Source organism: Mesoplodon densirostris, chromosome 3 (assembly GCF_025265405.1).
Source record: "Mesoplodon densirostris isolate mMesDen1 chromosome 3, mMesDen1 primary haplotype, whole genome shotgun sequence".
Lineage (NCBI taxonomy): Eukaryota > Metazoa > Chordata > Mammalia > Artiodactyla > Ziphiidae > Mesoplodon > Mesoplodon densirostris.
In genome coordinates, this window is record NC_082663.1 from 65,068,011 (window position 1) to 65,212,189 (window position 144,179).

General features: G+C 41.3%; 2 protein-coding genes across 3 annotated transcripts; one reads left to right on the forward strand and one right to left on the reverse strand.

Annotated features, from left to right (window-relative positions):
• Positions 1 to 9,060: 9,060 nt before the first annotated feature.
• MTX3 (metaxin 3) lies at positions 9,061 to 22,177 on the reverse strand. Of its 2 annotated transcripts, XM_060093096.1 has the most exons (9): positions 22,083 to 22,177; positions 21,509 to 21,578; positions 21,067 to 21,143; positions 20,033 to 20,125; positions 19,331 to 19,513; positions 19,108 to 19,184; positions 18,437 to 18,594; positions 17,064 to 17,152; positions 9,061 to 14,293 (listed from the first exon to the last, which is right to left on the reverse strand). In XM_060093096.1, the coding sequence occupies exons 1-9, from the start codon at positions 22,161 to 22,163 to the stop codon at positions 14,183 to 14,185; spliced, it is 939 nt and encodes a 312-aa protein (XP_059949079.1). In that variant the 5' UTR covers positions 22,164 to 22,177; the 3' UTR covers positions 9,061 to 14,182. The 2 variants fall into 2 exon arrangements, with proteins under 2 accessions (XP_059949079.1, XP_059949080.1); XM_060093097.1 differs by lacking the exon at positions 17,064 to 17,152 and having other exon boundaries at positions 14,205 to 14,293.
• A 46,736-nt stretch (positions 22,178 to 68,913) lies between these two features.
• On the forward strand, positions 68,914 to 117,885 carry THBS4 (thrombospondin 4). The gene is made up of 22 exons (XM_060091784.1): positions 68,914 to 69,001; positions 74,000 to 74,203; positions 85,226 to 85,473; positions 88,843 to 88,951; positions 89,342 to 89,424; positions 89,761 to 89,812; positions 90,031 to 90,233; positions 91,655 to 91,792; positions 93,422 to 93,490; positions 100,816 to 100,968; positions 104,089 to 104,193; positions 105,103 to 105,210; positions 105,517 to 105,676; positions 106,988 to 107,106; positions 108,183 to 108,235; positions 111,009 to 111,202; positions 112,575 to 112,753; positions 113,389 to 113,437; positions 113,531 to 113,727; positions 114,366 to 114,538; positions 117,004 to 117,143; positions 117,695 to 117,885. Exons 1-22 carry the CDS (start codon positions 68,914 to 68,916, stop codon positions 117,754 to 117,756), a joined length of 2,886 nt encoding a protein of 961 aa, XP_059947767.1. The 3' UTR covers positions 117,757 to 117,885.
• The last annotated feature ends 26,294 nt before the right edge of the window (positions 117,886 to 144,179 follow it).

The window sequence follows — 144,179 nt, forward strand, 5'->3', positions numbered from 1 at the left end:
ATTGACGTCAGGTTGGCTCATTTACCAGGGAAACTGGCAGCTGGGGCACATCCCTCACAGCCCCTCAGGTTAACTACCATCACAAGGGCAGATGTTTCCCTTTGATAAATTAGCAGGTGGAACGGTTCTGGCCTAAGGATTAGAACAATCACTAGCTGGGGCAGAGGGCAAGCACGTTCATGTGCGTAAGTATAGGTGAAGCAGGGACTGGTCAAGCAGGGGCATTACAAAGGGCAAGAACAACCTCCCTTCCATTTCTATTTTAAAGACGCCTAAAAATCGAATTCTCTGTTTAGTCTTGTTAAATTGATTTTGTGGCTTCTCTGTTACTCATTTGAGCCTCTTCATCCAAAGACTTAAAAGAAAGTATGGAGTGATTTGGAGATTTAGGAGGTTTGGTGGCTGGATCTTCAGTGGTGAGGACAGAAGGTGGGGCAAAGTTGAACTTGAACCAGATGATGAAATGTCTTATAGGCTCTCTTAAGAAGCTTAGACTTGATAACAAGACACCATTAAAAGGTATTAAGCAAGGGTGAAGCATGATCTTTATGTATTTTATAAAGATCACTCTTGAACAATGTGGAGAATGGTTTGGAAAGGAGCAAAACCAGAGATAGGAGGCTGATGGTGTATCTGCAGCAGTGACCCAGGATAGAAGAGGCCATGGCAGGAGCACCGTTCAGATCCAAGTGATGACCATAGTGAGGAACAGATGGGACTTGGTGACTGACTAGATAGACAGGGAAAGAGATAAGATGACACCAAGGTTTCTGGTTTGTTTTCAGACTAGTCGGTGCCTTTAAAACATTATATTTTTCCTAAAACATACTTATGCTTCACACAGCATTCTCAATGCTTTCTATAGCGATAACCCTTTAATTTTCAAATATGTTCTTATCCTGTCCCCTGATGAATGCACACAGCTCAAATGGAAAATAAAGATGCAGATTTACTTCATTTGGGCTCAATTCTCTGGGCCCCAGGCCTAGATAAAGGAAACAGATTCTATTACCTAAACCACAGAAGCTGAAATCCTCTAGACAAAGAAGAAAATACTCCAGTGATTGACTTCATCCCTGCATCCTCTGGCTTAACTAAGTATAAATGTATTAATATGCTTATTCACAAAAGAATTTAGCTCATCATTTTGAGAAGAATCCCATGTTTCAAATAGCGATATTTTTGTAATAAATAAGAAGTTCCTTGACAAACTCTATTAAACCCCATTTGAATCTCTGTTAAAGGGAAGGTTTCCTAATGGCCTAGCTCAGCACTGCTGGTTGCATGCTGACTTGATTTGCAGCTATACATAAACATACATAAATAAATAGGTAGCTACGTTCTTGGTGGGAGCTCAAGGACCCACAGGAAGGCATTTTTACCTCTAGATATCTTTCCCAGCTCTGTCATGCTTTTTACAATTATCCCCGTCATCATTTGTTTCTTCTCACTCTTCCCATTTCCTCTCCTCCTAGTCTCTCTTGAACCTATTCCTATCCACCCCTCCATGGAAACTGCTCATCAAGGTCAGTTTGCTAAATCCAATGGTCAAGTCACAGTCCCCATCTTACATAACCCATCAGCTCTAGTCACTGCACTTAATCACTCCCTCTTCCTTCTTCATTTGGCTTCAAGGACATCACCTTCTTTTGATTTTCCTCCAGCCTCATTGGTCTCAGGCCTCCTTTCATGTTCAGAGTGTCCCTGGTCTCAGTTCTAAGTCCTCTTCTCTTCTCTATAACTTAAATCCTTGATGATCTCATTCAGTCTCATGGTTTTAAATAACATCTTTATACTCATGACTCTTCAATTGTATCTCCTGAACTCCAAACTTATGTCTCCTCAAGTGCTTACTCAACATCTCCACTTGGATGCGTAAAAGATATCACAAACTCACCATGTCAGAAATGGAACTCCCAATCTCCCCTCAAAAGCTGTTCTCCTCACAGCCTTTCCCATCTCAGGTGATGGCAACTTGATCCATCCAGTGCTCATGCCAAAAATCTTTAAGTCACTTCTCTTTTCCTCACAACACACATCTAATCGGTCAAAAAATCTTATTGATGGTACCCGAAAATACATCCAGAATCCAACCTCTTCTTACCACTTCCACTGCTACCATCCTAATCCATCTGAGCCACAACCATCTCTTTGCTAGATTACTATAAAATACTCCCAGTTGGTTTTCCTGCTCACACCCTTGTCAATCCTCAGCATCACAGCTCAAGTCGTCCTTTTAAAAAGTAATCAGCGACATCACTTCTGTACTCAAAACCTTGAAATGGCTCAGAGTAAAAGCCAAAGGCTTACAAATGCCCACAGGCTCTTACCTGGTCTGCTCCCACTCCTTAGCTCACCGATCTCATCTCTTTCACTCTCCACCTTGCTCACTCTGCTCCAGAGACACTCGCCTCCTTGCTGATTCTCAGACATGCCAGACAAACCTTCCCTTAGGACCACTGCTCCACTTAGGATGTTCTTAATCAGATATCTGGAAGACCGCCCAACACTTCTTTCAAGTCTTTGCTCATCTTCACAATGAAGCCTATCTTGCCCTATTTAATACTGTCACTTGCCCCCAATCCCAGCCCCTTTATCCTGCTTTACTTTCTTTTTCCATAGCACCTCCACTTTCTACTACATTATATACTCTGCTTATTAGGTTCATTATTAATTGTCCCCCCCCACCGCTAAAATGTAGTACCCCAACAGCCGAGATCTGTGTTTTGTCCACTGATGTATCCTCAGTACTAAGAACAGTGCCTGGAACATAGGGGACACTCAGTAAATACTTGTTGAATACATGAATGAATTTTTTTTAGCCATAAGGACCTTCTGTTACAAGACAAGTATGTCTGGGTATAGGTGACACATTCAGCTTCAAGCTTCCAATTTGAGCCATTAACATACATTACAAGCTACAACTGGAACTACAAGCGATACGTCTTTGACACTTCTCCTTTCCAGCTCACTCCTGCAACATACTCTTTGCACCAATGTTCTGGTCTTCTCCTCGGGATGGGGAATGGATACAGTAAGCATCACCTGCTTAGGGGTTTGTCCTCCCTAGAATAATTTAGTCCTCTTCCTCTTCATCTCCATGAGGTCCTCACTGTGACCCAATTCCTAAAGCCCTTGCAACTGAAAATATGAGAAGTGGTGGCTCTATTAAAAAAAAAAAAAGAGTTGGAGATTCCTAAAGTGGGCCAATATTGCCAATAAATCTGACTTTAGTTTATTGACATCTAGAGAAAATACAAATGATCACTAGACTTTTATAGCAAGAGAGAAGGATAAGGGATAGTAAGAAATGCTGGAAGGAACAGACTGCCTCATGGAGCACCCACTGTGAAACTCACATCTTACTTTTGCTTAAGCTGGACCCTGTACTAACCTACCAAAGGTTTTGTAGGTCCCCCTCATGCTGCTGGCAACTAGGATAGCCTGGAGGGAGCTGCTCCAAGAGTTCTTGGCAACACTCACTGAATGAGAGATGCCAGGTAGGAGTATGGCGAGTGATCTATCCTACTAGAGCTTTTCTGAAGATTCCAGCCACTTCCACAATGCTCTCTATACTGATAACACTAACAATCATTAGGATCAACTAAAAGAGAGGCTGAGCTTTTGTTTCACTAGGTACTGAGTTAATCCTCAAAAACTCTATTTCTTACATAGCACTAAATTGCTTTAACCTCAGTCAAAAAGAAATCAACACGGAAAGTACCAAATCATAGTACTGGGCACATACCATTAGTTCCTGCTTCTTACTTCTCTTGTTTTCCTCTACTCTCTCCCCACACCCACAATCTCCTTTGAGATGACTGTTTTTCATGTTTGTCTCTTTCATGGAATATCTCTATTTCTTCTTATTTGGCCCCAGACGTCAGACTGGCTTACATTACTCCAGGCTGAATCATTTGATTTCCTGTCCATGTTCCTAACCTTTCTGGCTCCTTTTGTATCATTTCTCAGTCATTCCTGCTGTTTACAATACTTCTCAATTTACAGCCATCTGCAACTCTCATTAACGAATCACTGACTCTCTCCCCCATGATCCCAGGGCATGTTGGATAAAACAAGACCTGACACCAATTCTCTTCTTTCCTTTCGAGGCACCACAACTCTGGGTTACTTTAACTTATTACCATTTTAAAATATGATTATATTATTATTGCATGTTTACTCCTAGTCTAGGTAAATCTAATACATGAAAATTAGAATTAATCATTTTTTTAATTATTCACTTTTCAGAAATTTTAATTATTAATTCCTTTAATTAGTCACCTTTCTTAGTGTACTTAAAATATGTACTCATTAGCTTACAAAAAAATAACTCAACTTTTCAAGGCTACTTATGGCCTTGAATACAAATATTTAACGGCCTTTAGCCACTTTATAAGAAATTGTTTCTTGTAGAGCTTTGAGAATAAAACCTAAATTCTTCCATTTGAATAATAAGCTTCTGAGGAACCCACCAGTTGTCTCACTGCTGATTCATTGGATCTCGGCTTCAACTTTTCTCACTCCTTTTCCTGATACACTCAAAATATTTTCGAATCCCAGCTATTCCTCCTTCCTCAAAAACTTTTTGAGCTTCTTCTCTGTTCCAAGCACTGTACTAGGTTCTGGGATAAATAAAGACTCTCCATCCTCTGGGAGCTCTTAATCCAGGAAATAACACGAAGGAAAACAATACTGTTGCATGCCTGCCATACTCTGGATCTGCAATGTGTTATTCCGTTTAACACATGGAAAGCCTATCTTACAGCAGAGAAGACAGGGTTTCAGAGGAGTTAAGTAATTTTCCTTTTATGCAGAATATGAATAGACAAATGACAGAAGAAACACAAATGGACTGTAGACATATGGGGAAAATATTCACCCTTACTAGTTATCAAAGACGTACATATTAAATAAATAAATAAACTATTTTTTACCTTTCAGATTAGTGACGAGATAAAGAACTCAAAGTTCGTGGGGTTGCAGTAAAACAGGCTCTCCTACACAGGGCATCAGAGAATATAAAGTGGTGCATCTCCCTGAGAAACAACTTAATAACATGTAACAAAGACCATTGTAAGAGGAATTTACCCTAATGTCCATTGCAAAGGAATGAAATAAACAATGTAACATCATGCACTGAAATTGCACACAGCCTTTAAAAATCATGTAGAATATGTAGTGACCTACAAGGTTTTCTGAACACTAAGTGAAAAAGCATATTACAGAATAGTACATACTATATAGGATTACAATATATACAGAATTGTGTGTGTGTGTGTGTGTGTGTGTGTGTGTGTGTGTGTAGAAAACAGAAGACTGAAAGACTAGATACCAATAGGTTAACAGAGGTTATTCATGAGGGGTGGGATGGGGCTCTTCCTATTGGTAGCATCTAAATTTTAATTTTTTTTTTTTTTTTTTTTTTGCGGTATGTGGGCCTTTCACTGTTGTGGCCTCTCCCGTTGCGGAGCACAGGCTCCGGACGCGCAGGCTCAGTGGCCATGGCTTATGGTCCCAGCCACTCTGCGGCATGTGGGATCTTCCCGGACCGGGGCACAAACCCGTGTCCTCTGCATCGGCAGGCAGACTCTCAACCACTGTGCCACCAGGGAAGCCCATTTAATAGTTTTTTTTTAAAAAACAAACATAAAAATGTTCATACATCCAGATTCAATTATTCCATTGCATTGCAATGAATAGTAATGCAGACTAAGAATCAAGTAACTTGCTTAAAATCACCAGTTTGGTGTGCTGTGTTAAGCCAGGCTTTCTAACTCTAAAATCCACTGTCTTTCTACATTCCATTCCTCTTCCTTGCCACAGCCCCAATTATATCATATTTAGAGTTCCTTTCTCTTTGGTTCTTTTTCCTTTTAATTTCTACATCTACTATATCCCTTCCCACCTTTTTCTAAACCATTTTAGCAGTAGTCACTCTGTGAACTGCATATTATATGTAATACAAAACGTAAATCATGTTCATTAGATGAAAAAGACAATTCCCCCCTCATAGAGAGAACTGGGACAACACATATCAGAATAGGCACAGTCTGACAGTCTTCAAATAAGTCAGTTTGCTTCTTGCATTTAAAATAAAACTGAAATCTGTTTGGTCTTAACTGTGATATTTGGAAAGCATCATGCTCCCTTCTACACCAAAAGATTTCTTAACTTTTTCAAAATGTGAATTCTTGAGACGACCACCTGCCCAAAACTCGGATCTGAAAAACCAATCCCTAATTTTATTTATAAATGTCAAGATTTCCCTATTTTCACTTACTTACTCAAAAAGCAGGATAAATATAATAGCCCCTCTCTTACTTGGAAAAGTACAACTTTTGGAGCGAGTTGGCTGTGTTAGAAATTAGCAACGTCTTTGACGATGCACAGCTGTCTTCATTTCGTAATCACAGATGTCTAGAGCATTCCAGGAGGCTGACAAATGTACCTGGAGAAATGTGCCATGTTTTCTCATCGTTGCTCCTGAACTTGTCAGATCAAGAAGGGATGAGTATCTCCTTTGCTTTACAACTAGGAACTTAATTACAAGATGGAGTAAGACAAATCCTTACATTCTCCACCACCATTTCCTTCTTGTTCTCATATATCCCTGTCTCAAACATATGCGCAGTCCTCAGTGATCTTAGTGGTTTCCCCTTTATTTCAATCTTTCTCCTATGGAGATTCACTTAGGACAAGATCCCCATACGGAAAACTTAAAAGTTTTCCTACCAATGGCTGCTATTAATGGCAAAAGAAAAACAGAGCACCACTTATGTTGCAGCCTACTGTTCACCAAAGGACATCATACTAAATATTCAGGGGTTTTTGAGCACCCCAGATAGTCCCAGACCAAAGTCAAGCCTCTGAGCTGAGCAATTAAGAACGAAAAATTCTGAAGGTGTTTGTTGAAAGGTTCTCAGCTTTGTGACTCCAAATACCATCTTACGGAAAAACCCGAATGAACTTTTGGGCCAATCCAACAGTTGTCTTTCCCCAAAAGAATTCTATTATCCCACCACCACCAACTCTTCTTTCCTGCTCTCTTGCAAGAAGTAAGTGATCACTACCATCTCAATCCACCCAAGGGCATTTCATCTGAAACCCAAAGTTCATACGCAATTAAGTTTTGTATTCTTTGGGGATAGAAGTATCAACAAAGATGTAGCTGGCTTCTCATGTGAGAGAAATACATACCTGAACAGCTCTACTTGGAAGGTTGATGCATTTTACTATACATAAATTATACCTCAATTAAAAAAAATAAACTCTACTAACAAATACTCATCCCCTCAGGGAACCTGCCCTTACTAGGCTAACAGCCCTAACAGGGTTCTCCATACCCATATATGCTACCCAATTAAAAAAAAAAAAAAAAAAAAAGCAAAAAATATGAATATCTTCCCCACTAACTAAAGTTGCATTATTTTTCTCGGTGTATGCCTTCCATCCAATTACATGGAACATCACTGGACTTTCTAGGTGAGCAAAAAAGAAAATTTTAAAGAAACTTATAAAGCCAAAGGGATAAGCTAACTAGAGTCCTGAAAAGTTGTGTGAACAAAAAAAAAGTTTTAAGAAACTTATACAGCCAAAGGGATAAGCTAACTAGAGTCCTGAAAAGTTGTGTGAGCTGTCTGAGGTTACACACACACCATGGCCTAGGGAGCAGGCCTCTAACCTCCTTTAGCACAGGCTGGAAAGAGCACAAGTGATCTCAATGCATCATAGAAAGAATGGACATTTTAAAAAGAACAACCCTCTATCTAGCTCAGTCCCAGCACAGAACTATCTTGAACAACCCCAAAATTCTTCCCAATGAAATATTCACCTCAAGGAATAAATAACATTAAACCAGGAATTAATAAACATTCAAGCAACTTGAGATTTTATTGTGAAAATAGCTATTTTGACATTATATCCAGTTCCTTATTTATCAGAATAAATTCTTTACAACATTGATCATCACCACCACTTCTGGGTATTTATACACAGTCTCTGAGTAAAATATATTCACACTAGGCAAGGCTAGAATATTGAAATTATGACCAACAACGCTTATTTTAAGACTGTTTACTTCATAACAAAACGACAGTGTTTGTACACTAGAACAGATGTTTCAAATGTACACCATTTGAAGATAAGCTTGGTGGAACAAAACCAATATGAGTATACATAAATTTCTTACTTGTCTTCTTTGCTATCAGTCTTCCAGAAAGCTAAAGTTATATTACAAACACCTCAAATGTCCACTTCGGGATGAACAGAACAATGGAAAGACATTATTTCCTATTTTACAAAATAAAACATCAAGTCAGAAGAAGAATAAAGCTCATCTTTATGCAATTAACATAAAAGCTTGAGTACACCCGTCCTTCTCCAAGAAATAAGACGCCAGCGCTGCAGGAGAGGCAGCCAACAGGTCAAAGAATATATAGCCAACCCAGCCTCCTCTATAGTGCGTGACTTGCTCAGGACTGATGCAAACTCTGGCAAGCCATTGTTTCTAGACATCCAGGGATCCGGGACATGTAAAGTCAATGATTAGAAGGCATTTCTCTGAATTTGCATGAGAAGACCTAAAGAATCAGAACAAAGATCCAACTGCTTTGCACATGGCCACATGTTCACCACACCACAACTCAAACCCAAAGGCAAGCTTTCCAACAAATACACATCCAAAGCATGCAGTTCCAAATATGCAGCCATATACACTGCAGAAAACAAAGAGCATCCTTATGCCTGATGAGTGAACTGGTTTTATACTTTGAAATGAAATCAGATATATTTAGTCCTCTGAAATTAGAAGGTCTAGTGAGGCTTAAACTTGGGGGGATACAGAAACTTGCTGAGAATTTAATAAAAACTGTAAACCCTCATCCTAGAAAATGCATACACAAACATACAATCCTTTTTTAGACCATGTCTTCAGTAGTAGAAGTTGAAAATATTAAACTTTCCTTGCTTTTGTCCCGGAAGCAACTGTACACTTTCTAAGACACTATGTGTGTATGCATGTACATATATATATATATATATATATATATATATATAATAACTAGCTTGTATGTGACTTTAATGCTATAAATACTCACTGCCTTTCTGGTAGTTTTAAAGCACAGCCAAGAACAGTTTGGAATGGAATTCCAAGTTGGTTCCCTCTGTCTCATAGATGCCTAACAAGTGGTTAATTCTCTGAAACCACCAGTTCACACTCCTGTACAGCTGTTCCAAGCCAACTGGGATTCCAGGGAAGCAGCTGGACTGACCAAGGGCCTCACATGTGCCTAAATAACCAACCTATCTAAACCCACAGCCAATCCTCAGTCAACTCCATGGTCCTAGGGAGCCCTAACCTGTCGCTTCCATTTTATCACCACTCAGTAGAAGGGCAGCCAACAACTGGAAACCTCTACAGTGAGTACAAACAAGCAGAAGCACTCTTAGGGCAGCATTTCCCTAAGTACATTTCTCAGAACACAAATCCCACATGACACCTACTTTAAAAAAAAATCCACATAAAAATAAATTAGGAAAATAGTGTATAAAAATACAGGCCCTTCTTGGAGTCTGAAACCACCAAAAGCATATGTAAGGTGCTGAGAAGCCTACAGTAACTCAACTTTGTCTAACCCAGCATTTCCCTGTTTAGCCAAAGAACCCGCTATTCATATAATAACAATATATTCTGCCAAAATATATCTTGAAATGCTTCTCCAAAGAACTGAAATATAGTTTAAGAATATCTTACAATTTCAAATTAATAATAATGAGGATATAAAAAGACTTATTTTTCTGCATTTTTTTAAAGGAACTACTTTGTTTTGCTCTGAATAGTCTTTTATCATAACATTACACTCTCTGTTTACAAACATCCAGCTCAAAGCTACCCTTTCTTATATCATTGTTCAAGAATGTTAATTCTCATCAGTAATCATTGGCCTCCTCATCTGGAACAAATGATTTTTGTATGCTTTTTGATTCCGAGGATACCTCTCCACCTCAATCACAATAATTTTAAGTCTAGGGGAGGTAACCTGGGCTTCTAGCAAACATTATATCCCAACAAGAGTTTGGGGCTAAATAATTTTACAAACCCTTAAAAAAAAAAAAAAAAGCAAAGCACTCCATCTTTACATCTCTATGAAAATCAACATTTTGAAGATCTAATGAAACTTCAGTTAAACCTTTGAGACTAGGATTACTGACCTTTGGTTCATGTAATTACAACAAATTTCTTAAAAATCTAGTAATTTCTTAGGAAATATGAAAACATTGAAAAGTAAATGTTAAGTTCCACAGAGCTGAACAAGAAAAAAGGCAAATGATAATTCTAAATGCCAACAACATACACAAAAGACCGTCATTACAACCCAAATATAATAGGTGGCTCTGCTCAGGATTTCAATTACATAAATAATTAAACCAAGACAAAGTCAATCACTAAATCCCTGTGAACTTAAAAAACAAAAAGCACACAGACACACTGCAGTTTGTTCATCAAAGCATGATCCTAGTGTAGTTAGAGAGAGAACACTTGCAAACAAAGAAGGATTACCACACAGAGACACGGAGGAGTTTTTTTCAAAATATTTTATCCTCATAAAAGGATACCATACCATAGGAAAAAAAGATTCAATTACAAACATAAAATCGTAGAATTTTTAATCTCCTAGGGAAAAGGGGTTCTTGGTTTTAGGGGTTCTTGCTGTTTTTCCTTTGCTGATAAGGCAAAACAGATCTTTAGATTATCATTTGTTATAAACCTGAGTTGTTTTTTTCTTTAAACTCAAGAATGAAATAAATTAAGTTATATTATGCATTTATTCATCTGGAACTGAATACTATGTTTAAAGCATTAAATTTTAAATCATAGTTTATCTAGACAATGATAAACTGACTGAATTTATTTTTAAAACCCTTTTATTTTGAAATAATTATAGACTCACAAAAAGAAGTTGCAAAAATAGTACAGAGAGATCGTATGTAACCATCCCTCAGCTTCTTGTCCTTACATTTAAGCATTTATATTTTGGTTTCAGAGGGATACAATTTTTGACAGTTTATGAAAAAGTAAACAGTTTATGAAAAATCTAATAACATGGTGAATGTCTGTTCCTGGAAGAGGCTCTAAGAAAACATACTACTGACTTCAAATACCGCTTTTATCACATGATACTACCTTTAAAAACTGGTTTTCTGAGATACTGTTACCAATTTCTGCCTCTTTTGATGTCTAGTTTTCTTCCATTTTTGCAGACTTCTGAAAATTGTAACTTAGCTCTGATTGAAATAAGCCTCCCCATTCCTTTAATATATCTAGCCACATTAAATGAACAGAAATTACAAATGGAAATCAAAATGCTTCAGATTTAACATAAAATCTCTAATCCTCGAGCACTCAAAAAATAAAACAAACATGTCTAGGTTGAAATTTAATTCGTTTGTCAGTGCCAACCTTTTAGGAGGAAAAACACTGTGTAGGAATGACTGTCCTTAAAGGTCTTTTACGGTTTCTTTGGTCTTAGGGGAATGGCCAGTCTTATGGATAATTGATGACAGTTTGTTGATGAAAGATCTTTATCTTATGGGAATTATCTGAGCAATTTTCTCATCCTGTACTACCAAGAAACATAAACACAAACATAGTCCCTTTTATCATATTATCCTCCACCATCACTTCCAAAAGAAAGTGGCTCACAGTATTTTTAAGACCGTGGACCATTTATCTCAGCAAACTCAAACTTTATCCAAAGCATATCCTGACAGGTTGCTCAAAAGCTCTCTGCCCAGTCTGGAAAGTTATTCCTTTCCAAGAGCTTCCTATATGTGTGGCTGATCCCTGGAGTGGTTTGTGTTCAGTGATAGCTTCCTAGCATCTCATTAGCTTACACCAAAAACCTCAACTAAGTAACCCAGCATATAAATTCTCACTTATCTAAATCATATTTTGCATCTTAGGAAAGATAGTCTGGAAGCATCATGGCCTATATAGCATACAGCTAAAGGCAGTTCAAAACAGGAATGACCAAAAGGAAATAAATCATATTTACAGTCATCTTTCTACTAAAAAAGGATAGGTACTTGTTATTCTAGAATGATATTTTTTATTAAACTTTCAACACATCAAACATTACAGTATGCTTATTGGCTGCATCTTTGTGTCATAAGAATACGATATTCCACATTCTTATAAAAATATAAACACATTTTGCTTACTCATGGACAGTAGTAACTTTATTGACAGAAAACTTTACATAACCCAGTATTATCCTTTGACTTTGCCCATGGAGAAACCTGGAGTTAAATTTACCATTCAATTTTAGAATCTGTTAGGGTTAATATAGTTCTTTCTCCTACAAATTTTTTATTTGGCCAAAAACTAATTTTAATTGTCCTGTTTTACACGTTTGACAATTGTAAGTCACTTCAAATGCTTTTTGAAAGTTTTAATAGAAATCATAATCGAAAATGACTAACCCTAACTAAAGCATAAGCAGATGATTAATGTGCTAACCACCCATCTCCATCAATCCTAGAGGACAATAAAGTCCTATGGTCATGATTTCCAACACAGAATATTCAAACAGATTTCCGATTGCTGGACTCTAACAGAAGACTAACGCATAACACACACACACACACACTCTCTCTCTCTCTCTCTCTCCCCCACCTGTTGCAGAAGTAATGTGAAACTCATTAGTTTCTTTCTCTCAGTGCATCCAAACAGATGAACAAGACTACCCTGTTTCTCATTAAAACTTTCAAGAAAAAATATTTACAATGACATAAAGACTTCTGTATAAATAGCTACCTAAATACAGAACAAATTGAGAGGATGCAGGTCAAACAGCTGAGTTCCACTCAGCTCAAATTAGACAAGTCTCTTGAGTCCAAAACTGTTTTCCTAACCTGGGGTTTTCTGCAGGATGTGACAAGATTTGCTGAGCACCATAGTAATCTGTTAAGACACTAATCAAAAACATGGTCCTATATTTTAAAAACCCCAGAAGTAGTTTTAGGACAGCAGAAGCACCTCAGCCACTAAAATAAGCAAGATTCTATTATAAGTAAAGTTACCCACACAGCAAATCTTTGAACAGTTCAGCAACCAATAAATAGAAAATGTTCTTTAAAATCTATTTCCAATTACTCCATTGAATCCTTCAACTGTAGTTAACTCTATGGAAAATAATTAGTTGTCATAAAGGTTTTGACTACATGATATGTTTCTTAGGAAAGAACACTGGTCTGAGCCGAGTACGGTGAACCTGGACCAGGTGCACAGCAGGTACTTCTAGTTCTCTGTCAGTGAGCTCCTCCTGAGTTGTGTCTAACAACTGGGCAAGTGTCAGTTAGACTTTACAGCCTGGCATAACAACGATGCTAACACATTCAGCTCTCCCGAAATCAACCCAAGAAAGAGATGACTAGAGTTAAAGATGTCCTACGAATACACAGGTCTAAAGCTCCAATAAATTAAAACAGCCCCTGCTAACCTGTATTGAACACATGAGCAAATACTGTTATATTGAAGTGCATATAGTCAGACAAATATTATATGTAACCACCTTTAATATTTATATATATGGTAGTAACTCCCCCAAAGATTAGACTTATGAGAGCATAATTAAAAAACACATTCCTCATTGCTTTTTAAAGTGAAATACAGGCTTTTCTATTGAAGTAAATAGAATATTAGAATAATATATTTTTCCTAACATCTAAAATAGGCATCAGATTTCTAAACAGAAGAAAAAAAGGCTTCAGCCAAAGAGTCACATATTAGATATTTAGACGGGTCTAAGGATACTAAATTAATAAATTAACTTGAATAAACTAACAGTGCACATTCAGAACAGAAGTGTAGCTTTGGGCCAGCAACATGTGAACCAAAGGCAAAAATCTGCCAAGGTTAAGGCAGGTTTTTTATTTACAGTACAACGTGTTTTCTTGTTTCCCCAAGTTCATTTAGCATTTACGCTGATGTTATTTAAAGTGCATTGCCAAGCTAAAACATGAGCTTCCTAACTAAAAAAAATTGCTGTCATAGAAAGTTTCTTTTGTTTTAGAGTCTTCCTTATACCTATTTATGAATTTTCTTTTTGCCTTCACACACTTAGTAAGTAAGAGATTACTGCAACAATTATATGACTTTGGACACAAAGCATGAAGACTGTCAGGGTGATAGCCGTTGTGAGGAATTACTTTCTTCTGCTGCTGGAGTCAATTTCAGTGTTGGCAGTTTCCGAGGAGGAAGTTGAGGGCTTTGGCGAAGATTGTCATCCATCTGTGGAAAGTACAAAAGGTACATCTGACTAATGGCTATGGCACCACTTATATGGACTGTGGCCTCCCCATCCAAACTATAGTCTAGAAGAGTACCGAACCTTATGTTTCTAGGACTGCTAGAGAAACCGTTTTCTTGCAAATAATCTCTCAAGAATTCTAAACATCATACCTAAATACTGGCTGACTCAGTATATGTATGAAAGCAATATGGCTCATCCTTGACTTCACAAAATTACAGTAATTCCACATAATGAATAGTCTACTGAACTCAACCACAGCACAACTTGGTTTAAGAGATCTTCTAATATTAAGTGTAAAAGCAGTATTTCTGTTACAATACTCTCCACAGTTTACAAAGTATGTTCTCGTTTGATCTTCCCAACACAACTGTAAAGAAAAAAAAAAGGCGGAACACAATCATTCCCTATTTTACAGATTAGCAAAATGAAGCTCAGAAAGGTTACCAGATTTGCAGTAGGTTGCAAAGCTAGCATCAGAGCTGAAATGTGAACACGGGTCTTCTTATTCTAACACTATTGTTCTTTCAACTATATCTCATTGCCTCAATAAAAATGACCTGTACGCCACTCAAAAAGATCACCTCTTTTAGGCTATGACTATTTAGACCAAGAGAAGCTAAGAAGAGACAGAAAGAAGGATAAATTCTTTAGACCTAATCCAGAGGCACTGCAAACACTGGATCAGTTCTAAGTCTGCTCCAGAGAAACAAATCAAGAACATATTTAGAAAATGTCCAAGAGTTTCAGACTTACCCTAAGGAGTACGTTAGCATCCCGGGAAACACTAGGACAGGGGTTACTTAGAACTGAGTCAGACCTTAGACAACTACCTTTAACCAGGGTACCCCAAAACCAGAGTACAAGGTCCTGGTGTTAAGCTGCTTCGTAAAAGACTTGAAAGCAGCTGCCATCGATGACCCAAAACCAACAGAATATAGCATCTTATCACCTACTTGACAGGTAGGCTTTTTTAGAGTTTTGAATATAAGCAGCCCCAAACTCTCTCTTATCTTCTCAAGATGCTTTTATAAAGTATAGGGGAAATGTTTCAGCAGAGGTACATAGGGTTCATAATAAAGGGAAAAGAATAAAAGATTAACTCTTAATTTTCCAAGGGGAAAAGTATTCCCAGTGAACTATCTGAATCAATTGTGATGTCTTTTTTTTCCTTGCAAGAACTAAGTTCCTCAAACATAACTCTTTCTTTTTTTTAAGCTCTAGATTTCCTGTCTAAATGGTGAATGGTGGTAGCCAATAGAATTTGTTCTAATGTCTTGTAACAAACAGTGAACTGTACTGAAGAGCAGATGGGAAGTGGGGTGGAGAGAGGTGCTGATATAGGGTCAGGAAACTCTCATATATTGATGATGCCAAAATGGAACTGTACCAAGTGGTGACAGGGCTTCCTGGCTTCACTTTCTGCATATGTAGGTATTTCATGGTTCCCTTCACATGTCTAATGAATTTGCCACAGATAGAAATGGAAGCTATACTGGATAGCCTTCATCTAGCAGAAAAGTATCTAAAACAGTCTGAGTAATCTTTCCATTATCCACACTTAACTCTCAGTGTATTTCCTCTCTTGAGATTTGCTGGGTTAGGCTATGAATTAAGACAAACTTGGCTTTCATTCAGCTTACCCAAACTTTAATAAGAGGTACATGCAATACCATAAAAAAGAAATAAAATGGTCATTCCAGAGAGTGGCAGTTATAAATCTGGCTATTACCACCAGTAGTAATGGATACATACTTTCATTCATGATTTAGATGACTAACTGCAAAGCTCATGCTGGAATCCAATTTCTAGGGTTAAAATTCCCTCTCTACCTCTGGACAGCTGAATGGCCTCGGGCAGGTGATGTTATAAGCTACTCTCGAAGCTTCAGTATCTCATCTGTAAAATGGGAATGACAAAGTACCTGCACACACAGAGCTGCTGTGAAGATTAAATGAGATAACTCATATAAATCTCATATAACACAGTGCCTGTTACTCAATCCCCCAAATCCTCTAGCCAGTGTTATTAAGCCACAATGACCTATTAGTTTGTGAAAGAATAAAGCATTATCCATTTGTATAAGAAAAAAAAAGCAAGTTTATCAAACACTTGAGGAAAAAATGCATAACTCCCTTGTATTTTTCCAATTAGAATCACCCTTGAAATTTCCATTGTTGGCTCTCTCCCCTACCCAATTCCTCAGTATCTCTCTGAACAAATGCATATTCCCTAAGTGGCTAAATATCCACACTGGCAAAAATTGTAGACAACGTTTAGAACAGAGGATAGGAAGGAGACAAAATAAAACCATTTATGTGGAAGAAAGAAAAGAACGCCATAGTGTTTTTAGCAAGAAAGGATAAGCACAGGTGCTTACAATCTCAAGAAACGTTAACCTTCAGAGACAGAAAGAAGCAGACAAGCAAGCAAGAAGTGTTTTCTTGTTTGTCTCTCTCTTTTTTTGAAGCCAGGCTTTTGGGTCTCCTAACTTGAAAAGTACTACTAATTGGGTGGTAAAAGTAAATCCAATACCATTATCAGATCTTTCCCCATAGCAATCAGGCCATTACTGGCTTCAAAACACTGTATTTTGTACAGCTTTAGTAAATGTATGTTTAAACAGCTTTCTGAAAAAATAAACTTAAAAAAAAACTGAAAAGGTAAAGTTAATGCATAACCCAAAACAATATTACTTGCAGAAAGGAAAATACTAAACTACTATAAAATAACAATTGAAGTAAACTTGACCTTTTCAATCAAGTTGGATTCCTTATTTACAAGTTGTGTGAGTTTCTGCAGATTTGCATCTACCGTTTCTTGTCCAGCAGGAGAGGTGCCTAAGAAGCCAGGACAGAAATCAGAAAGAGGAAATTCTGAAAGCCTTACAAGCTGTTTAGATTCAAAGAATATTGAGTCTATCCACCCTCCTAAGTGCCCCATTGCCCACCACACCCTCCAAAAAAGGCAAAGTGAAAAACCATTCTGGGTTCAAAGGCAAACTTTAGAGGGAGAGTAATGCTCCAAAACCAAACCCTAAGCCAAAGGACTAAATTTGTCCTTAAGGAGACCCTGTTAGCCAAGCATTATGCAGATAGCCAAGGTCATTAGTAAGAGCACAACAGTCCTCATTTCCTTCTCAAATGTGACTTGTACCTGCCCCCCCCCAACCATTTCACATAGGTCTTTAGTTACAACTATTTGAACAGCTTTCTAAGGCCCAAACAGCTATCCACAAAGCATCTGAAGTACTTGGAGGAACTTTAAGAAATACAGATTCCTGGGATCCATCCCTAAGGGATTCTCATTCAGTGAATCTGGTATAGGACCCAAGATTTTGTATGTGTTCTGTAGTCAGGTTTGCTAACCACTGCTCCCAAGTAACAAGGTTGAAAGTTACTCAGTTTCATGACCCGCAAACTAACTAACCCCTCCCTTGTTATATACAAGTGTATTATATATAAAACACATAACCCACTATAAAAAGTAAACTGTCCCTAAACCAACGATCCTTATGACTTCTATTTCTTAAAAGGACAATTCTGGCCAACTCTCCCCATACAAATTTTGTGTCCCAATCACTTAAGCACAAGGCCCAACACGCTCGAAGAATCAGAGCCTAAGTGACAGGTGCCCTCTGTTTACTACACCTCCAGTCTGATGCAATCAGTTTTGAAGTAGTGGAATCATGGGAGTGTACCTGACCAAAATCAATCTGCTGCTCAATTCTGTTCACACAGGAAAATGCTAGAAGCAACATTTAAAGTAATTGCCCATTTGCATTAGGATAAATGCTATCTTTCAGCAGGGACACAATAAATACCTGTGGTTAACTTTTAGAAGAAAATGACCCACTTCAAAGGAGCAATATTTAAAGAGCAAGAAGCAAGAACGGTATAAAATCCAGAACAGACAAACGGCAAATATATATTTCTCTATTTAAAGAAGAACTAACACATGGGAATAAAAGTTGGAAAAATGCAACTTTTTGAAGTTCTATAAACCACCATTTAAAGACAATATACAAACTTCTTTAATAAGTAATAAATTTGGCTTATACATCCTTAGGAGAATATGCAAGTATTCTATGCAAACAAAGATTAGCTGAAGAGGAACCAGCTTACCTCCAAGACTAAGCCTAAAATAACTATTTAGGATGTCATCACAAAAGCGACACAGGTTGGAGAGCTGTTTCAAATGTTCTTGTAACTGAACTTTAGGAAAGCGTACTTTATAAAGAGGTGCGAGAAAACCAAACACATAGGCATCCAAAGTAGAAGGCCTAAAAATAAATTAAGGATTTTTTAAAAGCACATAGAAAATATTAATTTGGGATTATGTTAAAAAAAAACTTTTTCTCAAATACATTTGTCAATTCTGAAGTATACAATACAGTCTTTTAAAAGGTTTACTACCCATTCTGGCTTATAAAAATGATGCAGCTAGGGTTTTACTCATTTGTAGCTTTTAAAAAATACTCTACCCATTTTATTTAGAAGAAAATTAAGTTGTAAATTAAAGATTCATTTTTACTCATAAGTGTTACATACAGACTGGAGACACAGTGGGAATAGTCTTAGAAGTTTCAAATTCACATATGTAGCATATTAAGTCAATGTAAGATTATCCCAACAGAAAAAGTTTCCTATAGTAAAAATCCATTAAAATTTTTTTTAAGTGAAAAACTCATTGGGGATGGGGTGGGAGGACCAGGCAAGGGAACTTGCTTTAAATAACTGCTCACTGAATACATGCAATCAAAACATCAAAATGGTTTTTAAGGGAATGCACTCACGTATCTCCAAAGAAAAACTGAGATGTTCCCAGTCTGTTTGACAGAAGGTTTAGGCACTCCTTGGCATCTCTGTATATCTAATAAGGATGAAATTACATCTCAAAGGTAGGAAAGATACTTGAGAACTCCTTTTCAGACTGGCATCTATAGGTAAGTTCATCCCTGCTCTTTCTCTTGTCCCTCCTCTGGAGGGCCCTTGCTCTGAAGGTAATTCCAACCATACCTGAGCTTCTACATCTCGGAGGTGGTAGAGGGGAGGCTCTCCCCTGGTCAGGAGAATCCTATTCAGTGCTCCCTTAGACATTCTTCCAGGCAGGATCAAACTCAAGGGAAAAGGCATTCGTGAAGCAAACCATGGCTTTGTCACAGTAAAGTAATTGTCACTCTCAACCCAGAATGTGTGAAGCTGCAAAAGGAGGGAAAAAAACACTACAAGCATATTCTTTTACTAAAAGGAAGATCCTCAATCAATGTGAAAGTTTTTCATAAATATCTCTGAATGAAGTAGACTCCATACAAATTTTCCAGTTAGGATGACTCAAGGATAAATCAAGGTTTTTAAATGTGTGAGTTTTATTGATTGCTCTATCCCAAGCACCCAGAATAAGGCCTGGAACACAGTAGGTGCTCAATGAATATTTGTTGAATGAATGAATTACAGCTGGCCCAACTCTATACATGGACAAACTCCAATCTTTCACAGAGAATTCTTATTTCCAAAATGACATTATCTTTCACTTTGTTGTTTCATACACTAGTTGAACATCTAACAGAATCAACCCAGTTCTGCAGTTACATGAAAGAATCAAGACTGATACATAAATGAAATTTCATCTCTTAAGCCTTTTCCATTATTTTTCTTCTAAATCGACTAAGTACATTTTCAGTAAGTCACTAAAATACTGTAATATTCACCAATGCTCACCACTGCAGGAAGAAGCTTCTCTTCGAGGAGAGCAATGTAAGCTAGTGTATCTGCCCCTTGTTTTGCTGACAATTCATAATCGGCATTATATTTCTATTAAAAAATATAAAACCAAAAACCTCGTAAGTCAAGAACATCCCAAAACAGTGAAGCTAAATAAATTAGGACTCCTATTCTTCCTCAAAAATGGCAAACATATTAAAAGGGGAAAAGAGAAATACAAATTCAGTGACAAGTGCTGCTTAATGCAAATAAAGTTCTTAGCACAGCATCACGCACACGTTAGGGTCAATAAATGTTAGTTTTAGGTGTTTATTTATTATTAACTATTATTTCAATGATTGTTAATGACCTAGTTTAGTTTAGTGCATGGCATGTAGTACAAACTTAATAGAGGCTATTATTATTCTTGTTAACAATAAGGAAAAAGTTCTAATTAGTAGCATTTTCCCCTTGAGAAAACCTTCCAATTGAGAAAAGTTCTAAATTTTGTTGATATAGAACTTCTTTTTTTAAACTATAGGCAAAATCAATGATAACTTTTGCATTTATGTAAATTGTTACAGTTTAAACATTTTAGATATATAAGTCTTGGCATGTTCAGATATTTTGGATACATTATTTCATGAAACATTTAACTGCAACTATTAGTTTAAGTGCTTTTAAAAAATAAATAGTTGCTAGTTGATGGGAACTCAGACCTCACACCAAGCACAAAATATATAGCAATTATGGAACTAAATTTACAATCATATCAATAAGTATAATAGTGAAAATGGTTAAATTGAATCTACTTACACCTAAACTCCAATAAAAACCAAGCAAAGTGCATGAAAATATAAATTGACTATAACTCACTATATGGCTTTTGAATCACAGTACAAATCATGATTTAGAGCAGTGACTCTCAAATCTATTCTTATATCAAGCCCTATGTATCTCCAAAAAATAATTCTAAAAAAAATTTTTTTAATGCACTTTCTTTGGAAGCAACATGCAGGGATCAAGAATCTACTTCTCCAGAAGGAACCCACCTGTTTTCTTAAAAAGTTTAGTATTTTTGCCGGCTGAGAAACAATACTGTCTTCAGTTGTCAAAACTGGTACATCTCCTGTAATCAAAACACAGTTTACATATAAGGAAGCATTTCGATTTCCTCTGAAGAGGCTCCAATACCCTAAAAACTATGCCAGTCACATTTGGAGAAGAAAAAAATGAGTAACTTATCTTAGGTTTTTGCAATTTCACACACACAAAGTTTTGGACAGCATTTTCATTTCTCATAATTTCCACTGATTTGGCTTCTCCTTTGAAGTATTACTCAGAATGATCAAAACGTAAGCAACACACAGCCAAGGTCATGGTAAGAACTAAAACCCCAAGGTACTCCATGGCTACAAGCCCCCTAGCTTTAAATAAGAGGGGGGAGGGTGCTTACAGAGGGCAGAAATGGGTGTTTAAAAGTTTACACTGTACCTCTTGAACCTCTCCAGGTGTTATCTATGACATTGACTTTCAGGGGTGCACCAGAAAATTTGGCGTAAGCCTGAAAGAGAGTTTGCAATAAAACATTTTAGACTGAGTACGTAATGCAAATCTGCAGAGCAGCTTTACTTCAAAGCTGGGTCCCCAGAAGGCAGAAACGCCTGACTCGGGGGGTGCGTCCCTCCCGCTACTTCTAGCCGGGGTTGCGCGCTACCAAGATTTCGAGGACTTTTTCCCCCCAAACGTTTGAGGGATTCAGAGCGGGGAGCGCGCGCCTCTTGTTTTGGGCTTTCATTCCACTGCACAGACAGCTTTGCAAGGCTGAGAAAACTCGGAGCCAAGCGGAGAAGCCATGACTTCTCCTCCAGGCTTCGGCGGGGTCACAGGCTAGGCTGTAACTCGTTGGACGGGAGGGAGCCCCGGGCGGTGCAGCGAGCAGCGCCCCGGCCGGCCGGGCCCGAGCGCCGCGGGAACCAACACCAGCCGCCGGGACGCGGACCAGCCAGCCTCGCGTCTCTGGCCCCGCCCCTTCTTTCCCGCGCCCTGGCCTGCGAGGCGGCCTCACCATCACCACCAGGGACTCGCTGTGCACCGACGGGAGACCCCAGCCGCCTCCCCAGCACCTGAGCTCCAAGGGCGCCGCCATCTTGCCGGGGCCGACCTTTGCTATCCCGGAAGTACTTTTGCTGCCTACTTTCCGGCACGTGGAAACGCGGGGGCGGGGCGCGAGGGAAGGAAGGGTACTTTGGGGGATGGGAGAGGTGCAAGGCGGGAAGGGCCACTGAAGGGGTTAACAACGCGCTTAGCATCAGTTTGGCCTGGGGTTTAAGAGTCATGGGCGATGTCAGACAACCCGCCAGTAATTCCTCAAGTACTTATTGGAGGCCATGTGTACCAAGCACTTTGACTATTAACTACCCTGGGCCTAAACTAACCCATTTGTAAACCAGGCATGACGGTTTATTCACATGATTGTTGTGTTTAAAATTATGACATGGAGGTAAAGAACTTGGCATATAGTAGACACTCTGTAATTGTTTGACCCCTTTTCCCCATATATTTGGCTTCTGCTTCTTGCCACTCTCTATCTCAATTAGTCACCTTCATATTTGCTCGTTACACTCTTCCTAAAAGTAACAAGTTTCCTGAAGTTTGTCAAGTGAATTCTGCCGTTCTTCAGCCTGGAATATCATTCTTCCCTGGCACTGCTCCCTCAGAAATGAGCTTAACTGTCACCTCCCTGGGACAATTTTCCAAAGTTAGGAACTTCTGGGTTCCTACAGCATCTTGTACATACTTGAATTGTAGCTTCTATCTGATACAAACCTTTTGCCTTTCATTGTACCAGAAGTTCTTTGAAGACAGAACAGGGCTGGCTTCATAGATGTGAGACCTCTGCAGTCACACAGGGCCCTATACTTAGAAGAGCTCACACTTGTTCTGGTGTCATTGTCTTGAAATTCTTAATAATTTTTGAACAAAGGGCCCTGCATTTGTTATTTCAATTGGGCCCTGCAAATCATGTCACCAGTCGTGTCTGTGGGCCTAGTGGGCATGAACTACATGTTTCTTGAACATCAAGCTGACAATTTCTCAGAAAACTGGAGGGAAAAGAGGAAAGATAGGCCTTGGGAATGCCATGATCGTAACATGCTCTCTGGGTCTTGAAATTAGCACCTGGATGTCAGACTTCTTTCTAGAAGGCAAAGTAAACTTTCTGGGATACCCTCCCAGTCACTCCTCTGAGATCTTTCCTTCCTTGTGCCTCTGAGATGGCTGGGTCCCTTTAAACAACTGAAAACTCAAAAGAAATCTCTGCAAATTTTCATAAAATTACAATTGAACAAGTAATTACTAAGCACTCCCTTACTGTTTACATAGCCATCTAAATTACAGTATGAATCTGCTAAAGTCCATTTTCATGTTTCAAAGGCAAGAGTTCTCAGAAATGGGTAGGGAAGTTATGTCAAAGGTGACATTCCTTTAACAATACTTTAAACTGGGAAATGCGTAACATATGTACCATTAAAATTAAATGTCAAAATATTTATTGAGCAGCTACTATGTCCAAAACACTGTAAGGCTCTGGGAGAATACAGAGATAAATAAGATATGACTTCTATCCTCAGGAGTTTATACTCTACAAAGGAGACAAAGGATTAGGTGTAACAAGTTAGATTATCATAAGTAAAGTTAGAGATAAAAGTAAAATACTATGGAAGCAGAGAGTAGTAATGATACATCCTCTGTGGGATCAATGGAGTCTGTCTGTTCAGTCTTCGGCATAAAGCAGGTAATTCAACTTTCAGATTCAAGTAATTGGACCTCCCTGTTTAGAGGATTAAAATCCCAAGCCATAAAGCTCAGAGTCCATATACTACAATTAGGCACTTAAATAATCATACACAGAGAATGTAGATTACTTGAGTCTTGTTTATAGGAGGGAGGGAGGTGAAAGTGGATGCACATTCTTTGTGGACACACAGCATAATTACTCAGTTTAGCCTTCTCCCTTATTGCTGCTGTTACATACAACACTTTCACTTGCATTAAAGAGAAATTAAATCTCCTAGCATTGAGTTGAGACAGAGAATAGCATGCTAATGCTTCTGATGAGACAATCCTTACACACAGGTTTATTAGTGCCTGTTTAATAGCCATCTTTCATTGTTGCAATTCCTCTTGAGAGTCTGTATTTTCTAGATTGAATTTTAAAACCCTAGGCCAGTTGATTGCACAACCAGGCTGAATATTGTTCCAGAGAACCACAGAGAAAGCTGAAACCTTCAGGGATTATGCCTGGTATGGGTAGTTGTTATGCCCCTGCACCTTTTTTCTGGCTGCTAAAGAGTATTATTCAAAGTTCATCAAAATAACTTCAGATTCCTACCAGGAAGCATGCTATCTGCAAAACATTCATGTATGTGTGGGATGACCTGAATTACAGCTTTATAATGAGTATTCCAGACAGTGTTTTCCCTGAAAAAGAAATCTTACTTTTCAAAATATAGACTTTGAAATGGCTTCATCTAGTGATGGTCATCTGGACTCCAGGGACCTGATCTTGGCATCCATTCCTATCCCTCGTGTGTTTCTTAACTTAGGAGCCATGGTATTAGGATCTTTTGTCTGGATGATTAAGAATCTGTAATATGGTGCTGTCAGCAAATATGAAAGGTTTGTGACAAGTGATTATGCATTATGAACTAGAGAGCCTTGAATGTCGCTTTCAACTCTAAACTTCTGTAATTCAGTTCCATGTTCAGGTAAGGAACCCTTGGGGAGGAAACTAACAAACACTGAATAGAAGTCAGGAGAGCTGGTTTCCTGACTTTGTTTCTAAATAGCCATATGACCTTGAGCCAATCATTTTACCTTTATTCCTCAACTCATTCACTTATAAAGTGAAGGTTGTTTTAGCTCTGAGATACTATCATTTTATGTGTGGTAAGCATTTAATAATAGCTGACATTCAAGGAACAATTTCTACATGCCAGAAATTGTTTTAAGTATCCAACATGACTCATTTGATCTTCATAATGACTCCATGAGGTAAATACTGTTATGTTCCCCTATTTTCAGGGAGGAAAATTAAGGCACAAAGATGTTAATTAACCTTCCCAAGGTCACCTAGCCAATAGGTGATAGAGGCAGGATTTGAACCCAGGCAGTCTGGGCTTATACCCTTAACCACTATGTCATTCTGCCTATAGCCTTCTTTTTCTTTTTTAAAAAAATTTTATTGAAATATAATTGATTTACAATGTTGTGTTAGTTTCAGGTGTACAGCAAAGTGATTCGGTTTTATATATATATATATATATATATATAACTTTTATACATTCTCTTCCATTATAGGTTATTACAAGATATTGAGTATAGTTCTCTTTGCTGTACAGTAGGTCCTTGTTGGTTATCTATGTTATATTTAGTAGTGTGTATACTTTAACCTCAAACTCCTAATTTGTGCCTCCCCCCTTTCTCCTTTGGTAACCATAAGTTTGTTTTCTGTGTCTGTGAGTCTGTTTCTTTTTTTTTTAAGAAGTTCATTTGTATCATTTTTTTTAGATGCCACATATAAGCAATATCATATGATATTTGTCTTTGTCTGACTTACTTCACTTAGTATGATAATCTCTAGGTCCATCCATGCTGCTGAAAATGGCATTATTTCATTCTTTTTTATGGCTAGTATTCCATTGTGTATATATACCACATCTTCTTTATCCCTTCATCTGTTGCTGGACACTTAGGTTGCTTCCATGCCTTGGCTATTGTAAACAGTGCTGCTATGAACATTGGGGTGATGTATCTTTCTGAATTATGTTTTTCTCTGGATATATGCCCAGGAGTGGGACTGCAGGATCATATGGTATCTCTGTTTTTAGTTGTTTAAGGAACCTCCATACTGTTCTCCCTATATAGTGGCTGTACCAATTGACATTCCCACCAACAGTGTAGGAGGGTTCCTTTCTCTCTACACCGTCTCCAGCATTTATTATTTGTAACCTTTTTGATGGCCATTCTGCCTGTAGCCTTGTAAGTAGTCCTATAAAAATCATAGTTTCACTCAGAGTAGAATTATCAGTGCCATGATATTACTATCATTGTTTATTTAATAGTATTTGTTTAGAATTAAGCCATTAAACAAGTTCATGAAGCAACTTCTATATGCCCAGCACCTTGTTGGGCAGTCAGGGAATAAAAACTTGTGTTCATGCTTTCAAGGGGATAGTTGATAAAACAAGGCCTACATATTTGAGGTAACTAGAGATGTTTAGGAGGTACCATTTTGTCAAGCAGACCACAAGTCTACTGTGGCTTTAGACAGTCTTTAATGTACTGCAATGCTTGGCAAAGGCCTGGTAGAAGAAGTAGGACTTTAGCTGACCTTGAAGGATGAGTGCATTGGATTTAAATTGGCACAGAGGAAGGCACTCCATGGGCTATACTACCTGTATAAGTCAAGGCTTAGAGATGGGAATGACAGTGGCAAAGAATCTGAAGACAAGTAAATGGATGCTGGATTTGACAATAAGCTGGAAACTGATCAGGAAGAATGTTGATTGACTAACTTGAGAACCATAATTGGTGATATTGGAAGGCATGGGGATATGTAGTTTTGAGGAAGTAAAAAAAGAGTAAAAGTCTTAATACAATATTAATGGATTCACATAGTCATGGGCGGGAGGTGGAATGCTATTGTTTCATGGACATGATAGGAGGAAGCGTTTTATGAACTCATGCATTGCATTATATGAATTTAAATGTGAAAAAAAATGAAGGGAGGAAATGCTGCAGAATATTATTAGAAGAGAGTCACCTGGCACCCTTGCATTGAGCATTTCTCATTGAATAGGTTGTTAGAAATCAAATTGCAAGAGATTACTAAAGAGAATGGTATTAGGAATAGGGGCAGGTATAATATCACAAGGAATATGTCAGATAAAGGAAGGAAAGGAATAGGACAGGAGCAGAAGACTCAAGATAAAGTTCTTGAAGGAGTTTACAGGGTGGATCTACATACAGACATGGTGAGCAAAAGCCTGAAGATGGCAGAGAGAAGAGTGATGGAGTCCTAGGAATTACCCTAAGAGTTGAGAGGCTGAGATCAGGAGCTTGAGCAGTGGCGCTGGCATTGAAAATGAGAGACATGCTTTCTTTCTGACACTGGAGTAAGTTTCAAGGAGAGCATGGAATGCTGAGTTAGCTCAAATCAGTTACCTTCAAATTTCCCTGTTACATTAGAAAACAAATCAAAAGAGCCTGAGGGAAAAAAATTAGGGTCTCTAAAGAGAGAGAGAAAGCAATTTAGAGGATGTATCAGGGAGTTAGTAAAAAGTGAATGGAAGGGCTTCCCTGGTGGTGCAGTGGTTAATAATCTGCCTGCCAATGCAGGGGACATGGGTTCGAGCCCTGGCCTGGGAAGATCCCACATTGCCACAGAGCAACTAAGCCCATGCACCACAATTACTGAGCCCACATGCCACAACTACTGAAACCCGTGTGCCTAGAACCCGTGCTCTGGAACAAGAGAAGCCACGACAATGAGAAGTCTGCGCACTGCAACAAAGAGTAGCCCCCGCTTGCTGCAACTGGAGAAAGCCCACACACAGCAACAAAGACCCAATGCAGCCAAAAATAAAAACAAATAAATAAATAAATGTATAAAAAAATGTGAATGGAAGCATTGCTGACAATGGCAAAGGTCAAATTTAAATTAGTATGAAGGAGACAAATCAAGTGAGAGCCATGGGCAGGCTAATAATTAGATGCCCTTTCAAAGAGATATTCTTTAAATATTTATTCAACTATTTTTATGGAAATGAAGTTAGCTAGAGAATGTAACAGGATCAATTTACATTTTACCAATTCCAACTATTAGAAGTCCTATGTGGAGACCTGGGTTTTAGTACCCTTTAAAGCTTGGCCCTGAGGATGATAGAAAAGGGAAGGGATCCTAGGAATTGCCATATGAATCGAAAGAAGATGGAATCTAAAGCTTCAGCAGTGGGGCTCAGCCATCTTGAAGCCTAGCTAAGTTAGCACAATTTTGTGACTTCCTCTAATGGTACCTTATTGCCTAGAAATGTAAATGGGGAGCCAGGTTCATTTATTTATTTGGTATCAAGGCTACTAGGCAGTGATATATATTGAAAGAGATTCATTTTGCTCCTCCAGCATAGTGAACCTGTTGTCTGTATTTTGTACAGGCATACCTTGGAGATATTGGTCAGTTCCAGACCACCACAATAAAGCAAATATCACAATAAAGCAAGTCATACAAATATTTTGATTTCCTAGTGCATATAAAAATTATGTTTACACTATACTGTAGTCTGTTTAGTGTAAAATAGCATTATGTCTTAAAATAAAAACCCAATGTACATCCCTTAATTAAAAATACTTTATAGCTAAAAAATGCTAACCATCATCTGAGCCTTCAGCAAGTCATGATCTTTTTAAAATAATAACATTAAAGATCACTGATTACAGATCACTATAACAAATATAATAATGAAAAAGTTTGAAACATTTTGAGAATTACCAAAATGTGACACAGAGACACAAAATAAGCAAATGCTGTTGGAGAAATAGTGCCAGTAGACTTGCTCAATACAGGGTTGCCACAAACCTTCAATTTGTAAAAAACAAAACAAAAAGCAATATCTGTGAAGTGCAATAAACAAGTTATGCCTGTATTAAAAAGAACTAAGTGAAAAAAAATGACATTTGACATACTGATCAATTATGCAGAAACAGAATTATATTTTAAAAGTGGGGGTAGTAAAGGGTCCTAAAAGGAAATAAGGTTTCTATACTTCACTCAAAGTGATAGAACATCATATGCCTGTAGACTGTGTTAAGTTATATATGTATATTGTAATATCTAGAGCAACCAATAAGAAAATAATACAAAGTGATATACTCAAAAACATTAAATAAATCAAAATAGGATTCTAAGAAATGTACAAGTGACCCACAAGAAGAAAAAAGAGAGAGAGAGAGTGAGAGAGAAACAGAGGAATAATTAGCAGGGAACAAATAGAAAACGAATAATAAAATGACAGATTTGAACTCTACAAAATCAGTTATTACTCTAAATGTAAATGGTCTAAATACACCAACTAAAAGACAGAGATTGGCAGGGTGAATGAAAAACCACAACCCATAATAAGGACCCACTGTAAAGCACAGGGAACTCTTCTCAATACTCTGTAATGACCTATATGGGAAAAAAATCTTAAAAAGAGTGGATATATGTATATGTATAACTGATTCACTTTGCTGTACAGCAGAAACTAACACAACATTGTAAGTCAACTATACTCCAATAAAAATTTTAAAAACAAACAAACACAAGCCAGATAAATACTGTCTACAAAGAACTTCAAATATAATGACAGAGGTAGGTTGGACACAAAAGGATGGAGAAAACTATACCAGGCAAATATTGATCAGATAAAAAAGTAAGAGTGGGGCTTCCCTGGTGGTGCAGTGGTTGAGAGTCTGCCTGCCGATGCAGGGGACACGGGTTCGTGCCCCGGTCTGGGAGGATGCCACATGCCGCGGAGTGGCTGGGCCCGTGAGCCATGGCCGCTGAGCCTGCGCGTCCAGAGCCTGTGCTCTGCAACGGGAGAGGCCACAACAGTGAGAGGCCCGCGTACTGCAAAAAAAAAAAAAAAAAAAAAGTAAGAGTGGATATATGAATATCAGATAAAGTAGGCTTCAGAGCAAAGAAAACTACTAGGGACAAGAGGGATATTATATAATAATAAATAGGCCAATCTGCCAAGAAGCCATACCAGTCCTAAATGTGTACACCAAACAGCAGTGCTTCAAAACACATAAAGCAAAAACTGATAGGTATGAAAGAATAAATAGACAAATCCATAATTATAGTTATGGTTACCCCCTCCCTTCTCAGCAAATTGATAGAACTACTGGACAGAAAATAAGCAAACATCTAGATTAATTAAACACAGGATTTAATTGACATTTATACAATGCTCCAATCAACAATAGAACACACATTCTTTCCAAGAGCTCACGGAACATTCACCAAGATAGACCATATCCTGAGTCATAAAGCAAACCTCAACAAAAAATTTTGATGAGATCATACAGAATGTATTTTTTGATCATACTGGAATCAAGCTGTAAATAAGAAACAGAAAGACAACAGTAAAATCTCCACACTCTTGGAAATTAAACAAGACACTCCTAGATAATCAATGAGTCAAAGAGGAAGTCTCAAAGGAAAAATATATATACAATTGAATAATAAAAATATGAAACAGCCTATTAGGAGAATGAAAAGATAAGCCACAGACTGGGAAAAAATATTTGCAAAACACCTATCTGTTAAAGGACTTGTATCCAAAATATACAAAGAACTCTTGAAACTCAACAAGAAAACAAACAACCCAGTTTAAAAATGGGGAAAAGGGCTTCCCTGGTGGCGCAGTGGTTGAGAGTCCGCCTGCCGATGCAGGGGACAAGGGTTCGTGCCCCGGTCCGGGCAGATCCCACATGCCACGGAGCGGCTGGGCCCGTGAGCCATGGCCGCTGAGCCTGTGCGTCCGGAGCCTGTGCTCCGCAATGGGAAAGGCCACAACAGTGAAAGGCCCGTGTACCGCAAAAAAAAAAAAAAATGGGGAAAAGATTTGAACAGACACCTCATCAAAGAGGATATACAGATGGAAATAAGCATATAAAAAGATGCTCAACATCATTTGTCATTAGGGAATTGCAAATTAAAACAACAATGAGATATCACTACACACCTGTTAAAATGGCTAAAATCCAAAAAACTGACAATCCCAACTGCTTTGCAAGGCTGTGGAGCAACAGGAACACTTATTCATTGCTGGTGGGAATGCAAAACTTTGCAAGACAGTTTGGCAATTTCTCCCAAAGCTAAACACTATCTTACTATATTTTGTGGGTTGAATTGTTTCCCCCTCCCCCCAAATTACGTTGAAATCTTAACTCCTAATACCTGTGATGTGACCTTATTTGGAAATAGGGGCTTTGCAGATGTAAACAAGTTCAGATGAGATCATACTGGATTAAGATGGACCCCAAATCCAGTAACTGATGTCCTTATAAGAAGGAGACATAGAGACACAGAGACAGAGAGACACAGACACACAAAAGGGAAGATGGCCATGTGAAGACAAGTGGAAATGGGAGTGATGTATCTACAGGCCAAGGAGTACCAAGGATTTCTGGCAGCCACCAGAAGCTAGGAAGAGGCAAGAAAGGGTTCTTTCCTAGAATCTTCAGAGGGAACATGGCCCTGCTGACACTCAATTTTCACTTCATTTCTAAACTCCAAAACTGAGAGGATAAATTTATATTGTTTTAAGCCGCCCAGCTTTTCATAATTTGTTACAGCACCCTAGGAAATTACTATATCATACAGTCTAGCAATTAAGTATTTATTTATAACACCCCAAACCAGAAGCAACCAAAATGTCCTTTAATAGGTGAGTAGATAAATAAACTGTGGCATATACATACAATGGGATATCATTCAGCTATAAAAATAAATGACCAATCAAGCCCCCCCCAAAGACATGGATGAACCTAAAGTGCATATTGCTAAATGAAAAAGGTGAAACTGAAAAATTATATGATTCTAATTACATGACATTCTGGAATAGGCAAAACTATAGATACAGTAAAAAGACCGATGGTTGCCAGGGGTTTGAAAGGAGGGAGAGAAGGTTGAATGTAAAGCACTGGGGGTTATTTAAGGAAATGAAACAGCTTTGTAAGATACTGTAATGGTGGACACATGACGTGATCCATTAGTCTAAAACCATAGAATTTTACAGCACAAAAAGTGATCCTTAATATATGTAAATTAAAAAATTATTTAGGAGGTCAGGGGATCCCAGCATGGGATATATAGACTGTGACAAAAGAATCTTTCTTACAGATGCATGAAACAACCACACTGAAGGGGATGGATGGTGGTCCTAATCTAAGCAACTTTGGAAATGAGTGTAGTCTGTATGTCTAAAGGCAAAAGGAACTGTACATAATGCTGTACAGTAGTTGATAAAGTCCACAGGTACGGGTATGAGTTAGCAATTCTGGTACTGCTATATGTACTATGTGGAGTTGAACAATTAAGTACATGGATGGCAGACGATAGGCGTCTTCACTGTTGGAGGTGGGAAGTTACAGATTAGATAAAAATCTAAAGAAATCTGAATAAAGTATGGACTTTAATTATAATTTAATATATAATATATATAATTTATATATGTATAGAAATTCATTTATGTTTATTCCAGTGCATGAACTCAAGTTACTAGGTAAGAAACAAATTCACGTGCCTCATTTTTTTATGGTGGTAAAAGTGAAAAATTCTTTTCTCTCTGATCCTTTTAGGTGTAGATGTATTAATTATATATGTGGACCTGTTTAAAAACCAATCTATTTTTACATTTATTCTTCTTCAAGATAATTTCTACTTGTAGATATGGCCAGCAGTTTATAAAAATTAAGAGAGACCAGTTGACTCTCAGTTAAACTGTTCATCTGGTCCATAAGTGTCTTTCTGCTATTTGGATTTCATAAGCCAAATGGTATCTTAAAATTAGCAAATATGCTTACAATTCCGTTGAACATATTTTTCTATGGAAAATGTTATGAGTACAAAAATGACATCTAGAGATGGCTGTTAATATATATTTTCTTTGCATGTATGATATATTTGCTTCTGTGTTTTAGAAATACATTAGAAGGAGGCTGGGTAACAGAATTAGCAGCAGCTTTTTAAACTTCCTCCTCACAGTAATCCTAGGGATGGTATTATACTCATTTCACAGATATATCCCTCCCAATCCAGCAAACATTTATTGAGTTTACTAAATGCTGACACCAGTGTTACCAAGATAAATAAGATGTGGTTCTTGTTTTTGAGTGGCTTATATTGGAGGAAGTAAACATATAACATCCATTCTGTGTGCTTCGTGCTGATGGGGATAAGTTCAGGGTATTATGAAATTATATGGGAGGGATAATTCACCCATCTGCAGAGCGCTTGGAGATGAAGCAGTGTCAGGCAAGCACCCCTCATGACCAGGGAGGAGTTCCTAGCAGAGATAACAACTCCAGTAAAGACAAGGAGTAAAGAAATAGTATGCTGTAGTCTGAGAACGTGTAATTCAACATTTTAGGACAATTAAAGTGAGCCATAGATAATAATGAGAAATAAGACTACAGGTATAGTCAGAGGCCTGTGTAGTCATGCTAAGGAATTTGGACTTGGAGACACCAAGGGTAGATACCTTGTCCTGAAAAGTGGTTACGTGAGGATTCTTACCCAGTTCTGTTTGTCTCCAAAGCCTGAGCTTTTTACACTAAATAATATTTACTTCATAGGCATTCTTGACATTAACTATTTACCAAAGTTATAAATAAATCATATTGTAAGAATGAGAAAAAAACAATTTGGAAAATAGTTAACTAGCATTATTTGGAAAAAACCACTGTTACACAGCCCTACTTCCAACATTCTTTGTACTTCAAGTTTATTGATTAGACATCTTTTACTCTCATATTTTATACCATACCATGCATTCTAGTTTTTGTTAACTATCATCAATATTAAAACAACAAACTGACCAGCACTTAACTCTGGGCTTACTTGGTGGTGCACCACTTGGTGGTGCTCCACAGCAAGCACTCTGCTCTTTGGACATCCAGTCACTGCCTTCAGTAGCTGCCTGACATAGATGTGGATCTGACACCAGACCTTTACATCAAGGGCACCTCTACCAAGGCACATCTGCTGGGCCTGATGGGAGCAGAGGTCTCTCTCAGTCCTGGCATCGGGGAATGACATCCCCTCATTGGATGTCAGGAAGGCCCAGTTGCTAAGGATGACTCTACTGCCCCTAAACAATTAACATTTTCCAAAGAGGAACAGCGGCCCAAGGACCATGCTCTCTGCCATGTTTAATAGTCATCCTGCCTCCGAAGGGCTGGAAGCACTTCTCTCAGTGACCTCATGCTCCATCCTGACGTGAATGGTTTTCATCCTTTTCCACCAAATCACTTAGAAAAGGTGCCGAGAAAGTCAACTATATTCATTTGGTACAGAGCAGAGAGAGAACATTTTATGTTCAAGAATAAATTGTCCAAGCAGTAAATGTCATTGGGGTGAATCCTGTAGTGAGACAGGAGAGAACAATTGGACAGTTGGGGAAACTCCAGGAGAAAAAAAAAAAAAAAAGGAAAGACTGAGAACTAAACAAAAGAGTATTAAAATTACAGAGATTCAGAAAAAGACTTCAGAACACAATTGTATTGATGGTGTTGGGAAACTTTAACTAGTGCACGCCCCTTCAGCAGGAGGTAGCTGGAGGAACAATTATTTCAATGTACATTCACTTGAAAAACTTTGTTTCATCTTTCTCTTCTAAAATTTAATTAAGTGCCCTGATTCTTTTTTTAAATTTATTTTATTGAAGTATAGTTGATTTACAATGTTGTATTAGTTTCTGCTGTACAGCAAAGTGATTCAGATATACATATATATATATATATATATATATATATATATATATATATATATATATACACACACACACACACACACACACATATTCTTTTTCCTATTCTTTTCCATTGCGGTCTATCACAGGATATTGATATTGAATATAGTTCCCTGTGCTATACAGTAGGACTTTGTTGTTTATCTATTGTATATATAATCATTTTAAATGCCTTGATTATTATCATAAGAAGAAAGAATGTAATATTTTTTCAGAGAGAACAAGTTTTCTTTTTAAGTTCCATTTTATAATCTGTTATAGGTGAATGAGTAGCAAGTTAAGCATTGTGTTTAACTCCTGGCATGGAGAATGGAGGGGAGATATATCAGGAGGGTGATATAGAATGGGCTTCAATAATTTGCAGTAACAAACTTAGCTGAGTAGTAGGAATGAATATTTGTTATATTATTCCTTATACTTTTATATATGTCTGAAGCATTTCATAGACTTTTAAGAACCAAATTAGAGATTCAGGAAATACTTAGGGAAAGGAGAGAGGGATCAAGAAAGGGACCAGAGGGGAAGGGGATTAGACAAAGAGGAGGGTTAAGTAGGGAGAGATAGAAAAATAGGTGAAGGCATGGTTTTGAACCTAGAGAACTTTCTTTCTTTTTAAAATATTTATTTATTTACTTACTTACTTATTTACTTACTTACTTACCTACTTATTTATTTAGCTGTGCCGGGTCTTAGTTGCAGCACTCGGGATCTTTGTTGCAGCGTGCGGGATCCTTTAGTTGCAGCATGCGGGCTCCTTCTGAAGGGTTAGATTAGTGGTCACACCATGCTGTTTGCTAATGATTTGTCCTGATTGAGTAAGCTCTCTAACCCCTTCCCACCACACATGAGACTCAAGAACTGCCCATGGCATTCTGATCTCTACAAACCAGACATAAAAGCAGTTCTTCCAAAGGAAAAAGGGCAAAAGAAAGAAGAAAAAAAAAAACTGAGAGCAAACGCAAGAAAAAAAGAAAAGAAAAAACAGTGAACATATATGTATGAATGAACGTACAGCAACTCAAAACTGCTCGCCTTTGGGGACAGAAGCCGATGCCATAGCCAAGTTCAAAATGAAATCCCATATCCCTCCAGACCCCTTTCTTGCCATTACTGTGTAATTTATATGCAAGTTGCCTGCATAGTTAATCTTCCTCTCTAGCATCTGGTATTTATCATCAGAAACAAATTGGTGCGAGATTCTGGAGAAGCTCTTCATATATTGTGGGTTTTAAACATTCCTCTACAAGTCCGTTTCTTTAAAAGTTAAAAGTGCAGCTGAGCACAGGGAAATAGGTGACAGCAAGTGGGGGGATGGGTCATTCATACTTGGGGCTCTCCCAATGCGGCATAAATGAATCAGGGCCAGAGAGGTGAAGATAAAGGGAACTAAAATTTAGAGCTAAAACGACTTTGAAAACCTCCCAGTTCAGCTTCCTGATATTCTACCTGTGGCTCGTCACTTTCCCAAGGAATCCTAGCTGCAACAGCTGAGCTGAAACTGGAGGCTACATTTTCTGAAGTATCATTCAGGGTTGCCTCAAGGGTTTATTTTTTTCCCCACATGGAGAAAATAGAAAAGTTTTAGATTATCCATTTTAGAGTGATAACTAAAATGTGTAAATGATATTGTTCATTCTGTAAGTGGGATCGGCGCTGCATTCGACTGGCCTGGAGAAGTCAGGACTCTGTCTGTGCCTTCCGGGCAGGTGCTTTCAAATGCTGGTGATGCAGCATCTCTCGGTGTTTGTTCCTGAGATGCAGATCTGAGGTCCTGCCAGACACATCCTGCAGGCTGGACCTTTGATGACATTGGGTTGGATCCTTCTTGCTTCTTACCTGCTAGAGTCTTCCCTTCTCTGAGGCTTGTGGATTTGATTTAGAAATTCAGAAAAATTTTAGAAATGGACAAACAGATGAAAGATTAGAGAATTGTTTACCCATTGAGGCAAAGGGGCAACTTTTAGCATTCTGCAACTGGGGTAAATGAAAAAAGTAAAATAAAAACCAATTTCAAACATTAAAATAGGGCCTCCCTGGTGGCGCAAGTGGTTGAGAGTCCGCCTGCCGATGCAGGGGATACGGGTTCGTGCCCCGGTCTGGGAGGATCCCATATGCCGCGGAGCGGCTGGGCCCGTGAGCCATGGCCGCTGAGCCTGCGCATCCGGAGCCTGCGCGTCCGGAGCCTGTGCTCCGCAACGGGGGAGGCCACAACAGTGAGAGGCCCGCATACCGCAAAAAAAAAACATTAAAATAATAACGAGAGCTCAGAAATGACAGTAATTAGACTAAGATCATGTGGAAAATTTGCATTCAATATATTTTGGAACAAGGTGGTTTTTCCTTGTTCTTTTTCTTAGCTCCTTTTGGGACTGTTTTAGTGCTTCAGTGTTACTACACAGAAAATAGTGTAAATGTCTTCATTTTTACTGTAATATTCCCCAGCTCTTCCTATATTGGCAAAAGATAATAGATTATGGATTTCTTAAAGTTTAGCAGCTTGTAATTCCATGTATAATATAAATAAGTATAGTTAAAGTTTAAATTAATTAGTAAATTTGCAGTTATCTGAATTAACCTTTAAAATTTAATTTAGCAGATGTGACAATTTTGTGATAACATTAAGTCATTTCTCATATATTTTAATATACCTAAGTCACAGAGCTTCTTAAACTTGGTAAAGAGAGAGCCGAGTGTAGAGGGATGAGCACTAGATAAGGGATCCAGAGTGAGCCAGTGACAGAACCTCAACCAGAATGCAGGTCTTCTGACCCCAGCCCTGGGTTCATACACATGTCACATATTTTTATGAAAGACAAATATTATTGTTTTGGATCTTACAGTCACTTTTCTTCTGGTGATGTGGATGGTGTATTGGATTTTGTCTGAGATTATCAATATTAATTATTCACATTCTTCTCAAACTATAACCACTTAGTTTTATTTTGAGAGTGAAGAAAGCAATAGATGGTCCTGCAAAAAAAGAAAGTGAAAGACCCTGATTTGTGTATTTGGGGTAAGGTCTTAGAACAAACTGGGCCCAGGTCCAGAATAAACAAGGACCATTCCTAGCAGAGCGTAAGAACATTAGGAAGTCTATTATCACATCACAGCTATTTAACAAAAATCAGATTGATATGATTTTCAGAGAAGAAACAAAAGATACTCTCAAGCCGTGTTCATAATAATACGGTCTTTCTGAAAGTTAATCAGTTTGTTTACGTACCACATTAACATAAAAAATTTTTTTAAACAGTGAGCATCTTCTAACTAAAATCAGTGGTTTAAATTAAAATATGAAAATGGTTCTACCAGTGAAAACTACGGCAAATTTCTCCATCTAAGATAAGGTTGCCAGATAAAATACAAGATACCCAGTGCAATTTGAATTTCATATGAATAATGGATCATTTTTTCATATAAGTAAAAACTTCAAATTTAACTCAACTTCCTGTATTTTTATCTGCTAAATCTGGTAACTATAATCTAAGGGGCAAATTTTGTTTCCAAATACTGCTCCTGAATAAAATCCAAAGTATATGATAGCCAGTTAATTTGGAAAATAAATACAATTTCAAATCTTATTTAGGTAGGGCTTCTCAAAACCAGCACTACTGACACTCTGGGCTGGATAGTTCTTTGTGGCGGGGGCCGTCCTGTGCATGGCAGGATATTTAGCAGCATCCCTGGCCTCTGCTCACTAGAGTCAAGTAGCATCCCCCCAGCTGCGACAGCCAGAAATGTTTCTAGACATTGCCAAATGTCCCCGGGGTGGGGTGAGGGGGAAAATCGTCCCTGGTTGAGGACCATTGTTCTGAGGAAAGAAGCTTGTTTATAAGTAAGTGTGGTACATGTATCTTGGGAGAAAACTAGCCTGTCCTGGTCTTGAAGAAAGAAGGGAAAAACCGTATTTTACGTAGTTTTCATTTTAAAGCGTCTTGGGAGAGATACCAATGGAGGACTGATGGGAAATGGTTGAGGAGTTGAGTGGGTAGACGTGGGATTGTTTTACAACCTGAGGCTTTATTAAAGAAGCTTCTGTTTCCTCTTTGAGAGGAAAAGATGGTAGAAAGTACTCTAGAGAAGCCTCAGGTTCCCAACATGGCCTTCATCCAGGCTCTGAGAGAACAGCTAATACAGAGTCTGCTGATTCCTGGAAAAGGAGTGTTTTATTTGGATAGCAATAACTGAAATTCCAACCTAGACCACCTAGGTGAATAATCATGTATGTGTGTCCAAAACAAACAAATTGCCAAGAGATGTGTTGTGAACCAGAGTGGGGAAACTATTTACTATTTGATTTTCAGAAAACAATTCGACAGGGAATTTTGCTACGAGGCTGTTGCTTTTATTTTCCCCAAGAAAACATATGAATTTACTTTGCTGTCTAAACCAAGAAAGTAATGTGGTTACCATACTATGGAGAAGTTTTTAAAGAATTGACCTTTCAAGTCTTTGTGCCTCTAATTACTATTCTTTAGTCATGTAGAGTCACTAATCATTCCTCCTGCAAGAAACTTTCAGCATAATCCTATTTTCCACTCAAGTTCTACAGGATTGCCAGATTGCAGTGAAAAAAATCAAATCTACTTCCAGTAAAGAGAGACTCAAAAGAACAGTGGTTCAAATAAAATGCCAAAGAGAATAATCAACTTCTTATTCTACTTTTATTAATGTGAAGTCTACAAATTTGTATTTTGTGAGGATAATACAAAATTTTTTTTTCTAGTAGTTGAGTCATTCTAACTAAATTTAGGCAAATAGTCCTACTAATGTTACTTTTTAAAAAACGTATGTCAAGGCAATTCTACTCTAAGAGTGAAGCAACTCAGTTCCAGAGTTTTTTCTTAGACAGACAATATACACAATGCTTAAAGATGCAGCAAAGGTGCACTGTCCTTAAGGTAACTTAACGTCTGGAATCCTTACTGTGGTTTAAAAGGTCTTAAATTATCTGACTAGAATTGATCACAGTTTCTCCAACTCCTATTGCATAGGCTAAGCTGCTCTAACATAGAAATCCAACAATAGAGTGGCTCAGATAAGACCAAGGTTGATTATTCTCTCACATAACAGACTAGAAGGATGCAGGTGGTCAGTGGTCCAGTGTTCATGGGGAGCTTGACCCATGACATCATCCAGTGACCCACCTACCTTCTATCTTGTTGCTCCTCCACCCTGTAAGGCATTTCCTCATTCATATGGTCAAAGCTCGTTCACCACCGCCCTCTCTGTGTTCCAACCAGTAGAAAAGTAGGCAGAAAGGAAGGCAAATAACTTTCTTTTAAAGATGTGCTGAAGGGTGGGTTTCCTAGGAAATCTGAGATGGGGATTAGCGTGTAAGAGGTTCGTTAGGCAGTGCTCTTGGGATCAACCTCTGCAGAGGGAAAGGAAGGAGGCGGAATTGTGCAGAGAGAGAAGTTAGGCTGCAGGACAATCACAGCCAGGCCTCAACTGACCCTGTAGTTAACTGTGAAGGAGAGATGGCCCTTCAGAGTTGGGATGGGGAGTTGGGTCTTTACATCCCTTGACCAGTTATTGGCTGTGAGCTGCTCCAGGAAGAGGGCATGATCTTGGATGAGATGGCTCTTTTCAGCTCTTTTTTCAAAGAGGGCCGTCAGCCAACAACCACACCCCACCCCCATGCCCCAATGGCTAGAGGGCAGCACAGCACAGCACCCATGACGGGATATGACCCGGAAGTTGTACAAACCCCTTGTACTTACATCTCCGTATCTAGAATGTCTAGAATGGCCACCACAGCTGCAAAACAGGCTGGGAAATACAGTCTTTAGCTAAGAGGGCATATGCCTATCCTTGACTAAAAGGAAGAAGGGGTGAATGGATATTGGGGAATAATCACAGGAGGAAAGGAAAATTATTGCTCGAGTTTGTTCAGCTTGTTGACTCTTTTAGATCAAAAACTATTACATCAAGGAAGCTACCCACAAAGCACAGAGGCAGAAAGAGAGGTAAAAGTGGGGCGAGAACAACTGAGAGGTAATCATATCCAGTGATGTCCCTCGAGGAATAATGACAACGCCAAACTTGGCTAAATTTTGGAATGATCCAGGGCTGGCTCCCCAGAGCTCTGCAGGAAGAGGTTCCCAGGGCATACTTCCAATCTGCTCCCCCAAACCCAAGCCACAAGGAGAACTGAATGAAAAGCCTCTCCTTAAAGTGTCCTACTTTGAGCTCTATGCCCACCTCTGGGATTGGATGCTTTTCTAAGACCTGTTACATATCAGAACCGGTCGCTTTATGTAGAGGATAAAAATACTGAAACATGGTTGTTTCTGCCAAAGAACCCCCCCAGTAATTATGTTGACCTAAATCGGACCCAAATCAGACAGCACTAATGTATCACTTTCTTTTAGTGGTAATGGGACTTTCTGCAAAATAACAGTGTGTGAAAAGGAAGGAGGCTAAGAAAAGCTTATGTGCCTGCCCCCCTCTATCTGAACAAAGCAGCTAGACCAGTTCCTGCTACTGACTGGATCAGGGATTGGAACCTGACATAAAAGCCATCTATAGGCTGAACATAAGGAGATCAGCTTCTGAAGAAGCACGGTAATAAAACTCTTACCAAGAGTGGCACTAGATTGGATAGTGTGGGACTAACCAACCAACAGATCCTCTTAGGCATTTGGAGAGAGGCATTTGTTAGGCATCCTCTTAGGCACTTGTTCTCTCCTCTTAGAGAGAGGAGCCAGTATGCACTAACAGTGAAACTAGAGAGAACAAAGCAGAGGGAGGATGAGGAACCATAAACTGTCTGCTTTCTAGAATGGCTGATGGGCTCCTAGAAGTATTCCTCTCTCCTCTCTCCCTGCCCTCATCCCCATCCTTTCCCATACACCCAGTGCTGGAATACAGGGGACTTCTTAGCTGCAAAAAGGCAGGACCATGGGAATCCTCAAAATGGAGCAAGTTTCTACCCTCCCCCACACAAAAAAATAGTGTTTAATTTCTTAACTCAAGAGGTGTCTTGCCAGGATCCTGCATACTGATATTTTATGAATAAAGTGGTAACATGAAGGGCCCTACTTTGAGCCTTGTGTCCACCTCTGGGTTTTAGCCATAGCCAGGCACATGTGACAGGTGGTAATGGTGGGCTGCCCAAAGTGTGTTTGTACCAGTCAGTATAGGATAAAGCTTAAGAAAACAGGTTCCAGAATTCCACAGATCTGGGTTTAAATCTTAGGTCTGCCATATATTAGCTGTGTGGCCTTGGAAAAGTCTTATATCCTTTGTAAGGATCCATCTCCTCTTCTGTAAAATAGGGACATAATAAGCTTCACAGGGCTTTTGTAAAAGTTAAGTGAGGTAAAATTGGCTCTTGGCACAGGGCATAGAATGTAGTAAGCACCCAATAAATCAGCTGTAATAGTAGTTACACAATAAGTAAGCCTCCTTGGAGGAAAATTACCCTAAGATATGAAGAAAGTCAATTTGACCCAGAAACAAAGTCTCAGAAGAGAGATTCTGACTTTAACTTGGTGCCCAGCTCTCAGCTCTGTCTCCTGGTCCAGCTTCCCAGTGATTCATCATCAAATCCCATAGAGGTAGGATTATAGTAAGTTAAGAAAAGAGTTTTTCATTGAAAACTGGTTAACACTTTGGTGTACGAGGCAGCGTTGCTTTGGCATCACCGCAACTTCCTATAATACACGTGTTCCTCCTAACCAGGAAAGAAGTAATTTCTCAAACTTCACTTCAAAATGCTGCACAGCTTTGGAATCTCACAAGATCCAAAGCACCAGAGGTGGTACTCAGCAGATGTGACAGTGATTTCCAGCAGACATGAATGTGTCACTGCCAGATGTGATAATGGTACCCAGCAGACATGACTGTGGTCTCCAGCTGATGTGACAATAGTATCTAGTAGACAAGAATATGGTCCCCAACAGATGTAACAACGATCTCTAGCAGAGATGACAACGCTCCCCAGCAGATGTGGTGGTAGATCCAGAAGCAGAGTGGTGCCCTGTGGATGCAGCAGGACCCTTGGAAGCAGCAACAGACTTAAGCTGATTGATATCAAGAGAGGTGCTGGAGCTCAAGGGTGTGATATTGTCTAAGGTCGGGGGAAGAGATCAAGAAAATGACTGACACCATGAAGTAGCTGCTAGTATTTATTTGTGAACATGTGTGGATAACAGCCCAAGGTACAGAAATTTGGGGTATGAGGGAAGTGGAGAAAAGACTCTGATTTGAACCAGACTGAGGAAAATAGGCAGGGAGCTATGGAGTACAGTTCTATTATCTGGCATTCCCATAAGAGTCAAACAAAGGGCTTTACTTATAGCACCGTATTCCAATGCAGACGTGGAGAGAACACTGTACCAGGAGCCTGGTGTACTGGCTGTTCATTCTGGTCTGCTACTGACTGTCTCTGGGGAAATAAGTTAACCTCCTTGAACCCCGGCTCATCCTCATACAGAAAAGAGAGAAGAGGGTTGTACTCAGTAACTGAGGCCCTTTCTGTGATAGTTTTTTGTCATCACTCCCAGATTCAGATAAAGCCAAGGTCTCCCTAACACTCCTTCCACATTGAAATGTGTTTAACTCCCAAGAACTTGGAGATGTTACCATTCCTGTAAGTAATCTTGTAATGGAAATTTTACTTCCTTTAAAATAATTAACATTCAGTACCCAATCTTAGAACATTATCCAAACTTAGATGAGAAAAGATGAAGCAACGAAAAAGGTGTTACCTTATCATACTGGGGTTTTTTTGGCATTAAAAAAAAAAAAGACAATTAGGGGATGAGGAAAGTTTTCATTTCTTTAGTACTGAGTTGGTGGCAGCAAAAGCCAAGTAGGATTTGACTATCTCAGGGATAGATTTCCCCTAGGTGACCCAGGTACCTAGGGGAAGGTACAGCCAAGGTGAGTGATGTCCTCTGGGACTTGCATGGCCTGGCCACAAGTGAGAGACCTTCTATAAAGGTCTACAAGACCCTGGGAACATAGGAGGGTACATTCTAAAGGGCTGACACCTGCCTCACCTTGGGTGGGTAGGTGGGAGGAGTTAGCCAGGACCTCTATTAAGTTGTACTGGGAGAGGTGAACCCATGTTTTGAAGCTCATCTCTTTGCCTTCTGGCACATTCCTTCTTCTGATAAGGAACCTCTGGTAATCACATGTCTCATTGGAACATTATCCTCATCTACTAATGTAAAATGATGGCTGACTGTCAACATTCAGAAGGTCCCTGGGGAGGCCAGGTGTCACGGGGAAGACTGCCAGGCTGGCTTCCAAGGGGAATGTTCCTTTCCGTGGTAAAAGTACTATAGACCTGGGTTGGGATTCAGTCATAGAGATGCAGAAGCTCTTGTCTTGTCAGTGTGGAGGGAGGCTGAAGAATAATAAGCAGACTGCCCTTATTTTCATTAAAAGGCAAAGTGTCTTTTACAGGGCTGGCATTAGTTTTAGCCTGGCAAGTACATTCTTTTTTTTTTAAATTCAAACAGAAGGTCACAAAAATTATAATCATCCCCATCAGTTCACTCAGTCCCATGTAATTAAAATTTTTTTCATCTTGATCTTTTGTTAGCAGTTTTATGAGTTCATCAGTTTTCCATTAGAGTTCTGAAAATGCTTATTCATTCAGTTCAGCAGTATAGTCAGTTACCAGAAACCTGTACTTGTCAAGTCTTTTCCATGCATTCCTTGAAGATGACACCCTTTTATAGGAACATATTTGCAAAGGCATCAGAGTACACCCAGAACTGTCTGTAAATGACAAAAGACTTAAAAATGACCACAGTTAAAGATTTGATGAAAGTTCATAATAATGCAATTGACAAGGAAATTTAGTTATTTCTGAGATATACATTTTAAAGTAATAACTAGAATTATGACTTATAACACTATACCAGAACATATAAGATTTTTAGAAATTTCATGTAATGTCTGAAACATTTATATTAACATATTTCCATACAAATAACCCAATGAAAGTTTAGTATTAGTTGTTTTGTTTGTTTGTTTTTTTATACTGCAGGTTCTTATTAGTCATCAATTTTATACACATCAGTGTATACCTGGCAAGTACATTCTAAGACAAACTGCCAGGAAGCCAGTTTAACAGAAATTTGCTTGGCAAGCAACAAGGGTGAGGTTTAATGGGGTCAGCCTATAATTACCTGATGCATCCATTTCTACCATGTGGCCTGTCTGCCACTTGGCCCAGAAGCATTGTATCAGCGGCCAGGACAACTCACGTGTCCACTGCCAACTTTTGCCTCACTAACTCTTCCCATACCACCCATTTCTAAAACGTCAATGTCTGACCAGTTTCCTTTCTGACTGCCACAGTCTTTCCTTAAATGTGTTAAAATTTTTCATTGGGACAGGTTAAAGTCAAGTCTCTGTACTCTACAAGATGTGGCTGTATACTGGGTTTACCCATTACCTGTGGTCAGCTGGCAAAAAGCTATTTCTTTGCATAGCCTAATTCTTGGGGTCACCCCATTGTTGGCCTCCTCCCATAAAACAACTACACTGTAGTCTTAAAATGTCATTTTGTTATTTCATTTCATTTTTATTTTCTGTGTTCTTTTGAAGGTCTCCACTGATTTTTTTTTTAGTGGGATTGCTCTGAGAAAGAATGTTATTTTTAGCATAAATTGAATCAAGTGCAATGAACTCTTATAACAAATTCAACTGCCATAATCAGCTTCATTATATCAAAGGAGGGCAGCTTCTTTCTCCATTACTATTTCTACCTGAGAGACAAAACTGTGTTCACAAATGATGAAACATATATACGTATAATATCATGTTTAAAATACTACTAGCTCTAAAAGTTGGTCAGTAATAAGTTCTCATTTCTTTTTTTCATAATAGATTTTCCTTGTCATGTTAGTGTTTTGCACTACTAACTGCTGCTAAAAACCCCAAGCATAGACAAGCTGCTTGGAATTCCAACCCTGGATGAATTGATTCAAACAGGGTAGACTAATTCATACCACTCTTCCTATGCTGCCACTAATGAAGAAGACTAAAGAGCAAGTAAAATAGTTACCACTTTCCAGATTTCAATTTTTTATTTGCTTTAATCATTTCATTTTTACTTATTGATCCATTCAAATATATATTTATTTATTCCTACCTAATTTGTCCTACAGAGCATTTAAGACATGAACACAAGATGAAAATAAGGATCAGAAAAAATAAAAATAAATGTTAGATAATCAAAGTGGGAGGGAAGAGTTAAAAGATTTATAGGATAGTAGCTCCTACGTAATTATTAAAGCGGAGGTCAATGTTTGGGCGGGGCTTCCAGGTGGCAAAAGCAAAACTGAAAATATAATAGATACAAAATTACCTATTAGCCATAAAGAAATCTCCTAAAATAAACAAAGCTTTTTGTTGGCACTTGGATCTGAAGGAAATTTCTTATTTATAGCTTTATATAAGAAAAACTCAGTGATATGGATGGCACAATCCTGCAATATAGTTTGGCAACATGCAAACCAAAAGAATTTTGTGTATTGGGGGGAAGGATTTTTTCTTTGTTAATTTCTTCCTTCTACTAGTTCCTGAGCAATACATTTTCTATTCTCCCAGAGGTAAGCATAAATATTTTAATATTTAATAAAATCTAAACTTATCAATCATTTTACCTGCTCCTGAAAAATACAAGATCATTATAAGACTATATCTAATTGCTTCCCTCCCAACTTTATTTTATTTTTATTTTTATTTTTTTTTGCGGTACACGGGCCTCTCACTGTTGTGGCTTCTCCTGTTGTGGAGCACAGGCTCCGGACGCGCAGGCTCAGCGGCCATGGCTCACAGGCCCAGCTGCTCGGCGGCATGTGGGATCTTCCTGGACCGGGCACAAACCCGTGTCCCCTGCATCGGCAGGTGGACTCTCAACCACTGCGCCACCAGGGAAGCCCCCAACTTTATTGTTTATAGTACTTTAGTTCTATCTTGCTTTTTAATTCTACAAATTAAGCATCATTGTTATTGTTTTATATGACCAATATTTAAGTCTATTTATTTATAAAACCTTTGCTCATCATTTCTTCTTGTATTTCAGACTTCCAATTTGAGTTCATTTTTCTCTGAGTCTGAAGTATATACCTTAGAAATTCACTTTGTGAGGATCTATACTGAGTTTTATTTGTCTTTAAATGTCCTTATTTTACCCTTATTCTTTTCATTAATTATAGAGTTTGGGATTGATAGGGTTTTTTTTTCCTCAGCACATTAAAAATAATATTCCCTGTCTTCTGGCTTCCATTGATTATTATTTATCCTGTTTGGGATTTGTTGGGATTCTGTAGTTTGGTGTCTGTCAACAATTCTGAAAAATTCTCAGCCATTCTCTCTTTAAGTATTGTCTCTTTTCCATCCTTTCTAATATCTCCATCTGGAACTCCAATTAGACATATGGACTTCTTACTCTATCCTCCTTTACTTTTAACTTCTCATATTTCTTTTTAATCTTGTTTCTCTGTCCTATATTTTGTACAAGTTCTTCAGATTTATCTTCTACTTCACTAATTATCTCTTAATTTTGTCCAATCTACCATATAATTCATACATTGTTTTTCATTTCAATTCTATTTTCCTTTCCTAGAAGTTCTATTTCAAATATACTTAAAAATTTTTTTTTGTTTCTTGTCCTTATTTTCAGGCTTCTCTTTTATTTCTTGAAACATATTAAATATACTTATTGTATAGCTTGAAAGCCTGTGGAAGTGTGATTCTGTGTCAGTTGTTTCTGTTGGCTCTCACCTATGGTGCCTTATTTCCTTGAATGTTTTGTAATTTTTTTATTATTATTATTTGGAACATTATCTGTAGGAATTCTTTGAGAACTGGGTTAAAGCTTTTGTCCTCCAGAGAGGATTTTTTTGGACTTGAGTTGCCTGGAGACACTACCAGATTTCTATCTGATATTTTTTCACGCCATACAGTAGCATGAATTTAGCACTACAAAACCACAAGAAGCAACATCAACTATGAAGCATTCTTCCTTTTTAAAAAAATTTTTTTTAATTTACCTATTTATTTATTTTTGGCTGCACTGGGTCTTCGTTGCTGTGTGCAGGCTTTCTCTAGTTGTGGTGAGCGGGGGCTACTCTTCGTTGCAGTGTGTGGGCTTCTCATTGCAGTGGCTTCTCTTGTTGTGGAGCACGGGCTCTAGGAGTGGGGGCTTCAGTAGTTGTGGCTTGCGGGCTCTAGAGCACAGGCTCAGTAGTTGTGGTGCACAGGCTTAATTGCTCTGTGACATGTGGTATCTTCCCGGACCAGGGGTCGAAACTGTGTCCCCTGAATTGGCAGGTGGATTCTTAACCACTGTGTCACCAGGGAAGTCCTTGAAGCATTCTTGACAAAAATATTTAAGCTTGAATCTAATAATGAGAAACAATTGGTAAAATTCAGAATATAGGACATTCTACATGACAGTTGGCTAGAATTCTTCAAAAAAGTCATTGTCATGCTCACACATAAAAGGCAGGATACTTTTCTTAATTAAAAGAAGCTTAAGAAACAGAGCAATCAAATTCAATGCACTTTGGGCAGCTTCTGGTTTTCTTAAGTCATAAAATATATTTGGAAGACAATTAAGAATATTAGAATACAGACCATATAGTAAATGACATTTTATCATTACTTTTCTGAGATGAGATAATATTATGACTCTATAGGAAGATGTCCTTATTCTAGGAAATGAGTGTTGAAGTATTTAAGAATAAAGTGTCCAGTGATTATAAGTTAATTTCAATTGGTTCAAACCAAAAAAAAACAGGTATTTATCTATACGCACACACGCACGCATGCACACACACACATGTGTAGGTATAGATTTTGGCTTACGTATAGAGAAACTGGTGACTCTAGAACTGTTCATTGTACTTTTGACTTCTCTGTAAGTTATAAAACATTAAATTTTTTAACTTTGTGGGAAAAGGCAAAAACAAACAAACAAAAAAACCACATGAAGGATAGCTATAGGTACAACTGCTCAGGGGGAAGATTTTCTCCCCTACACCAGAGCTAAAATCAAGACAGCCAAGATTTCTTGTTCTCCCCTTCTGAACAGAGGGTTTATTTCTAATCCACTCTTGTACTGAGAGTGTGACTCCTTCAGGTCTCAGCTTTACATGGGGGAGGGCGTCCTCCTATTAGTCTCTTCATCCTAGGAGGGCCTAAGGCTTTTTTTTATCCCTTCAACCTGTGAAGCTGATAAAACAAAAGTTTAATTTCTCAAGGTTTATCAGATACTCTCAGTGTAAAAGCTGACTTCGGTGCTCATCTACCTTTTAGGATTCAGGCTCTAACTTTATATTTGGCCTCTATGAATTTCTTGCTTTCTTACAGCTCAGTAATCGATCTAATTTTTAAAATATTTTCTACTCTGAAATGTTTACTGTTTTTACTAGGAGGATCATTCAGGGCATCTTGTTCTAATATACTACCAGAAACAAAAGTCTTCATGCAACAACATTTTAAATAAAAATTCAATCACAATTATTTTTCTTCCAATTTTTGTAGAGATTTAAATAGCAGTTACAACCACAAGCAAGTTTCAAAACAATATTCCTTCCCATATCATTATTAAAAAGCCTCTGGTCTTAATACATAAATCCAAGACATTTACCTTTCAGCTACCCAGGTGAAAATATAGTTGTCTCAATACACAAAAAAGTACGCTATCAAGCCGATCTTTTCTCCTGATTTATGAAGCTCATTTACTCAAATCGTTGTAAAGTCATAATCTACCTTATGTCCCAAAAAGGTACATAAAGAGAGGCTAGATCATGAAGGAACACCTTCTCAGTGTCATAAATTCCTTTCATAACAACAGTGGAAACAGCCCTGTTGACAAGTCTGATACATCCTTTTTTTCATGCTTTATTTATCCGCTTATATAAGGATCAGACTACAAAGCCCACATCTCTCCCATTTTCTTTTTACGGTACTGGACTTGGGATGCTCTGGACCAAACTACTCTATGAGGATGTCACACTTCTCTCAACACAAGACTCCACCTAAGAACAGGGCGAACCTTTCCCCAAGACAGGTGCATAGGTTACCATTGATTTCCTCAGTTGGATGAACACCAGCCTTAATTGAACAGGAATATTTATTAGAGAAACATAGAGAAATAAAGGAAAAGTAAACAAACATCTATTCTGCAACAAGCAAATCTCAGGATCATAACATTCCATGATGTCCCACAGACCCTGATTATAGCAGAATAATTATTCCCCAGAGTCAATTACAGTTGTGGATTGAGGATATTTTTATCCTGGAACTTTCCTTAGCCTTTACCAGCCTCCAAAACTCTCTATTTTTCTGATCTGTATGTTGGCCAACATATCTAACTGTACCTGCACACACATAGAGTTACCCAGGAGTGAGATTACAGAGTTTCTATATATAATAGCACAGCCTCCTCCTTGATTTTGAGCTCAGTTTTTGCCCTAGGCAACCAAGGCAGCAAAAGCATTAATTCTGCTTGTAGTCAGAGTAATTAAAATTTCCTCTAAGTCCTGCTGTCTTTCCCTTCTTTTTACAAGAGGGTTGGGTGTACTTTCTCTAAGAGAATATGTTCTACTTGTTTAAAATTGTCAAGGCAACCTACTCTTTCCCCATTTCCTCTCATTTAAGCTCCGGAGAATAATAGATTAACAAACTCAATTTAAAACGGAAATACCTGAACCTCATCCCCCCCAAATGAAAGTAATAATGAAACCACTTTGTGTCAGGCACTAGGTTAAATGCTTATATTTATTCTCTCACCCAGAAAGTGCTATTGGCATCTCCACTCATCTTACAACCGGTACCATTAGCATCTCCATCTTTTGAATGACACTTCAGTCTAAGGAACAGAGCCATCACAGGCCTTCCTAAGGGCACACAGTATGGAATCAGGATCAAAGCCATTATGGCTGCAGAGCCTACTGCATTCCTAACCAGGACAATACCCCTGCTTATGTTCAGCAGCTCTTCTCAGAAACGTTTCAGATTCACACAACCTGGGAGTCTTCAGGTCCCTGAAGTCAGAGTCTCAACCTAGGAATAAACAACCACTCTTAATTGAAAGTTACAGTATGTCAGACACCATCCTGGAGCTGGTTCTCATACAACTCGCAAGGTAGATATCATTCCCATTTCCCAGTGAGGAAATGGAGACACCACCCTCTCCCCCAGCAAAAGTTTTAAGAGACCATACACCTTCTAAGGCCATACATCTAGAGAGTGATGAGCGGGGTTTCAAACCCAGGTGTGACTCCATGTGCAACCTCTCCAGATCAGACACAGCATTCCTTCACAGGACAGGGCTAGGTCATGATACACTGTGCTGGTGACCACAACCATTATGGCAATGGTCTTTAAAAAGTGTAGAGAAAGAAAAGCTAATACTGGAAAACTGAGTTTTTGGTTTCACATAATATATTAGAAGAAAATAAATTAAATTAACAGTAAGAAATTCATTCTTATGGCTTCCCTTCCCTTAGCCTGCCCAGGAAGCAGGGGTTTTTGCATTGATCATTCATTCTCTAGAAGCCAGTGCAGTAGAGTAGAAAGGCGCTTGGCCTGGGGTCAGAGACTTGAGTTTGAGGCCAAGCTTCAGCATTCCCTTGGGTAGGTTGTTCAACCTCCCTGACCTTTAGTTTTCTAGTTTGTACAGTGGGAATTTTAACCATCTTATCTATCTCACTTCAGTGTTGTGAAGATTAAATGAGATCAAAGATATGACAGGACTCTGTATCTGAATGAGATAAAGTTGATTACTATTATGTGAGTTACTAAGACTCTTCCACAGAAAAGAGATAAGGATGGTGTGTGTGTGTACTTATGCATATCCATGCATATATATGCATGCATGAATATGCATATAAGTACATATGTATAAGTAAGTTGTGTTGTGCAAGTGAAGAAAAAAAATTAGTCATAGGGCTTCCCTGGTGGCGCAGTGGTTGAGAGTCCACCTGCTGATGCAGGGGACATGGGTTCATGCCCCGGTCTGGGAGGATCCTACATGCCATGGAGTGGCTGGGCCCGTGAGCCATGGCTGCTGAGCCTGTGCGTCCGGAGCCTGTGCTCCACAACGGGAGAGGCCACAACAGTGAGAGGCCCGCGTAAGGCAAAAAAAAAAAAAAAAAAAAAAAAAAATTAGTCATAATGTCACAGGAAAAGCCCTGTTCGGGTGTGCTAGGGCAAGCCTGCAGGCCTTGATTTTAGCTGCTTAACTAAGCTGCTTATCAGATATACAGATAGTGTTGAAAGACTGCTGCTGTGACCAAGATAAGAGGGATAGTAATCCTCAAAGTCTGTGCTGCCACTGGTGACTTCCAGGACCCTCACTGAACAGCGTGCTCCAATCAGAGGGCACTGGGAAAGGAGGTCTTACATTCTGGAGAGAGAGAGAGAGAGAGGGAGAGAGGGTATGTGTGTAAGAAAAAAAAAATGAAGGTATCAAATGGAACATGGGACTCTTTGACGGGTCCTTTAAAAAGAACCAGCACTCAACACCCCTGCACACAATGAGCTTGTTCTTGAGGGACTCTTGGCTGCCTCCTCACCTTGCCTTCCCCTTTTTCTCTCCTTCTTCCCCCAATTCCTCTGCTACCTTTGCTCACTTCTGCTTTTTCTGCTGAAACTTTTCCTTTATTGGATTTGTCACGTCTACTTTGCTTTCCCACTGGTCACTTTTTAAATGCGGCAGCCAAAGTCATCAATATCACTGGCAATTACATCCATACTCAGAATTATTTCTGTGAAGGGACATGCCAGAACACGAGAAGGAAATCTCTTTCTGAGAATTATGCAAGGCGGAATCTCATTTTTAACTGACATGTATGATGAAACACATGCTATCTACCAATGAAATTTAACGCTCAAGTGGCAATATAAAAGGTCTGCAGTTCACATTTCCCTAGACCCATAAAGGGAAGCATATTTTCATTAGACAGATTTTTCAAGTCAGTGACCAACTCCCTCCCGTTTCTCCTGAGACTGATGTAAAGCTGGTCCATGTTAATACCACTGGCAGAATACTGTACCTAGAGAGAGGAAGGAGAGGAAGGGTAGATTTAATATTTGTTAGTTTGTGGTACTAGGAGGTAAGATGTGACGCTCATGCCCCGTGCCCCTCAACTCCTAGGTCTTAATAGAAGACAGGAGAGTAAGAAATGGAATCAGCAACAGGAGTCTGCTAATATTTGCTTCCTCTTCCTTCCCTTCCTTTCTTCTGCTTAATAATTAAGTCTAACATAATGGATAGGATTTCAGAAAACGTATGGCCTAGAAGAGGGGCCAGTCATTTTTCCCGTGAAGAGCCAGAGAGTAAAGATTTTAGGGCTTTGTAATCCATGTGGACTTGGTTGCAACTCCCCAGCTTTGTGGTTGTGTCACAAAAGCAGCCGTAGACAAGTGAACATGGCTGTGTTCCAACACAATTTTATTTATAGACCTTGAAATCTGAAATGTACATAATTTTCACGTCATAAATAACACTCTTCTTTATAATTTTTTTTTCTGCAGCCACTTAAAAATGTCAAAACTCCCCTTAACTTGTCGACCCTATGGAAACAGGTGGTAAGCCAGATTTGGCCTGTGGGTCACAGTTTGCCAATCCCTGGTCTAGAACTTCTTACATATTAAGAGTATTCTTCACATTAAACCCATGGAAACTGAAGTTATTTCATCTCTTTTTGCCCATCCTCTTTTCCCTAAGTCCATTATTTTTCCCCACCCCCTCCCCCCTATTCTCATGTACCAGTTCATCACTTGTCTTCTAGCTTCGCCTATTTGAGCTCTGAACCTCAAAAGTGAATAAGGACCATTTGCCAAAGACCCACTTGCAAGCACCCAGCCCTGCAGGGGGCACTAGCAGAGTGAGAGACACAGAGCCTGTGGTGACCATGTTGGCCTGGTCTGTGATCCACCCTCCTCTCCCTCTTCCTTCCTGGTCGAGCCCACTCCCACAATGGAGGCTGAAAACACCAGTCGTCCCTTTCCCACCCTTCCTGACAGAAAAGACACGGATATGTCTGTGACCCATTCCTGGACAATAAGACTTGAGGAGAAAGAAGTCTATTTGGGTGCTGCTGGGAAAGGTCTTCCTCATGGCAAAATGAGCAGTGGTTGGAGATTGAGAGAGATACAAGAGCAGAAGCCTCACTGTCCCCTTGCTTCCTACTCTTGGATGATGTCATGTAAAGATATGACGTTAGGAGCTGCAATAACCACGAGGGAAGTTCAACAGCTGATCCAGAGGCATAAGGTTGTTAATTCACTGAATCACCCCTGCAACCCTCTCCCTCTGGACTTCATGTTATAGGAGGTAATGAACCCCTGGGATGGGAATTCTGTTACTGTCTTAACACAGACAGCCTTCATTCTTGTGAAGCTTCTGTTGTAATACAGAAAATGAAAAACTATTATAAGAAAACATAAAATACCAAATTTAATAGACCACCACATGATACTAGTTATACTTTTAATGCCTCCTGATTAAGAAAAATCACATACCATCAACTCCCTCCCTGGCAGCTCTGTTCCATCTTCGTCAAAATACATTCCTATCTCTCCCAATAATTACTGCCCTATCTCCACCTTCCACATCACAGGCAAGATTCTTGAAAGTTATCTAACTTTTATCATTATCTTTATTCTCCACTTCCTATTCTGTCATCCTCACTCCTCAAATGGCAGTACCCTGTTTTTCTTTCACCCACACTACTCCATTAAATGCTTTCAACAGAGTCACCAATGACCTCCATGTTGATAAGCCGAAGCACAGTTTTCAGTTCTTATCTTGCTTGACCTCTCCAAGGTATTGATACTATTCACCATGCCTCCCTGATACCACACTTTCCCAGTTTTCTTTTACTTCTCTCTATCTTTATCTCTGCCTTCTCCTCTACTGATTCTGAACATTAGTGTTCCTCAGTGTTTTTTCCTCATCTGACGCACGCTTCTTAGGCAGTCTCATCTACACCTACAGCTTTAGCTGCTACCTGTAAAGTAATGAGGCCACACCTATCGACTTCTCTCTTGAGTTACAGACCCTTGTAACTAAGCTCCTAATGGACAGTTCCACTTGAATGTCTTAAAGGTGGCTTAACCTCAACATGGCCAAGGCAAACCATCATCTACCCCTCATATCTCAGGGAATGGCACTACAGTCTGCCACGTGGCCCAGGTCAGGACCCCAGACATCATCTTGACATCTCCCTCCATGGTCTTGCACATAACATGCATTCACTCTGCCTGCAATGTTCTACCCTTACTTTGCCACATGGAGAATACCTCCTCATCCTTCATGACCCCAGTGAAAAGCCAGCTCTTCTAGGAAGATTCTTCCAATTCTCTCTAACTATAAGTTGCTTTCTCCTCAGCATTTCTTAGGACACATATCTGTTATAGCCTTTATCATATTATTTATATCCTCTGTATTTCTGTATTTCTCACAGCAGACTGTGAGCTGAAGAACAAGAACTGTGTTTCATTCATCTTTGTATGGCCATTGTCTAACACAGTGCTGGGCACATTCTTGAAGACTGTTGAGAAATATTTGTTGAGTGAAGTAATGAACAGGCACAAAATAATTATTTGTTGGATAGCTGATTACATTAAAGAGAAGAAACTCTAATTCAGATTTCATGATTGATAGGCAAATATTCTTTCTAACTCAACACTTTTGTCAATGATTGGATAGCAACACCTACAGAATTTTATGATTTAGAGTTGGAAAAAATATTTATATATATGGTCCAGCTTCTTTACAAACTTGTTAGGGCTCATTTGTAATTAGCAGTACCAAGTTTCCTGTTGACAGTTAACTACTAAAATCCTTCATGTATTAGTTATTTTAGTAAAGTTAAACATGCCCCCAGGAATTCGAGTAATACTATTCACTTGCTTACAAACATTTTTTCCCCATAGATGAATGTCAATTCAATTCAAATCAAATCATCCCCAATTCTAAACTTCTCACATCCAAATGAATATAATTTTAGCATATTTTACAAGTTTGCTTTATGTCCTATTATTTCATTGCAGTTTGCATCATATTTTCTTAGCAAATACAGTTAGACATCTGGCACTAAGTTTGGGATTTCCCTGGAACAATAATCATTCTTATCACTAGACTTTGTAGGAACCACCATTTGGATGGATTAATGTATTGTTTAATGAAGCAGTGCAGTTACCTTAAGAAATGCTAGTTGTCAAAACTCTCTCTGGACTTCAAGCTGGGTAGACATAGTTACTGGTAATAAATGTCCTCACAATTGCACTTCTGGCTATTTTTCTAAGGAATTTTTACACAGTATTTAGTAAAGTATATTAAAGAAGCTTAATAAGAATTTTTAAAATAGTCTACTTAGACCCTTAGTGAGATTGAAAATGAGTGATTTTACACACTTCTTTTCTTGCTTCACTAATCTTCAGTGCCTAATTGCTAAGGCAAAGTATCTTTTTCTGAGTTCTGTGAAAAAGTTTTTTACTTTTAATTGTACACTAATCAAAAGCCCCCTGCTTCATTTACTAGGCCCTTATTGGTGTTGACTAGTTTCCAGGGAAGCTATTTTCCTGTCACTTAATCAAGAAACTTCCTTTGTTGAAACTAACTCAACATTGTAAAACAACTATACCTCAATTTAAAAAAAAAAGGAACTTTCTTTGTTATTAACACTAAACTAAATAATAGTCCAAAGTCTACATTTTCCAGTGCTGTGGCATAAATGTCATCACACATTACAGTGTAAACCATACTCCCTTCAAACCATCTTTAAATGTTAGTAATTATCTTCCATTTCTATTCCCTTCAAGAATTCTAGTGGAGAAGGGGGAGACCTTCAAGATGATGGAGGATAAGACATGGAGATCACCTTCCTCCCCACAGATACATCAGAAATACATGTACATGTGGAACAACTCCTACAGAACACCTACTGAACGCTGGCAGAAGACCTCAGACCTCCCAAAAGGCAAGAAACTCACCATGTACCGGGGTAGGGCAAAAGAAAAACAAAAAAGACAGAGACAAAAGAATAGGGACGAGACCTGCACCTCTGGGAGGGAGCTGTGAAGGAGGAAAAGTTTCCACACACTAGGAAGGCCTTTCACGGGTGGAGACTGCGGGTGGCGGAGGGGGAAGCTTTGGATTCACAGAGGAGAGCACAGCAACAGGGGTGCGGAGGGCAAAGTGGAGAGATTCCCGCACAGAGGATCGGTGCCGACCGGCACTCACCAGCCTGAGAGGCTTGTCTGCTCACCCTCTGGGGCGGGTGGGGACTGGGAGCTGAGGCTTGGGCTTCAGAGGCCACATCCCAGGGAGAAGACTGGGGTTGGCTGTGTGAACACAGCCTGAAGGGGGCTAGTGTGCCACAGCTAGCTGGGAGGGAGTCCAGGAAAAAGTCTGGACCTGCCAAAGAGGCAAGAGACCATTGTTTCCTGGTGCACGAGGAGAGGGGATTCAGAGCACCGCCTAAACGAGCTCCAGAGACGGTCGCAAGCCACGGCTATCAGGGCGGACCCCAGAGATGGGCATGAGACTCTAAGGCTGCTGCTGCAGCCACCAAGAAGCCTGTGTGCAAGCACAGCTCACTATCCACACTGCCCCTCCCGGGAACCTGTGCAGCCCACCACTGCCAGGGTCCCGTAATCCAGGGACAACTTCTCCGGGAGAATACACGACCTCAGGCTGGAGCGATGTCACGCTGGCCTCTGCTGCCGCAGGCTCGCCCCGCATCTGTACCCCTCCCTACCCCAGGCCTGAGTGAGCCAGAGCCCCCGAATCAGCTGCTACTTTAACCCTGTCCTGTCTGAGAGAAGAACAGACACCCTCAGGCGACCTTCACACAGAGGCAGAGCCAAATCCAAAGCTGAACCCCAGGAGCTGTGCAAACAAAGAAGAGAAAGAGAAATCTCTCCCAGCATCCTCAGGAGCAGTGGATTAAATCTCCACAATAAACTTAATGTACCCTGCATCTGTGGAATACCTGAATAGCCAATAAATCATCCCAAATTGAGGCAGTGGACTTTGGGAGCACCTGTAGACTTGGGGTTTGCTTTCTGCATCTAATTTGTTTCTGGTTTTATGTTTACCTTAGTTTACTATTTAGAGTTTATTATCATTGGTAGATTTGTTTATTAATTTGCTTGCTCCCGTCCTTTTTTTAATATATAGATTTTTTTTTCCTTTTTCTCTTTTTGTGAGTGTGTATCTGTGTGCCTCTTTCTGTGATTTTGTCTGTATAGCTTTGCTTTTACCATTTGTCCTAGGGTTCTGTCTTTTTTTTTTTAGTATAGTTTTTAGCACTTGTTATCATTGGTGGATTTGTTTTTTGGTTTGGTTGCTCTCTTCTTTCTTTTTTTATTACTTTTTAATTTTTAATAATTTTGTTTAATTTTTTATTTTAATAAATTTATTTCATTTTATTTTACTTTTTCTTCTTTCTTTTTTTTCTTTTTCCTCCCTTTTCTTCTCAGCTGTGTAGCTGACAGGGCCTTGGTGCTCTGGCCACATGTCAGGACTGTGCCTCTTAGGTGGGAGAGCCAAGTTCAGCACATTGGTCCACTAGACACCTCCCAGCTCCATATAATATCAAACAGTGAAAGCTCTCCCAGAGATCTCCATCTCAACACTAAGACCCAGCTCCACTCAATGACCAGCAAGCTACAGTGCTGGACACCCTATGCCAAACAACTAGCAAGACAGGAACACAACCCCACTCATTAGCAGAGAGGCTGCCTAAAATCATAATAAGGTCACAGACACCACAAAACACACCACTGGATGCGGTTGTGGCCACCAGAAAGACAAGATGCAGCCTCATCCACCAGAACACAGGCACCAGTCCCCTCCACTGTGAAGGAAGCCTACACAACCCACTGAACCAACCTTAGCCACTGGGGGTAGACACCAAAAACAACAGGAACTACGAAACTGCAGCCTGCGAAAAGGAGACCCCAAACACAGTAATTTAAGTAAAATGAGAAGACAGAGAAACACACAGCAGATGAAGGAGCAAGGCAAAAACCCACCAGACCAAATAAAAGGAGAGGAAATAGGCAGCCTACCTGAAAAAGAATTCAAAATAATGAGAGTAAAGATGATCCAAAATCTTGGAAATAGAATGGAGAAAATAGAAGAAACGTTTAAAAAGGAACTAGAAGAACTAAAGAGCAAACAAACAATGATGAACAACACAATAAATGAAATTGAAAATTCTCTAGAAGGAATCAATAGCAGAATAACTGAGGCAGAAGAACGGATAAGTGACCTGGAAGATAAAATATGGGAAATAACTACTGCAGAGCAGAATAAAGGAGAAAGAATGAAAAGAAATGAGGACAGTCTCAGAGACCTCTGGGACAACATTAAACGCACTGACATTCGAACTATAGGGGTCCCAGAAGAAGAAGAAGAAGATAAAAAGAAAGGGACTGAGAAAATATTTGAAGAGATTATAGTTGAAAACTTCCCTAATATGGGAAATAGTCAATCAAGTCCAGGAAGTGCAGAGAGTCCCATACAGGATAAATCCAAGGTGAAACATGCCAAGACACATATTAATCAAACTATCAAAAATTAAATACAAAGAAAACATATTAAAAGCAGCAAAGGAAAAACAACAAATAACATACAAGGGATTCCACATAAGGTTAACAGCCGATCTTGCAGCAGAAACTCTGCAAACCAGAAGGGAGTGGCAGGACATATTTAAGTGATGAAAGGGAAAACCCTACAGCCAAGATTACTCTACCCAGCAGGGAAGCAGCCGCAGAGCACAGGGAGATCAGCTCAGTGCTTTGTGACCGCCTGGAGGGGTGGGATGGGGAGGGTCGGAGGGAGGGAGATGCATGAGGGAAGGGATGTGGGAACAGATGTATATGTATGACTGATTCACTTTGTTATAAAGCAGAAACTAAAACAAACAAAAAAAAAACTAAAACAAACAAAAAAAGGATCTCATTCAGATTCAATGGAGAAATTAAAACCTTCACAGACAAGCAAAAGCTAAGAGAATTCAGCACCACCAAACCAGCTTTACAACAAATGCTAAAGGAACTTCTCTAGGAAGGAAACACAAGAGAAGGAAAAGACCTACAATAACAAACCCAAAACAATTAAGAAAATGGTAATAGGAACATACATATCGATAACTACCTTAAATGTAAATGGATTAAATGCTACAACCAAAAAACATAGACTGGCTGAATGGATACAAAAACCATACCTGTATATATGCACTCTACAAGAGACCCACTTCAGACCTAGGGGCACATACAGACTGAAAGTGAGGGCATGGAAAAAGATATTCCATGCAAATGGAAATCAAAAGAGAGCTGGAGTAGCAATTCTCATATCAGACAAAATAAACTTTAAAATAAAGACTATTACAAGAAACAAAGAGGGACACTACATAATGATCAAGGGATCAATCCAAGAAGAAGATATAACAATTGTAAATATTTATGCACCCAACATAGGAGCACCTCAATACATAAGGCAAATGCTAACATCCATAAAAGGGGAAATCGACAGCAACACAATCATAGTAGGGGACTTTAACACCCCACTTTCACCAATGGACAGATCATCCAAAATGAAAATAAATAAGGAAACACAAGCTTTAAATGACACATTAAACAAGATGGACTTAATTGATATTTATAGGACATTCCATCCAAAAACAACAGTACACTTTCTTCTCAAGTGCTCATGGAACATTTTCCAGGATAGATCATATCTTGGGTTCACAAATCAAGCCTTGGTAAATTTAAGAAAGTTGAAATCATATCAAGTATCTTTTCTGACCACAATGCTATGAGACTAGATATCAATTACAGGGAAAAATCTGTAAAAAATACAAACTCATGGCGGCTAAATAATACACTAATAAATAACCAAGAGATCACTGAGGAAATCAAGAGATTTCTGTGCATTAATTTTGTATCCTACTTTACCAAATTCATTGATTAGCTCTAGTAGTTTTCTGGTAGCATATTTAGGAATCTCTCTATATAGGATCATGTCATCTGCAAACAGTGACAGCTTTACTTCTTCTTTTCCAATTTGGATTACTTTAATTTCTTTTTCTTCTCTAATTGCTGTGGCTAAAACTTCAAAAACTATGTTGAATATTAGTGGTGAGAGTGGACAACCTTGTCTTGCTCCAGATCTTAGAGGAAAAGGTTTCAGCTTTTTGTCATTGAGAACAATGTTGGCTGTGGGTTTGTCATATATAGCCTTTACTATGTTGAGGTAAGTTCCCTCTATGCCTACTTTCTGGAGGGTTTTTATCATAAATGGGTGTTGAATTTTGTAAAAAGCTTTTTCTGCATCTATTGAAATGATCATATGGTTTTTCTCCTTCAATTTGTTAATATGGTTTATCACATTGATTGATTTGCATATATTGAAGAATCCTTGCAATCCTGGAATAAACCCCACTTGGTCATGGTGTATGATCCTTTTAATGTGCTGTTGGATTCTGTTTGCTAGTATTCTGTTGAGGATTTTTGCATCTATGTTCATCAGTGATATTGGCCTGTAGTTTTCTTTGTGACATCTTTGTCTGGTTTTGCTCTCAGGGTGATGGTGGCCTCATAGAATAAGTTTGGGAGTGTTCCTTCCTCTGCTATATTTTGGAAGAGTTTAAGAAGGACAGGTGTTCGCGCTTCTCTAAATGTTTGATAGAATTCGCCTGTGAAGCCATCTGGTTCTGGGCTTTTGTTTGCTGGAAGATTTTTAATCACAGTCTCAATTTCAGTGCTTGTGATTGGTCTGTTTATATCTTCTATTTCTTCCTGGTTCAGTCTTGGAAAGTTGTGCTTTTCTAAGGATGTGTTCATTTCTTCCAGGTTGTGTATTTTATTGACATATACTTGCTTGTAGTAATCTCTCATGATCCTTTGTATTTCTGCAGTGTCAGTTGTTACTTCTTTTACATTTCTGTTTCTATTGATTTGAGTCTTCTCCCTTTTTTTATTGATGAATCTGGCTAATGGTTTATCAACTTTGTTTATCTTCTCAAAGAACCAGCTTTTAGTTTTGTCGATCTTTGCTATAGTTTCCTTCATTTCTTTTTCATTTATTTGTGATCTGATTTTTATTATTTCTTTCCTTCTGCTAACTTTGTTGTTTTTTTAATCTTCTTTCTCTAATTGCTTTAGGTGTGAGGTTAGGTTGTTTATTTGAGACATGTCTTGTTTCTTTTTATATATATATAAATTTATTTATTTATTTATTTTTGGCCACGTTGGGTCTTCATTGCTACGCGTAGGCTTTCTCTAGTTGCGGCGAGTGGGGGCTACTCTTCATTGTGGTGCGTGGGCTTCTCATTGTGGTGGCTTTTCTTCTTGCAGAGCACAGGCTCTAGGTCCACAGGCTTCAGTAGTTGTGGCACATGATCTCTGTAGTTGTGGCTCATGGGCTTAGTTGCTCCACGTCATGTGGGATCTTCCCAGACCAGGGCTAGAACCCATGTCCCCTGCAGTGGCAGGCGGATTCCTAACCACTGCACCACCAGGGAAGTCCCATTTCTTGTTTCTTGAAGTAGGATTGTATTGCTATAAACTTCCCTCTTAGAACTGCTTTTGTTGCATCCCATAGGTTTTGGGTCATTGTGTTTTCATTGTCATTTGTTTCTAGGTATTTTTTGATTTCCTTTTTGATTTCTTCAGTGATCTCTTGGTTAATTAATAGTGTATTTTTAGCCTCCATGTGTTTGTATTTTTTACAGATTTATTTTTCTCCTGTAACTGATATCTAGTCTCATAGCATAGTGTTTGGAAAAGACACTTGATAGAATTTCAATTTTCTTAAGTTTACCAAGGCTTGATTTGTGACCCAAGATATGATCTATCCTGGAAAATGTTCTATGAGCACTTGAGAAGAAAGTGTATTCTGTTGTTTTTGGATGGAATGTCCTATAAATATCAATTAAGTCCATCTTGTTTAATGTGTCATTTAAAGCTTGTGTTTCCTTATTTATTTTCATTTTGGATGATCTGTCCATTGGTGAAAGTGGGGTGTTAAAGTCCCCTACTATGATTGTGTTACTATCGATTTCCCCTTTTATGGATGTTAGCATTTGCCTTATGTATTGAGGTGCTCCTATGTTGGGTGCATAAATATTTACAATTGTTATATCTTTTTCTTGGATTGATCCCTTGATCATTATGTAGTGTCCCTCTTTGTTTCTTGTAATAGTCTTTATTTTAAAGTTTATTTGTCTGATATGAGAATTGCTACTCCAGCTCTCTTTTGATTTCCATTTGCATAGAATATTTTTTCCATGCCCTCACTTTCAGTCTGTATGTCTCCCTAGGTCTGAAGTGGGTCTCTTGTAGAGTGCATATATACAGGTATGGTTTTTGTATCCATTCAGCCAGTCTATGTTTTTTGGTTGTAGCATTTAATCCATTTACATTTAAGGTAGTTATCGATATGTGTGTTCCTATTACCATTTTCTTAATTGTTTTGGGTTTGTTATTGTAGGTCTTTACTTTCTCTTGTGTTTCCTGCCTAGAGAAGTTCCTTTAGCATTTGTTGTAAAGCTGGTTTGGTGGTGCTGAATTCTCTTAGCTTTTGCCTGTCTGTGAAGGTTTTAATTTCTCCATTGAATCTGAATGAGATCCTTGTTGGGTAGAGTAATCTTGGTTGTAGGTTTTTACCTTTCATCACTTTAAATATGTCCTGCCACTCCCTTCTGGCTTGCAGAGTTTTAAAGATGATACAAACAGATGGAGAGATATACCATGTTCTTGGATGGGAAGAATCAACATTGTGAAAATGACTATACTACCCAAAGCAATCTACAGATTCAGTGCAATCCCTATCAAGCTACCAATGGCATTTTTCACAGAACCAGACAAAAACTTCACAATTTGCATGGAAACACAAAAGACCCCGAACAGCCAAAGCAATCTTGAGTAAGAAAAATGGAGCTGGAGGAATCAGGCTCCCTGACTTCAGACTATACTACAAAGCTACAGTAATCAAGACAGTATGGTACTGGCACAAAATCAGAAATATAGATCAATGGAACAGGATAGAAAGCCCATAGATAAACCCACCCACCTATGGTCACCTTATCTCTGATAAAGGAGGCAAGAATATACAATGGAGAAAAGACAGTCTCTTCAATAAGTGGTGCTGGGAAAACTGGACAGCTTCATGTAAAAGAAAGAAATTAGAACACTTCCTAACACCGTACAGAAAAATAAACTCAAGATGGATTAAAGACCTAAATAGAAGGCCAGACACTATAAAACTCTTAGAGGAAAACATAGGCAGAACACTCTAGGACAAAAATCACAGAAAAATCCTTTTTGACCCACCTCCTAGAGAAATGGAAATAAAAACAAAACTAAACAAATGGGACCTAATGAAACTTCAAAGCTTTTGCCCAGCAAAGGAAACCATAAACAAGACAAAAAGACAACCCTCAGAATGGGAGAAAATATTTGCAAATGAAGCAACTGTCAAAGAATTAATCTCCAAAATTTACAAGCAGCTCATGCAGCTCAATATCAAAAAAACAAACAACCCAATCCAAACATGGGCAGAAGACCTAAACAGACATTTCTCCAAAGAAGATATACAGATTGCCAACAAACACATGAAAGGATGCTCAACATCACTAATCATTAGAGAAATGCAAATCAAAACTACAATGAGGTATCACCTCACAGCAGTCAGAATGGCCATCATCAAAAAATCTACAAACAATAAATGCTGGAGAGGGTGTGGAGAAAAGGGAACCCTCTTGCACTGTTGGTCAGATGTAAATTGATACAGCCACTATGGAGAACAGTATGGAGGTTCCTTAAAAAACTAAAAATAGAACTACCATATGACCCAGCAATCCCACTACTGGGCATATACCCTGAGAAAAACATAATTCAAAAAGAGTCACGTACCACAAAGTTCATTGCAGCTCTATTTACAATAGCCAGGACATGGAAGCAACCTATGTGTCCATTGACCGATGAATGGATAAAGGAGATGTGGCATATATATACAATGGAATATTACTCAGCCATAAAAAGAAACGAAATTGAATTATTTGTAGTAAGGTGGATGGACCTAGAGTCTGTCATACATAGTGAAGTAAGTCAGAAAGAGAAAAGCAAATACTGTATGCTAACACATATATATGGAATCTGAAAAAAAAAAGAAGTTTCTGAAGAACCTAGGGGCAGGACAGGAATAAAGACACAGATGTAGAGAATGGACTTGAGGACACGGGGTGGGGGAAGGGTAAGCTGGGGTGAAGTGAGAGAGTGGCGTGGACATATATACACTACCAAATGTAAAACAGATAGCTAGTGGGAAGCAGCCACATAGCACAGGGAGATCAGCTCCGTGCTTTGTGATCACCTAGAGGCGTGGGATAGGGAGGGTGGGAGGGAGACACAAGAGGGAGGAGATGTGAGGATATATGTATATGTATAGGTGATTCACTTTGTTATAATTAGAAACTAACACACCACTGTAAAGGAATTATACTCCAATAAAGATGTTAAAAAAGAAATTCAGGGCCTCCCTGGTGGCGCAGTGGTTGAGAGTCCGCCTGCCGATGCAGGGGATACGGGTTCGTGCCCCGATCTGGGAGGATCCCATATGCCGCGGAGCGGCTTGGCCCGTGAGCCATGGCCGCTGGGCCTGCGCATCCGGAGCCTGTGCTCCGCAAAGGGAGAGGCCACAACAGTGAGAGGCCCGCATACCGCAAAAAGAAAAAAAAAAAAAAAAAGAAATTCAAGTGGAAAACTTGACATAAATAATGATAGCTTTTTTCAAATATCAATTAACAAATATGTATAAAGCTTCTACTTAGCTGTGCCAAATAGTAGCGTGTAATACGAGTAACTTCTCCCCCTTCCAAAGAACAGGAGGAGCAGAAGCAGGATGGGTATCCCCACGCCCAGCTGCAAAAGAGTTTGAAAAGGTTTATTTCTCACATAGGGAGGCTTTCTGGTGAGAGCAGGATGGGCTCTGAAGCTGGTCTGCAGATGGCTTGAGAGAGAAGGGAAAGAAGGCTGGCTTTGGGGTGTTCATGATGATTAGGGGGTGGGGCTGGGGAGAGTGTTCCCATGCATGATGTAGGGCTTGCACAGCACCAAAGGAAGGAGCACCCAGGCTTTCTTATCAAGTTGCTCAGATGTGGGACCAAGAGGAAGGGGAGTGCTGAAGCTTGAAATCTGTCAGCAAACATAAAAAATGGGGCATACTCTGTGTTACAATAATTAGAAATGGATCGGAACCTAGTATATAAGTTGCTACAATAAGATCGTAATGTGACAATAATGTTACATAGTAAACAACCCCCAAATCTTAATGGCATACAAAAATAAATGTTTAAAATAAATAGGGACTTCCCTGGTGGCACAGTGGTTAAGAATCCGCCTGCCAATGCAGGGGACGTGAGTTTGATCCCTGGCCCGTGAAGATCCCACATGCCGCGGAGGAACAAGCCTGTGCACCACAACTACTGAGCCTGCACTCTAGAGCCCACGAGCCACAACTACTGAGCCCACACGCCACAACTACTGAAGCCCACGCTCTGCAATGAGAGAAGCCATCGCGATGAGAAGCCCCTGCACCGCAATGAAGAGTAGCCCCCACTCGCTGCAACTAGAGAAAGCCCGCGTGCAGCAGCAAAGACCCGATGCAGCCATAAATAAATAAATACATACATTTATTAAATAAATACATTAAAAAAATAAACGTTTGTTCCTCTCATGGCTGGAGTCAACAAGACAAGCTCTGCTGATCTTGCCTGAACCTATTCAACTGTGTGAGTCATCTGTGAGCAGATCTCAGCTGGCTTTGCTTAAGGTGACTGTGGTGACTCAGCTCTGTGCCATGTCTCGTCCTCCAACAGGCTAGCACAGCCACACTATCACGGCAAAGGCAGAGGTGGAAGAGTAGGCAAATCCAATCACACACGTATGTTTTTTACTTCTGCTTGTAGGAGTTTTGCTAAATTCTTATTGAACAAGAAAACTACATGGCCAAGCCTAGAGTTACAGCTGGAAAGCAAAAGATATATAGACAACAGTGAAGCTTTGGGACCATTTTTGCAATCCACAGCATGAATGGATTACTAACATATCACAACCTCTTATCCTGCTTTACAGTACCAAGAGAAGGAAAGTAAATTCAATGAGCTACTTACTATCAAGTGCCAGCACTGTACGTGGAATTAGGACTATGAAAATAAATGAGATAGTGCTAAAGAGCTCAGTCTGATATTGGGGAAAATTTAAATAAATTAGTACATTATTAAAATAAATTAAAATTCAGTGTAAGTGTTAACAACAGATATTTTAATGAGGTGGCACAGAAAAGACACAGATTAACTCTTTCACCTCCTTTACCATATATTTCACAGCCAATTTAATGAATTTTATTGTAATCAAATTTCCTCTTGATTCTGAGAACATGAAGAAAAAGCTGACTGAGGTTCCCCAAAGAATAGCCTCATAAAAATGCAGTCTCTTTAAAAACAAAACTAAATTGTAAGTTCTATTAGGCTAGCAGAAAGTCATTTGATTCTTTTGTTGCTCAGTTACACTTAGTAGTCATCCAGTTTCAACCAAAATTTATTGTGTGCCTACCTGTGCAAGCTCTTTTGCTGGGAATTTGCTAGGATTTGGGGATGCCTGGCAAAGATGACTTTTAAAAAATGGTATCTGCCTTCCAAATAACTTAGTCCTACTTACTCCGAAGTCCGTTGCATAAAACATATACAAGCAGAGCCATTGTGCTTAAAGTAGAAGTTGGGAGCCTGGAGCTCCCTCCAGCCCAGGCCACTCCTGAGGACACCGTTTGGTGACTTGAAGATTCTCTAGTCTAATCCATGTCACTAGTGTACAGTCACATTGCTGGAACCATGTGCCCTTTGTCTCTTCAGTGCTCTCTTATATGTAGACATATGGTGACCCACTCCATACAGAGACTTAATGTAATGTAGCATTAGATGAAGCCTGGATTAGAGCTATGTTAGACCTCAAATAGAAAGGAGCTCTGAATATAGCTCACAAATTTTCAGGTCATTAGCTGTAAATGGAACCATAATTGGTGAGCGGTTATTCTAGCACAGTTTGGGAATAAGAAGGTGAGTTAATCTTCCAGCTTATGGCAGATAGCTTCTTAAACTTTGAAATGGAATTCTTTGAGACTTAAAGATAGGGATATAAATACTTTGCTGGATTTTCTCCATTAGTCAAGATTGTTTAAGAGGGAAATGTTTGCCATTGTTCTGAAATATTTTTTCCTCTAATTAATCCACATTATTTTTAGGGAACTTTGCCTAGGAGGGAGACTAATTCCTTATGTTCCTTCCCTCTCTTTTAGGTCCTACTCCCATAGCTTTAAACTGTCACTTGGAATCTTTTGGGAGGGCAGAACAGAAGTGGGCAGAGTGTTTGGAAACCGGACTGAAAAATTCTCCATAAAACATTACCATCCTATAAATGGTTCTGTCTGGATGGATTCCTTGAGATGTGTTTTATTTCCATTGAAAACTCAAAAACTTTGAAACATTCACCGTTTACCTCTCAAAACTTGATGGGGAAAATATTCATCATCTGAAGTATTCAAGAAAAGCTTGAAGGAATAAAAGAAACCAGTTGTTCTCCGGACCACCTTAGGAGGCAGAAGTTCCCAGAGAGCCTTCAGGGCTCGTTGGGAAGGGAACCCAAGATGGGTGTTAAGAGCCTGACCAAACGATGTTCTTCTGTTTAGAAAAGAAGAGGTGGGGGATGGACGGTGCCCAAAGCTAGCGGGTCAGTGTCACTTTCTTCCTCCTTTGCCCCGCTCTTCTCCTTCTTCTCTGTCCTGCGTGTCCTCACTTTCTCACCAGCCCCCCGACTGCGCATCCTCGCACTTCGCATCCTCCTAACCCCCTCGTCCGTGCGGGCCCGGCGACTACGCCCACCCACCCAGGACCGGGTCGGCCCAGGGCTCCTTCTCGTCCCCAGTCCCGAAGCTCACGCCTCACCCTCTGCCGCCCACGCTCCCCGCTCCGGCCGCCCCCATACTTCCCGGCCAAAGGGGATCCCAGCCAAGTAGGCCGCCCCGGCCTCGGCCCTCCCCCACCCGGGCCAAGCAGACCATAAAGCGCCCTGCCCAGCCGCCAGCGCACTCAGCTCCGCGGCGCCAGGAAGCGAGCACCGCCCCCGACGGCAGCCCGGACGCCGCGCTCGCCTCACCTGCGCTGCGCACTGGAAGCCCGATCGAGGGGCCGCGCGCTGTCCGCACTCCCAGGCAGGGCCCGCGGAGCCGTGAGTCCCGAGCGCCCGCGGGGAGCAGGAAAAGCCAACATGCTGGCCCCGCGCGGAGCCGCCTTGCTCCTGCTGAACCTGGCCCTGCAGCCGTGGCTGGGGGCCGGCGCCCAGGCCACCCCCCAGGGTAAGTGGGAGCGAGCCGGGGCGGGAGCCACGGGCCAGGGTCCCCCCGGTCACGGAGCCCGCCGTCCCGCGCTCCCCTTGGGCGAACGGAGGGACCAGCTCCCGCGCGGCTTGGCCCCTGGCTCCTGGGGCCTCGCTCGGCACCTCTCTCTTTTTTACTGTGGTTGGAAACGATAATTAAAGATCAGAATTTTCGGAGATTCGATTATCCAGCGATGAGACCAATTCCCTATACAATAGTTTGGAGGATGCAAAACTTATTTGCAGGCTAGGCAAAGACGTGGGGTTTCCAAGCTTATGGCGCGGCCCTAGACCTCGAACACGTTCTGTTTGAAGTAGGGTGAAATCTGAATTCCTTCCCCCGCGGCTCTCTCTGGCCGGCCCTCCACTCAGCCCAGCATCCTAAATCCTTCGACGCGGCAGGAGCGATGTTCCTACCAGGTGGTCTGAGGCTGATATCCCCAAGAAGGGTGCAGTATTGCTGTATTGCCCTGCCACTCGACTTTTTCTGCTCCAACTTTGCTGGGACCCCAAAGCCTCCTTTGGGAGTTGGCTTGGTCTCTTGATTCTTGAGATAAATTGAACTGGAAGGCTGAGAAATGGGTCTTTCTCTACAAAGAGGTTAATAAGTTGACTAATAATTTGAAAAGCCACCTGGATGATCAGTCTTCAAACCCCTTTGTGAGATGGGGTGAAAAGAACTGTTGGGCAGAAAGCACTTAAGCTTAAACAGAATTTTGGAAAGACCAAAAGGAAGAAATTATTTAAGCAAGAAAACATTTTAGGGCTTTAACTAGCTATCCAGTGACGACCTTCATCTGTTTGAATTGATGCCTGGGGTTAATTTTTACTGACTAAGGAAATAAAGCTGGAAGAGACACGCAACTTGAAGTAAAAATTGCTAATTCTAGGAAGGCAGAATGAAGAATGCCTGTGCTGGTGGTCTCCATTCCCTTCCCCTCCCACTGCAGTAATTACCCATTTAAACTTTGCATTTCACCAGGTAACTCATTTTGATTCCAGACCAGGCAACCAGAATTGTGTTTTCAGGGAATACTGAACAGCTTTTAGTTTGGGTTGAAATGTTTAAAATGCTGTACTTTATAGTATTTATTCATTGTGACCTTGCTTCTAGGAAGGTAAGAAAGGAAGCCTTTTTAAAAAATTAATGTATAATTGGCATAAAATGTTAATTAGTTTCAGGTGTACAACATAATGATTTGATAATTGTATACACCGCAAAATGATCACCACAGTAAGTCCAGTTAACATCCATTGCCACACGTGACTACAGATTTTTTTCTTGTGATGAGAAAGTTGTGATGGACGCAGTTTTCATATCTTGGCTATTGTAGATAGTGCTGTGATGAATAACTCCATATATCTTTCGGAGTTAATGGTTTTGTTTTCTTTGGCTAAATACCCAGGAGTGGGATTGCTGGATCATATAAGGTAGTTCTGTTTTTAATTTTTTGAGAAACCTTCATACTGTTTTCCATAGTAGCTGCCCCAACTTACATTTCCCACCAATGGTGTACAAGGTTTCCCTTTTTCCCACCTCCTCACCAACACTTGCTGTTTCCTGTCTTTTTGCTAATAGCCATTCTAACTGGTGTGAGGTGATATCTCACTGTGGTTTTGATTTGCATTTCCCTCATGATTAGTGATGTTGGGCATCTTTTCATGTATATGTTGGCCATCTGTCTGTCTCCTTTGCAAAAATGTTTATTCAGATTTTCTGCCCACTTTTAAATATGTTTGGTTGTGATTTTTTGTTGTTTTGTTTGTTTTTGCTATTGAGTTGTATGAGTTTTTTATATATTTTGGATATTAACCCCTTTTCAGAGATGTGATTTGCAGATGTCTTCTCCCATTCCATAGGTTGCCCTTTCATTTTGTTGGTTTCCTTTGCTGTGCAGAAGCTTTTTAGTTTGATGTAGTTCCACTTGTTTACTTTTGCTTTTGTTGCCTTTGCTTTTGGTGTCAGAAAGGAAGCTTTTGACACAGTTCAAAAGTTTTCTTATTGCAAACATTATTTAACATATTTGAATTCATGGGTATAATATTTTGTGTTATATGAATTCTTGACATTTGAACACACAACTTCATGGTGTGTTGCAGGTATGGATTTTGCTTCTCCTTGGACAGAGCTGCCTGTTTTATGGAGACTTGAAATCAGGCTATACCTAAATTATCTGGTTAATTTAATTGCTGTAGATGATCTGATTAAGTCAAGTTTCTGATAGATTCTTTACTGAGTTGATTGGTTTGCAATTATCAGCTGAGCTGAATAATTTGCTTATCTCCTTTTTCCTCTGAGCTGCCTTGCTAGTCTTATTGGTAAGTATTCGATTTTCATACAGTGATGGTTGGGCTCATTGGTAGCAGTAATTTCACCTGTAACACTAGAAGGTTGTGCTTAGATCCTGGCGCTATTACTAAAGCGTAATAACATTAGTAGAAATTTGTGGTGTCTCATTTCCTTTTCAAAACACTCTCCAAACTCATTACTAACTAATCCCAACTTGGCCTCTTGGGAGTTAAGCCAGTGGATTAGAGGAACCCTACAGATTGAAATGCGGTAAATTTAGTTTCAGCTGAATTATGAAGTAATCATGGTCAAAGCAAAATTCAGGAATACCAAGAGTTTACTTTTGCATGCAGTTCCCATACTTTTAAACACACATCTCTTTCCTGAAGATGTCTTGTCCTGAATGGAACTTTTAAATATATTACCTTATTTCCCTTTGCTCCCACTGGTGGAAATGTAAAGTTTCCAGTTCTCTGGAAATTTAAAAATTCTATGCCCCTTTTGAAGTACAGTGGGCAGCAGTCCTCATGTTTGGGGAATGTGGGATGCTAGAAAGAACATAATAGATATTCTGCTTTCCAGCACTGCTAGTAGTAAAATCATTATTGTATAAGGTTCTTGATACACATGAAAGAAACAATACAGATCCAGTCTGAAGACATATCATCTTTTAAAAGGAGTAGACATTCATTAATAACTAGGCTTTTGCCTGTTTTTTATAATTTTATTTTTTCTTACGAAAGCAACACCTGTTCATTGTAAAAAAAAATTGGATAAGTAAAAGCAAATGAAATTTAAAATGTATAATTATTCAACCCAGAGATAGCTACTATTCTTGTTAGCATTTTGTCAAATTGTTTTTCAAATCTTTTTTCTGGGCAAATACATATCTCAAATGGGGTCATGTTATACATGTAATTTTATTATCTGTCTCCACTTAATATATCATGAGCTTTTTCCCATATCTAAGTATTCAGCTGCATTATCCTTTTTAATATATAGTAATTTAATATATAGTCTTTCTCTTTTTGGGTGGACCAAAATTTATTTATCCAGTGCTCTAATGTAGGACACTTAGTTGTTTCCAGTGTTTTTATACTGTAAATAATTTGTTGAACATTTGCAGTGCCACAGGATGGCTTCGGAGGGCTAAAATCCCTGTAACCTCTGTCAAGCCTTTCTGTCTCTGTTAAGAAGAGACAAAGTGCTGTGCCAGCAAAGATTCAGGTTTCCCACCTCTTCCAATTAGATTTTCACATAACTCCTTCCTAAATAGAAATTCTAGAATTAACACTGGTGGTGACTCTTCTAAATAAATTACCATATCATCCATTATTTTCTTAAGATAAATTCCTTTTGTAGCAACGCTAAATCAAAGAGCATATGTGTCTTAGGCCCTTTGATATTGCTATTTAAACTGGCTTCAGAGTGTTTATACCAGTTTAAATCTTACCCACCAGTATATGAGTACCCATTTTCCTGAATCCTCACCAACAGTTGGGTATTATTGTATTTATTGTTTTTCCAATTTGATGGTGAAAATAATACCTCGTTGTTTAAGTTAGCAATTCCTTCATCATTAGTTAAGCATATAAACACTTATATATATACTTATTTTCCATTGTAACTCTTTTTCTGTAAATTGCCTTTTCATGTTATTTACCCATTTTTCTATTAGGATGCTTATTTTATTGATTTGTAAGAGCTCTTTATAAATTATGGATACTATGACCCTTTTTAGTAACCAGATTATTGTATCCAAGAGACAGCTCTGGAGCCTGAAGTTCCTGCAGGCTATGGAATTGTCCAAACGATATTTGCATAAACCGAGAAAAATACTAAGTAACTTCTAGTGAGTATTACCCAAATTTGGCCTTTGCCTTTTCAATTAACTGGACATACTCTCTCGTAGCTTTCATAAAGTTTGAGAGAAGGTGCTGCTGACTCGATCAAAAGCAACTTACACAAATCTAAATGCAGGTTCTAGTTTTTGTAGACCAACTCTATCAGTGAGGTTACAATCAAGAAATAGAAACCACGTTGTATGGTTTTGTTTTGTTTCCACATCGGGATTTCTTAACAGAGAGACACTGGGGCGCTGTAAATGCACAAAGGGAATACTTAGGTCTCACAAAGGTAGCAAACTGTTTTGTTGACAGTGTATCTCCTACCATACCCCTGCTTTCTGCTGCATATTCCCTGTGTCAATCATCACTGACCAGGAAAAGACAATTGGCTCCGGTCCAAGAGGCACATGAGGGACCCCAAGGCGGAAATTCACTACTAGGGGCCATAAGAAAATCAATGGCTTGGATGCTGTTACCTGCGTCCCCCCCACCTTATACGTTAAGCCTTTAGTATAAAGGCTTTTAGCCTTTATACTAGCCTCTCCCTAGTGGGCATCTTCAGAGCCACTTCTTCAGCCAAAATGCAATTTTGTCTTTGCAAATTTTGTCTTCTCTTGGGGGCTATAACCTTGTGATGAATATTGTGCTCTATTTCTTCTGGTTCAAATGTCCAGCCACTGTAAGAGTGATGAGGAAGAACTGGCGAGTTTGACAATGTGGGAAACTGACTACAATATCAGTTTACTTCATAGCTTACTGTCAAATTGTCTCCCCTCAAAAAACGTGTTTGCCCCAAAGTTAAACCTTTCACTGATTGTTCCTTTTTCCCCATGCTCCGCAGTCTTTGACCTTCTCCCATCCGCCAGCCAGAGGCTGAACCCAGGTGTCCTGCAGCCAGTCCTGACAGACACCACCCTGAACGAGCTCTATGTGATCTCCACCTTCAAGCTGCAGACGAAAAGTTCAGCCACCATCTTCGGACTTTACTCTTCAGCTGACAACAGCAAGTATTTTGAGTTTACTGTGATGGGACGCTTGAACAAAGGTAAGGAGATTTATAGAAATTATTTTCTTAAAAATCCTCTCTGCCTATTCCAGGATCTGGGGTCTCCTTTCCTTCAGATGGTTCCATCCACCATTGATTTCAGTTTTCAATACCAAATTCCTCTGATTGTGCATTTACCTGTATAGGGAGGGTGAGTTGATATCGGGAGAAAGAAGGAAGAATAGCTTGCGGCAAAAATGCCCTTTGACATCTTCCAATCGTCATGTTATTCTGGATCCAGCTCTGAACGGGACAGGACCCAGGACAGTTTGGCCACTCTGTTAGTCAGCTTGAGCTGCTATAACAAATACCATAGACTGGGTGGCTTAAGCAACAGATGTTTCTTTCCCACAGTACTGGAGGCTGGTAAGTCCAAGGTCAAGGTGCCAGCAGATTTGGTTCCTGATGAGGGCCTGGGTCCTGGCTTGTAGACAGCCACCTTCTCACTGTGTCCTCATATGGCCTTTCCTCAGTGTGTGCTGGTGCAGAGAGAGAGAGTGAGCTCTGTCTTCCTTTTCTTGTAAGGACACTAATGCCATCATGGGGGTCCCACCCTCATGACCTAATCTAAAACCTAATTACCTCCCAAAGGCCCACTTCCTAATACCACCATATTGAGGGTTTGGGCTTCAACATATGAATTTGAGGGGAACACACACATTCAGCCTGTAATAGCCACTCACACCATTCTCGTGCTCCCTTAGAAGCATGTGGCTTAGCAGACCTAACTCCTAGCTCTGCAAGCACCTCCCGGACTTGATGGAGAGAATATATCTCAGCGGTAGAACAAAATGAACAACTCTCTTTTCTACCTGTTTTGTGCCAATTTACACAGGTCTGTCACTTGTTTGTTCCCTCTGCTGTCAAATGTTTCACTGTCAAATTGAGTTCCTACATGTACTAAGAAATGCCTTCCAAGGAAAAAGGGCACTATTTTTTCATCTCCTTCTCTTCCACCCGTGCCCTGGGGACACCACCTGTTCCTGCTTATTGAGGAATGTGACAGATATGTGTCCACGCTGCCTCGTGCTTTTAAAAAAGGAGGACTTGTCCTTCCGGCGAGATTTTTTATTTCAGTTTGCTCTACAAAGTAGATATTTCTAATGCTTCAAACTCTCTGAGATTCTAATTGTGATTGAACACTTAAAGCTGCAGGTGTTGGGAGCTGAAAGAAATTCCTAATTCTTAGCATTCACAGGACTATAGAGTTAAAAGCAAGAAGGAATGGGCTTTTAACCCCTCCTTTTATGTCAAGTTCCAATATCCTCTCTTCCTCCTTCCATCTCACTCACACGTCTGCTTTCTCTGTCTGTTCCTCATGGCCTCTCAGGGGCTGAGGTGCAGTTTCAGACAATGAAGGGAGTTGGGGACATGGTTCATGATTTAGCAGATGTTTCAACCATTCCTGCTCCCTTTTCCCCACCTTCAGCCCTGATAGGAGGTAATTTCACCCATCTTGCTGCCTTGATTCTGACAACCCCATTTTGCCTCACATCTCTTGAAGGAACAGCTCATTGCCTAAGAACCCAGCTACTCAGTTTATCATCTCTAAAAGCCACCCTTCTTCATCTAAAGGGCAGTAGCTTCTCACTAAATTATTTTAGATGCACTGGAAGGTTTTTCTTTTAGCTCACTCAGCTTAGTGGCTAAAAGGCCCTCTCTAAAGCCAAAAACTCTGCTTCTAGCTTTTCACTCTCTCTGAATCTCACCCTCTATTTCTAAATTGGCCATTGTGGAAAAACAAGCAACTTCCCCCGAGCTGATTCTTTCTGTTCACTCTATAGAGGCCAGGGTAATGTTAGATACATGGGCAGGTAGATGGATAGGGAAGGGGGTTGTTAAGTGTGTTTCCTTGGAAGAATCACCAGTCATGTGAGTCAGCTGTTAATACCAGCTGATCTCCACGTTAAAGGAGAAAAAAAGAGGAAAGGATTGAACACCTTTCCATCTGCCAACCTACTAGAAGAGCTAAAAAGCTCTTAGAAAAAAATATTTTTTAAAAGGAGTCCTAAAAGAATCCAGAGATGACAATTCTCAGAAAACAAAGAGGCATTTATAACAGTATTAGAGTTGAAGAATTTGACACAGAGAAGGTTCCCTGGAGCAATAGGAAAAAGGACAGAGATTTGCCATCCCTGGTGAATCGGAAAGTTCTAGGAAGGAGCAGCAGCCCATTGTGACTGGAACAAGAAAGAGAAGTCACTGGGTCCATCAGGTCCAGAAAAAGATGCAGCATGTGTTTGTGACTCCCCATTGAGGTGTTCAGTGGTGGTGCTGGGCTGCACCCTGCAGGCCTGCAAGTCTTGTTGCCCAGCCTCGAGACCAAAAGAAGAGCCCGGAACAGTGATGGAGACATCAACAGTTTATTGGACAGGGGATCTTACATGTCTGCAGCAAAAAGTCCTGGAGCGACATCCCACTGTATAGACCAGACAGCAGGCAGGACATGGCAGCAATCTTTGCTCCTCGGGGAAGAAGGAGGCTACATTTATAGGGGGAATTGACGTCAGGTTGGCTCCTCAGTTACCAGGGAAACTGGCAGCTGGGGAACATCCCTCACAGCCCTTCAGGTTAACCACCATCACGAGGGCAGAAGTTTCCCTTTAATAAATTAGCAGGTGGAACCGTTCTGGCCTAAGGATTAGAACAATCACTAGCTGGGGCAGGGGGCAAGCACGTTCATGTGAGTAAGTATAGGTGAAGCAGGGACTGGTCAAGCAGGGGCATTACAAAGAGCAAGAGACCATCTTCAGTGACCTGACCGTTCAGGGGGCCATGCACACATGCCATGATTTGTGGAGGGTGGGGGGAAAGCATCTTCCTGGAAGGTGAACCCCAGTCCATTATTCAACTGACAAGGCTCAGCTAATCTTGTCTTCTGTTGCTTTGCATGGAAAACAGCGAAACAAGAAATCAAGATGTATCTCTCGTGACTTAAAGCACCAGAGTAGGAAATAGGACACATCTTTCCCTCTGTTAAAGGTTATGGTTTGGGAGAGGGTGACTGCACAGATGGAATCGAAGAGAGGATTTAGTTGTCTGCGTCTTTGACGAGCTCCTACGAGAAACTAAAGCGTATTCCATGAAGACTGCAAAGAATGAGTTTGCCACTGAGCTTTCTGTTTCTACCCTCTCACTTTGCAAGTCATCCTACCATGGTCGCCTCATTACCGTTCGCAAAGCATAACTTGGATCTAGTTATGCCTGACTGCAGAGACCTGTAGTGGCTTCCGATCCCAAACTGAATAAGGTGCAATTGCCCAGGCTGGGCATTTAGGGCTTTCTATTGCCTGACTCCCAACCAGCCTTTCCAGTTTATCTGTCCCTCCAACTGTCCGTGCAGCCTGTGCTTCAGCTGGATGGACTAACTACTGTTCCCTGGACGCACCCACGCTGTCGCTCCTTCTCTGTCCTTTTGCTCTTGCCCTCTGCTCCCCCTGGTGCATGCCCTGCACCATCTCAAGTGACTGAAACCCTACACACGTAAGACACATCTCCAGCTCCTCCTGACGCCTTTCTTTATATGACTTTGTACCTCCACAGAAGGTGCTACTGTTCCCTTGCCTTGTATTTGAATTACTTAAGAGGTCTTTTCTCCAGTAGGTTATAAGCTCCCCTAAGGCAGGGACTGAGCATCCCTTAACTTACCTTTGTGTATACTGCAGCATATAGCACAGTGCCCTGTACATAGAAGTGGCTCATGAAGAGATTGGATAGAATAAATGGAGGCTGAGAAGAGTAGCTTTGTTTAAAAAAAAAAAAAGACGTTGTGGAACTTCTAGACGTATACAATGTCACACAGTAGGCCTGGCTTGGAATCACTTTTTGAATGAATGAATGTTGAAGACCATTTGGTTGAGGATGTAAAAGTAATACTGGTAGTATTTCTGATAGAAATGCTCTATCAGATTATTAGTAATGCAGTGGTATAGAAATAAGCATTCTATAGAAACCACCTAGCTGGGTAGAAGATATGGTTGGTGATTTTCTTGAATCTGGCATAGAGACAACTTTCCAGTTAGTATCCTGAGTTTGAGTCACAATTAAAAGTCTCAGGAACTGTGTCACCATGAATACATCTCTGAATTCCCCTGAGCATCGATTTACTATCTCTAAAGTGGGGATGATAATGGCTACCTCCCAGGTTGATTGCAAGAACTGACTTATATAAAGTATAATAACTTAGACTCTGAAGCTCAATAAAAACTTCAGGTTACTATATTAGCTAGATTAGATAGATAGTGAGAGACAGAGACACCTTTCTATTATTTAGGCAACTGTCTTCCAAAAATGATGAGTTGGTGAACTCTTGGCTTACCTTAATGAAAGCTTCACCTTTCAGAAAAAGCATGAGAGGACTGCTTCTTTAGTCTTAATTTGAGAGCCACAGAAAAACAACTTGATGCTGTGGAAATGAAGGGAACTCCAAGAATTAGCAGTAATGACTGGAGAGAGTGAGGCTCCTCAGCCTATGATAGGAGAAGTCAAATGGTTCAGAGTAGTTGTTCTGAAAGCTGCAGGCTAATGAGAGATACAGCTTGAAAGAGATGGAAGAGTTTAAAAGTTAGAATTCTGGAATTCCCTGGCTGGCCAGTGGTTAGGACTCTGAGCTTTCACTGCCACGGGCCCGGGTTCAGTCCGTGATGGGGGAACTAAGATCTCGCAAGCTGTGTGGAGCGGCCAAAAAAAAAAAAAAGTTAGAATTCTAAACCAAATAATGAAGGGGAAAAAATGAGGTGCCTCAGACACTTATAATAATATTTATCTATGGAGCCATTACAATGAACCAGGGCCATGCTAAAGGCTCAACGCTCATTTTCCCTTTTAACTGTCACAGTACTCTAATGAGGTACCCTTGAATGAACTCAGTTTTAAAATGATGATATACGGAAAGCGGAAAGAATTTTCATGAACTTTAGGACAAACCTTCAGAGGGTTGTACTATATTATTCATGCATTTTGGGATTTCCTGGAAAAGAAAGCTGGGATTATTTGAAGGCAAATAGGTTTACTAAAAATAAATCCTGCCAAACTTTTTAATGAATTTTATGAAGTCACTCATCATACCTTTCTGAATAATATAAAAAAAGAATAAGCTAGATAAGTAGTACTGTTAGGAGTTGGTAAACTGCCTTATAGCAAAGTATCTAGTGTTTTTTGACAAGGCTCTGTCTTGGGCATTGAACTTTTCAACATATCAGTGACTTAGGTGGAAATATAGTATTTTAACATGTTTGCAATTGGCACAAAGCTGGAAAAAACAGTTGAACATGTCAGATGCCATTATCAAGATTTACAAGGTCCTACCTGGCTGACACACAATAGGCCACCATCAGATTAAATTTAACAGTAATAAATGTAAATCCATCCTCTAGGAATGACAGGAATGTAGACACCCAGGATGTGGAAGACCCATCCTAAGCATTCTAGTCAACAACGTTAAGAACCAAGCAATGTTGAACACAGTGCCTGGCACTTAGCAGTTGCTCAGAAATGTTTGCTGAATGAATGAATGAAGAGATACAGTGATGCAACTTTTTTAAAAGCTTTTTGAATTTTAGGCTTCATTAATACACACATGTGGCCAGATGAAGGGCACTGTTAGTCCCACTGCACACTTAATTGTCCAGCCCACATCTAGAATACTGTGTCTAGTTGTGAGCACATTTCACAGGGACACTGTCAAGTCAGAAATTACCTTGAGGAGAGTCACCAAGCCAGCATCCTTCTGGATCCCGTTTTTTACCACATCACAAGTCAAAAAGTTAAAGGAACTGGAGAAATCAAGGAGCCAGACAGAAGACATGAGAGAGATGAAAGTTGCCTTAAAATATTTGAAGAATATCATTTCGATTGAGGATAAGATTCTCTCTGTCTCTAGTTCTGAAGAGTAAAATTAAGACACACTGGTGGAAGTCGGAGGAAACAGATATTGGCTCTGAATTAGGAAAATCCTGGGGAGCAATCCAAAAGTGAAATGGGTTTTTCTGCAAAGTGAAGTTCTTTGTTACTGGAAATGTGCTGGTAGAGGCTGCACTTTTACTGAAGGGATTTGTGAAGTGAGATGTTAAGCTGGATGACTTATAATGCTAATATTCTGTGGCTCTACTAAGGCTAGAGAGCATTCCATGGGCATTTAAGAAGTTGCTTTGCACCTCTCTCCTATAAGGTGACCTTGGGATTCTTTGCACATTTACAGCTCTGTTACCTACCAGATAGTTGTTTATAGTGATGTCTCATAACTTAGCAAAATATAAAGCCTTTTGCAGATGTTCAGTATAACTGCTGTGCTTCCTTTCACTGGATGGTTTCTTTGCTCCGTGTGTGTGTGTGTGTGTGTGTGTGTGTGTGTGTGTGTATTCTGTAAGCTTTACATTGGTTTAAACTGCTACAAAAAAATTTCAAAACACACATACTGCATTTATCACATCTGGGAGTCACCCAGAGTACTTTTAGGAAAAGCAGTTTGATGATTTACCTTTTATGTAGTTCCAAAGCACTAAAGTTACAAAGACCTTAGCGTATAAGGCATAAAGATAAATGAGTCAAGGCAAACAAGAATATCCGTCACAAGAGACATTAATGGCAAGAAGTCTTTTTTTAATGTACAGTTATTTAGAGAAGAAGAGGAAAGGTTGACAGCAAGTGCTTTCATCCTATTTTTAAAAGTGCCAAAGAGCAAAGCCACTTGCCAAGTAAAGCAGAAAGCCCCGGACTACCTTGCTGAGTTTGCTGCCTGCAGGCCAGGTCACTCTGAATTTCTTTGCCCAAGCAGACAAAATATTATCATTTCCAGTTCTTTAAAGCTGGCAGCCTGCTTCGTAGCTTTGACATTCAACACATCATAATATTTTTGACCACCAAGTCCATCCACTTTTCAAAAAGCACCTTTTGAAAGTTTTCCCAAGATAGCAATATTTCAAATCTTCATTGCCTGGGTTTGCCTCTTCATCTTCATCCCCCGCCGGGCACTGAGATGGTTTTAATCAGGCCGGGCTGCGTGGCTCCTCTGTCAGGCTGGTACCCAGACATGGAAATGCAGCCATAAAATGGGGCTCCAAACTCTAAAGTACACAAAGATGCTAAGTTTAGAAGGAAAGGATTTATGTAAGTAAACTAATGGAAACTGCTCCCTACATTTTTAAAAAGATTATGGATTAAAAAAATCAGAGTAGATACATGAATACTCTAGTTTATCTATTTTTTTCATTCAACAGATAGTTGTATTTGGTGTTCTCAGATGCTGTGGTGTATGGGAAAATTAGTAAGAAATAGACTGCTTGTCCCAAGAGTTTATGCTTTAGTAGAGAAGATGAGAAAATAAACAAATATACTAGTACCTACGTTTGTACAGCAGCTTATATTTTTGCATTTTCTTATTTGACCACCACTGAAAACAAAATGAAATAGGAAGGACAGCTTTTATTGACTCCTTTTAATAGTTTAAGAAGTGGACACTTCAGGCCCAGGGTCACATAGGGATTAAGTGTCCGAGCCATGACTGGAACCTGAGTCCTGAAAAAGTATACCTAGCAAAGCACCGAGAAAGTGTTAGGGAAGATGAATAAGGCAGTAACTTCCAGCCGTGGGGAAGGTGGAAGACTAGAGTGAGTCTGGCGCATTTGAGCTGGATCTTGGCTTCAGATTTGTGGCAATGATGGAGCAGGAAGGAGAGGAATGGAGAAGAGAACATTCGCACAGGAAGAAAAGGATGAGGGAGGCTGGAGAAAGCTAGAGAGGGGTGAACATGGGTTGTTAGAACTGGTCGTTCAGCTTGGCTGGTGATCAGCAGAATGGAAGGTGGCAGGAAGGTTGGGCCAGTCCTGGGATAAGTTACACGTTAATTAGGGACCACTAGGGAGCTAGTGAATGATTCCATTGGCTCGCTCGTGTGTTGTATTGAAAAGGCAATCATTTGGTCAAAACAGTCCTGTAAGAATCTCAAGCTTTCGGTCCAGAAAAACTGCATAGAAAGAGACCCTCAGCAGGAAGGTAAGTAAGGAATCTGGCAGAGAAACACAGAGATAGAACAAGGTAGAGGCAGAAATACCGTTTGAAGACCCGCAGCCTTCAGTTCTAATCAGAGGAGTTCTTGGTACTCGCCCTGAGAGAGAACAAGGCTGAAATCACCAAGCAAACTTGTTTCAGTGAGAAGCAAGCAAGAGAATGGAATGTGCCTCAGCTGAAGAAGCAGAGCTGTACCCAGTGACGGTTTTCCTGAGTGCGTTGCTCCCTGGGGTGCTAAGGGGCAGAAGTGGGCTGGAGCCAGGAGAAGACTTCTCCTTCCAGCTTCCAGGCCTGATATTTCACTCCTTCTGGAGGCAGAAGTGATGTCTTACTGGCTTGCTTGTATTTTCCCGTCTGTTTTGCTCCCCTCTGCTCTGTGTGTATGTTGGGCTAAGACTGGGCAAGGTGAGCACTGGGAAAGGGGGACCAGAGAGAGGAAGGGAACCATGTCTGCTCTCTCCCCTCCAGTGGTGCTGCTTCTGGAGAAGGTCAGGGAATCTCCCAGGCTGCAGACTCCTGGGTTGTTGAGGCTGTTTCTAGACTCATTGTGACTGATGGGAGAATGCTGAGTTTTCTGAGCAGGTGCCTGTCAACCCTCTGGGGTAGTCTTACTGCTCTGAAGATAAAATAAATATAGAAGCACTGAAGTAAGGAGTTTGCAATAAAAAAGAAAAATGAAAAAATGGAAGCCATAAGCAAAATGAAAATTATTGGATCAAGTATGAAGAATGGTGAATGTCAAAGCACTTGATGATTTTCTGCTAACCGACCTTGTGAAGATGGAAGTTTCCGTAATTCTTCTTTTCCTTTTTTTCCTCTTGCTCTTGTCACAAGATCTAGGAGCATGAGGAATGTGTCATTTCAGTGCTGCACTGGAACACAAAGCAAGGCAGAAGTATAGCATGCTCTTAAATGACAGCATGAACACGGTGGCAGTTTTGGCTGCCTGCAATAGATGTTAAATTGCTACTGTCTAAACTTTTAAATTTATATGTGAAAAGCTTTTGATGCAATCATTTAATTATTCATGGAAAGTTTATCTTCACAACATTAATGTGCAACTGTCATACGTAACGTACTCCACTAGGTACTATTTATAAAATTAAACTTAGCGATTCAGTTATGAAAGTAAATCATGGCCCACATGGCCTGGAAGGCCTGCTAAAAGCAGGCAAGAGGCCCATGAAAATATGTTTCCTTTGAATTCCACAGAAATCCCAGGGGAGAAAGACCAAGGGTATTTGTTTTAAGCTGCTCTGTGTATCCTCTTAAACTGTTGCTATGAGGAACAGAGGTTGTGGCCATAACGAAAATGAGGAGATCCTGAGTATATGTGTCCATGACCTCGTTGAAGTCTGGTAGTCCAAGTGGTGTTTTCACTGGCCTAAAAACGCCAGGGATTTGCAAAACTATTCAAAAAAGTAAAGAAGTAGACGTCTTAAAATATTGAATTAGGGCATATATTTGGGTTCATTTTCCCCCTCTTTTGTGTACCTTATGCCTCCAATTTCCAGCCATGCTGTTACTATTATAAATTCCCAACAATATTAAATAAAGGGGTAAAAAAAACTCTGTTGTGTCCCATGTTTAAAATACCTCAAGAATTTCTACTCACGTCTGTTTTCTTTCTCCTCATACCACATTTACTTAAGTCTTACCAATACTTTGCTTCAGGAAACGTAGTAATGTACTACAGCCATAGAAAGGCCTTCTAGTCAGTCTGTTCTGTCAGGTCTTACCAATTCTTCTCTCTCCGTAAGCAAGTGGTGGCGACCACATGGGCACGAGAGAAGATCTCCTGACTCCTCAGGGCATCTGTCTACACCACAGACCCTGATGCCAACTGGCCCCCTCCAGCCATGGTCAAATGGGAAAGCAAATCTAGTCAGGGTTTAGAAGGGTGGGGAAGTCAACCTAGAAAGTCTAATGTATTTGGAGGAAGTCTTCAAAAACATCTTTAAAATTTCGTAGTAGGGATTATTTTTTCTGGCAATATTGCAACATAAACAGATACTCCTGGCTGGCTACTCCATGGGGCAGCACCAAGTTGGTATTTGCACTTCACAGAAGAGGTATCTGAAGAAAGATGGTCCCAGTTACTTGTTATGAATCATACAGACTGACTGTAGCACACTCTGGGTTTATGTGTGGAATTCATTTTTTTCTTTTACTTTTTTGTATTACATAAGTAATACATGTTTCTTGTAGAAAAATCAGGCAATGAAAATGAAGAAAAGGAAAAAAAACACATCGTCCAAGCGCCCAGCAATGACCGTATTAATATTTCCTTCTGATTTTCTGTATATGTGTATATACATCTACGTACATACCTACATAGTTTTTTCGGAATGAACCTGTATTGACTCATAACCTTTTTTTCACTCATTGTAATACTGGGAATGTCTTTTTGTGTAAGGTAGTGGATCTTCCGTGAAGTCCTTACAAAGGCCTATCCAGGCCTAGCATTCTTTTAGTCATGGAATAAACCACACTCAGTTTCAAATTCTAGTCCTGTCACTTACTGTGTCCTTGAGCAAGTTCCTTCGCTTATCTGAGCTTCCCTTTCCTCACTTGTAGTCATTCCAGTTTCATAGGGTTGCAGTGAGGAGAAATTAAGTGTTTAGAGCACCGAAGGGCCGCACCCAGCCCTGTAGTAGTGCTCAGTAAATGTTTGTGAATTAATGAATTCATGCCCTCAGGAGCTTACTTGGATGTTACTTGACTTTTGATGGGTTCTACTTGCTCACTGTACTCATCATTATCTGAAATTATACTGTTTATTTTCAAATTTACTACTTATTATCTCTCTTCATGAGCACAAAACATTCTCAGCAACAGAGTGGTAGCCAGTGCCTAGAAAAATGCCTGGCACACAAAATGTTGAAAATTTATGGTGCTGACTTACTTGCGTCTTTCCAATGACCCAGCCTTGCCCTTGTCACCTGGAGGCTGTGCAGCACAGAATCACGCCCTTTCCCTTTATCTCATTATTCACTGACCTGTGCTTGGCTCTAGCCATCCTCCGTTACCTGAAGAATGATGGGAAGATTCATTTGGTGGTTTTCAACAACCTGCAGCTGGCCGACGGCAGGCGGCACAGGGTCCTCCTGAGACTGAACAATCTGCACCGGGGAGCTGGCTCTGTAGAGCTCTACGTGGACTGCTCACAAGTGGATTCCATTCACAATCTCCCCAGAGCCTTTTCTGGCCTTGCCCAGAGTCCTGAGGTGGTTGAATTGAGGACTTTCCAGAGGAAGGCACAGGTAAGAACCCACAAACCATTCTCCAAAGTGGAAAGATGAGTTTCTGAAGCTTCTGCTGAATGCAGAAGAGTGGGCTGAGGTCAAGAGTGGGTCTAATTTTGGCTGCATGTTAGGAACACCTGTGGAACTTAAAAACCGACTGCTAGAGGGCCCACCCTCCAGACAAGTTAAATCAGAATCTATAGCGATGGTGCCTCGGCATCAGTATTTTTTAAAATACTGATTCTAATGTGAAGTCAAAATTGAGAGCTGCTCTCTTAGATGATAAGTGGAGACTTTGGGGATATAATTATAAAGTAGGAAAGGAATAGCAAAAAGAATAGCAAAAATGTTTAAACTATCTTAGGGCAATAGGATGATCTACTTGTAATCTTTCTATAATGTTATTATATTTTTAGTGAAAGTAAAAAAGAATGATTGGAAATTGCCAAGCACCAGGAACAACATTTTTCACAGGTCTCACTAGAACATCCCTAACAAAAAGACCCTTATTGCCAACTTAATTCCATGAGGCCTTACAAATCACATCACTTCTGTCTTCCGTTTTATGCCCTGTTGATGGTATTTTTTTTCATTGTATCATTGCACCTACTCTAGAAATTGCCACAAATGTTTCTCTTAGAATTTTGCACTAGGGGGACTTCCCTGGTGGCGCAGTGGTTAAGAATCCACCTGCCAATGTAGGAGACATGGGTTTGAGCCCTGGCCTGGGAAGATCCCATGTGCCACAACTACTGAGCCCACATGCCACAACCACTGAAGCCCGTGCTCCTAGAGCCCGTGCTCCACAACAAGAGAAGCCACCACAATGAAAAGCCCTTGCACCACAACAAAGAGTAGCCCCTGCTTGCCACAACTAGAGAAAAGCCCACATGCAGCAACGAAGACCCAATGCAGCCAAAAATAAATATTAAAAAAAATAATAAATTTATTTTTAAAAAAGAATTTTGTGCTAGGAAATACTTTGTTTCCTATAAATAACTAGTATTCTTTGTCTTTTCCAATCATTACTATAACTGTTCATCGTTCCAGAATTTCATCTGATACGGAAGTCGAACCCCAAATCAGTAACTACGTTCGTCCACTGTGGCCCATATTGTTGTTTTATATATTGCAATCACTATTTTCCACTTCTATTTCATTATTATATGCTTTAACTAAATTATATGTGCTTTTACCAAGTTATTCTGAGCCCTTTGTGTAAAGAAGCAGGGTGTAAACAGTAATTTCCATTGTAACTAGGAATGCTGAGAAGTTTTAGATAATAATGTAAAAACTATGAATCAGATACTAGAATTTGTGCTTGAAACATAGGAAGCATTTTCAAGCAGAAATTTCAAGAAAGCTAAAATCCAAGTTTAGAGAGAGGGAGAAAGAGTGGTATATATATTTCGTGTAGATTTATAGAGAGAGAAAAAAATTAATGGAGAGATATGCCAAACTTTATTTCTGAATCCCCAGAGTAGCCCAAATAGTCAGAATGACAGTCAGAAATTGTGTCACTGACATTTCAGAAATTAGTCTCCACCACCAGATAAGTCCATTTCTAAAAACCAAGGTCATCAGAAATAGATGGAATTTTCTGGAATTTTGTCCAAAAGTTCTACCTCCTTAGACTACGAACAAGGACCACAGTGCTCTGTCTTCATAGTCACCTTCTCAGTCAGTCAGTCAGTCAATTAATCAGTCAGTAGGCACATTCTAGGCTCTGCCTCCATAGAGCTTATGGTCTGATTCCAACAAAATACCTGTTATGTAGCACGTGTTGCATACATCTTAACTTAGCTAAATGAAAAAGCAGAGTTGTTCTGAAAATCCTTGGTATGCTCATTTCTAAAATAAGAATGATGACTTTATGTTGCCAGTTAACATAAACATTTTCTATCATACATATGTAAAATAATGGGTACAGTAAAAGCTACAAAATTAAGAGGTGAGGAAATTGACTATGACTAACAATGAATGATGGATCTAAACCAGTAATGTGAAAATATATGAAAATATACATCGCAGAATATACAGTTTAATATCACTAATCATTAGAGAAATGCAAATCTAAACCACAATGAGGTATCGCCTCACACCAGTCAGAATGGCCATCATCAAAAGGTCTACAAATAATAAATGCTGGAGTGGGTGTGGAGAAAAGGGAAGCCTCTTGTACTGTTGGTGGGAATGTAAATTGGTACAGCCACTATGGAGAACAATATGGAGGTTCCTTAAAAAATTAAAAATAGAACTACCCTATGACCCAGCAATCCCACTACTGGGCATATACCCAGAGAAAACCATAATTCAAAAAGACACATGCACCCCAGTATTTATTGCAGCACTATTTACAATAGCCAGGTCATGGAAGCAACCTAGATGTCCATCAACAGAGGAACGGATAAAGAATATGTAGTACGTATATACAATGGAATATGACTCAGCCATAAAAAGGAACGAAATTGGGTCATTTGTAGAGACTTGGATGGACCTAGAGAGTGTCATACAGAGTGAAGTAAGTCAGAAAGAGAAAAACAAATATCTTATATTAACATATATATGTGGAATCTAGAAAAATGGTACAGATGAACCTGTTTGCAAGGCAGAAATAGACACAGATGTAGAGAACAAATGTATGGACACCAAGAGGGGAAAGGCGGGGTGGGATGAATTGGGAGATTGGGATTGACATATATACACTAATATGTATAAAATAGATAACTAATGAGAACCTGCTGTATAGCACAGGGAACTCTACTCAGTGCTCTGTGGTGACCTAAATGGAAAGGAAATCCAAAAAAGAGGGTGTATATGTATACGTATAGCTGATTCACTTCGCTGTACAGCAGAAACTAACACAACATTGTAAAGCAGCTGTACCCCCCAAAAAAGAAAGAAAAAGAATATACGAAAAAAAAAAAGAATATATGGTTTATTCATCCTCATAATCCAAGGAAACCAGAGACTTTGCTAAAACTTGGATCCAAGACACCCTAAAAACAATAGTGTTTAAAATTGGGGTCAATGTCTTATTCATTACAGTCTAAACTCCATAAACAGACAACTCTTAAGAGGCTCCTGCCACAAAAGAGCTTGTTTACCATGAAGGAAGATTGCCTTTTCTCTTCTCTGAGTCACCTTCGTGAACTCTCAGACCACGCTGGACGCCAGCACTCTCCTAAATTACTGGTTTCTTCCATATTTGCTTCAGTCAAAAGGATAGGGCTGGCAGGCTTCAGGAAAAAATGCAAAACCACAAAATTATGTAAAGTGTCAGAGTCCAAGTATTCAGGCCTACTCTGTTAAAATTGTGTGCGTCTGCAAGCTCATTGGCTTTTGAATGACATCAGCAATGTGTGGTATGAATCCGATTTCTTCCAGGACTCCTTGGAAGAGCTGAAGTTGGCGGTGAGAGGCTCGCTGTTCCAGGTGGCCAGCCTGCAAGACTGCTTCCTGCAGCAGAGCGAGCCGCTGGCCGCCACAAGCACAGGTGTGGGCTCTTGGGCAGTTTGCACACCTCCATCAACACAAACCCCCAGGCCCCCGGCTGGACTGGGTCCCATCCCAGAAAGGTGGGCTGTCGGCAGAGCAGCCCTACAGGATCATATACCTACAGAGATGAGGCTCTCGTGCCAAAGTCCAGGGCAAGGAATATTTTCATTGCACTTTTATTAGTATAATTCATAGGAATTTGGAGTAACCAGCCCAGTGGCATCATTATCATTATGTTTTAGATGAATTCAATGAATTTTACCCCAAATTAAATTCCTGTATCTTAGGTTCTTTGTCTTGATGATGTCTGGGAAATCGTTTGTTTTTGAGTCACTGTAGAAATAGCTGTCACTGACTGCATGCTTCTTACCTTCTGCTCTTCCTACAGGAGACTTCAATCGGCAGTTCTTGGGGCAGATGTCACAACTAAACCAGCTCCTGGGAGAGTTGAAGGATCTCCTGAGACAGCAGGTGACCAGTAGGACATACCGTCAGAGAAGGCCCAGTCTTAGGAGAGAAGCTCTTTGTTGGAGTTAAAGGAGCTGCAGGCCTGCAGAGGCAGGGAGGGGACCTGGAGCCTGACCCCAAGTGGCCCCGTGCAGCCCGCTGCCCTGGGGCTCTGAAAATGGGGGACCAGCCTGTGATAAACACACCAGGGCTCCATGCAGAGTGGCAACTACCAAGAGCTCCTTTAACACTCCTCTAAGTACTGCTTAATAGTTGGCTACTCATGGATTCTTTCACTCCTGGATTATACATCAGGAACTCCTTTTCCAACTTTTTTTTTTTCCCTTCCCATTTCTAAAGGTCAAGGAAACATCATTTTTGCGAAACACCATAGCTGAATGCCAGGCTTGCGGTAAGTGCTTTTCTAGTAACTGGTGCCTTCTGAGTTGGACCAGCAAATGCCAACTGATGACAGGCCTGGGCGGGTGAGGTTCCGCCGGCACTGGTTTCTGGGGGTTTGGCACAGGCAGAGGGAAGGGAAAAGAAGTCCACTGGGAAACTAAACTTGCTTCTGTATCGGCTCTGTTTTCTTGGTGGCTTATAAGCCTGTGGATGATGGTTTTCCTCTAGGTCCTCTCAGCTTTCAGTCTCCAAACCCCGCCACCGTGGTGCCCCCCGTGCTCCCGGCATCCCTGACGCCCCCAGTGCGCCGGTGCGATTCCAACCCGTGTTTCCGTGGCGTCCGATGTACCAACACCAGAGATGGCTTTCATTGTGGGCCCTGCCCTGAGGGCTACGTAGGAAATGGGATCACCTGTTCTGACGTGGATGAGGTAAAAGTTCAACTCGATAGGCTGGGGCTCCCTCAGTATCTTGTACACCCGACAGCTTATGGAAACAGAAGTCATGTTGAAGACTAAGGGATGACTTGGGTTGTCCTCCAGGCTACATAAAAACTACTCCCTCAGGAATCCTTAGAGATCTGTGATGGTGGGAAGGAGGAGGCATGACACACAGCTGTGGCCGTGATCATTACGTCTCCCCTCCGTGGTTCCCACTCTTCCGGTTTGTGTTGCTACGATGCTGAGATTTCAGCCTTCAACTCTAACATTGATTCTTTCTCTGAAGCAGTCTCTGTGACGATTGTGATTTTTCCACACATTTGCAAACGTGGGAGGGGAAAGATCTGGGTAAGGGTATATTTCAGGGGTTGCAACTGATTGCTTCAGTCTTCCTAAAACAGAGGAGCAGACACGAATCTCAAACCAATAAGACCTTTTGAAGAGGCCCCATTATCTGTGAGTAACCAAAAGTGCCCAGAGATGGAGCCAGAAAGACATACGGCAAATATGGGCTGTTTGGCCAGCTGGCAAAGCCTCTGAAGGACCATGGTTAGCCAGTCACTGGTCCAGTCCCAAAACAGTGTTCACAGTGGGTAACAAGGCTGCCCCCAGAATGTGCCTTTGCCCTCCCATCAGGCCAGAGGAAGGCTGGAAGGAGCCTTCACACACATGGATCCTGCAGGCTTGTGGTAGCTGATTACCTCCCCAGGTAGTAAGCAATTAAGATGGTCTTTAGTCATCCCTCCACTGGAAGAACATCTGCACATGTTTCACAGAACTGCATCTGGTTTTTATCTGTGAGCTGGAATTTTCCTCCTTTTGAAAGGGCAGGAAGTGGTCATGTTTTTTACATTAGTTGAACTGGTTAAAAACAAAACAAAGTCAGAATGAACCTCCTAGACTGTGAGAGCCTAGGAACAGTCATGGACTTGGTAGGGCACAAAGGCAGGCACAGACCCTGATGAATCACATCTTAACTCAAGAAACAACTGCCCTGGCTTTGTCTTCTCAAGGTCTTTTTGTTTGAGTAGTTGGTTTCTTTGGACTCAACTAATAGCCAGCTGACAAGTGGTCCAGGAGCGCTGTCCTCTCAACAGAGGTTTTAAAACTCCAAGTTAGAATATCAGGGAATTGGCACTGGGAGGTAGACTGGTTAACATTAAGGACTCTTTCCAGTCGGCTGTGCGTGATTCTATAATATAGCAAAAGCCCACTACAAGGCAACCTCCAGACCGTGTGGGTCAGGGATTCTGTGAGTAACTATGAAAGTGGAAGCCTTTATTGCCTTTGATCATGTCGAGCACCAAAAAATGGATAGTTAAAGGGATCCCCAAGTCTGCGCAAATAGATGAATGGAAGTTTGAGAGTGTTTTCTCCATGTGGCTAAAGAGTGAATTTTTCTTTCTCTCTAGTGCAAATATCATCCCTGCTACCCAGGTGTGCGCTGTGTGAACTTGGCTCCTGGCTTCAGATGTGACACCTGCCCGGTGGGCTTCACAGGGACCACGGTGCAGGGTGTTGGGATCAATTTTGCCAAGACAAACAAGCAGGTGGGCTGAAGTTGTGGCCTTTTAATCTCTAATTACCAACAGAAAACCTTTGGTTGGTTCCCACCTCTGTCCATATAACCTTTTACCTCCCTGAGCGGCCAAGGGTGTGCAGAAGAATGTCCTCATGCACTGCGGGCACATTAGGAAGTTTTCCAACTGATTTCACCAAGGCTAGTGAGGAGGAAGCTAGTCAACTGGGATAATCGAGTAGCACTAGGAAAGCAGTGAAGGGGGTGATCCTGGACATGTGGCATGATTCAGCCTTACTTTGTTGGTAGCTTTTTTGAACATTTCCTCCCCCCAGTTAACTTAAGAACTGGGGAAGCGAAAGCTTTGAAAAATTAGGTCACTTTCATAGAGTCATTGTTGCTGATCAGAAGCTGTTTTAGAGATGAGAGGATTTCAAGAGTAGAAATAATCCCCTGAGGAAACCTGCCTTTCTTCTTATATAAGCCGTAAATTGCTGTAAAGCACTCAAGCAGTTTGTGACCGTCTCCGTTTATTTCCAAATGTTCTACCATATCCTGGCCATTATTTAACTGACTGACCGTGAAATTCTTTTTGATGTTTTCAGCCCTTAAAAATGGTTGGTCTATAAATATATTTTACTACCTTACGGAAATTATTAGCTTTAAAGGAGGGCAGACGTTCATTATTTCCTAGCAGCCTATCAAAGGATCCTAGAGGGCATCATTTTTTAGACTAGAAAAAGGAGCCAAGCTCGACACACAGGAATGACAAGAAGCCATTGGAGTAATGACCTAAGTTTGTCTTCCTCTTCTCTAAAGACAGAATCGCCAAGACTAAGCTAAGGAAAATAGACAAAAAGAACAGAAGGTGCTTTATGTAAGCTAGGAAGGAGCCCTTCCAGTGGATTTCCAGAATATGGTAGAATGAACTCAAGTCAAAGGGAACCAACTTGCTAAAATTAAACAACAAATTTTAATGCATGACCAATATCAAAAGAAAGAAAAGGAAATGTGCAGGTTCGAGAAACAAAGAGGGAACTCAAAGTCAGAGCTGTGGGTGGAAACTGATGTCACAGCAGCTCATGGGAGGTGGGAGATGGTTTTAGGTCCTCCAAGTGGGAAACTGGGGTTCAAGCACTATGTGGGTATAGCAGATGTAGTCTTGAACCTTTAGAAAGACCTAATACCCCTGAAGAAAGCCAGAAGCCTTAGAAAGCTACCCTACTTATTACAAGGAGATGAGAAAACTTTCTTAGCCCCCCAAAGTCAACAGGAAGCTTGATGGCAACTTTGGGACATGGTTGACAGAAATGACAGCTGCCCACAACAAATCAAAGCTCCAAGCTTGTAAGACTTATAGTCATGAGCTCCGAACCTGTGTTACACATAGAATGCAGAAACAGAAGCCCCCGAATTGACATAAAAACCAGCCCTAGAGCAGTAAAATCCCCAGAACCCTGGCTAATATCACTTTGTGAAGAGACTCCAAAACTCAGGGCAAGTGGGACACCCTCAAGCAAAAGCAGGGCCACTAAGGATATACTCTGATCACCAGCCTACCTGAAATTGCATGTCCTCGCTTCACACAAGATGTCAAAACAAAGCAAAATGTATTTGTCTTTCTACTTAAACAGTGTCCCTTTAAACGTCTCTGCACTAGGTCTGCACTGACATTGATGAGTGTCGCAGTGGAGCGTGTGTTCTCAATTCTATCTGTGTTAACACTTTGGTGAGTATTTTTCATGGCTCTTGTTATGGAAGACCAGTTATTAAAACAAGTATGTGTACATAAATCATAACCCCAAAACACATGGAGAACATATGGGCATAATATATTTGATTTGCAAGTGAGGATAAAAGTTTGTGCTGAAAAACAGTTTTTAATGTAAGAGTAATTTATAAGTAATTTTCTATATAAGAATGATTTTATATGGGAATTCCCTTGTGGTCCAGTGGTTAGGACTCTGCGCGGTCACTAATGAGGGCTCGGGTTCAATCCCTGGTCGGGGAACTAAGATCCCGCAAGCTGTGTGGCGTGGCCAAAATAATAATAATAATAATAATTTTATAAATGCCAAATTTGTTCTTTATCTTCTCTCAAAGTTGCAGTGTTGGGGTTTCGGGGTTTTGGGTTTTTTTGGTTTTTTTTATACAGCAGGTTCTTATGAGTCATCACTTTTATACACATCAGTGTATACATGTCAATACCAATCTCCCAATTCATCACACCACCACACCCACCCCCCGCGGCTTTCCCCCCTTGGTGTCCATACGTTTCTTCTCTACATCTGTGTCTCTATTTCTGCCCTGCAAACCAGTTCACCTGTACCATTTTTCTAGGTTCCACATACATGCGTTAATATACGATATTTGTTTTCCTCTTTCTGACTTACTTCACTCTGTATGATACTCTCTGGGTCCATCCAAGTCTCTACAAATGACCCAATTTCGTTCCTTTTTATGGCTGAGCAATATTCCATTGTATATATGTGCCACATCTTCTTTATCCATTTGTCTGTCAGTGGGCATTTAGGTTGTTTCCATGACCTGGCTGTTGTAAACAGTGCTGCTATGAACATTGGGGTGCATGTGTGTTTTGCAATTATGGTTTTCTCTGGGTATATGCCCAGTAGTGGGATTGCTGGGTCATATGGTAATTCTATTTTTAGTTTTTTAAGGACCCTCCATACTGTTGTTCATAGTGGCTGTATCCATTTACATTCCCACCAACAGTGCAAAAGGGTTCCCTTTTCTCCACACCCTCTCCAGCATTTGTTGTTTGTAGATTTTCTGATGATGCCTATTCTAACTGGTGTGAGGTGATACCTCATTGTAGTTTTGATTTGCATTTCTCTAATGATTAGTGATGGTGAGCAGCTTTTCATGTGCTTCTTGGCCATCTGTATGTCTTCTTTGGAGAAATGTCTATTTAGGTCTTCTGCCCATTTTTGGATTGGGTTGTTTGTTTTTTTAGTATTGAGCTGCATGAGCTCTTTATATATTTTGGAGATTAATCCTTTGTCCGTTGATTTGTTTGCAAATATTTTCTCCCATTCTGAGGGTTGTCTTTTCGTGTTGTTTATGGTTTCCTTTGCTGTGCAAAAGCTTTGAAGTTTCATTAGTTCCCATTTGTTTATTTTTGTTTTTATTTCCATTCCTCTAGGAGGTGGATCAAAAAAGATCTTGCTGTGATTTATGTCAAAGAGTGTTCTTCCTATGTTTTCCTCTAAGAGTTTTAGTGTCCAGTCTTACATTTAGATCTCTAATCCATTTTGAGTTTATTTTTGTGTATGGTGTTGGGGAGTGTTCTAATTTCATTCTTTTACATGTAGCTGTCCAGTTTTCCCAGCACCACTTACTGAAGAGACTCTTTTCTCCATTGTATATCCTTGCCTCCTTTGTCATAGATTAGTTGACCATAGGTGCATGGCTTTATCTCTGGGCTTTCTATCTTGTTCCATTGATCTATGTTTCTGTATTGTGCCAGTACCATATTGTCTTGATTACTGTAGCTTTATATTATACTCTGAAGTCAGGGAGTCTGATTCCTCCAGCTCCATTTTTTTCCCCCAAGACTGCTTTGGCTATTTGGGGTCTTTTGTGTCTCCATACAGATTTTAAGATTTTTTGTTCTAGTTCTGTAAAAAAAAGGCCATTGGTAATTTGATAGGAATTGGATTGAATCTGTAGATTGCTTTGGGTAGTATAGTCATTTTCACAATATTGATTCTTCCAATCCAAGAACATGGAATATCTCTCCATCTGTTGGTATCATCTTTAATTTCTTTCATCAGTGTCTTATAGTTTTCTGCATACAGGTCTTTTGTCTCCCTAGGTAGGTTTATTCCTAGGTATTTTATTCTTTTTGTTGCTGTGGTAAATGTGAGTATTTCCTTAATTTCTGTTTCAGATTTTTCATCATTAGTGTATAGGAATGCAAGAGATTTCTGTGCATTAATTTTGTATCCTGCAACTTTACCAAATTCATTGATTAGCTCTAGTAGTTTTCTGGTGGCATTTTTAGGATTCTCTATGTATAGTATCATGTCATCTGCAAACAGTGACAGTTTTACTTCTTTTCCAATTTGTATTCCTTTTATTTCTTTTTCTTCTCTGATTGCTGTGGCTAGGACTTCCAAAACTATGTTGAATAATAGTGGCAAGAGTGGATATCCTTGTCTTTTTCCTGATCTTAGAGGAAATGATTTCAGTTTTTCACCATTGAGAACGATGTTTGCTGTGGGTTTGTCATATATGGCCCTTATTATGTTGAGGTAGGTTCCCTCTATGCCCACTTTATGGAGAGTTTTTACCATAAATGGGTGTTGAATTTTGTCGTAAGCTTTTTCTGCATCTCTTGAGATGATCATATGGTTTTTCTTCTTCAATTTGTTAATATGGTGTATCACATTGATTGATTTGCATATATTGAAGAATCCTTGCATCCCTGGGATAAATCCCACTTGGTCATGTTGTATGATTCTTTTAATGTGTTGTTGGATTCTGTTTGCTAGTATTTTGTTGAGGATTTTTGCATCTGTATTCATCAGTGATATTGGTCTGTAATTTTCTTTTTTTGTAGTATCTTTGTCTGGTTTTGTGTGATGGTGGCCTCATAGAATGAGTTTGGGAGTGTTCCTTCCTCTGCAATGATTTGGAAGAGTTTGAGAAGGATGGGTGTTAGCTCTTCTCTAAATGTTTGATAGAATTCACCTGTGAAGCCATCTGGTCCTGGACTTTTGTTTGTTGGAAGATTTTTAATCACAGTTTCAACTTCACTCCTTGTGATTCGTCTGTTCATATTTTCTATTTCTTCCTGGTTCAGTCTTGGAAGGTTATACCTTTCTACGAATGTGTCCATTTCTTCCAAGTTGTCCATTTTATTGGCATACAGTTGCTTGTAGTAGTCTCTTAGGATGCTTTGTGTTTCTGCAGCATCTGTTGTAACTTCTGCTTTTTCATTTCTAATTTTATTGATTTGAGTCCTCTCCCTCTTTTTCTTGATGAGTCTGGCTAATGGTTTATCAATTTTGTTGATCTTCTCAAAGAACCAGCTTTTAGTTTTATTGATCTTTGCTATTGTTTTCTTAGTTTCTATTTCATTTATGTCTGCTCTGATCTTTATGATTTCTTTCCTTCTGCTAACTTTGGGTTTTGTTTGTTCTTCTTTCTCTAGTTCCTTTATGTGTAAGGTTAGATTGTTTATTTGAGATTTTTCTTGTGTCTTGAGGTAGGCTTGTATAGCTGTAAACTTCTCTCTTAGAACTGCTTTCGCTGAATCCCATAGGTTTTGGATCGTCATGTTTTCATTGTCATTTGTCTCTAGGTATTTTTTGATTTCCTCTTGGTTATTTAGTAACGTATTGTTTAGCCTCCATGTGTTTGTGTTTTTTACGGTTTTTTTCCCTGTAATTGATTTCTAATCTCATAACGTTGTGGTTATAAAAGATGCTTGATATGATTTCAATTTTCTTAAATTTACTGAGGCTTGATTTGTGACCCAAGATGTGATCTATCCTGGAGGATGTTCCGTGCGCACTTGAGAAGAAAGTGTAATATGCTGTTTTTGGATGGAATGTCCTATAAATATCAGTTAAATCTATCTGGTCTATTGTGTCATTTAAAGCTTGTGTTTCCTTATTAATTTTTTGTTTGGATGATCTGTCCATTGGTGTAAGTGAGGTGTTAAAGTCCCCCACTATTATTGTGTGACTGTTGATTTCCTCTTTTATAGCTGTTAGCAGTTGCCTTATGTATTGAGGTGCTCCTATGTTGGGTGCATATATATTTACAATTGTTATATCTTCTTCTTGGATTGATCCCCTGATCATTATGTAGTGTCCTTCCTTGTCTCTTGTAACATTGTTTATTTTAAAGTCTATTTTATCTGATATGAGTATTGCTACTCCAGCTGTCTTTTGATTTCCATTTGTATGGAATATCTTTTTCCATGCCCTCACTTTCAGTCTGAATGTGTCCCTAGGTCGGAAGTGGGTCTCTTGTAGACAGCATATAAATGGGTCTTGTTTTTGTATCCATTCAGCAAGCCTGTGTCTTTTGGTTGGAGCATTTAATCCATTCACGTTTAGGGTAATTATTGATATATATGTTCCTATGACCATTTTCTTAATTGGTTTGGGTTTGTTTTTGTAGGTCCTTTTCTTCTCTTGTGTTTCCCACTTAGAGAAGTTCCTTTAGCATTTGTTGTAGAGCTGGTTTGGTGGTGCTGAATTCTCTTGGCTTTTGCTTGTCTGTAAAGCTTTTGATTTCTCCATCAAATCTGAATGACATCCTTGCCAGGTACAGTAATCTTGGTTGTAGGTTCTTCCCTTTCATCACTTTAAGTATATCATGCCACTCCCTTCTGGCTTGTAGAGTTTCTGCTGAGAAATCAGCTGTTAACCTTATGGGAGTTCCCTTGTGTGTTATTTGTTGTTTTTCTCTTGTTGCTTTTAATAATTTTTCTTTGTCTTTAATTTTTGCCAATTTGATTACTATGTGTCTCGGTGTGTTTCTCCTTGGGTTTATCCTGTATTAGACTCTCTGTGCTTCCTGGACTTGGGTGGCTATTTCCTTTCCCATGTTAGGGAAGTTTTCGACTATAATCTTTTCAAATATTTTCTCTGGTCCTTTCTCTCTCTCTTCTCCTTCTGGGACCCCTATAATGTGAACGTTGTTGCATTTAATGTTGTCCCAGAGGTCTCTTAGGCTGTTTTCATTTCTTTTCATTCTTTTTTCTTTATTCTGTTCCACAGCAGTGAATTCCACCATTCTGTCTTCCAGGTCACTTATCCGTTCTTCTGCCTCAGTTATTCTGCTATTGATTCCTTCTAGTGTAGTTTTCATTTCAGTTATTGTATTGTTCATCTTTGTTTGTTTGTTATTTAATTCTTCTAGGTCTTTGTTAAACATTTCTTGCATCTTCTCGATCTTTGCCTCCATTCTTTTTCCGAGGTCCTGAATCATCTTCACTGTCATTATTCTGAATTCTTTTTCTGGAAGGTTGCGTATCTCTACTTCATTTAGTTGTTTTTCTGGGGTTTTATCTTGTTCCTTCATCTGGTACATAGCCCTCTGCCTTTTCATCTTGTCTATCTTTCTGTGAATGTGGTTTTTGTTCCACAAGCTGCAGGATTGTAGTTCTTGCTTGTGCTCTCTGCCCTCTGGTGGATGAGGCTATCTAAGAGGGTTATGCAAGTTTCCTGATCAGTGTTGGGCTTTTGAATGAATGTTTATTGAATAAAATATTATCATTCTAGTATTTTTTAAATAGGAAGAGCTTTTTAGTTTGTATTAATAGTTCAGTATTCCCAAATATGCATTTTACTCATGACAACACAATTCCTGAATGGTATTCATTATTTTCATAGAACTTCTCAAAAGTCATTTGTATTAAATTAAAATGCCTAACACTTAGTGGGTTGAAATTTTAACTAATCAGATTTGGCTTTTATTCCTGAAAGTTCCTGTTGACTCTTTCCAAGATGATAGGTGTAGCACAGTAGACTGTCAATGAAGGAGCTATTGGCTCCAGGTATGACTGCTTCTCACTTACTGTATGTTCCTGGGAAAGGTTTTTAATCTCCAGGTTCCTAGTTTCCTTATATGTCAAAGCAGTTTATAAATATCAAGTCACTTATTTTAATCCTCACAACAAACCTGTCAATAGGCACTTTTTTTTTTTTTCTGTGCGGTACGCGGGCCTCTCACTGCTGTGGCCTCTCCCGTTGCGGAGCACAGGCTCTGGACACGCAGGCTCAGTGGCCATGGCTCACAGGCCCAGCCACTCTGCGGCATGTGGGATCTTCCCGGACCGGGACATGAACCCGTGTCCCCTGCATCGGCAGGCGGACTCTCAACCACTGCGCCACCAGGGAAGCCCTATAGGCACTATTATTATCCCCATTTTACAGTTGAAGAAACTGAGGCACAGGAAAGTTAAATAATTAGGTGAAGGCCACACATCTCATAAGACATCCAGTCTGGCTGCAGAGCCCTGTTCTTATCCACAGTGCTGCCTAGGAATATACTGGGACTTATTGCTTCTTAGCTTTTTACCAAGACAAAGCTAGTCTGCAGATATGGATTTGGGAGACAGTGACATGAAGGTAATAACTAAAGCTACTCAGGGAGAGGAAAAGTAGACAGTGGAACTGTCTACAAAATAGAACTCTAGAAAACCTCAAAAATGAAGAAGTAGGCAAAGGAAAAAGAGCAGAGAAGCAAAGAAAAGGAAAGAACTGACCAAAGGGAGTCTTTGGAGAGAATTCCCTGGCAGTCCAGTGGTTAGGATTCTCCCAGGGCCTGGGTTCAATCCCTTGTTGGGGAACTAAGATCCCATAAGCCCTGCAGTGTGGGAAAAATAAAATAATAATACTTGGAAAGCATCTTTTCGATTCAGTGATTCAGGGGTTGTGAGTGATCAAAATCATTGAATTGTATAGTTTATGTGGGTGTCTTTCATAATATGTAAAGTCTATCTCAGTGAAAAAAAGAAGTCAGGCTTGCCCTGGAAGTGCCATCGCAATGGAGCTGATAGCTCACTTGCCAGGTTTCTTCCACAGCACCCCACCTCATCAAGAATTCTCAGTGCAAGGCCAACGACATTTCTCTGTTCCTTTGTCACTTGATTGTTAAAAAAAAAGAAAAAGCCAAATGAACATTAAAAAATTTTTTCTCATTTGCTTTTTAACCAAACCGTGTTCTTTGTCCCCAGAGTAAATTTTCTCGCTCCACCTCCCAGGACTTCACTGGAGTTTTCAGCCCTTTCCTCCTTGCCCTCCACAGTGGAGCCGGCAAATCGAAGTGGCTCACTGGCCAGCCTTCTCCCTTCGATTGTGTTCCTTCATGCCTCCATGACCTGCTGTGGCTTCCAGTCTGGTCGTGTCTCCCCCAGTACTCACGCAGTGTTATAAGACATCCACATAAGCAGAGGCAGGCATGGGGCTCACTTCTTCCTGGCATCATCGAGCACATGTGAAAATAGACACAAGCGCCGTACCTTTGCCCACAGGTCTGAGGCCCTGGCTCACCGTCTTGCTCTGCCCCCTACAGGGGTCTTATCGCTGTGGGCCTTGTAAACCAGGGTACACTGGTGATCAGACGAGGGGATGCAAAATGGAAAGGAGCTGCAGGAATCCAGAACTGAACCCTTGCAGCGTGAACGCACAGTGCATTGAAGAGAGGCTGGGGGATGTGACGTGCGTGGTAAGTTGTTTGCTACTTGCTTTATCATTTTCCCCCTTCCATTTGAAACACCACACCTCTCCGGTTTCTACTTGCTTCAGGGTAAAAGTACTCAAGAATGAAAGCAATTCCATCAAAGTAAACAAAGGATGTAGTAATAACAGAGTCAGCTGAGTTTGTGGGGAGCAATCTGAAGTCCACCTAACCATCAGCCACCCTCTTTCTCTCCCTCTTGGCCGTGGGTCGGCACCATCCCCTTGGGCACCTCGGTGGTGGAGCCCCAGCTCCCAGCCACCCCCTCCGGAAGGCCCGAGAAGTGAGCAGCCGGAGAGGAAGGAGCCTCCTTCTCTCCCTTCCGACTGCTGCCCTGGCTGCTTGTTTATATGAGCGCACTGCTGCCTTTCCTTACTGTCCTCACCCTGAGGACGTCCAGTTTCAAAATCTGGCCTCATACTCCAGGAGGTGAGCCACGGTGGAGGGGTGGTGGGCTGCTCTTACAAACCCTGGGAGAAAAACCTCCCATCTTCCGCAGCACCCTCTGTTCTCTGTGTCCACCTCGGCCGGGTTCAGGAGTAGCTCAGTGGGTGCTCACTCTCCTTCCCATGTGGTTCCCCACCAGGGAGCTGGCCTGGGGAGGAGGAGGTAGGTAGAGGGCAGGGCAGTTGCAGCCTTGCAAGGGTCTCCCTCCAGGCAGGTGTGTAGTGGGCCCTTGGCGAGGAATGAGGTTCATGCCTGCCATCCATCCTGCCCTGGAGTCCTGGGGGATTCTAGGTGCTGCTCAATCAGCCGTCTTCAGCTGCTCACTTCCCTCTTCCTCCCCAGGGAGCCAGGCCCTTTAGAGTTGGGGGTTCATAGGTTCATGGCGATCACCCTGAGGGGCAGGATGGATCCTGGGAGACTTTTTCTCTCTCCTTTATACCTCAAACTCAGACTCCCTTACCTTCATGTTCTCAGAATTTTCTACAATGGGCATATCACTTTCAAATAGGAAAAATGAGAAGAATCAAAACTAAGAGAAATAACTGTGATGACACCAGCTCTCTCCAGCAGCACAGATAATTTGTAACAAGATACTGATGAAGGAATGGGCTGGGTTCAAGGGGGAGAAAAAAATCAACAGTTCCTCTAATTCCTGTTGATGGGGCATGTTTATTCCCATTGAGAGGCAAGCGTATATCTTTGTTTAAATCCTCATTTTCTGTGAACAAATTAATGATTCCCCTGGGATGGTGGGTGATGAGGCTCTTCATGTGTTTTTTTTTCTTAATGTGTTTTTGAATTTGTAATAAGGCACAATGACAGATGGCAGAGGATTAATACACTTGGTGTGACTAAAATAAGTTAATCTGCCAGAAAATGGCTCATTAAAACATACTTGTTCCTAGAGGAAATCTTTTCTTCATTAAAATGAGTCAAGGACCATAGCCCATGGCTGAGCTTTCCAGGCCTTCTGAAGGCCCTGCTGAAGCAGTTGAACAGAAATAGGGGTAGTTACTGGGAGGGGTGTCTTTGGATCCTGCCTTCTACATCTCTGGTTGCAGAAGCGGGGTGTACATGATTGAGAACAGACAGGCTGCAGCTTAGGAAGTCACTGGTCTTAAATCACCTTATTTTGATTCATGAGGGCAGGAAATTTAACATTTACTCGTGAAGTTTCTCTTTCCTTGGCCCTGTTCCCCCAACTCTTACCCGCCCCTGCCTTGCTGGTTCCCTGTCATTTCCCAGGCCCCCTTGTCTCCCGTCCCTTCTGCAGTTCTGCCTGCCCCTCCTCGGGCACCTATCCTGCTCCTGAGCTGAGCTCCCAGGTACCACCTCATACCCAGGACACCGCTTATGGAAGGTTTTCCTTTCTCTTGGGTTTATCATTCATCCTTTAGCCAGGCCAACTACATGGAATATCAGAGGGAGAACTCAAAGTGCCTGTTAACCAAATATATGTGGCAGAAAACATTGAACTGGGACAGTCTTGAGTTCAAGTCCCAGCTCTGAGACCTTGGGCAAGGGACTTAGCCACTCTGAGCTGAGTCCACTCTTTTGTAAAATGGGACTTTTTTGTAAAAGTCCACTCTTTTTGTAAAAAGTGATGACCTTGCAGCATCACTGTAAGGACTGGAGAAAATGCCTATAGAGTCTGGTATAGAGTAATGGGTATTTTAATGCCTCTTCTGCTGACAATGAAGGCTTGCTCTCAGCAGCTGGTGGTGGCACGGAACTTGGGTAGACTTTTCCAGAAACGTAGAGAACATGCAGACAGCCCTACACCTGTGGGAATCTTCACCTATTAAAAGATATGAGTAGAGGTAAAGCACTTTGGAAGGTTCCTGCTGTGGTGGAAATTGATCTAGAAGACCATTCGATTCAGAGATACGACTGTGGCTCCAGAATGCTAAGGAAGGTGCCACAGCAGCTGCTCCACCCTTGTGTGCATTCATTTCCACTGGGAGAAGAAATTGGATTATCATATGGAGAACATTTTGACAATAATTCAAAAGTACAAATACAAATACCCTTTGAACCAAGAATTTCATACTAAGAAGCCAGTACACGTGCAGAATGATAAATGTCCTCGAATTCTTTGTGGCAGCATTGTTTGCAACAGAAAAAGGTTTTAACGACTTGACACTGACCAGTAGGGGACTGGCTGAATTAATTGAGGTGCATGCATTCCACTTTATGTATGATATATCTGTGCCCATTAAAAAGGAAGACACAAATCTACATGTGGTAATGTGAAAAGAGTTCTAAGATATAATGTTAATTTTTTAAAAATCAAGGTACAGAGCAGTGTTTATATGTGTGCTACCAATTGTGCTGAAGGACAAAAAGAGAAAAAGAATGTACGTGTGTTTGCTGGTCTCTGCCCAGCATGTCTCTGAAAGTATTCATGAGAGCAGATTGCCTTGGTTCCTGAGCCAGGGTGCAAGAGCAGGAAGGAGTTAGGAGTTTTCACTCTCCCTTTGTACTTTTTGAATTTTGAACCATTAGACCATTCAAAACACAATTTAATAGTTTGAAAATCCTGCAAACAAAGCTTTCTGGCCCTCCCTCTGGGGATGCACACACAGGAGCAGAGGCCCCTGTCAGGCCCTGGCCTCCCACCAGGCTCAGCTCCTGGGCTCCTGACGGGTTTTCCCTTCACAGTGTGGGGTTGGCTGGGCTGGTGACGGCTACATCTGTGGAAAGGACGTGGACATTGACAGCTACCCTGACGAAGAATTGCTGTGCTCTGCCAGGAACTGCAGAAAGGTAAGGGGGACGAGCAGGGGAAAAACACACACACACACGCACATGCACGCACATTCACTCTGTGGCTTTCCAAAGCCACATCTTATATGGGGCAGAGGTTCTTTGGGTTCCATTTAAAATTGTATTTTTGAAGTAGCTGCATCGCAAATGTAGCAAAACAGCCATCAACAATAAAGCCAGAGAGGTAGGGACTTCCCTGGTGGCACAGTGGTTAAGAATCCGCGCAGGAGACACAGGTTCGAGCCCTGGTCCGGGAAGATCCCACATGCCGCAGAGCAACTAAGCCCGTGCGCCACAACTACTGAACCTGCACTCTAGAGCCCACGAGCCACAACTGCTGAGCCCACGTGCCACAACTACTGAAGCCCGTGTGCCTAGAGCCCTACTCTGCAACAAAGAGTAGCCCCCGCTCACCGCAACTAGAGAAAGTGTGCAGCAATGAAGACCCAACGCAGCCAAAAATAAATAAGTGTATTTTAAAAAGCCAGACAGGTACAAGCAGAAATAGTTTTTGACTTAAGACAGATGGAGATGGGGATGGGGGAAATGGGGAGAAGTTGATGAAAGGGTGCAAACTTTCTGCCATGAGATGAATAAGATCTAAGGATCTAATGTAGAACATGGTGACTATAGTTGATAACACTGTACTGTACTGTATAGTTGAAATTTGCTAAGAGTAGAACTTAAATGTTCTCAGCAAAAAAAAAAAAAAAAATGGGGAGATAAACATGTGAGGTGATGCATATGTTAATTAACTCAATGGGGGAATCCCTTCACAATATCAATGTATATCAAATCGTCACATTATACACTTTAAATGTGTTGCAATTTTATTTGTCAGTTATACCTCAATAAAGCTGAAAAGATACAAATGTAGATGTGTCTCTGAGCTGTGTTTCTCCAACTTAGGACAACTGCAAGTATGTGCCAAACTCCGGCCAAGAGGATGCAGACGGAGATGGCCTTGGAGATGCCTGTGATGAGGATGCTGATGGAGATGGGATCCTGAATGAGCAGGTAGGTACCTGCTTTGCTGGGAGGGCCTATGAATTGCCATGTACCAGGGATGGTGGAAGAAAGGCCGTGAAGTCAACTATTTATATTAATCATCCCAATTGTCTGTTTCCATGCCTGCGTTCCCATAGCACTGAAATTTTTTATTCTAAGATTCTGAAATGTTTATAAAACTGATGAACTTGGGCCTCCTGAGTTGCGACATCTCATGCCAGTTGGGGGAAGGTTGGCTGGCATCCACCGCAGGACCAGGCACACCGTGGGGATTCAGTAAAGGTCAGAGTTAATGTTGGTCTTTTGATCCTTTAGGATAACTGTGTCCTGATTCACAATGTGGACCAGAGGAACGGTGACAAAGATATCTTTGGGGATGCCTGTGATAACTGCCGGAATGTCCTAAATAATGACCAGAAGGACACTGACGGGGATGGAAAGGGAGATGCCTGCGATGACGACATGGATGGAGATGGTGGGTGTGTCTTGCTTAGTCTTTTACTTGGGACTCATTTGTCCTTTTTCCCCTTGTTCTCTCTTAGAAGCAGGAATAGAATGACTGACTCTGAGGGCCTTCCCGCTCCAGGGGGTTCCACACGGCCTGTGCCTGGAAGCCCCAAGGCCCACTTGTTTCTGTGGAAGAAGAACCCTGGTGTTCTGGGAACTCTACATCATTGCCAGAAACTGTGTAGTGATCCGTTCGAGCAGTGTCTTGTCAGGGATGTGACTTTGTAGGGCATCTGTCTTCCCAGACTGCAGCTTTCCTCCCTCCCCACCATCCTTTTCATGCATAAGGGTCCTGGAAGTGGAGGACTGAGGTAGAGGGGCTGAGCAGAGTCATGGGATGCAGCCCTGGGTCAGGCTTCTCCTGGAGAGAATCGGGCATTTCCCAGGAGCCTGGGAAGAGCTGTCAGGCAGGGCGGCTGCATCACTCAGCTCCAGGGTCCACTGAAGGGGCCTCGTATTGTGGTCTGTGTGAATAGCACCTCTGGAGCACAACTCTGGAGCCTCACAGGCCGTGAGGAAGGACATTCGTTCCTGTATAGCTTCCGTAACATATAGATGACTATCATCGAAGTATAGGCTGGATCCGATAGTTTCTGAAAAACACATCACAACACAGGACCTTGAAGGAATTCCCTTTTAGAAGTACACTACACCCACCACTAACCAACACACACCCCACACTCCAGACTATTCACATGTCTCTAAAACATGACCCCACCTTCTGTAAGCCTGACTGATGGTAAACCAGCTCAGCGAAACAAACAAAAAACGCCCCGAGTTGTAGCATTTGCCAGTTTCCATTATGTAAATACCACTCCCACCATCACTGGTTCCAGGGTACCAAGAGGAGATGACATGACTGAACGGGAAGCTGGGGAGAAATGGGTAGACTGGCCTGACTCCAGCACACCACTGCCTGAGCCCCGGGGCCCTTGTCCTAGCTCACACACCCGTGAGGTTCTCCCTCTCCAGGGTCGGCCCACCTAGCCCTCATGACCCCCTCATCTGGTTGCAGTGATAGCCCTTGATATCTTCAACAAATTCTAACTCAGTGGATAAATGCCTCAGGTCACTCTTCTTTTTTAAGTCTCCCAGAATCCATCCTTTGACATGACCTCCAGGTAACTGCTGGAAAAGGTATGGCTTTCTGAGGATGGCCCAGGCAGACATTACCTACTGTGTGCCATGTGCTGGCCTGATCTCTACAGCACCTGGAAGTCTGTGCTCCAGATCTTTCTGTGATGTTCACCTGACTCAGGGAAGCATTCCTTTCTCATAGGCATAAAAAACATCCTGGACAACTGCCAGAAAGTTCCCAACCGTGATCAACAGGACAAAGATGGTGATGGCGTGGGGGATGCCTGTGACAGCTGTCCTGATGTCAGCAACCCTAACCAGGTTAGTAGGATCCAGGGGAACCCAAACTCTAGGCTGAACTCCCCAATGCAGAGACCCGTGTAAGACACATGTCTGGAAGAACCCAGCCGAGCCCGCCAGCCCAGTTCTTTGCTGTTGCCTTATACCTAACAGCAGAGGTGGTGAAATTGTGTACTTAAGCCTGGACGTGATGGGAAGAACATTACAGGAGGTCTGAGGCCTTCTGGACTAATCTCACAGGCTGTGAAGTCCCTGGGAGGTTAGAAATAGGAGTTTGGGGGGTTTCTTAAAACTTACTTGGCTGCGCTGGGTCTTAGTTGCAGCACGTGGGCTCTTCATTGCTGTGTGCAGGATCTTTAGTTGCGGCATGCAGGATCTAGTTCCCTGACCAGGGATCGAACCCAGGCTCCCTGCATTGGGAGCACAGAGTCTTAACTGCTGGACCACCGGGGAAGTCCCAGTAATAGTTTAATGATGCCCAAAACAAGTTGTTTTTTTGCTGAAAGGAAAATGCAATGTGGAAATTAACCATTGGGAGCCTCATGTCCCTTTCATCCCCAAATCCCAACAACAGCCTATGTATGGACATTTCAGATCGGGTTCAGTCAGCGACGTGCTGTTTCCCTTCTCTCTCCTCCTTCCTGTCTGGATAATTGGGTATGATGTGTCACTTATTTTTAAAGCCCTGAGAGAGGGGCGTCATTATTGCCCTCTGACTCACTCCCATTCTGGCTCAATTCCAAAATGCAGAAGCAAAGCAAAATCTGTTTGCCTTGTCCCCGTGCCTGTGGCTGGCTCCCTTCCGACCCATGCCAGAGTGCCACGTCTCCACCTGCCACCATGCTGCCCCAGCGCCCTTCTCCAATCAGCTCATCTGGTGTGTAGGCAGCCCATCCTTGGAGCTTGATATTTTGGAAGGCTTTTTTGAAAATTCAGCATTGTGCCTACACCAATATGGTGTTGTCCTTTTGCAGTTTGCACCACCCCAATTCCAGAGAAATAATTCCTGAGATCCAGTGATGATGGGCTGGGTCTGCCTTCTCCGGAACATTCTGTGCAGGCCCAGGGGTAACTAACACGTTTTGTTCTCTTTGCAGTCTGACGTGGATAACGATCTGGTTGGGGACTCCTGTGACACCAATCAGGACAGGTATGGCATGTTTCCCAGCTGCACAGGGCTGATGAAAATTCCAGAGAAAGTGTTCTCTTTCAGAGCTCTCTGTTGCTACCATGCTTTGGGATCTCTCTGGGCAGATTGAGTTGCTGGAGGGACAATAGCCCTGTCTTTGGTCAGGGTCACTGCACCTCCATGAATGGGGGAGTTGACGGTACCAGGCGGGGCCACTAGGCACTCAAGCAACTGAGACTCTGTCACAGAAGAGGCGGTGTAGCATCATGCTTTAGGGATGGGCTCTGGAGCAACACAGCTAGATATAAATCCCAGCTCCTCCACTTACACATTAGCTTACCTTAGGCAAGTTACCTCATCTCTCTGTGCCTCCATTTTCTCATCTGTAAAATGGGGATGGAAATGGAATGTACCTCTTAAGACTATTGTGAAAGTTGAGTTAATTTACGGAAAGTACATATTACAGTTTCTGTTGCATAGATGTTAGCTCTTTTGCTGTTATATTCTTTCAGCTCAGGAAAGCTTCACCATCATCCCAAAATAGAGAGCTGTCAGTGTGCTGAGGGAATCACTGTTATTTCATTGTCCTTGGAATTTTTTCTTTCAGTTTTATTTGGGTGGAGTTGTTCTATGCAAATGAATGTTGTCAGCCCTTCTAGCCCCACATGGATGGAGTCCTACGTTAAGACACGGGGCTGGATCAGCTGCTATAGGAACATCAAAAATGTAGGCATGGCCAGCTCTGCCCTAGAGGTACCTGTCGTCCAAGACTCTAAACCCTTTCGTCTCTGTAGGGAATCATAGGGGCAGCAGGACAGGGGTGAGAGAGGGAAAGGAGTCTAAAAGACAAAGCAGGAAGAAACATAGCTACCCTTCTCAACCTCTTCTCAGAGGCAGCCCTACAGGCAGCAGCTCCCAAGCCCAGCCTTGCTCAAGGACAGCTCCTATCAAGTCCTTGTGCTCTGTGTCCGTGATGCACAGTACATGCCAGCTAAGTGAACGTCAACAGACTTCTCAGTCTCTGAGTCTCAATTTCTTCATCTGCAAAGTAGAGAGAATTAAATGCCAAGTGATGGTAAAAATGAAAGATAATGTAGGTAAAGCCCCTACCTACAGTGCCGGCCCTCAGAGGACCTGCAGGAAACGGTAACTGAGGTATTAGTGTTATCACAGCATGAGGAGAGGAGAGGCAAGTCGGTGACAGTTTGACATAGGATGTCTCTGTTTTTGAGGGGAAGATGCGACTGGTACCCTGACAGCTTCCCTCAATCATGTACATCAAGAATGTTCCCTGTTGCAGGTCATCCTGCGCTCTCAGTGCCATCTAAGTGATTTCTAAAATATCCTGTCCCACCAGCCTCTAGATTTGCTGCCTAAAATAAATAACTCATTCCACTACATTTTAATCCCCACAGACTTGAGGACAGAAACTGCTTGGTTTTGCATAAAAATGTTCAGGGCTGTATGGAATGGCTGCTAATGGAAATAGCTCAGTCTTATGGTTTGGAAAGCAGCCCTGCCACATGCCCAGGAATTCCACTGTTGGAGTTCTGTCACCTGCTGCCTGTCGGGGTTGACCTCACTTTCTCTGGGACCCATCTGGGAAGCACTGGCCTGAAGGGCGTGGACTGGCCCCTGGCTTCCCGTCCTTGTCCCATTGTGGACGGCGTGGGGCAGTTGCTGGTCCAGGACGGGCTGTGGGTGGTGCCCGTGAAAGGAGTATCTGCTCTAATCCAGAGTAGCCGTGGGAGGCCTCCATCAACTCAGGGAAGCCTGGGGACAGGGCAGACTCATCCTCAGGTGGCCGTTAGGCCTGGAAAGAAGGAATGTCAGGTGGGCAGAGAACGAGGGTTCCGAGAAGTGCGTTAGCCCAGGACCCGAGCCCAGCCTACGTGCTCAGTTCTTGGGACGGGCGGCCCTGCTGTTCCTGCCCTTCTCCCTGTGCATTCACATCTGACGCTTCTCAGGCTTCTTGGCCAGGCATGGTGAAGAGTCATAGAGAAGGAAACACCATAGGGCTTCCCAAGAGCCAGACACTTAGAAGTGTTTTTCTTCTATTAAAACGTAACATGTGGGCTTCCCTGGTGGCGCAGTGGTTGAGAGTCCGCCTGCCGATGCAGGGGACACGGGTTCGTGCCCCGATCCCGGAAGATCCCACATGCCGCGGAGCGGCTGGGCCCGCGAGCCATGGCCGCGGAGCCTGTGTGTCCGGAGCCTGTGCTCCACAACGGGAGAGGCCACAGCAGTGAGAGGCCCGCGTACAGCAAAAAAAAAAAAAAAAAAAAAAAAAAAAAAACGTAACATGCAAAATTCTAATCCCTTAATCATTTAATCTTCCCAACAACCCTGTGAGGTAGGCTGTTATTATTCCCATGGTACAGGGGAGGATGCTGAGCCGTAGAGGGGTAAGTGTCACGTCCGGGGCCCAGCGCTGGTGCACAGCTGAGCCAGGACTCACAGCAGGCAGTGAGTCCACCGCCCCTCACTTTGTTCCCCTCCCACTTTCTCTGTCGGGGGTCACAGTCGTGCCCAGGGACTGAAAGGAGCACCTGGTGACAAAAATCACAGAAGTTGGCCCTTATTTTGAATAGAAAATGATCTACTTGTTTCAACAGGTTGGAGAAGTGGGAAATGGACTCTGAGGCCCATAAGGCAGCCTCATCTAAAGACCTGTGGGGTTGATAAAAGACCAAGCCTGGTTAAGACCCCAAACCCAAACTCTCCCTCCTGAGAACTGGATTCTTTGTGTCCTCTGCTGAACTGGGCCGCAAACCCTCTCTCCTTTCTCCCACAGTGACGGAGATGGGCACCAGGACAGTACAGACAACTGCCCCACTGTCATTAATAGTGCCCAGCTGGACACTGATAAGGATGGAATTGGTGACGAGTGTGATGACGATGATGATAACGATGGCATCCCAGACCTGGCGCCCCCTGGACCAGACAACTGCCGGCTGGTCCCCAACCCTGGCCAGGAGGACGGCAACAGTAAGTGGGCTCAGCCCAGGGCTCCCTTCAGCCAGGCACACGGTGGCCCACCTCTGCCAGGGCCCCAGCTTCTCGGAGCAGCCACAACTCGTCTGGACAGTAGACATCTGCTAGACACCAGTCTCCACCTGTCAGAGAAGAGCTGCTTCTGCGCAGCCCTAGGATGAGACCACGCGGGGCAGGGAAGCAGCCGCGTGCTCCCCATCCGGGCTTGGAGAGCTGCTCCACCATCTTGCTTGTGCCTTTCACCAGAGTCACAGAGCAGGAGCAGGATGGAGGGGAGGGCACCGCAGCGCTGCGTGATGCCTGCAGGGGGCCAAGCTGTTAAGGAAAGGTACGCACAGAGCCAGAAACGGGACAGCACAGGGGTGAGGACAGTGGTGAGCGTGGGGGTGCGTTGGTGAGGGCATGCCCAGCCCAGCATGCAAATTCAAATTTTAATACCATCTGCCAGCTGGACAAAAGACACTGGGCTATATTCAGCCTAAGGATCACTGTAAATTATTCCTAGATTTTGGTGACCATAATTTCCCTGCTTTTTATGCGTCATAGTCCAGAAAGTACTGTAGACATTTGCTTATGTAAGGTCAGGCTTAAGATCCACCAGTTGGGGCTTCCCTGGTGGCGCAGTGGTTGAGAGTCCGCCTGCCGATGCAGGGGACGCGGGTTCGTGCCCCGGTCCGGGAAGATCCCACATGCCGCGGAGCGGCTGGGCCCGTGAGCCATGGCCGCTGAGCCTGCGCGTCCAGAGCCTGTGCTCCACAACGGGAGAGGCCACAACAGTGAGAGGCCCATGTACTGCAAAAAAAAAAAAAAAAAAAAAAGATCCACTAGTTGTGAAACCCCTGTCCTAGAGGACAGCCAGGGTTTCCTGTCAGGTCAACTTTGAAGTGTACTTTCTTTAAGATTTTTTTTTTTTTGATGTGGACCATTTTTAAAGTCTTTATTGAATTTGTTACAATATTGCTTCTGTTTTATGTTTTGGTTTTTTGGCTGCGAGGCATGTGGGACCCTAGCTCCCCAACCAGGGATCGAACCCATACCCCCTGCCTTGGAAGGTGTAGTCTTAACCACTGGACCACCAGGGAAGTCCCTTGTCAGGTCATCCTTGGACAGTTGCCCTCCACTCTGTCCCTAGGAAATCCTTTTGATCACCTGCAGTGGGGTTCACTCACCTGCAGTGGGGTTCACCAACCCACCACGAGGACCCCGGGGCCGGCTCAGACACGGCTGATTCCAGGACTCCTCACTCCACGCAGAGCTGGGTCTTGGGCTGTCTCTGCTCCTTGCCCAGCCCCTCCCTGTCATGGAGGGGGTGGCTTGGGGGTAGTAGGCATTACTGAACTGCCCCCCTCCTCCTCCACCCCCGTAGGTGACGGCGTGGGGGACATCTGCGAGGCAGACTTCGACCACGACCAGGTCATCGATCGGATCGACGTGTGCCCGGAGAATGCAGAGGTCACCCTGACCGACTTCAGGGCCTATCAGACGGTGGTCCTGGACCCTGAAGGGGACGCCCAGATTGATCCCAATTGGGTGGTCCTGAACCAGGTGAGGGTCATGCGGTTGGCACCGGCTCAGTGTTACCTCTCAACACAGGCCCTTCTGAGAGTAGTGGGTAAATGTTGAGGGTGCTGACCTCGAGCCAGGCACTGTTCCACGTCGTGTTTGTTCCTCTCAACAACCCTGTGACAGAGCTCTTTCATTAGCCTCGTTTTACAGATGATGAGCTCAAGTGTTACAAAGCTTGAATGATTACTCATGGTAGCACTGCAGGTAAGCAGCTAAGATTGCTGGATTTGGGACCTAGGCAGTCTGACCCTAGAGCCATGCTCCTAGATGCTCCGGTGTGTCCTCCTCCCTGTGGACCTAAAGAAGACAGGCACAGAGAGGCTTAGTAGGTTTTCCAGTGTCACCCAGGAGGTCACATTCATTAGAAGCATATGTTCTCTAATTAAGGGTTTATTGACTCAGCTTAAGTGACAGTTTTAGCAAAACTATTTCTACTTAGCTTTGAGGGGTTTTTGTTGTTTTTTTCTAAGGGTACGCTCTCTTTGAGCACATAACAAGGTAGAGCAGTTCCTCAGATAATGAAATCTTCACATGGAGGTCTGAGGTTCTGGGCTTCTCTGAGATTATTCTACCCCCTCTAAGGTTAATCTTAACACCTTCAACTCTCTCTGCAGGGCATGGAGATCGTGCAGACCATGAACAGCGATCCAGGCCTGGCAGTGGGTACGTCCAGGGCCTCATCACCACTGGTACAGAATTCTCTTTCCAGCTACTCGTGGGCTTGTCTGTTTTTCTCATCTATTTTGATCTTTACAGGGTACACGGCTTTTAATGGAGTGGACTTTGAAGGGACCTTCCACGTCAACACCCAGACGGACGATGACTATGCTGGCTTTATCTTTGGTTACCAAGACAGTTCCAGCTTCTATGTGGTCATGTGGAAGCAAACAGAGCAGACGTACTGGCAGGCCACCCCGTTCCGAGCTGTTGCAGAACCTGGCATTCAGCTCAAGGTACTCATCTCCCTTTCTTCTGGGCCCTTCACCCACCTTTTAAATTCTGTGTTCTCCCATATGGCATCTATTCATCTAAGGAATTGATGCATTCGTGCCAGCATTCAAGTTAGGGAACACTGGAGCCCATCCAGGGCCTTGCCTTCACTCCTGCGTACAAGCTACATGCTTCCCTCTGGGTGACTGTTGGTGAGAATGTCAGCCCCAGTAGGGCCCAAGAGGTGGGGAGGATTTGGAGGTACATCTTCAGGCACACTCTTTTGGAAACTGGTATTGTGTTTCCTCAGTGGGGCCAACTTTGTACAGGAGGGCTGGGAGGCTACCTCTGTCACTCCTGCTGGGAGGAAAGGCAGAATTCAGAGCCCTCATTGGCCAAATGTGGGGAGCAATGGATTTTCAGCAGGAAAAACATGGGCTGGGTTAGTGGAGTACTGGCCAGTGTGGATTACTGAAAGGCTGGGGGGGGGGAGCATCACAGTAGAAACAGCACTTAAGTGTTTGTTTATGCTTTGTGTCCAGATCCAAAGCCACCAGACTGTAATGGTGAATTCCCACCCCGTCACCACCCCAGGGATGGAGGGTGCAGGAAGGGTGGTCTGTGCATTCTGTTCTAATACCTCTCTCGTGTCGTTGTCCAGGCCGTTAAGTCTAAGACGGGTCCGGGGGAGCATCTCCGCAACTCCCTGTGGCACACCGGGGATACCAGCGACCAGGTCAGGCTGCTGTGGAAGGACTCCAGGAACGTGGGCTGGAAGGACAAGGTGTCCTACCGCTGGTTCCTGCAGCACCGGCCCCAGGTGGGCTACATCAGGTAGGTGCAGCGCCCCCTCCTCCCCGTGCACTTGAAGTAAAGTGCATCCTCCTCCTGCATCGCGGAGCCTTCGCTTCCCTGAGCCGAGGGTCCCTGAGGACACGCTGGGACCTCAGGCTCCCAGCAACGAGGTGGGAGGACAACACCCAGCTCAGACTGACCGCCTGGATGGTAGGGCCAAATTGGGGGTACAAGGACCTTCTGTGGGGGAGGCCTTGGCACCGGAACGGTGATTACCCTCTGCCCCGCTGACCCGTGTGAGGTGAGACGGGCACTGACTCCCATCCACATCCCCATGTGGTCCCTCTGGGCCCTGTATCATCACTTACCCACAAACATTTCACGCTGCAGTGAGTCCCTCACGGTCTGATAAACTCCACGAGGGCAGCACCCATGTCTCATTTTATCTTGGTCTCCCCCGTGCCTGACACAGTGACGACATGTCCCACCCTCGGCATGAACTGACTCTCATGTGAGCTGATGTAATCTGCCTTATTTCCCCGTAGGACTATTTAAAAAAACAAACAACTGTTCTCAGAAGCTAGGATGCCTTAGCACTACATCTTTGAAATTTAGTCAGTGTACTGAAATTTAGTCAGTGTACTTTTCTCTCTCATTCCTCAAACTTAGAGATCAACACCCATGTAGCACTTTTAGGAAGGGTGCTGATTGCTTTCTCCTGACTGGGGGCAAGGAAGCTGCTGAGTGGAAAAAAGCGAATCATGAGGGCTAATTCATATTTTGTCCTTCTTTGAGACATTACATCAAATGTAATCTGTCTCACAGTAAGATGATCATGTGCTCAGCCCTGTTAAGCTTAATGCCCCTTTTTTATGATGTATTTTGAAATGCCCCCTCTGTGTCCCAAAATGAAATCATAGAAAATATAACCTACCTGCACATATTATTTTAGAGAGTCAATCTGATCCCTAATAGAGCAATAATAATTTATAACAAAATCATGTAAATGCTTGGACACAACCACACCCAACACAAAATGAGACAAACACTGGCACCTGTGCCTAGAATCAGTGCAGAGGCGATGTCCTACTACAGATTGGTGTGTTGTGGACACAACAGTGGTATTGCCAGCGGTGATGTGACTTTCTAAAATGGTGAACAGAGAAGGACAGATATCGTATGACATCGCTTATATGTGGAACCTAAAAGGTACAAATGAACTGATTTACAAAACAGTAGAGTCACAGATGTAGAAAACAAGTTACACCGGGCGGGGAAGGGATAAATTAGGAGGTTGGGATTAACATATACACACTACTGTATATAAAATGCGTAACTAATAAGGACCCACTGTATAGCACAGGGAACTCAATATTCTGTAATGGCCCACGTGGGAATAGAATCTAAAAAAAGTGGATATATATATATATGTATAACTGATTCACTCTGCTGTACAGCAGAAAGTAACACAACATTGTAAATCAACTATACTCCAATAAAATAAGTAGTGAACAGCTTAATTTTTAAACAAAACAAAGTACAGTTAACCTTTGAACAATTCAGGGGATCAGTTCCAGGACCCCGCCATGGATAAAGATCCGCAGGTGCTCAAGTCCCATAGTCGGCCTTCCGTATCAGCGGCTCAGTATCTGCAGAGTCAACCACCTGTAGATCACATAGTAAAGTAGTATTTGGGGAAAATCCACATGTAAGTGGACGCATGCAGTTCAAGCCTATGTTGTTTCAGGGTCGACTGTACTCAGTTTCTCAATTTACCCTGGAAAATCAGTTAATACCAGTGCAAAAACTACTTGATGTTCACAAGTGAGAGAGAGTTAGGTTCTAAGCCCAGATAAACAGTCTCTTCACTTACCCAAGGGTCCGGAGGAGCACCCCAAAAGTGTCTGGATGCAGGACAAGTTTTGATTTTTCTCTCCAGGGCCTTGTAAGCTACCCAGCACCCCTGGCCTCTGTCACTAAATGCCACGGTGACAGCTCAAAATGCTCCCACAAATTTCTAAAACCCTGCTTAGGGAGTGCTGTCCCTCCCGAGGAGAATCATTGCTCTGGGATTCCACCAAATGTTACCAGTTCGACCTAGAGAAAAGCAGTGGTTTTCAAGCATGATGTCTGGACAAGGTAACTCACTGGACAGTGAAGTCACAAAGCCTCTTGGTCCTGAGTCGTATTGTGATTTCTCTTTAACTCATCAGCGAGTACCCATCGAGTTGAACTCAGTGCCCAGCATCATGCTAGGCCTTTGGAGAGACAGAAGAGGGGAGATGTGGACAGGTGGTCCCTGACCTCATGGAGCTTCCAGTCTTGTAGGGAAAGGGGAACACAGCAGCGGGAGCACAATCCAGGTCTGTGAAAAGTGGAGTATGAAACAGAGCAAAGACGCAGGTGGATAAGAAGTGGGACCCCTAGGTCTTATGACAGGCGCTTCCCCCAACCTTGGTTGGAGACCCACTCACGGAGACCCGCTCTGGCTTTGTTGTCCGCAGGGTGCAGTTTTATGAAGGCTCCGAGTTGGTGGCTGACTCGGGGGTCACCATAGACACCACCATGCGTGGAGGCCGGCTCGGCGTGTTCTGCTTCTCCCAGGAAAACATCATTTGGTCCAACCTCAAATATCGCTGCAATGGTAATGTATATTCTTGTTACTGCATGATATTACTACAAAAAAAAAATCAAATAATGCCACCCTATTGTATAGCACACATCCCTTCCAGAAGCCACAGGCTCATGCCACATATTCCCGAAACCTGAGAATCCCTGTGTAATCCAAGTAAAAGGTAGATCTCATTTTTCCTATTTGATAGATGAGGAAATTGAGCCCCAGAGAATTAAACTGCTTGGCTTAGGATGTGGGTTCAGTGAGAGATTCAGGCAGGTTTAATTGACAGGCAGCCTTCATTTTCATACAGCTCACACATAATCATAAACTCAAAATCCATTCTGTGTGCAAATTTTCTTTAGGCCTGTGAATGAGCACTCCTGGGCTTTAAGCCAACAATTTGCAAAGCAGCCGGCGGTAGAAAATGGCTGCCGGGGGTGTGGCGTGAAGTGGTGTCTTTGGGGGCCTGCTGAGTGGGCTGACAGCAACCTCTACAGGGTGCCTCCCAGCATGAGATGCACCAGGATGTGGGCTGGAGGGAGCCTTCCTAATCCCCCTGTGCCTGTTCTCCTTTGCAGACACCATCCCAGAGGACTTCCAAGAATTTCAAACCCAGAATTTCGATCGCCTGGATAACTAAACCAAAGAAACAATCTGTGACTGCTTTTCCAAACACTGAAACCACATATTTTTTAACTTCCTACAGCTTTCTTTATATACACTGTGGCTTTCTTTTGCCCACCCAAATATACCAAACTTTTTATATGAATGTAGCAATAAAGAAGAGATAATTTCTAAAAACTGTGTTACCCAGACATCGCTTGCACGTGGCTCAGGCTTTGATGATGTGTGTGCCGTTCTCTGTGGTGTCCACGTTCAACTTGCCAGGGGATCTTTTTTCCTCAGACGTGAGATTGAGCACGTGCATCAGTCAAAAGGCTCAGGCCAGAGGTTTCATCTTCCGTCTCTCCAGTTAGCTACACACAGAAGCCTAACAGTTCCGTGCTCACCTCAGCAGCCTCCTTATTCTGGGTAAGAAGCCTCAGAAACACTGCTCAGGGACACCTTTCCTATGAAGACTTTTCCTGACCCATCCTGGGGCAGATTTGTCCAGTTCCTTCTGTTACCCTCCCCACCTCACACACACCTTCTGCCCAGACTTCTATGCCAGCACTTTCAATACGGTTATTGTGCTTATTTATGTATTTGGCTCCCTCTAGTGGAATATCAGCTAATTGAGAATAAAGGACCATGTCTTAACTACAATCTGTATAATCTGAGTGCCCGACATGGAGTAGATATCCAGTAAATTTTTTGCTGGCTGGCTGCACGAATACCTCTTAAGTAATAAGGACAATAGCGTATATGGATCATATAAGCCCTCCTACAACTCAGAAAGCTGCTCACAACATACATTCTATCTGCGGTGGTATCAGCAGCCTCACTGTATGTACGGGACGGAAACTTGCCTGATTTTTGCACTAGCCTTTCTCCCGTTCCATTTGTTAGGCAAAGATCCAGGCAAATTTTTATAAATTCCCTTAGATTTTTGTTTCAAGGAATATTGCTGGGAAGTAATATATTCTCCAAATTCTAAAATTCCTGGAAATATTTTAAATCATAAATAAAGGATAAACACTATGACCACTGTTTTATTATATTTCAGTAGTCAGAAAACACAGTGGCATATGCATGACCAATATGAGATGTGCAGGATTTTGGGCCACCTCTCACACGTATAGCCTACAGATGGAGGTTGCCTCGAAAGTCAGGACTTAGACCTTCAATCAGGGTCTTCAGTGAGTGTACAGAACTTAGACCTGTCTACCAATTATTCCTTCTGCTGACACAGAGGGAATCTAGTCTCGCAGGCAGATCCTGCTACAGGAGCTGCCTTCCCAGGATCTCTGGGCCATATTGCTGTCATGACATCTGTGGTTCCACATCTACAAATCTTTCCCAATTCCAAAGAGCCCAGGAAGGAGAAGTAAATTCATATGGTTGGAGATTGTCATCTCTCCATCTTCCCCACTTTCCTTGCTTTTCGTGTCCCACTGAAAGGTTATTTCCTGAGCCCCGAGGGCCTCCAGGAGCTCTCTGGCCCTCCTGGTCCCCACCCACTCTATGGTAGAGTTACATTATACCTTTATAGGTATAAAAGGTATTTCATACTACAAAATTTTAGTGCGCTTTCTCTGGAGCCCTTGGCACTTTACTAGCAATATGTGATGAAGGCTACAGATCCTCTTCTTGGGGGATTTCATTCTAATCACTGAAGTACATGCCAAACCCTGTACCTGAAACACATGCATTTATAAGAGGAAAGTGTGTTAGTTGATCAGCTCTGGATGTGAATCTGAGCTGGTCTTACAGTATCTCGATCTGACTTTCAGTGAGACCGGCATGCTTATCAAAACTATCCTGTGCTCCTGTATTTTCCCCTACAAGCCTCCCTGAGGCTGCTGGAAAGAGGAGGCAGCCTCCCTGCTCTTAGCTGGGCAGTTGCTCCCCAAAAGCAGTATGTCCACAGGAAATTTTCTTTAGATAATTGATACTTTTTTGTTTATGACCATGATAGTACCATGGGCTCACAGGAGATTTAGAACATAATTCCATACTTTAGAGAGCTTATTAACATCATATATAATAAGTTTTGTCTCCCCCCAAAATCAGAGGGCAAATAGAAAAGGCAGACCCAGTGGTGTGCTTAATTAAACCAGCACATGCCAGCTCATGAGAGCTAACCAGTAAATTCTTAGGAACTCTGCGAGCCAGTTCTTAAACTGTTGAAAATGTGAAATTAGCCATGGTGGGCTTATTTACACCACAGAAATTGGCAAACACTACAAATTAGATTCCAGATTGCTGACTGCCAAACATTTACCAACACACAACTGGGTACACTTCCTTATTCCTAGTCATTCTTCATCAATATCTTGGAAGCTGGTGTAGAAAGCTTGAAACTTTCAGAAAACTTCTTGTTTAAGAAGTAGAGAAGTACTCTTAGAAGTAAACGTAGGGAAGAAGCTCTTTGACGTGGATATTGGCAATGATTTTTTGGATATGATACCAAAAACACAAATGACAAAAGCAAAAATCAACACATGGGACTACATCAAACTCAAAAGCTTCTGCACAGCAAAAGAAACAATTAACAAAATGAAAAGACAACCTGCAGAATGGGAGAAAATTTTTACAAACCATATATTGGATAAGGCATTAATATCTGAAATATATATTTTTAAAAACCCATACAACTCAGTAACAAAAAGCAAACAATACAATTTTTAGATGGACAGAGAACTAAACAGTTTTCCAGAGAAGACATCAAAATGGCCAACAGGGACATGAAAAGATGCTCACCATCACTAAGCATCAGGGAAATGGAAATCAAAACCACAATGGGATTCATCTCATCTATTAGAATGGCTACCATCAAGAAGACGAGACAACAAGTGCTGGCGAGGAGGTGGTGAAAAGAGAACCCTTATACACTGTTTGAATGTAAATTGGTCCAGCCACTATGGAAAACAGTATGGAGTTTCCTCATAAAGTTAAAAATAGATCTACCATAAGATCGGTATATACCAAAAGAAATGAAAATAGGATTGCAAAGCAATACACGCACTGCCATGTTTATTGCAGCATTATTCACAATAGCCAAGATATGGAAACAACCTAAATGCCCAATGGATGAATGGATTTTAAAAAAAGATGTAGTATACACACACAATGGAATATTATTCAGGCATGAGAAAGGATCTCCTGCCATTTGCGACAACATGGATGGACCTTGCATATAGTATGCTGAGATAAGTCAGGTACAGAAAGACAAATACTGTGTGATATCACTTATATGTGGAATCTAAAAAAGTCAAACTTTTGAAAAACAAGAGTAAAATGGTGTTTACCAGAGGATGGGGAGTGAGGGGATAAGATTGCTGTTGTTTAAGGGTACAAACTTGCAATGAGAAGTAAATACGTCATAGAGAGCCAATGCCCGATACAGTGAATATACACGACAATACTGTACTACAATCATCAGACTTGCTGAGACTAAAACGTAATTATCCCAACCACTAAAAAGAAATTATAATTATGTAATATGATAGAGGCACCAAATATCACTGCAACAGCAATCACATTACAACATGTAAATATATCAGATTAACATGTTGTATACCCTAAATTCACACAACGTTATATATCAAATATATTCAATTTAAAAAAGCAAAGAAGTGGAAGAAACTGAAAATCGGGAAGCACTTGAGAGAGGCTAGACAAAGGCCAGATACACATCATAGGAACAGACTAGCAGGTGTGGTACCCTCTTCCCCAAGTCACAACCTGGGACTTTTGAATGTATACACTCAACTTTATCTCAGTGACTCAAATTCCTATTAGAGTTTCATTCAGGTTAGTAAGGTCCTCCTTTGAGTTTTAGTAACACCCCTAGGAGTCTGAGCAGCCATCACTCACCAACGAGGATAAAGTCATCCCGTTGCCTATCCACCTCCTCACTTCTGACTGAGATCAAGGGTCCTGGGGGCATGGGAGGTGTGACTGGGCGAGAGAAGAGGCTCATCACTGTGGGAAAAGGACCGTGCCTGGGTAGACTCCCATCAGGTGTGGGGAGAGTTCTTGGGGCAGGACGAGGGTGCAGAGGGCATCAGGAGACAGCCCCAGGGCCTGGGAGCAGGTGCAAAGAGGGAGGTAGAGCACATTTTGCCTCCACCCAAGAAAGAAAGGAAGAGCTTCCCTCTCCCCTCCCAGGTTATTATTCCGGAATCTCAGAATTAATTAAAGGTACAAACTACAAAATCTGAAGTTTATAAGTTCAACTTAAAACTCACTATACTCGGGGAAAGGGCAGGGGGGATAAATTAGGAGGTTGGGATTAACATATACACACTACTATATGTATAACAGATAAGCAGCAAGGACCTACTGTATAGCACAGGGAACTCTGCTCAATATTCTGTGATAACCTACAAAGGGAAAGAATCTGAAAAAGAATAGATACATACACATATACACATATGTGTATAACAGAATCACTGTGCTATACACCTGAAACTAACACAACATTGTAAATCAACTGTACTTGTACATTGTAAATCAACTGTGCCAATTTTTAAAAAATCTTCTATTCTACTATACTTTATCAATATGCAAATCTACTTAGTACTCTATAGCAAAATTTATAACCACTTTTAAGCTTTTGTTTGGTCCCATTTGCAAACTTAATGAAATCTCCCTAAGCATTTAAAATTGCATTTATAAACAATACATTAATCTATAACATAATACTACAGTAATTTGTGATATACTGTAAATTTACTATGTTTCAATTTCACTTATAAATTAAATTTTTCTGTCATTTGTCTGACAAAACCTACCTACATACTTATGTAACTCTTACAAATATAACAAATATGAATATTGTGGATCATAAGGTATCTTAACCACCTACTATTTATATATTCAACCAAACCCTCCCATACATTTTAACTTAAAATTACAAGACTAAAATCAAATACTCAAGTTCAGTTTATTAAATTCTCGAATATGCCAAATTCTCTTAAATATTTCAAGTACTTTATGTACCACATAATCAAAGATAATTCCCAAACACCACACAAAAATATTGGGATGACTGGTTCAGCATCTCTATATTTAAGTTTTCTTAGGAATAAAAGAGCCTTACCCAATAAGGAAACTATACTGTTTCAAGACATTTGGGGTGAACTCAGTGGACTGAGGTTGTTTATTAGCTAAAGTTTTGGGGCTCTGGACACTGAAGGGGATTTTTCTCATGACCCCAAGGGGAAAGCTGAGCTCTCCTATAGTCCCAATGTTATTAGGGACTCCAAGTGTATGCCCTCCAAACAGGGGTGGCTCATATTCCACTCCCCTAGATTCATGTATAAATGACCTAGTTCTCAAGTTTCCTCACCTCTAGACCAGATTCTTTTTGTGCTGGAAGAATCTACAGTAGCCATAATTGTGTCTTCTGTGTACAAAAGCCTCCCTCATAAGGAAAAAAAAATCAACAAAAAACAGCTAAGTGACAACACTGATAGAATTTTTTTTTTTTTTAATTTTGGAGGAGTCTGGGAAATGCATCCTCAACTCCAAATAAGTGGCTGACAATTGTTCTAGGGCACAACCCATTTCTACAATGGGGATTGTCACTCTACAGAGGGGACTGTCGCTGAACCTTGGTGCAGCCCTCCCTGGCTCCAAGGCCATCAACACACAGCAGGCTGCAGCATCACTGAACGGCCTGGCGATCCTGCCACAAACCCTCTGAGGCAATGAGCTCAGGGTCCACCCTCTGCCTGAACGGAAGAATTGGGGGAAAGGGAAATACGAGCAGGAGGTGGGTCTGTGTCTCAAGGTGCTACCCTACTGCATTCTGAATGATCGCAAATGTTGGTGATCTAAAGGGTAGGATCCTCTTTGTGTTTCTGGGGCCTACCTGAAAAAACAAAATAGCCACCAGGGATACGGTTTGGAAAAGTAGGACTTGATCAAGGAATGAAACTGGAGTTGGTCTAGAGGCAGAGGGGGGTGGCCATTAGAAGAGAGAAAGGGATTCCCCAAGGCTGGTGGAGCAGAGAGGTTGTGGGGTCTGGGGTGGTGGGGTCTGCCCCACTCCCACACAGCAGGAGAAGGTGGAGGAGCCTCCAGTGGGGCACCCGTGGGTGACTGTGGACTGGACACTTAGCCCACACCCTGAGAGCAGAGGTGAGGGCTCTGGGTAGCCAGGACTGCAGGGGCAGACAGGCCCGTTATAAGCAGCATCACTGCAGCCACCAAGAAATGGCGCCCCCGTGTGGTGGAGGACCAGACGCCCGCAGGAACATCCAGTGGCTGAAGAGCAATGGTAGAGCGGGTGACCACCAAAGATAAAGCCCCCAATCTCATATTCTGAAGCCACAGAAGCCCAGGGATACTGAATGGGGGCATGGGGATGAGGGAGGAGCCCCAGAAAGAACTGACAATGGAGGTCGGCCGGATGAGTGGGCAGGAGTCCAGAGTGAGAGCAGGGGCATCTGCTGAGCCCCAACAGAGTGGAGCAGACAGAAGGAAAGTCAAGGAAGGGAGGACATGAGGGGCAGGGCCAGAGGGATCTGCACTTGGAGGAGAGAACTGGGCCACAGCGAGAGCAGAACCACCTCCACGACCCACACTCCCAACTCCAGAAGGTGTTTCTGGAGATACTGTCCATCCAGCTCCGTTCACCAGAGGCAGAAGCAGGCAGCCCCAGACCCACATGCAGAAATGGCGAGCCTGCAAAGCACGTGTACTGTTCTAAGATAAAACTCCTGACCATGTGTTGTTTTTATAAGAAAGAATGGAATACAAGTTAAGAAAGTGTCAAACAGACCAATGAGGGCTTCCCTGGTGGCGCAGTGGTTGAGAGTCCGCCTGTCCATGCAGGGGACACGGGTTCGTGCCCCGGTCTGGGAAGATCCCACATGCTGCGGAGCGGCTGGGCCCGTGAGCCATGGCCGCTGAGCCTGCGCGTCTGGAGCCTGTGCTCCGCAACGGGAGAGGCCACAACAGTGAGAGGCCCGCGTACCGCAAAAAAAAAAAAAAACAAAAACAAAAAACAACAGACTAATGAGCAGTTTAAATGGGTTCAGCAAAATATTGCCTAAGAGAAGTATAGATGAATAAATGATATAAAATGAGAACAATTAAAACACAAACAAAACAGCCTTGATTTCAGCTCCTAGTTCACACCACCAAGGCTGGACCGCAAGTTGGTTTCTTGAGCCACTACAAATCAGACTTGCATTATTCAGCTCCTATTGACTAAATTTGTTCTTAAAATTAAAAGCTGCCTGTGTTTAAACCAGGCCACATCCTTCACCTTAGAAATTCCACAAAATAGCTCCTGAGCCGAGGGGTCCAGATGGGTGGCTGGGTGGTGGAGCCGGGTCCCAACCCTGCCCTGAAGGATAGCCCTCAGAAGTCACAGCTTCAGCTCAAAGTACTCTGAGAAAAGGATTCGTTTCAGTCCTTGATCCAAGTGGTGAACTAACACACAAGTTTCGCCTCCGTGAAGTTTAACTTGCTAAGTACTACCAAATTTATACATGATGAAGCACAACAGGAATCCCTGTCGGGAGCATGTGTGCCCACAAAAAAGACTTGTCCAACTAAGCGTGAACATCTGTTGCCACGTTTCAGGTTCTTAACTAAATACTTGTTCATTAATGCTTATTTTATAGCATCTGCTAGAGTAAGCAGTAGCAGACATCTAAAGTCTAAGAAAAATTTATGGAAGGAAAATTCTTATCGAAAATTTCTCCGTTAATTTGTCTTTAATGAGTTATCCCGTTCCCCAACCCTCTCCCACCAGAATTATGAGGATGAGAGTTCGAGAACCAACATCTCGCAAGTCCCCTCTCACCCTGTGGTTTCTGTGAGCTCCTGGAGGATGAGAACTGTGCAATTTTCATCTCCATCCCTCCGCTCTCCAACCCCCCACCCCTGCCCTCATTAAAGTGTTGAATTGGAAAAGCCAACTGCATCAAGCACAAGAGCAGTCGGCTTCAACTTCCTGTCTTTCTCCAGAGAATCCACTAGGTGGCGGCAATCCTCTAAAAATAACCCTATTCTGAACAGACTGCTTTTTTTTTTTTTAGCTAAAAGACAACTCCTAAAGTTCATTAAAAGTAAAATAACAACTACTACAGTTTATTAAAAACTTACTCTACCCCTAGCACTGTTAACTGCTAATAGTTCAGTGCTTAAGAACTCTTATTTACCAAAACATAACAACTAAACAAAAAACAAGCACCATACATGAAACATCCTAAATTTGAATTATTGCAGATTAGGCTCTGAATGATCACTGAAGCCTCATTTCCTTTGGTTTCTTTCAGAAACTGCCTAGAGAAGCCTTTTTCCATTTTCCTCAACCTAAATTCACATGATAGTCTTCTCTGTGAGCCAAGCAAAGAGCCATTCTCCATCCATTCATTCATTCACTCACTCATTCATTCATCAAACACCCAATAAGCAATTACCATGTGCCAGACACTGTGCTAGGCACTGTGAGGGCTACAAAAAAGGTACACAAATGCAGTTGGCTTCAGTCCAGGCCTCTGTATGAGTGAAAGTCATTTTCATTCTAGTACTGATCATAATTGCAAAAGTATAATTTATTTTAGAATTAGATGAACCTTAAAGCCAATCTCTAGATTCCCTTACTCTTAGACTATCTATAACACATTTGTCTATTGGAAGAACCCCTACTTACTTAATCCTGAGAGTTCTTAGCTGGGTCAGAAGAGCCTTGTCCTAAATGTCCCACCAGGAAGGATTTTCCAGGGAGCAGAGGGCAGAGTCCCAGGCCAGGACAGGTGGCTTGACAGAAACTGATTGAGGCAAAAACTGTTTGGCCTGCAGGGTGTTTTCGTTGTCGTTTGGTAGTTTGTTGGTTTTGTTAACCTGAGCAAACATTTAAAACACGGAAGAGTTCACATAAAAATCTGGATTTCCAGTTTCCCTCAAAAAATCAAAAGCTCTGGCCACACCATCTGCATTCCTGACCAGGAGCCTCAGCGAGGGCTATGTCCTCCAGGTCTCCCAGGCCCCATTCAACCCTCGGCACTCAATAGGCTCCTGCCTGGCTGCTACAGGTGACTGAGTCTGACTGAGACCCTCAACTTGCCATATCCAAGGTACTCGGCAAAGCCAGCCGGGAGTACACAGAAGGGTTAGACACCAGCCCTCTGGCTGATGACCTGCTAGGTACCTTGTCCCCAGTCCCACAGCTACTGAATGGCTCAGCCTGGGCTCTAATCCAAGTGTCCTAAGTCCTTGTCCTAGCAGGACTCCACAAGAAACAGAAGGCTGTCAAATTCGTAACTGAGAAGAGATTAATAAAGGGGCTAATGCAGAAGGTAGGGGCAGGTTTTGGGAAACCAAAAGCGAGAGTACAGTATCCCTTCCTCCGCTCCCGCCCCACTCCACCCACCAAGCAAGAGAGGGGAGCTGTTCCCACCCCTCCCCACCTCCCTTGACAGAACTAGAGGCAAGAGTTGTCACCACTTCTGGAGAAGGTGAGGGCAGTGAGTGCAGCCAACAGGACCTTGGGTAGAGGGGCACAGCCGCACCCCACGTGTGCAGAACCCAACGTGTTTAAAACCCCGCACAGGAGCCAAGGAAACAAGCATCCCACCCTCAGTCTCCTCCCCCTCCCCGATCACTCAGACTCAGCCAGAGCCAATGTGTCAGGGGGTCCACTGATGCAGAATGCCGATGCCAGCTCCTCCAGACAGAAAGCAGAAGAAGGGCAGGTGGGGAGTGGGCCCCCCTTTTGACCCAGGACAAAGAGAAGACCCCCACTTCTACTCCACCTGAATTCAGCTCCACCACACTGCCCTCTGCCCCAGGCATTGGACCAAAATATCACACACCAACACAGACAGGGAGGAAAAAGACTAACAGTAACAGCTCGACTCAGAGAGCATTCCAGACACCTTGTACACACTACATCTAATCCTGACAACAACCCGCAAGGGAGAAGGAGAGCAGGGGGAGGAGGGAGAGGATTCCCTTCTTGTTACTGAAGAAACCGAGGCACAGACTGGGAAAGGGATTTGGCAAAGGACACCTACTTTATAAATGGCAGAGACAAGATTCAAACCCGGTGTCCCTGGCTCCATAACCTGAAATTATTATATAGTTATAGAAAACATGCATCAATTATACAGAAAAGAGTTAACAGAGCAGGCCTGAGATTTCTATCCTAAAAGCCTGCTTGCAGTTTTGATCATGAAGAGATGTTGAATGACAAAATTGTTTTTTCCTCCTCTACTACAGGGACTGTTTGGTTATTCTGCTTTATTCTGTTTATACAGTGAATTACACTTTTAGGTGTCTTTTAATATTAAACCATTCCTTAAAAAAAAAAAAAAAAAAGGCTGCTTGCCAAGTTGGCCTCTGGCTGGCACCCGAGAGCCTGGGTTTGGGGAGGGCTACCTCCATTCCCAGAACTGATAAGTGTGGCCCATATTGTACCATGTGGCTTATGCGGAACACCTGCTTCCCTGCCGGGTGTCTGGAACTCTGGTACATGCTAGGAAGAGTGTGCTTGCATGCCCAGCCCCCAGTAACAACCCGGCTGCTGAGTCTCTAATGAGCTTCCCTGGTGGATGTTTCACATGTGTTGTGGCAACTCCTTGCTGGAGGGGATTAAACACGTTCCTCTAGGAGAGGAATCTTGGAAACATGCACCTGGTTTCCTTAAGATTTTGCCCCGTGCCCCTTTTTCCTTTGCTGATTCTGCTTTCTATCGTTTGCTGTAATAAATCATCACCATGAGCTTGACTGTATGCCGAGTCCTGGGAGCCTCCTAGCAAGTCACTGTGCGGGAGGTGGTCTAGCGCACCCCTGAAACCTCAGGCACCTCTCACTAGCAGCTGAGTGAGGCCGTGGGCTTGTCAGGTGCAAAGACTAAATGAAGGGCTATTTCCGCATCATTCATGAGGAAATAAAGAGGGGCGCAAAGGTAAAAGCTAAGGCTAATAACTACAAATGCCCCGTAGAACCAGAGGAGGAGACTCACAGTGGAGACCACTGAGATGAGACACACGTGACCAGGGGCAGAGCCCAAATGGTGCGGCTTTATTTGGCTAGTCCTGCACCTGGAGGAACTTAAGGTAGAGGCTACGACTCCCAACATCTGCTCTATCCTTCTTTCATAGGCATAGAGCCCACGATTTTACCTGGAACATAGATGCCCGGAATAAGACTACATCTCCCAGATTTCCTTGTAGTTGGGTGTGGTCATATGACTAAGTTCCAGCCAATGGCATGTAAGCAAACAAATTATGGTAGCTCTGGGACTCTTCTTTGAAAGATAGTTGATGTCTCCTCTCTATCCTTTTTTCCCTCCTCCTACTCTGGAATATGGATGTGACGGCCAGAGGTCCAGAAGCCACCTTCGACAGAGGAGAAAACTTTGGGAATGGAAGTGTCATAGCACAGAACAGGATAGAATTGGTACTGTGAAGTCACACACTGGCCCTGATATTTCTACATCTCGGCTTTTTGAAAATGAGAATTTTTTTTATCAGCGTATTTGGGGCTTTTCTGTTACTCCCAGTTGAATTTAATTCTCCCTAATACAGAAGATACTCAGGATGGGCAAGTGTTTGCAAAGCTATGTATCCAAAACCATAAAATCACCAGATTTCGTATCTGAATGGTGATTAGGGACCATCTTTTTCAACCTCCCCATTTTACAGTTGGAGAAAGAGAGACCCGGTCATCTCTGATTTGTCACGGTCCCATGGCTAGTTAGGAGCGGGTCTGAGACTAGATCCCAGGTGTGGGAACCTGCAGGCTCAAGCTTCTCCTTCTACTGTGAGAACCACCTCAGCTAGGCCAGGTCAGAGGTGAGGTCTGAGACGCTGCTCCCCTCCAGAGCACTCCAACAGAAAGTGCTAATAGAAGGTACGAGACAAAATTCCAGGAGTCTCCTGGGAGGCCACCACACCTCCTGTTTTGATGGGGAAGACCCAGCAGTGGAAGGTGGGCACGTCCTGGGACTTTGGAGGCCCCAGCTTTTCTTCTCCACACCTTCTTGTCACCCTCACCAGACTTCATGCCTCCATCTGTCCTTGGAGTTCGAACCCGAGGCTACTGGGAGTGCCTCTGACCCATGTGGTGCATATTGAGCAGAACCCAGGCCGGACTTGAGCCCCACCTGTGCCTCCTTGGCCAGCTGCCTTTATGAAGCAAACAAAACCAGCAACTTTATACAGCTGACCCTTGAAAAACACAGGTTTAAACTGTGGGGAGTCCACTTATACGTGGGCTTTTTTCAACAAATATGTACTGTGGTACTATGTGGTCTGCAGCTGGTTGAAACTGCAGGTGAAGAAACACACAATATGTAGGGTCAACTGTAAAGTTATACTGGATTTTCCACTGTGCGAGAGGGTCAGCATCCCCAGCCTCCATGTTGTTCAAGGGTCAACTGTACAGCAGCCCTAGTCAACCTCAGGCTTGAGAAAGAGCTCACTGGGATCCAACTTGCTTCCCAAAGCACACTTGGCCTTGCTTACATCAGGGGAACTTATGTTCCTGCTGTGGCAGGAACTGTGGCAGATGTGTTTGGTGTCCATCTCTCTCAGCACTTCTCACTCACTGATGTCAAACTGCCAGCACCTGCAGCACTTTGTTCCAGAGCGTTCTCTGGTGCTGAGACAACTTTTTCTACCCATGTCGCAGGCTGGGAGTACAAGAGAATTAAGAGTCCCAGGAACAGGCTCCAACTAGCCCTTCACCTTGCGGGGGGATGCCCCTTAGGTATTGTTGCAATGTACATAGAAGTGAGAGTTTTCTTTCTTCTCCTGAGGGCAAGGAAAGCAAAGGGAACCGCGAACAGGCTAGAGAAGAAACATAACCTGGCCTGAAATAGTTAATCACTCCTTGTTTTACTCTGTCACTAATTTGTAGTAAATAGATTTGTACTTTACAAAGCTAACCTCACTCCCTGACACTATGTAATTTACATTTGGCACCTATCACCCCCAAATCTCCCTGAGTTACATCCAATAAACCAGAGGCAAACGGACGCAATTACCCGGCGGCCTGACACCAGCTATGACTGTTTTGAAATAATGTAAAGGAAAGAAAGAATGTAAGACCTTCACTACTTTGATCCTTATCATATACCCCGGACTGCGAGACCCACATATAAAATCTTCCCTGATTTCCAAGGGATAGGGGAGCACAGTTCTTGAGGCGCTAGCCTGCTGCCTGGCAGAAAAATAAAGCCATCTCTCTCTTCCTCCAAATTCCCTGTCTCCGTATTTTTGTTCGGCATTGGTGCACAGGGAAGCCGATATTTCGGCAACAGTATGTGTTCTCTGTCACCCCCAGCACGATGAAGCTCCAGTTGCCTCAGTGGTAAATGCCTTCCCCTCCCTGCCTCACTCTCCACTCCCCTACTTGGGGTTCCTTTACCTCCAAATAAACAAGCTGTACTCAAATCCTTAACTCAGCGTCTGCTTCTGGATAAACCAACCAGAAGTAAACCTCCCTCTCTACTAGCCCACTTAGATTTTACTTGATCCATAGTTAGGGAAACTGAGGCGTGAACGGATACCCAGTGCTCATGAACATGCGCACACATACATATGTAGAAATGTCCAACTCCCCTCTGGAGCAGTCATCCCAAAGACATCCATGTGTCTCAGCCACTTAGCTGGGCTTCACTGTCCCTCCATGAATAGCCCAGAGGTCCAGTAAATAAAAGGAAAACTAGAACAATGAGGGCATAGTGATACTGGATCTCATTCATCTTTTTAATCATACCCGCCGTCCACCATCACATCCAGCCCACAGACTTCGGTAAATGCTCATTAAATATCTGTTCATTAGAGAAACAGTTAGAAACAGGCAGCTTCCACTGCACAACAGCCCACCTCCAATGCCCAACTATCTCATCTCTCTGGGCACCAAGGATAAGTCCCCCACCCCTACTCTCTCCGCACATAGCAGTGCAGAAACTGTACTTGGTTTTTTCAAACTATTCTTCTGCATCTTCAGAAGCATGTGCCCGGAACATGCTCATGAAACAGCCTGCTTGTTCATAAGTATATTTCCATTTTAGCAAGCACAGCTGTCGTTCCTGCTGGTCTCACCCATGCCACCTGCCCAGAGGGAAAATTTAATTCACAGAAACTCAGAGTACCTCCCAATTCAGGGGTTCTCTCAAGAGCCTCCCTGACAGTTGTCATCTCACTATTTCATGAATACCTCAAGTGACAGGGAACTCACTACCTACAAACTTTTGACCTGATAGGCTACATGAGGTAGACTATCCTTTTGTTGGAAGGTTCTAATTATAATAGTTTTGAATAATAGACATCCATTAGACATTTACTATATGCCGAGCACTATTAAAAGTGACTTACCTGTGTGAATTCATTTAATCACCACAGCAACCCCATGAAATACTTGCTATTGTTATCATCCCCACTTCAGAGCACAGAGAAGTTCATAGCTTGCCCACGATCACAGAGCTGGCAACTGGCAGAAGGAGATTTCAAATCGAGGAAATCTCACCCCAGAGCCTTCCTTATTGCCTTTTTTTTTTTTTTTTTTTACTCGGGGTAGAAATCTCCCACCATATTAACTAAGCCCTTGTAGGTCCAGATCCTTGTGAAATTGTGATGAAAGCCAAGGACCCTACCTCTCCCTTTGCTAATATGCAGATGGACACAACATTTTGCATATAATTTCAGGGAGTCAACTTGCCCAGCCCATGGCATGCAGGTTAAGAACCACTACCAACACACCAACACAGAATATTTTGCATTTGCCTCTACTTGAAAGTCATTTGAGGAGATTTTATGTATCCAGTGGGCTTCCTCATGTTTCTCCAAGCTAAATTCACCCAGTTCCATTATGAAAGAATATTCAACCACCCCTACCCCCAGTAACCAAAGAAAGACAAATTTTAAAAATAATGAGATTAAACAATAATGAGTGCTATTATGTACTTTTAAAACAAGCAACAATAAAGAAAGACTTAAAAATCATGTGCTTGAGGGTGGTACTCATTTGTTGCTGCTGGCATTGGACCTACAGCCACTACCTTTAGAAAGAAATTTGGCAACACACAGGAAGGAGTGATGAAAATGCCCACAAGCTTCTGACCTGACAATTCCACTCCCAGAATCTATTCCAAGACAATGATTTATGTGGAAATAAAAGCCATATATAGAAAGATATTCATAGCAAACTTACTTCTAAGAGCTAAAAAGAAAAAAAAGGAAAAACTTAATGCCCCCAAAACAATGGGATAATTATAAATATAGTTATTAATAATGGAACATATCAAACAATGGAAAGCATTATAATAATATTCAGAGAAAAAATGTGTAACAGAGAAAGAAAGTCATGATTGTTGTTAATTTTGGAGTGATAGGGCAGGAATGCCCAGAGAGTTTTAATTAGCTTTTTAGTGCCTCACTCTAAAAGGTGAGCCCAAACAATGAAAATAAAAGCAGCTCAGAGGGGTGCGAAAGAGGCCATAAAGGGACCAGAGGAACACATAAAAGAAAAAAACTAAATAATACCCTCCTTGGGAATTCCCTGGCAGTCCAGTGGTTAGGACTCCATGCTTTCACTGCTGAGGGCCTGGGTTCAATTCCTGGTTGGGGAACTAAGATCCCACAAGCTGCATGGCACAGCCTAATAATAATAATAATACCACCCACCTTGAAATATGAGAAGATATGTGCTATGGTCCATATATTTGTGTCCTCCCTAAATTCATATGTGGAAATCCTAACCTCCAAAGATGATAGTATTAGGAGGCTGGGTCTTTAGAAGATGCTTATGTCATGAGAGTGGGGCCCTCAACAACATGATCAGTGCCTTATGAAGAAAAATAAAAAGGCTACAGAGAGAGCCCAGCCTCTTCCACCATGTGAGGACACAGCAAGAAGATGCTGGTATGAGCCAGGAAAAGGGCCCTCACCAGAAGGCAATCAGGCTGGCACCTTGATCTTGGAATTCCCAGCCACCAGAAGTGTAAGCAACAAATTTCTGTGGTTTATAAGCCACCCAGTGTTTTTTGTTATAGCAACCTGAACAGACTGAGACAATATGCATCCATGAAACAAGAACAGAATGCTATTTTTAGGGAGGGAAAGGAATAATCAGAAAACAGAAAAGAACTCTTGGTAGATAGAATTATGATAGCTAACATAATAAATTCAACAGAAAATCTGGAAGATAAAATAGAGAAACTCTCCAATAAAGGGAACACAATAAATAGAAAGTGCGAGAGAAAAGGTGACTAATCTGGAAGGCTCAGTATCTACCTAATAGGAGTCCAGAAAGAGAGATCAGAGACAATTTCCAGGACAGGGAGTTTAACTGGCCAAGGCAAAGGCATATACCCTGCCTACAGCTGGGCAGGGAGGGGAGGATCTGGCCTCTTTAAGTTCTTTAGAGAAAGGGCACTGCCTCCACCACAACTATACCCAGGAGTATCATCTCCAGTAGAGAAAGTCATAAGGTGCTACTAAGAAATGAGGTTTAGATAATGGATAGCCAAAAACTACTAATGTCACTACACAGGAACACACATTGACTCCTAGAAAACAGACATTCTTCTCCAACTTCTGATAGAACACCTTAGAATCCCATCAAATGCAAGATCTCCCATTCTAGATCTTTTGTGGATCATCATAGGATAGATTTCTTGTGGTGTCCTACATTCCAGTTGCTTCATACAGGTTATCTCATTAAAGCCTTAGAACAAAGCAAAAAAGTAAATACTCTTAATATCCTTATTTTGCAAATGAGGAAACAACTACCCAGAGAGGTTAAGAAGCAAGTTCAAATAAGAACCTGCTGTATAAAAAAATAAATAAAATTGTAAAATTCAAAAAAAAGAAGCAAGTTCACCCATCTAATAAGAAGGAAAGCCAGGATTTGGATGGAGTTCACCTGACTGTGGAGTATGCGCCCTTACCCATATACCACAGGACTTGATATTCCTCTCCCAAAAGGCTTCCCAGTGCTCCCAGAGACCCAGGTGTCCCATCTTACTCAGGACTCCAAAGAGGATGTAAGGCAGCTCATTAAATGGCCCAGAGCCTCAGCAGAGCCATGTACCAGGAGCATGTAGCTCAGCAACTCAGCTCAGAAAGACCTTGGCATCCATGGTCATCCATAGGAGGGCCATGAGCCTTCTCCAGGCACTTTTTTTCTAACTGACATATACCATTACTTTAGTTTCAGTTGTACAGCATAATGATTCAATTGATATTTGTATACATTGAAAAATGATCACAAAACAAGTCTAGTTACCATCCATCACCACACACAAAGACAAATGTTTTCTTCTTGTGATGAGAACTTTTAAGATTTACTCTCTTAGCAACTTTCAATATGCACTACATTATTATTAACGATAGTCACGAAATATTCTCCAGGATAGATCACATACTAGGCCACAAAACAAATCTCAGTAAATTTAAGAAAACTGAAATCATATCAAGCATCTTTTCTGACCACAATGCTATGAGACTAGAAATCAACTACAACAAAAAAACCTGCAAAAAACACAAACACATGGAAGCTAAACAATATACTACTAAACATTCAACAGGTTAGTGGAGAAATCAGAGAGGAAATTAATAAATATCCAGAGACAAATGAAAACTCAGTGATCCAAAATCTATGGGATGCAGCAAAAGCAGTTCCAAGAGGGAAGTTTATAGTGATACAAGCCTACCTCACAAAGCAAGAACAATCTCAAATAAACAATTTCACAAGAGGGAAGTTTATAGTGATACAAGCCTACCTCACAAAGCAAGAACAATCTCAAATAAACAATTTAACCTTACACCTAAAGAAACTAGATAAAGAAGAAAAAGACAAAACCCAAAGTTAGTAGAAGGAAAGAAATCATAGAGATCAGAGCAGAAGTAAATGAAATAGAAACAAAGAAAACAATAGCAAAGATCAATAAAACTAAGAACTGGTTCTTTAGAAAGATAAGCAAAATTGATAAACCTTTAGCCAGACTCATCAAGAAAAAAAGAGGACCCAAATCAGTAACATCAGTTATAAAAAAGGAGAAGTTACAAATGATACCACAGGCATACAAAGGACCATAGGAGATTACTATGAGCAATTACACGCCAATAAAATGGACAACCTAGAAGAAGTTAACAAATTTCTAGAAATGTACAATCTCCCAGGACTGAACCAGGAAGAAATAGAAAATACAAACAAACCAATTACCAGTAATGAAACTGAATCAGTTAAAAAAAAGAGAGAGAGAGAGAAAGAACAAAAAAACTCCCAGCACAGAGGAACCAAGCTGAAGGCCGTGCTCTCACTCCCTCTTGCGAGAACACCAGAATCACAACTAGCTGCTGGACAATCATGGACAGGAAGATACTGGAACTCACCAAAAAAGATACCACATATCCAAAGACAAAGGAGAAGCCACAATGAGAAGGTAGGAGGGGTGCAATCACAGTAAAATCAAATCCCATAACTGCTGGGTGGGTGACTAACAGACTGGAGAACACTTATATCACAGAAGTCCACCCACTGGAGTGAAGGTTCTGAACCCCTTGCCAGGCTTCCCAACCTGGGGGTCCGGCAATGGGAGGAGGAATTCCTAGAGAATCAAACTTTGAAGCCTAGTGGGAATTGATTGCAGGACTTTGACAGGATTGGGGAAAACAGAGACTCCACTCTTGCAGGGCACACACAAAGTAGTGTGCACATCGGGACCCAGGGGAAGGAGCAGTGACCCCAGGGGAGACTAAACCAGACCTACCGGCTAGTGTTGGAGGGTCTCCTGCAGAGGCGGGGGTGGCTGTGGCTCACTGTGGGGACAAGGACACTGACAGCAGAAGTTCTGGGAAGTACTCCTTGGCTTGAGCCCACCCAGAGTCTGTCATTAGCCCCAACAAAGAGCCCAGGTAGGCTCCAGTGTTGGGTTGCTTCAGGCCAAACAACCAACAGGGAGGGAACACAGCCCCACCCATCAACAGTCAAGTGGATTAATGTTCTACTCAGCTCTGCCCACCAGAGCAACAATCAGCTCTACCCACCACCAGTCCCTCCCATCAAGCCTCTTAGATAGCCTCATCCACCAAAGGGCAGAGAACAGAAGCAAGAAGAACTACAATCCTGCAGCCTGTGGAACAAAAATCACATTCACAGAAAGATAGACAAGATGAAAAGGCAGAGGGCTATGTACCAGATGAAGGAACAAGATAAAACCCCAGAAAACAACTAAATGAAGTGGAGATAGGCAACCTTCAGAAAAAGAATTCAGAATAATGATAGTGAAGATGATCCAGAACCTCAGAAAAACAATGGAGGCAAAGATCAACAAGATGGAAGAAATGTTTTAAAAAGACCTAGAAGAATTAAAGAACAAACAAAAAGAGATGAACAATACAATAACTGAAATGAAAACTACACTAGAAGGAATCAATAGCAGAATAACTGAGGCAGAAGAATGGATAAGTGACCTGTAAGAATGGTGGAATTCACTGCTGTGGAACAGAATAAAGAAAAAAGAATAAAAATAAATGAAGACAGCCTAAGAGACCTCTGGGACAACATTAAATGCAACAACATTCGCATTATAGGGGTCTCAGAAGGAGAAGAGAGAGAGAGAGGACCAGAGAAAATATTTGAAGAGAGTATAGTCGAAAACTTCCCTAACATGGGAAAGGAAATAGCCACCCAAGTCCAGGAAGCCCAGTGAGTCCCATACAGAGTAAACCCAAGGAAAAACACGCCGAGACACATAGTAATCAAACTGGCAAAAATTAAAGACAAAGAAAAATTATTGAAAGCAGCAAGGGAAAAATGAAAAGTAACACACAAAGGAACTCCCATAAGGATAACAGCTGATTTCTCAGCAGAAACTCTACAAGCCAGAAGGGAGTGGCATGATATACTTAAAGTGATGAAAGGGAAGAACCTACAACCAAGATTACTCTAACCGGCAATGGTCTCATTCAGATTCGATGGAGAAATCAAAAGCTTTACAGACAAGCAAAAGCTAAGAGAATTCAGCACCACCAAACCAGCTCTACAACAAATGCTAAAGGAACTTCTCTAAGTGGGAAACACAAGAGAAGAAAAGGACCTACAAAAACAAACCCAAACCAATTAAGAAAATGGTCACAGGAACATATATATCGATAATTACCCTAAATGTAAATGGATTAAATGCTCCAACCAAAAGACACAGGCTTGCTGAATGGATACAAAAACAAGACCCATCTATATGCTGTCTACAAGAGACCCACTTCAGACCTAGGGACACATTCAGACTGAAAGTGAGGGCATGGAAAAAGATATTCCATGGAAATGGAAATCAAAAGAAAGCTGGAGTAGCTATACACATATCAGATAAAATAGACTTTAAAATAAAGAATGTTACAAGAGACAAGGAAGGACACTACATAATGATCAAGGGATCAATCCAAGAAGATGTAACAATTATAAATACACATGCACCCAACATAGGAGCACCTCAATACATAAGGCAACTGCTAACAGCTATAAAAGAGGAAATCGACAGTAACACAATAATAGTGGGGGACTTTAACACCTCACTTACACCAATAGTCAGATCATCAAAAATGAAAATAAATAAGGAAACACAAGCTTTAAATGACACAAAAGACCAGGTAGATTTAATGATATTTATACGACATTCCATCCAAAAACAGCATATTACACTTTCTTCTCAAGTGTGCACGGAACATTCTCCCCAATAGATCACATCTTCGGTCGCCAATCAAGCCTCAGTAAATTTAAGAAAATTGAAATCATATCAGGCATCTTTTCTGACCACAATGCTATGAGGTTAGAAATCAATTACAGGGGTAAAAACTTAAAAAACACAAACACATGGAGGCTAAAAACTATGTTACTAAATAATCAAGAGATCACTGAAGAAATCAAAGAGGAAATCAAAAAACACCTAGAGACAAATGACAATGAAAACACGATGATCCAAAACCTATGGGATGCAGCAAAAGCATTCTAAGAGGGAAGTTTATAGCTATACAAGCCTACCTCAAGAAACAAGAAAAATCTCAAATAAACAATGTAACCTTACACCTAAAGGAACTAGAGAAAGAAGAACAAACAAAACCCAAAGTTAGCAGAAGGAAAGAAATCATAAAGATCAGAGCAGAAATAAATGACATAGAAACAAAGAAAACAATAGCAAAGATCAATAAAACTAAAAGTTGGTTCTTTGAGAAGATAAACAAAATTGATAAACCATTAGCCAGACTCATCAAGAAAAAGAGGGAGAGGACTCAAATCAATAAAATTAGAAATGAAAAAGGAGAAGTTACAACAGACACTGTACAAAAATACAAAGCATCCTAAGGGACTACTACAAGCAACTCTATGCCAATAAAATGGACAATCTGGAAGAAATGGACAAATTCTTCAATAGGTATAACCTTCCAAGACTGAACCAGGAAGAAACAGAAAATATGAACAGATGAATCACAAGGAATGAAATTGAAACTGTGATTAAAAATCTTCCAACAAACAAAAGTCCAGGACCAGATGGCTTCACAGGTGAATTCTATCAAACACTTAAGGAGAGCTAACAACCATCCTTCTCAAACTCTTCCAAAAATTTGCAGAGGAAGGAACACTCCCAAAGTCATTCTATGAGGCCACTATCACCCTGATACCAAAACCAGACAAAGATACTACAAAAAAAGAAAATTACAGACCAGTATCACTGATGAATATAGATGCAAAAATCCTCAACAGAATACTAGCAAACAGAATCCAACAACACATTAAAAGGATCATACAACATGACCAAGTGGGATTAATCCCAGGGATGCAAGGATTCTTCAATATACACAAATCAATCAATGTGATACACTAGATTAACAAATTGAACAATAAAAACCATATGATCATCTCACTAGATGCAGAAAAAGCTTTTGACAAAATTCAACACCCATGTATAATAAAAGCTCTCCAGAAAGTGGGCATAGAGGGAACCTACCTCAACATAATAAAGGCCATATACGACAAACCCATAGCCAACATCATTCTCAATGGTGAAAAACTGAAAACATTTCCTCAAAGATCAGGAAAAAGACAAGGATGTCCATTCTCACCACTATCATTCAACATAGTTTTGGAAGTCCTAGCCACAGCAATCAGAGAAGAAAAAGAAATAAAAGGAATACAAATTGGAAAAGAAGAAGTAAAACTGTCACTGTTTGCAGATGACATGATACTATACATAGAGAATACTAAAAATGCCACCAGAAAACTACTAGAGCTAATCAATGAATTTGGTAAAGTTGCAGGATGCAAAATTGATGCACAGAAATCTCTTGCATTCCTATACACTAATGATGAGAAATCTGAAAGAGAAATTATGGAAACACTCCCATTTACCACTGCAACAAAAAGAATAAAATACCTAGGAATAAACCTACCTAGGGAAACAAAAAACCTGTATGCAGAAAACTACAAGACACTGATGAAAGAAATTAAAGATGATACCAACAGATGGAGAGATATACCATGTTCTTGGATTAGAAGAATCAATATTGTGAAAATGACTATACTACCCAAAGCAATCTACAGATTCAATGCAATCCCTATCAAATTACCAATGGCATTTTTTACGGAACTAGAACAAATCATCTTAAAATTTGTATGGAGACACAAAAGACCCCAAAGAGCCAAAGCAGTCTTGAGGGAGAAAAACGGAGCTGGAGGAATCAAACTCCCTGACTTCAGACTATACTACAAAGCAACAGTAATCAAGAAAATATGGTACTGGCACAAAAACAAAAACATAGATCAACGGAACAAGATAGAAAGCCCAGAGGTAAACCCACACACCTATGGTCAACTAATCTCTGACAAAGGAGGCAAAGATATACAATGGAGAAAAGACAGTCTCTTCAACAAGTGGTGCTGGGAAAACTGGACAGTTACATGTAAAAGAATGAAATTAGAACACTCCCTAACACTATACACAAAAATAAACTCAAAATGGATTCGAGACCGAAATGTAAGACTGAACACTATAAAATTCTTAGAGGAAAACAAAGGAAGAACACTCTTTGACATAAATCACAGCAAGATCTATTTTGATCCACCTCCTAGAGTAATGGAAATAAAAACAAAAATAAACAAATGGGACCTAATGAAACTTCAAAGCTTTTGCACAGCAAAGGAAACCATAAACAAGACAAAAAGACAACCTTCAGAATGGGAGAAAATATTCTCAAATGAATCAACGGACATAGGATTAATCTCCAAAATATATAAACAGCTCAGGCAGCTCAATATTAAATAAACAAACAACCCAATCCAAAAATGGGCAGAAGACCTAAATAGACATTTCTCCAAAGGAGACATACAGATGGCCAAGAGGCACATGAAATGCTGCTCAACATCACTAATTATTAGAGAAACGCAAATCAAAACTACAATGAGACATCATCTCACACCAGTTAGAATGGGCATCATCAGAAAATCTACAAACAACAAATGCTGGAGATGGTGTGGAGAAAAGGGAACCCTCTTCCACTGTTGGTGGGAATGTAAATTGATACAGCCACTATGGAGAACAGTATGCAGGTTCCTTAAAAAACTAAAAATAGAACTACCCTATGACCCAGCAATCCGACTACTGGGCATATACCCAGAGAAAACTATAATTCAAAAAGACACATGCACCCCAATGTTCACTGCAGCACTATTTACAATAGCCAGGTCATGGAAGCAACCTAAATGCCCATCGACAGATGAATGGATAAAGAAGATGTGGCACATATATACAATGGAATATTACTCAGCCATAAAAAGGAATGAAATTGAGTCATTTTTTGAGACATGGATGGATCTAGAGGCTGTCATACAGAGTGAAGTAAGTCAGAAAGAGAAAAACAAATATTATATATTAACGCATGTATGTGGAACCTAGAAAAATGGTACAGATGAACAGGTTTGCAGGGCAGAAGTTGAGACACAGATGTAGAGAACAAACGTATGGACACCAAGGGGGGGAAAACCGCGGTGGGGTGGGGATGGTGGTGTGCTGAATTGGGTGATTGGGATTGACATGTATACACTGATGTGTATAAAATTGATGACTAATAAGAACCTGCGGTATAACCAAACAAACAACAACAAAAAAAAACAACTAATACTAAATTTTCTTTGGGCTATTTGTATGGAAATATGGTAATATAAATGTTTCAGACATTACATGAAACTTCTAAAAATCTTATATGTTCTGGTATAGTAAGTCATAATTCTAGTTATTCCTTTAAAATGTATATCTCAGAAATAACTAAATTTCCTTGTCAATTGCATTATTATGAACTTTCATCAAATCTTTAACCATGGTCATTTTTTTTTTTTTCCTGCAGTACACAGGCCTCTCACTGTTGTACCTTCCCCACTGCCGAGCACAGGCTCTGGACGCGCAGGCTCAGCAGCCATGGCTCACGGGTCCAGTGGCTCCACGTCATGTGGGATCCTCCCTTACCGGGGCACGAACCCATGTCCCCTGCAGTGGCAGGCAGACTCTCAACCACTGCACCATCAGGGAAGCCCTAACTGTGGTCATTTTTAAGTCTTTTGTCATTTACAGACAGTTCTGGGTGTACTCTGATGCTTTCGCAAAAATGTTCCTATAAAAGGGTTTCATCTTCAAGGAATTCATGGAAAAGACTCTGACAAGTACAGGTTTCTGGTAACTGACTATACTGCTGAACTGAACGAATAAGCATTTTCAGAACTCTAATGGAAAACTGATGAATTCATAAAAGTTCTAACAAAAGATCAAGATGAAAAAAGAATTAATTACATGGGACTGAGTGAACTGATGAGGATGATTATAATCTTTGTGACTTTCTGTTTGAATTTTAAAAAATAAAAAATAAACCAACCAACCAAACAAACAACAACAAAAATCCCATCAGCCTCCCAGAGGCTCCTATGTGTATTTTAATAAGAATGATCATGAATGAAAACGACTACTGTCATCATTGTGCTTTGTATTTAGGGGTGGGGAGGGCTCTTGGCTCTGCAGACATGGCCTGGGGGCCTCACCCAGGCCTCCCAGGAGGAAGGTGGCCAGTGTGCCTCTCCAGGCTTCAGAGGCACCCCGAGGGGCCTGCCCAGGCCCACACAGCTGCGCCTCAGGAAGAGGAAAGCCCTACCCACCACCACTTACTGTGGCAGGCTTTCCTGGTCCCCAGTCCCTCCTGGGATACTCATCTGATATCCTTAAGCATCATGGTTAAGAATGCAGTTTTAGGAGCTAGACAGGCTGGGTCTGAATGTGAGCTCTGCTATGTAATCTGGGCACAACTTCTCTGTGCCCACCTCATGGGATCATTTTGAAGATTACATGAATTAACACATGGATCATGCTTAGAATGATCCCTGGCATGAAGAAAAGCTCAATAAATGCTGGCTTTTATTAACAACAACAACAACAAAAACTCCCAACAAACAGAAGTCCAGGACCAGATGGCTCATAGATGAATTCCACCAAATATTTAGAGAAGAGTCAACACCTATCCTTCTCAAACTATTCCAAAAAATTGCAGATGAAGGAATGCTTCTGAATTCATTCTACAAGGCCAGCATCACCCTGATACCAAAACCAGACAAAAAATATATATCACAAAGAAAATCACAGGCCAACATCCCTGATAAACAGATGCAAAAATCCTCAACAAAATATTAGCAAACAAATTCAACCACATATTAAAAGGATCATACACCATGATCAAGTGGGATTTATCCCAGGGTTTTGATATCCACAAATCAGTCAATGTGATACACCACATTAAAAAACTAAAGAATAAAAATCATATAATCATCTCAATAGATTCAGAAAAAGCTTTTGACAAAATTCAACATCCATTTATGATTAAAACTCTCAACAAAGTAGGTACAAAAGGAATATACCTCAACATAATAAAGGCCAAATATGGTAAGCCCACAGCTAAGATCATACTCAACAGTGAAAAGCTGAAAGTATTTCCTGTAAGATCAGGAACAAGACAAGGATGTCCACTCCTACCACTTTTATTCAACATTCCAATACCATTCTTAGTATTAAAAGTCCTAGCCACAGCAATCAGACAAAAAGAAGAAATAAAGGCATCCAAATTGGGAAGGAAGAAGTAAAAGTGTCCTGTTTGCAGATGGCATGATACTATACATATAAAATCCTAAAAATGCCAGCAAAAAACTACCGGAACTCATCAATGAAGTCAGTAAACTTGCAAAATTAATATACAGAATACAGATACAAAATTAATATACAGAAATCTGTTTTCATTTGTATATACTAACATCAAACTATCAGAAAGAGGAATTAAGAAAACAATCCCATTTACGTCAAAAAGAACAAAATACTTTGGAATAAATCTAACTAAGGAGGTAAAAGACCTGTACTCAGAAAACTGTAAGATACTGCTGAAAGAAATTAAAGACCACACAAAC

Excerpts from the sequence above, each read along its gene's own strand:
- MTX3 (XM_060093096.1), bottom strand. The coding sequence starts at position 22,163 with ATGGCGGCGCCCTTGGAGCTCAGGTGCTGGGGAGGCGGCTGGGGTCTC. Across the intron at positions 21,144-21,508 it reads CACCTGGAGAGGTTCAAGAG|GAGATGTACCAGTTTTGACA; the intron begins GTACAGTGTAAA and ends TTTTGATTACAG. Across the intron at positions 14,294-17,063 it reads AATCCAACTTGATTGAAAAG|ATGGATGACAATCTTCGCCA; the intron begins GTCAAGTTTACT and ends TACTTTCCACAG.
- THBS4 (XM_060091784.1), top strand. The coding sequence starts at position 68,914 with ATGCTGGCCCCGCGCGGAGCCGCCTTGCTCCTGCTGAACCTGGCCCTG. Across the intron at positions 89,813-90,030 it reads AGCTGAATGCCAGGCTTGCG|GTCCTCTCAGCTTTCAGTCT; the intron begins GTAAGTGCTTTT and ends GTTTTCCTCTAG. Across the intron at positions 111,203-112,574 it reads TGGCCAGGAGGACGGCAACA|GTGACGGCGTGGGGGACATC; the intron begins GTAAGTGGGCTC and ends CCACCCCCGTAG.